General features: G+C 41.5%; 3 protein-coding genes across 5 annotated transcripts; all 3 read left to right on the top strand.

Annotated features, from left to right (window-relative positions):
- Nucleotides 1-1,663: 1,663 nt before the first annotated feature.
- Nucleotides 1,664-29,326, top strand: LOC124114069 (alanyl-tRNA editing protein Aarsd1-B-like). Its single transcript, XM_046474614.2, has 13 exons — nucleotides 1,664-1,776; nucleotides 3,958-4,086; nucleotides 5,844-5,861; nucleotides 8,954-9,095; nucleotides 11,529-11,586; nucleotides 15,750-15,909; nucleotides 16,345-16,461; nucleotides 21,171-21,301; nucleotides 24,404-24,470; nucleotides 26,275-26,366; nucleotides 26,963-27,020; nucleotides 28,093-28,187; nucleotides 28,643-29,326. The coding sequence occupies exons 1-13, from the start codon at nucleotides 1,738-1,740 to the stop codon at nucleotides 28,776-28,778; spliced, it is 1,242 nt and encodes a 413-aa protein (XP_046330570.2). The 5' UTR covers nucleotides 1,664-1,737; the 3' UTR covers nucleotides 28,779-29,326.
- Nucleotides 29,327-32,244: 2,918 nt separating this feature from the next.
- On the top strand, nucleotides 32,245-69,274 carry LOC124114079 (sialin-like). 3 transcript variants are annotated; one of them, XM_046474624.2, is made up of 10 exons: nucleotides 32,245-32,336; nucleotides 53,909-54,159; nucleotides 54,770-55,006; nucleotides 56,863-56,950; nucleotides 58,276-58,362; nucleotides 61,967-62,100; nucleotides 62,437-62,586; nucleotides 64,952-65,084; nucleotides 67,012-67,253; nucleotides 68,548-69,274. In XM_046474624.2, the coding sequence occupies exons 1-10, from the start codon at nucleotides 32,252-32,254 to the stop codon at nucleotides 68,839-68,841; spliced, it is 1,701 nt and encodes a 566-aa protein (XP_046330580.2). In that variant the 5' UTR covers nucleotides 32,245-32,251; the 3' UTR covers nucleotides 68,842-69,274. The 3 variants fall into 3 exon arrangements, with proteins under 3 accessions (XP_046330580.2, XP_046330600.2, XP_046330589.2); XM_046474644.2 differs by lacking the exon at nucleotides 32,245-32,336 and adding an exon at nucleotides 42,520-42,638; XM_046474633.2 differs by lacking the exon at nucleotides 32,245-32,336 and adding an exon at nucleotides 48,360-48,496.
- A 21,454-nt stretch (nucleotides 69,275-90,728) lies between these two features.
- LOC125372489 lies at nucleotides 90,729-115,893 on the top strand. Its single transcript, XM_048382669.1, has 3 exons — nucleotides 90,729-91,129; nucleotides 110,379-110,522; nucleotides 112,403-115,893. Exons 1-3 carry the CDS (start codon nucleotides 91,081-91,083, stop codon nucleotides 114,436-114,438), a joined length of 2,229 nt encoding a protein of 742 aa, XP_048238626.1. The 5' UTR covers nucleotides 90,729-91,080; the 3' UTR covers nucleotides 114,439-115,893.
- The last annotated feature ends 2,425 nt before the right edge of the window (nucleotides 115,894-118,318 follow it).

Raw genomic sequence — 118,318 nt, 5'->3', positions numbered from 1 at the left:
CGGTCGTCAATTAAACAATGAAACCACTCAAGCGTGAAAAAGCGTAACGGTGTGGAGTGCCCTTTGGTCGCGAGGAGTAGGGGGTGCATTGTCATCACAATTACCGTGAAATCAGCGGTCGAACGGTTCAAGTGGTGGGCTGATTATAACGTTACTCGTCTTGTATCTGGTTCTAGTGTCTGTGAACACAACTCACACTTTGGCACCCAATAACAGTACTCAATATGCTCATAATGCTTCCCTGACGAAGAAGAAAAAATAATAACACCACACGTCCGAATATCATTACCTATCGTAGATACGCTGGACTGAATATAGCGAGTGAGTGAGTTGGTTTTTACGCCGCTTTACGCCAATATATTTTCATGATCATGACTTGGGTCAGCAAGAATCACGTTGCATCCACGTGGGCATCGATCAAATAGGTTACTTAAATTTCGACATGACTACCTTAACGCATTATACCATGAGGCTAACCAAAAGACCGATGAAAACTTGTATTAATTACCGTTTTCTTGAAAGAAAGATCTCATTAAAATCAGATGTAAGTTCTCGCTAGCAAAACCTTAGATCTGATTTTGATGATATTATTGAAAGATTAAACAAATTATTCGCTGGTTTTGTAATTGAACATCCTTTATCAAATAAGTGTTGCTTAGAGTACAATCACCGGGAGGATCCATGGGGCTTTGATGGGTGGGTAGGGGGCTTTGATGGGTGGGTAGGGGGCTTTGATGGGTGGCAGGACACCTCAGATGCGACCAAATGGATCGGCTTGTCAGGCTCGGTGTCTTGGTTGATGCATGACACCGTATCCCAAATGTGTGGAACGGTGCTCATGAGGTCAAACACTGAATTTGTCTGTCCTGACTCGGTTATTTGTACACCCCCGTCACATTGCAAACAACAGCTTACAGTTCACCTATATTGCACATACTATATAATTTGAAAGTAAGAAAAAAAACCTCACAAAACGTATATGGTTAAACTCCAAATTGTTCTAAGCCCTAAACACTTGTCTGCTATTAACGGTGGAGGAGAAAATGACTCCTTAAAAAATGGCCCCAAACATTTTGGAGAAAATGGCCGATTTTTTGTGAAATTGGCTAACGTTATAAATTTAAAGCAGTGCCAACAAAGAAACGAACGTCTATGCATTTCTGGGTATTGTGTTCATGTAAACGAGACCCGTGAAGATCCGGGGTAGAATAGGTCTTCAGCAACCCATGCTAACGGGACTAACGGGATCAGGTGGTCAGGCTCGCTAACTTGGTTGATGCATTTCATCGATCCCAATTTATTTTTGATCGATGCTCGTGATGTCAATCACTGGATTGTATGGCACATACTCTATTATTTACAGACCGCCGTCATATAGCTGGAATATTTCAGAGTGCAGCGATAAAAACAAACAAACAAATCATACAAACCAAATTGATATTTTTCTCCTTATTCTTGAACACTCCATGGTCTGAATATACGGACCTGTAAAATCTTAAAATACATGTCAATGAAATAAAATCAACTGAATGCATTTAATACTTCAAAAGGATTGAATTACAAGAATAATTCAGTGAAGCCAAGCCAAGTGATTCAAGTTGTGTTTCGCCGCTCACGTTGCTAGATCCATTCAATGATCGTTCTGCAGAATAGCTAGTCGTGAGGAAATACCTCTCGGTCGTCATCGAAAGTAGCGCATGTTGATATTCCGGAAAGAGCTGATTGAGTTGTAGAGGGATGGCGTTAGCTTGTCAGCGGGACAGTTACCTTACTCAGGTATATTGTCACTTGTCATTTAAACTGACAACCGCCTCAGCATGCAGTGCATAATTTGGAGTAGTACACTTTGAAGATCTCCCAAATAACATTTTGAATTAAACACCCCGTTGATGTGATAGCTTGATACATCTTTGGATAAGTATACTGACTGATGTAATATTATGATTGCATCATCAAACATTGAAATTATCTTTTAGCCTTTTTACATTCAAATATATAGATTATGTGTTGAATAATTTGTCAGTCATGTATGGGAGCAATGATTTGTTACTTTTTTGTAACTTGATGTTGTCAACTAACAAAAATTAAGCAAATGACAATTTAGAGGGTGGCAGATCTTGGCCCAAAGTTATGTTATTTTAGAAGTGTTACTGGGATTATTTAATAATATAAATCATTATGCATTTTGTTAGTCTCAGATGGATAATCCAGATTATTATGCTTCAATCATGATTTAATAAATATGTGTGAACAACATAATATATTAGTTTGAACTATTATCTGGCTCAAGCAAGTTACAAGCTTTGTTCCTAGTCCCAAGTAGAGACTGAATGTTAGAAATTAAATGAGAAATATTTCATCTGAAAGTAAAATTTGACTGCAAACCTATTATGACTAATTTAACATTTATTACACACTAAAGGTTTCATTGTCATTTAGGGTACAAGAGATAGGTAGACCAGTGCATTTCTGCAGGTAGGCTACACTGATATGTACTATAACCAAAGACCCGTGAACATCTGGTCAGGCTTGCTAACTTGCATGTCATTGCGTGGATCGATGCTCATAATGTCAATCACTGGATTGTCTGGTCCAGACAAGATTATTTACATATAGCTCGAATAGTGGTGAGTGCGGCGTAAAAACATCAAATAAAGAAGCAAACTATAACCAAACACGAAACAGATATTCCAACTGTATGAAGGCGATCAATATGTAACTGAATCTGGACCAGACAAGCCTGTGATTGACATCATGAGCATTGATCCGTGTAACATACAATCAACCAAGTCAAGTTTTAATTCTTTAAGTCATTTTAGTCATTTGCTGCAGACTTGGACCCATATATCGAACTCTGAGCAGGTCCAGATAAATCCCTGACGTTGTTCATAATACCAATCACTTGTTTGTGTGGCAAAGACTCGATTAGGGCGGTCGGGTAGCCTAGTGGTTAAAGCGTTCGCTCATTAGGCCGAAGACCCGGGTTCGATTCCCGACATGGGTACAATGTGTGAAGCCCATTTCTGGTGTCCCCCGCCATGATATTTCTGGAATATCGCTAATAGCAGCGTAAAACCATACTCACTCACTCCCAGACTCGATTATGCACAGGTGAGTGGCAATATGATATAGATGTAATATTGCTGAATGACTGTATGTGATATCAAACTACACACACCCATTTGTTTCACTGAATGAGAATCCTTGCATGTTCACCAGAGTATCACCAGACGTAAAATATTGGTCACCAATAGAATAAAAATTGAGAATTGGTGCATGTAGTTCTCCCTGCATGTCCAGTCTGATGCACAAATAGTATGCCTGTTTCATCATTACATCCAATTCATGTTCAAATTCTTTATCCAGTCACTAGATCAGTAGTCAAGTCAAGTACCTCCCAAAATCATTACGGAGAGTCCGCTGTTGCAGCTGACATCAGTAGTCAAGTCACATACCTCCCATAATCGTTAACGAGAGTCCGCTGTTGCAGCTGACATCAGTAGTCAAGTCACGTACCTCCCATAATCGTTAACGAGAGTCCGCTGTTGCAGCTGACATAAGTAGTCAAGTCACGTACCTCCCATAATCGTTAACGAGAGTCCGCTGTTGCAGCTGACATCAGTAGTCAAGTCACGTACCTCCCAAAATCATTACCGAGAGTCCGCTGTTGCAGCTGACATCAGTAGTCAAGTCACGTACCTCCCAAAATCATCACCAAGAGTCCGCTGTTGCAGCTGACATCAGTAGTCATGTCATGTACCTCCCAAAATCATTACCGAGAATCTACTGTTGCAGCTGTCAGTGGTCAAGTCACGTACCTCACAAAGTCATTCTCAGTCTGCTGTTGCAACTGATGTCAATGGTCAAGTCATGTACCTCCCAGAAATCATCACATAGTCTGTCACAAGTGGAGAGATCCTGGTAAATCTGTGATATATACACAACTGAATGTTGCAGCTGACGTCAGTGGTCAAGTCATGCAAGCCGGCACAGCTGACAGTGGTAAATGGTGGGAAGAAGGAGAAGCTGTCAGGCTTTGATGTGGTCCTGGAGGACACGATCCTCTTCCCTGAAGGAGGGGGACAGGTAACTAACTACCTTTAGATTTCATTAATGCCACTGTAAGACTGTGAATGAAAGGCATTAAGGTCACAGTGACTTTGCAAGAGAAATTTGGATTAAGGACATTTTGTGGACTTTATCAACTTTTAATATCACATTCTTCTTGATCATTACAAGAGGCTTGCTGACTTGGTTGGTGCATATGATATTATCCCAATTGTGTGGATCGATGCTCATGATATCAATCACTGGATTGTCTGGTCCAGACTTGATTGTTTTACAGACCGTCGTCATATAGCTGGAATATTGCTGAGTGCGGCGTTAAACAACAAAACAACCAACCATTACAAGGGGCACCGGTGGCCCAGCTGACTAAGGTGCATTAGTTCGCTGTGTAAAGTTGCATCCCTTGGGCAGGCCGTAACCTATGTGGGTTTGAATCCTGGTTTGGCCAAAATTATGTTTCTTGGTTTGTCAGCACCATACCCATGCTCGTGGGTTTCACCAAAGTGGTAACGTCCGAGACCTGCATCACATCTTTCCTTCCACATTAAGCTGACACGACGTGATGTAACTGGAATGCTGTTCAAAGCTGCTCACACACTCACTCACTTTCCTCTTTTTCAACTGCTCTCTCACGCAACTGTTCATTGTGATCTTGCCAGGGGCAGTGGGGTAGCCTCATGGTTAAAGTGTTCGCTCGTCAATCAGAAGACCCAGGTTCGATTCCCCACATCGGTACAATGTGTGAAGTCCATTTCTGGTGTCCCCTGCCGTGATATTGCTGGAATATTGCTGAAAACGGCGTAAAACCATACTCACTCACTCTCTTGGTTTGAGCTAATCACTCTGAAGGTGACCTAATCACTAGTGGTGGGACGATACACCGATGCATCAGTGGATCGCAATATTTTACTTCCCGATACAAGTATCGATCTTAGTCACACACTAATTACGAAATATTGTTTCATCGCTCAAATGTTTACTTTAATGGCTGTTACACCAAACACTAATTAGTAGTGAAAAAAGGTAGTGAAAAAGTAAACATTTTCATCCATTGCTTCATGCTTGACACTTCCAACTGTAAATCACAGTGTGCCAGGTACTGGAATTTCCTGTCTATGAAAAAGATGGCTTACACACCACAGACAAGAGCACTTGCATGTATCGTGATACGTATTGGACAAGGTATCCTTATACATATCGGATCGGACCGCCTTCGTGGTCTTGTGGTAGAGCGTCCGCCCGGAGAGCGGAAGGTCCAGGGTTCGATCCCGGGCCGCGTCATACAAAAAGACGTTAAAAGATTGTACTTGTTGTTACCCTGTCTGGCGCTCGGCATTAAGGGGCTAAAACAAGGACTGGTCGGCTCGGAGTCAGTATACTGTGTCTGAGTGGGGTATTCATGTTAAACTGCGGCATGGTATCTCAGTGAGCTAGCACTATAAATCGGCATCAGTCCGGACTAGTACAAGCAGCCACACACACACATACACGTGCATGCACGTCGCTATATAAGTGCAATAATCTTGGACGTGACGTTAAACCCAATTTCACCTTTCACCTCACATATCGGATCGCACAGTTGGTGTATCGTCCCAGCCCTACTAGTTACTCTGATGGATTCTGTGATATAAGTATGACTAATGACATACCCAATTAATTTAGTACTTAACTGCCCAGTGACCCCTTCTATGAAAATGCTTCATCACTAAAACTGTATTCACTAGAGCTGTTTTATTGTTCCGATATTTAGCCAAGAAGTTTTGTTTGTGTTCCAGCCTGATGACCGGGGAGCTGTGAGTATGTTTTTTGTCCTAAGAGATAGTGGTCATGAGACAACAATTAGAATATCATTCTAGTTAGGCAAAGTAAAACAAAAACAGTTAACTTTCATCATTTATTTGCCACAGTAAAAATCATCAACCATAGTAAAAAATCGTTCTTAGAATGAAACCTACTGGTCTGTTTCAGAAAATGAATTTCATTATTATTCAATAGATGATGTTTTTAACGTGTAGGAAACAGGAATGAGATGATGTGGTGTGTGGTGTTCTTTAAACTGCCTGGTTACCTTGGTGGGTGTTCAGTTTACTCATGGTTATTGCATGGTTTGTTGTCTCTGGGTGTTCAGATCAGTGGTGTGAGTGTTGAGGATCACTCTGTGGTGTTCAGATCTGTGATGTGAGTGTTGAGGATCACTCTTGTGTTCAGATCAGTGGAGTGTGTTTAGGATCACTGTGGTGTTCAGATCAGTGATGTGAGTGTTGAGGTTCACTGTGGTGTTCAGATCAGTGGTGTGTGTTTAGGATCACTGTGGTGTTCAGATCAGTAGAGTGTGTTGAGGATCACTCTGTGGTGTTTAGACCAGTGGTGTGTGTTTAGGATCACTGTGTGGTGTTCAGATCAGTGTTGTGTATTGAGGATCACTCTGTGGTGTTTAGATCAGTGGCGTGTGTTAAGGATCACTGTGTGGTGTTCAGATCAGTGTTGTGTATTGAGGATCACTCTGTGGTGTTCAGATCAGTGTTGTGTATTGAGGATCACTCTGTGCTGTTTAGATCAGTCGAGTGTGTTGAGGATCACTCTGTGGTGTTCAGATCAGTGGAGTGTGTTGAGGATCACTCTGTGCTGTCTAGATCAGTGGAGTGTGTTGAGGATCACTCTGTGCTGTTCAGATCAGTGGTGTGTGTGTTGAGAATCACAGTGGTGTTCAGATAAGTGGTGTGAGTGTTGAGGATCACTGTGTGGTGTTCCGATCAGTGATGTGTGTTGAGGATCACTCTGTGGTGTTCAGATAAGTGGTGTGAGTGTTGAGGATCACTCTGTGGTGTTCCGATCAGTGGTGTGTGTGTTGAGGATCACTCTGTGGTGTTCAGATAAGTGGTGTGAGTGTTGAGGATCACTCTGTGGTGTTCCGATCAGTGGTGTGTGTGTTGAGGATCACTCTGTGGTGTTCAGATAAGTGGAGTGTGTTGAGGATTACTCTGTGGTGTTCCGATCAGTGATGTGTATTGAGGATCACTCTGTGGTGTTCAGATCAGTGGAGTGTGTTGAGGATCACTCTGGGGTGTTCAGATCAGTGGTGTGTATTGAGGATCACTCTGTGGTGTTCAGATCAGTGGAGTGTGTTGAGGATCACTCTGTGGTGTTCCGATCAGTAGAGTGTGTTGAGGATCACTTTGTGGTGTTCAGATCAGTGGAGTGTGTTAAGGATCACTGTTTGGTGTTCAGATAAGTGGTGTGTGTTGAGGATCACTCTGTGGTGTTCAGATCAGTGGAGTGTGTTGAGGATCACTCTGGGGTGTTCAGATCAGTGGTGTGTATTGAGGATCACTCTGTGGTGTTCAGATCAGTGGAGTGTGTTGAGGATCACTCTGTGGTGTTCAGATCAGTGGTGTGTGTTGAGGATCACTCTGTGGTGTTCAGATAAGTGGAGTGTGTTGAGGATCACTGTGTGGTGTTCAGATCAGTGATGTGTATTGAGGATCACTCTGTGGTGTTCAGATCAGTAGAGTGTGTTGAGGATCACTCTGTGGTGTTCAGATCAGTGGAGTGTGTTGAGGATCACTCTGTGGTGTTCAGATCAGTGATGTGTATTGAGGATCACTCTGTGGTGTTCAGATCAGTAGAGTGTGTTGAGGATCACTCTGGGGTGTTCAGATCAGTGGTGTGTGTGTTGAGGATCATCTGTGGTGTTCAGATCAGTGGTGTGAGTGTTGAGGATCACTCTGTGGTGTTCCGATCAGTGGTGTGAGTGTTGAGGATCACTCTGTGGTGTTCAGATCAGTGGAGTGTGTTGAGGATCACTCTGTGGTGTTCAGATCAGTGGTGTGAGTGTTGAGGATCACTCTGTGCTGTTCAGATCAGTGGTGTGAGTGTTGAGGATCACTCTGTGCTGTTCAGATCAGTGGTGTGTGTGTTGAGGATCACTGTGTGGTGTTCAGATCAGTGGTGTGAGTGTTGAGGATCACTCTGTGGTGTTCAGATCAGTGGTGTGTGTGTTGAGGATCACTCTGTGGTGTTCAGATCAGTGGTGTGCGTGTTGAGGATCACTTTCTGGTGTTCCGATCAGTGGTGTGAGTGTTGAGGATCACTCTGTGGTGTTCAGATTAGTGGTGTGTGTTAAGGATCACTCTGTGGTGTTCAGATCAATGGAGTGTCTTGAGGATCACTCTGTGGTGTTCAGATCAGAAGAGTGTGTTTAGGATCACTCTGTGGTGTTTAGATCAGTGGTGTGTGTGTTGAGGATCACTCTGTGGTGTTCAGATCAGTGGTGTGCGTGTTGAGGATCACTTTCTGGTGTTCCGATCAGTGGTGTGAGTGTTGAGGATCACTCTGTGGTGTTCAGATCAGTGGTGTGTGTTAAGGATCACTCTGTGCTGTTTAGATCAGTGGTGAGTGTGTTAAGGATCACTGTGTGGTGTTCAGATCAGTAGAGTGTGTTGAGGATCACTCTTGTGTTCAGATCAGTGGAGTGTGATGAGGATCACTCTGTGGTGTTCAGATCAGTGGAGTGTGTTTAGGATCACTGTGTGGTGTTCAGATCAGTGGTGTATGTTGAGGATCACTCTGGGGTGTTCAGATCAGTGGAGTGTGTTTAGGATCACTGTGGTGTTCAGATCAGTGGTGTGTGTTTAGGATCACTGTGGTGTTCAGATCAGTGGAGTGTGTTAAGGATCACTGTTTGGTGTTCAGATCAGTGGTGTGTGTTGAGGATCACTCTGTGGTGTTCAGATTAGTGGTGTGTGTTAAGGATCACTGTGTGGTGTTCAGATCAGTGTTGTGTATTGAGGATCACTCTTGTGTTCAGATCAGTGGTGTGTGTTAAGGATCACTCTCTGGTTTTCAGATCAGTGATGTGTGTTGAGGATCTTTCTCTTGTGTTCAGATCAATGGTAAGAATGTGTTGAGGATCACTCGTAGTGGTGCAGATGCAGTCCACTTTGTCACAGAGGAAATACCCCCAGAAACCCAGGTGGATCTACAGATTGATTGGAAAAGAAGATTTGACCATATGCAGCAACATTCAGGTAAATCTTTGAGGAGAGTTGTCTTTTGAAATATCACATATAAAGTGGTGACCCTGCTCTCAAACTATTATTGTTGAATTTCTATTGACTTCAGGACTGACAAAAAATGACTCAGCGAAAGAGAGGTGGTCGCCAAAATTTTTCACAACATATGGGGGTGGGGACATGAAAATATGACACGGTTGTTGTGTTTTAAATATAAAAATGGTGAATTTGAACATCTGAGACTAATCAGTGATTGGTTTTCTTGATAGTATGTCATTGAACTAGATTATTTTTAGCTTTGTCGTTGTTGTCATTGTTGTAAAACGTTTTACATTTTCGACTTCTTCTCTGAAATAGCTGGATGGATTCAGCTCTTTTTGGCTACTACAAGGGTGTTCATGTTTGATCGACCCGTTAAGATTGGGGATAGAGTAGATCTTCAACAACCCATGCTTGCCATAAAAGGCAACTAACGGGATCGGGTGGTCAGGTTCGCTGACTTGGTTGATGCATATGGTCGATCCCAATTGCGTGGATCGATGCTCATATCAATCACTGGATTGTCTGGTCCAGACTTGATTATTTACAGACCCCCGTCATATAGCTGGAGGATTGCTGAGTGCGGCGTTAAACAACAAACAAACAAACAAATCATGTTTGATCCAGGCATCAACATTGGAATTTCAGTATGGCCACCAGGCTGCCATCTTTGATTTACAAGTAAACACATTACACTTCTCAGCCATTTCCTTTCAAAATGTAATGAAATTTGGTATATGTGTAGTTTGTAGAAGGGCTCAAGGCATGTTTTTCACGAGATTTTAAATTGTGACCTTTATTTGACCTTTGCTTTTTGACCATGCTCCTAAACTCTGTCAAAAGGCATTTGCTTGCATTGTATACATCATCTCCTCTGTAAAGACTGGACCAATGAACCTGAAACTCCACATGCTTGTTCCCAACAACGATGACACTCCAATTTGTTTAATGGGTTTGAATCCAATTTTCATTATGCTAGGGCAGCCATTATAAAAGCATTTTTATTGCCATTACGTGACCATCTTTCTACAAAATGTAATAATTTTGTTGATGGGAAGTTTACATGATATATGGCTTATCTATTGGACAAGAGGTCGGTCACATGACAGCGAAACTTATGTTCATAAGTGTATGAACCCCAGATTTTGACGTTTGTATGTTTTTTACAAGACTCTATTGTTGTCATGACGTAAACAATGACATAGTTCTTTCACAGTCCTGGGGAAACTCCTGGGAATTCCCTTCACATATAAATACAGAAGCTTTGTTTCTGATCATTTGGGGGGCGGTCGGGTAGCCTAGTGGTTAAAGCGTTCGCTCGTCACGCCGAAGACCCGGGTTCGATTCCCGACATGGGTACAATGTGTGAAGCCCATTTCTGGTGTACCCCGCCGTGATATTGCTGGAATATTGCAAAAAGCGGCATAAAAAAATCATACTCACTCACTCACTCTGATCATTTGGACACTCTAATCTTGAATTTAGAACTTTAGCCTAGCATATTTGGAGTTTGCAAATGTATGTTGCCTGGGTGAAGCCGCAGGTACACCAGTGTATTATTCTGACATAGCTACACAGGTCTGACTCTGTTTTGCAAAATAGCCGCCTGCCTGCCAGCCCGTGGCAAGTTATATTTTGGTCAGGCTAAAGGTTCTGAATTTCCCAAGCCCGACTGGCTACTGAAATTTTAATGGTTATTTCTTTATGCACACCTCTTTATTGATAAAAATAAAAAAAAGATCTCCCATTTCTGTAGATTAATACGACCATAAAGATTTTACAAAAGCAATGTTAATATCTGTAACGAATCAGTGTTGCGTATGTAGCAGGGCGTGGAGTCATCCCACAGATGACATCCTTACCTTGTCAGCTTGGGGTTAACCTCTTTGGTCCTGTGGACAAGACGTCTGACCTCTGATCAGAAGGTCCGTGGTTCGAATCCCATCACGGGACTCGGAAATTTTATGGCCGCTACATTGGCGCCCAACGTGGGGCTGAGCACGTTCATATTAAATTTGAGCAAAATAAGCCTCAGTACCCTACTATGCGGCCCGAGACGTGCCTTCTGTTGATGAGGGAGTATGTAGCAGGGCGTGGAGTCATCCCACAGATGACATCCTTACCTTGTCAGCTTGCTGACGGGGTTAACCTCTTTGGTCATGTGGACAAGGCGTCCGACTTCTGATCACAAGGTCCGTGGTCCGAATCCCCTCACGGGACTCGGAAATTTTATGGCCGCTACACGAGATTGGATTTATCCTCTTTCATCTTGTTTGAGTGACTGTTGTCACTGTATCACTGTAAAACAAATGCATTTTGATTGGTTCTAAATTTGTAGTTTTAACTTTTAAGGCTAGCTAGCTCACCTGGCCAGCAATATTTTGAGACTTTTTCACACACCGGTTTCAGGGCAGCATCTGGTAACAGCTGTAGCAGATTCCATGTTCGGCTACAAGACTACTTCATGGTAAGACATGTTCGCTGTTGCATCAATTCAAAGTTTTATTTGACGTCAGTGCAAGTTGTGGGATGATTTTGTATCAGGAGTCCTTCTGTAAAGCTTGTTTGTTTTCTTTTAAGTTACTATTTATTATGTTTATGAGGGAAGTGGGGTAGCCAAGTGCTAAAAGCGTTCACTCATCATGCCGAAGAGCCTTGTGCGATTCCCCTCATGGGTACAGTGTGGGAAGCCCATTTTTGTTGTTCCGTATCGTGAATACGACTAAAAGCAGCGTAAAACAATATTCACTGACTCATGTTTATGATAATTTTTTATCCCCCGCCCAACAAAGTTGGCAGGGGATATAGAAACGGGCTCCGTCAAAATATTTTCATGAAACTTTGCTTGTCTGTCAAGTACATGTTGAACTGGTGCCTTTTGCTATTTAGAAATTTTAGAAATTTTTATTTTTTACGTTTACATGGCAACAAGATGGACTTAGGTTCTGTGAGGGTAGGGTTTGTTTCCGGAGCATAACTCAGAAACCGTTCAATATTTTTTCATAAACTTTGCAGGTCTGTCAAGTACATGCTGAACTGGTGCCTTTTGCTATTTAGAAATTTTAGAAATTTTAATTTTTTACGTTTCCTTGGCAACAAGATGGACTTAGGTTCTGTGAGGGTAAGGTTCGTTTCCGGAGCATAACTCAATTATTATTTTCATCAAACTTTGCAGGTCTGTCAGGTACATGCTGAACTGGTGCCTTTTGCTATTTAGAAATTTTTATTTTTTTTATTTTTTACGTTTCCATGGCAACAAGATGGACTTAGGTTCCAAACTCTTCTTTTTTTTACAATTTCCATGACAAGTTCCACCTCGATTAAAAAAGGTTAGGGTTTGTTTAGATTTAATTATGTCATAAATTCTGCAACAGGGGCGGGTGATATAGCCATGTTAGTGGCAAACTCTTGTTAGTTTTCCCAAGGTTGCTTTTTTTTTCATTTATGACATAACCAATAAAGAGCATAAGATCCTTTGTTTACACTATTTCATTGTTATTATGTCTCTACTGAACATCTATTATTTGAGTTTCGTAAGTACATTGGAGTGGGGTAGCCTAGTGGTTAAAGTGTTCGATCATCATGACAAAGGCTTGGGTTTGATTCCCTACATGGGTACACTGTTTGCCTGTTTGAACCCATTTCTGTTGCAGCTGACGTGGCTTTAACATTGCTCAATTAGGCGTAAAACCCAACTCCCTCACTCACCTTTGCTAATCCAGACCAAATTTACAGTCCCAAATTTATCATATTTATAACAATATGTCTGTCTAATCTGGGCATCCTTCATTCAGGATTCTGGACTGAAATTATGCAACAAGGGACTATTTATGTCATGTAATTCATGTCCTCTATTCTGCCACTGCCACTGTCATCAATAATCTTTGATATAAGTGTTTGAAAGGCATTTAGAAATGATACACATAAGGAAGAGAATATATGGATGCCAACTTCTTTATTATGAGGAACACAACGTTTCGGAGTAGGTATATACTTTCTCCTTCATCAGGTAAATGAAGGATGAAGGAGTAAGCATATACTCCGAAACGTTATGTTCCTCATGATAAAGAAGTTGACATCCATATATTCTCTTCTTTAATCTTTCATACACATGTTAATGTTTGTTGTTGAAATAGCATTGTATTAACTTGTGTCACAATTCTGCTCATGTTTTTTAAGAACATCAAGAATTAGAAAGAATGGATTATTATTTTTATCAAAGGATTGTAAGGATACTTCCTTCAATAATTTGTAAACAATTTTGATGAAGGGAACGGATTCTTGTAAAGGTTCAGATCAGTATTTTCTCTCAAGCTTGTGCGTTCATGTCATGGTAGCAAGGGACACAACTGCTACCATCTCACTGATCTGGACCACTGTCTGACCTGGAATAATCCTTGGGTCCAGCACAAGTTTGGTTTCGACAGATTTCACTGTACAAATAATTGGAATTCTATAGTCCAGTTGCCATTCCAGTGAAGCACCTGGTGGATTTGGAGTGAATGAAATGTGTGGTTGAGTTTTCATAGGTTTAAATGTTTTGTTTAGATTGTTGGTCACCAAGTCTTGAGTGAACAAATGCAAGCTGGATTTTACCTAACAGCTCCAACAAACTGAATATGTTGTTATGCATTTGTTAATAAGTTCATTTGAACAAGTGTTTTCCAGCCTGTGTTGGTCTGAATCTTGGGGATGCTGGGTAAGAATTAGAGTTGTGACAATTAAGCGATATGTATTCAAATCACGATCTCTAGGTATCCGATACGATATATCCATATGGTTTCTATGTATCGATACAATAACGATACATTTCATTGAATAAATTAATCTGTTCTGAAACAAAATATTTACTCAGTCCCTCGCTACAACGCTACCAATGGGGTCCTAATAATTGGTGGGCGTTATAGACGATGAGCTGTTTAACCAAGGTGGAGGCGGGGGAGCGCGCTCGGCCAATCTCACGATCTTCGCCTTGTCTCGCACATTGCAATGATACAAGTTGTTTACGGTTCATTGTGTAAAAAATATATCCATTATGTTTTCGCCGTTTGTTATTATTTACAAGCCTTAACTGTCACATTCAATGTGAAAGTACTCTACTTACATGAAAATATCGATCGATAATGGTAGTAACAGACGCTATGAGTGAAGAGCCAATCACAATTCATTATGCAAGTACAGAGTGTTTCAGTGGCATTGATTGGTCATGTTGCTTAAAATACGGAAAACGAGAGTTTTGACCAGCACTAGAATTTATTACATGTTCGCATTCATACACATTCATACAAATATAGATACACATTCAAGCCAGATTAATTGGTTTGATACAGTTACTTGATCCGAATCAAAAGGAATGACCGTCGTGTTGTGACAGCAACTACATGTGAGTTGACATTGTCGCCTCAAATTGGATTGCCCACTAATTAAGAATATGAACTTCGCTTGTGGTTCTCTTTTATTGCATGCATGCGCTTCTAAGATCAAAGGATGTATAGTGTGAAAAGTTAACTAGCAGAACAATCGTATTTCCGGGACTTGCCGCGGATGTTTTCAAACAGATTATTAGAACTCCATTCAGCGATAAACGGTTGATTATGCAATGAGAAGCGTTATGTGCAAATAGACACCGAACAACAATACAATCATGTCTGTGTAAAACTCGCAGTATAAAAAGTGTACATAAATTCAGTGTGATGAAAATTATTTGTGTTTTACCCAATCATGGTTTAATGGCCAAGAAATATTTATTTTAATATGTGTGCCAAATTAGTAATTACTCTGTGTGTCAAATTGATTTTTATTTTGTATTTTCCTAATTAAAAGTTTCAAATAAAAAGTTTTTGAGATCTTTCTTTTATCTAACTTCTTGAATTTAAGAACAAAATTACATGGATTACACAAAATGAAACTGCAGAATTTAGTTTAAAGATTTTATTTTCTTAAAAACAGGCATGTTCAGCAGTAAATTGTGTATCGTGATACATATCGAATCGAATCGAATCGTAAAGCAAATATCGCGATACGTATTTATCGGTTTCAATGTGTATCGTCACAACTCTAGTAGGAATGTCAGTCTCCATCAACCCATGCTTGTCACACGAGGCGACTGAATGGATCGGGGGGTCAGGGTCAGTGACTTGATTGATTACATGTCATTGAATCCCAGTTACATAGATCAAGGTTCATGAGAGGTGGAATCTGATTGGTCAGGAGGGGGAACACAGAAGGGAGATAACTGGTAAAGGCCACTGGTGGCGCCACAGTCAAGTCCAGAACTTCGAGCCTAGTTCAGCAAGGGTGGAAACTGGACTTTTAGAGTCAGTTAAGTCCCTTGCCTCAGGAAGATGTGCCCATGATGTCAGTTACTGGATTGTCTGGTCCAGACTTGATTATTTACAGACTGCCACAATATTGCTGTGGCATTAAACAACAAACAAAACCTAGGCCTAGGATAAATAGGTTATGCAAACTGATATTTATGTCCCGGTACAAATATCTGTGATCAAAACTTGTGTGAAGCTTTGGACTTTTTGTTCTGTTCATCTTGTAACAACATACTTTTCGGGAGAAAATAGTCCAATCCTTTCCTCATCCATCTCCATCTAAATGTTTTTCTTCATAAACAATCAGGAATCTGGGAGAAAAGGTGTCGTTTATAGAGCTGGAAACCCCCCAGATGAAGGCAGACGAACTGGTGACGCTGGAGGAGACAGTCAACACAAAGATCCGGGACGCGGTCCCCATGACACCCAAGCTGTATGAGAACAAGGATGATCCTGAGCTAGCTCTAGTAAGTTGGGAGATTTTAGCCAGTACCTTCAACAGGCATTGCTTTTCTTTGTGTTATGGTGTAGTAAAAATAATAGTAAAAGTCAAGCCAATTTTCTTCATTTATGGATTTTCTGGGTCAAAATGTTAAAAAAAGATATTAATAATTAATATTAAGAAAATGCCTCTTGACTGGGATGATATATGATTTATTTTCCCCTTGTGCCATGTATAACATTTGAAGAAAACATCTGGCAAATAGGGCTGTTAAATACAAGTTTGGGGTAAACAAAATCTATTCCTGTTTGTATTCTCGTATTGAGAATTTTTCGAGTCAGTCAATGAATGCCATTGCAACTGTCTGTCAGTGAGTTTGACCATGACTGGCTCATTACAACTTTGGTTCCTGTATTTCAACTAAAGTCAACCTCTCCAGCGTGTGTTGTGTGTATTGCAGGTTCGAGCTCGTGGCCTCCCAGATGACCATGTGGGCCCTGTGAGAGTTGTTACAATCGAAGGCATCGACTCCAACATGTGCTGTGGTACCCATGTCTCCAACATGGCACATTTACAGGTGAGCTCTAAGAAACAACATTGAATGCCTTTGATTATATAACAGGCTGAAGAAATGTTTTTCTTAATCATTTACATTTTAGATATATAGATGTTTGGCTTACCTAGACCAAAGGTCTGTGTGAGCTGATGTTATGACTTCACCAAATTGAGTGAGTGAGTATGGTTTTACGCCGCTTTTAGCAATATTCCAGCAATATCAAGGCGGGGGACACCAGAAATGGGCTTCACACACTGTACCTATGTCGGGAATCAAACCCGGGTCTTCGGCATGACGAGCGAACGCTTTAACCACTAGGCTACCCGACCGCCCCTCACCAAATTGAAGCTTGTGCTGCTTGTTTCTACCAATGACACCGATGCCTGTTCTTAAGATTCTGTCCATTCCATTTTCTTTTTGGAATAGAAAAAGTTTTAAGTTTTGAGGAAAATATCTGTTTTACCATATATTGCCGTCTATTAAGCGACCCCCACATATAAGGCGGTCCCCCTGTACAAGCCTTCAAAATCAATGCTAATTTATATACCCCGTCTATAAAGCGAATCGAAATGAAACACGTCACCAGCGCAAGCATATTTGCAATAAAAACATGTTTGTCTTCTGCAGAAAAAAATTATATCGTATCCCTTCATCGAATTCAGGGAAACGAACAGATAATAACAATTAAACTTGGTCAATACAAATTTGAAATTTGAGATAAAAAACACTAGACATGATAATTTACAGATTAAATTGTATTTCCTTTTCTGATAGGCATTGTTTTATATGGAGAGATTAATAATTACCGTGTGTATATTTTCGTAAACTAAGCCGGAAGTAGCAATCAGCTGCACACACCTTTCTCGGGACCTACCGGTGATTCAGTTAAAAATTACCTACTAATATAACTTTAAAGAGTTTTCATACAATGATCGGAAGAATTGTATCTGAAACCATTATTTTATAAGGAATAATATATTCCAATATCATGTTATTTTAGTTGCAGCTTTACCATATATATTTGAAATAAATTAATAAGCGTAGCACTTTGGTAGAGCTGATCACTATTCCCGAATATTTTTTCGTATGGAACAATCTGACCAATCACCGTCAATGCTCCCGCACACACTCGCGATAGCGAAAACTTTATGTTGACAACAAATAGTCAAACTACAACAAATATGACTTTCAGCGAGTCAATGTATGGCTTGTATGATATATATATCCATTCTTTATCCACTAAATTTCGTTTCAAGGCATCAATAGCGGCAATATGTCTCGAACTTCTAGACGCGTATCTGCACAAACCCGTCCATCAGGAGCACCGCCATTTCCTTTGGTTCAAGGCAGCCACTGCCAGTGGGAGGTGCTCCTGTTTGGAATTTGTTCACTTTTCACATGCGAGGGATCGTATCCGAGTCATACATCGATGATTGTATTCAGGCCTACACAGATCCAGACATCCTCGTGCACCATCTCTAGTATACGCAACTACTTCTCCATCAGCAAGGGCGGCTCGCCAGCGAAGTCCAAGACGACTCTCACTAAATGGATCCAGTTGGCTCTCTTCAGCACCCGACTGAACAGGATGTTCGTGCTCCGGGCTGGTGGTTGGAGATACAGCATCTCGTGCCATTGGCACTTCTACAGCCTCTCCTTCTACGCCAATGGCAACGGTTACTTAGTCTTCTGACTTCAGCACAAGTTCTCACTTTGAGAGGTGAACAGCCTTGCCTCCAGCGTGACAATTGCCAGGTCCCAGGTCCCGATCTGCCTGTCGATATCTCTACGTCCACATCTATGGTGGCTAGTCATTATGAATGTTTGCGCCAGAGTCTCTTTACAGCCATTAGTCCCATCTCCACACCTCTTCGTCAACGCTTGACCATGGGTTGGGGAACGCATTTCCATGATCTACTGGTGGCAGGGCGCTGGTACGTCGAAGAGGAGCAACTCCATATTAACAATCTCAAGTTTAAGGGGGTCCTTCACGGCCACGTCCCTTTGGATCCAGTTGGACAATCTGTCGGTCGTTTGTTATATAAACAAGATTGGCTCCACCAAGTCGATGTTGTTCCTGTTACTGTCAATCAACTTCTTCCGGCTGATCGACTCAGTGATCATTCAGGTTCGAATGAGACATATTCCGGGATCAACAGCATAGCCAATTCTGACCTGACAGACGTTGTCCAACGGAATGCCATCTCTAACCGATGACCTGAAGTTTACCCATGCCCAGATATTAACCTTTTCACAACCAGGTTAAAACGATCAGCTTTCCTGGTTAATCTCTCCCATCCAGGGTCCTCAAGGTATGGGACCTCGACGCCCTGGCTATCTAGTGGGAAGGCTTCAACGTATACGCCTTTTCTCCGATGGGTGTTCTACCCTGGGTCCTTCAGGAAAAGGCATCTACCAGCCTCCTGAAATGTATTTTGATACTGGCCAGCTCGGGGATGGTTCACAACCTTGATGCAACTCGCAGAAAGATTGTTACACCATCTTCCACTAAGGGACAGTCTTCTCCTTCGGCATCACTCCCACCTGCTCGGCCCATCACTCAAAACCCTTCATTTTTGCGTCTAGAGCAATAGGTCCCTTGTCGCCAAAGGTCTTGACCATGAGTGCAGTGAAGACCATCAGGAAAGCTCACCATACCTCTACTAAGACCCTCTATAACCACAAAAGGAAAGCATTTGAGGCCTACTGTTGAGCTCGTGTCATCACCATGCCCACCACTGTTTCTCCGCAACAGAACGCCGACTACCTCCCATCATTTAAGATCTACCCGGAAGCTTAAAGAGTCTGTCTGCCAACTTAGGATCCTACAAAGTATGAAGCGCTTGCTCACAAGGACTTTTTAGTTGATCGCCTTGAAGACTGTCTTTCTCCTGGCCCTTGCAACTACTGCGCGAGTTAGCAAAATCCATGCTCAGGATCTTAACAGGGTCCAGTTCCAGTGGTTACTGAATGGAACGTTTTTCTGTGCCTTCGCTGGGATTTTATCGTGCAAGAATCAGCTTCGGGGACAACCAGTTCGGCTGTTTACCATCCTGTCACCGATGTCCATCTTGAGCCCTGATGACTTTAAAGATATCTCTCTATGTCTTGTTCAAGCACTCCAAATCTACCTTAAGGCAGCAAGACAACTTTGACGCACCAGAAGAGGCTTAACAACGGAAGTCTCACGTACAACAGTCTCCTTTTGGCTTCTTACAACCATCCTACGGGCATACATCCCCGCTGGATTGCCTCCCCCTGTGATGTCAAATGCACACAAGTCAAGCCGTCACCTCTACCATGGCCTTGCGCAGCAAGTGCACCCTCTCTGCCTTAATGGAAAGGTGCTCCTGGAAGTCAGATACAGTCTTCGCTTCCCAGATTTCCGTTCGGTCTGCACCATCTCTGCCTTTATGATAAGGTGCTTCTGGAAGTCAGATACAGTCTTCGCTTCCCACATTTCCGTTCAGTCTGCACCATCTCTGCCTTTATGGAAAGGTGCGTCTGGAAGTCAGATACAGTCTTGGCTTCCCACATTTCCGTTCGGTCTGCACCATCTCTGCCTTTATGGAAAGGTGCGTCTGGAAGTCAGATACAGTCTTGGCTTCCCACATTTCCGTTCGGTCTGCACCATCTCTGCCTTTATGGAAAGGTGCTTCTGGAAGTCAGATACAGTCTTCGCTTCCCACATTTCCGTTCGGTCTGCACCATCTCTGCCTTTATGGAAAGGTGCTTCTGGAAGTCAGATACAGTCTTCTCTTCCCACATTTCTGTTTGGCCTGCACTATCTCTGCCTTTATGGAAAGGTGCTTCTTGAAGTCAGATACAGTCTTCGCTTTCAACATTTCCGTTCGGTCTGCACCCTCTCTGCCTTTGTGGAAAGGTGCTTCTGGAAGTCAGAAACAGTCTTGGCTTCCCACATTTCCGTTCGGTCTGCACCATCTCTGCCTTTATGGAAAGGTGCGTCTGGAAGTCAGAAACAGTCTTGGCTTTCAACATTTCCGTTCGGTCTGCACCCTCTCTGCCTTTGTGGAAAGGTGCTTCTGGAAGTCAGAAACAGTCTTGGCTCCCCACATTTCCGTTCGGTCCCTTGGTCCTGGCACAGCAGCTGTCGACTGAACACCACCACAGATAGCCGATACGTGTACCCTTTCCTATTCTTTGTACTACATATCCTGTATATACAGAAGAATACTTGGCACTATTGTTCCTGTGTTTATTGTCCTTTTTATTAGTCGGACTCCCAGACGAGTTCCCATCAGTGGGTAGGATCTCTCGTCTGTAGAAACTTAGGTCTTCAACATCGAAGTCACCGCAAGGCGCTACTCGTCAGCAATGTTACTTATGAATTGTGCTGAATTTGTTAAACATGCTTTATGTCTAAGAGCTCTCAGAAATACCTAATCATCAGATCTTGTATATATTCATGTATATTTCTATATTTATACTTACAATACACAGATTACTCATTCTCTCACTCCTTGACCATAGCTTGAAACAGCTCACAATCAAAGTTTAAAACAGGGGAGATAATTATTGCCTCCCTTTATCATTTCATGCCAACAGGGTATTTTCACCGATATACATATGTAGTTTTGTTTATCGGCTTGTATATTTCATGACAGATTATGTTTCCACTGTACAGTATTTTTCCACAAAGTTTCTAAAAAAGTGCTTTCATTTATTGATGTTGTGAAAACATGAACTGACTTTGACTGTTTGGGTTTCAGGCAATAAAACTGTTGTACACTGAGAAGGGAAAGAAGGGGAAAACCAACTTGTTCTTTGTAGCTGGTGACCGAGTCCTGTCCTACCTGGGCCGGTGTTGTGCTGTAGAGAAAACTCTCACTGGTGTACTCAAGTAAGTCACCTGGTCGTGGGGAGGGGTGGTTGGCTTAGTTGTACAAGCTGGTGATGCAACACGTGAAGATCCAGGTTAGAATAGGTCTTCCGCAACTCATGCTTAAATAAAAGACGACTATGCTTGGCATAAGAGTGAGTGAGTGAGTGAGTATGGTTTTATGCCGCTTTTAGCAATACCCAGCAATATTACAGTTGGGGACAACAGAAATGGCCTTCACACATTGTACCCATGTTGCAAATTGAACCTGGGTTTTCGGCGTCTTGTCATAAGAGGCGACTAATGGGATTGGGTGGTCTGACTTGGTTGATGCATGTCATCATATCCAAACTGCGTAGATTGATGCTCATAATGTCAATCACTGGGTTGTGTGGTCCAGACTCAATTATTTACAGACTGCCATCATATAGCTGGAATATAACTGAGTGCGGCGATAAACAACAATCGACATCAATCAACAGCTAGTGGCGCCGAAGGCCTGGGTTCGATTGTCCACATGGATACAATATGCGAAGCCCATTTCAGGTGTGCCTGGATGCGATACAGCTGGGATATTGCTTCGAGTGTTGTAGACCACACATATTCTCTCATACTAATTGGGACCTCCGGTTACTCCGGCTTCTCGTGATGGCTCAATCACGATCTTGTGGCCACAATGGCTGCTACATGTGTACAGTACGTGCATGGGCTACCTCACGTTACTCCACTCGCACTTGTTAGTTGTTACTTGTCTGATTGTGACGAGGCATCTCCATAGTAACAGTATCAGTCACCAGGCAACCAAAATTACAGCAACAGTTGTCTTCAGCAACCTATGCTTGCCGTAAAAGGTGAATATGCTTGTCGTAAAAGGCCACTAACGGGATCGGGTGGTCAGGCTCGCTGACTTGGTTGATACATGTCTTCGATCCCAAATGCGTGGATCGATGCTCATGATATCAATCACTGGATTGTCTGGTCCAGACTCGATTATTTACAGACCGCTGTCATATAGCTGGAATATTGCTGAGTGCGGCATTAAACAACAAACCAACCAACCAAAGATAAGTCAAGTAGATTTATTTTTCAGGAATATTCCATTACAGTGATGGATTACATTGCTGCCTTTCAAGTTTTTATGACCCAAACATGATAAGACATTTTGTTGAAATTAGCTAGTTTATCGATCCATTGACCACAAAGTTTGAAAAGTTATTTTCTCTTTCACTACATCAGCATAGGGTGCAAAGTAACACCTTCATACATCACAAACAGCCACTTTTATTTCTCATTTCTCACAACTAGCATTTCATTACAGAAATTAATTTAGAAATCAATTTCATTTTATTCTTTTGTCTGGTAGTGACCTTTAAATATTCAAGATCTAACAAGATCGGGTGGTCCGGCTCGCTGACTTGGTTGATGCATGTCATCGTATCCCAACTGCGTAGATGATACCCATATAGTCAATCACTGGATTGTCTCGTCCACACTTGATACATTACACACTGCCATCATATCGCTGGAATTATTGCCAAGTGTGGTGTTACACAATAAACAAACAAACAAACAAACATACAATCTCAGTATGGATTTGACTTTGCAACCACTACTTACAAGACCCTGCATACATCCTGTAGGTTTTTGTTGCACAATGCTTTGCATATTACGTGATGTAAAAAGTATACTCGCACTCAAGATATTATTTTGTTTTGTGGTAAGCTGAAGTATCAAGTCCAATTACTTCAACATATTCAATTTTCTTTCAATGTAACAGAAATTTGGAGTTATCCCCCTTTCATTATGATTAGTCTTATTCCTTTGCTAAATAATCAGACAATTGTAGCAGTTCAAAAATATTTTTTATCAATCAGATGTTTTTTATGGATATTTAATCTTCCTAAATTATATATAAAAATGGAAAGAAATTATGATTAACATATTCAGTTGTGATGTTGCCATGTCCTGGATTCTTATGGACAGGACTATGAATGTATAGGTATCATGAAAACATTGTTATACATCATGGTTTTATCTAAACCTGCTCTGAGGCCGATATTTGGGCTCCAAGTCTGCAGCAAATGTCAGTAGACATTCCCAAATGGGAATTAAAAAATTCTCAATGTTATATTTATAACTGAAGTGATGGCTTGGTCACAGTGAATTGGATTTCATTGAAAACAGGACTAATAAAGAGGAAGCTGTTTAATTTATGATGATTGCATTGAATACAATACATCTGGAATTAAGAAAATAAGAACATTTAAAATATAATAGTTTTTAAATGAGTAACAATTTTTCCCAATTTGCCTGCTCGGGGCACCTAGTTTTGAATTCTTGATTAATAGAGGATACTTCATGTGTCGAGTAAAATATCATGTTTCTCTCATCTTGTGACGGAGGAAAAGAAATATTTTCACGATTGGCGTTTGGTAGAAGTTTTAAGCAGAATTATTTTCAAAACATATCTACCCTTTGGTCTAAAAATACCCAAGGGAGTAAAATTATTTTGAGTATCCAAAGATTAATTGAAATTTTGAGAATAATGCAATATCGCCTCCATGGTCTAGTGGTAGAGCGTCCGCCCGGAGAGCGGAAGGTCCGGGGTTCAATCCCCAGCCGCGTCATACCAAAAGACGTTAAAAGATTGGTACTTGTTGTTACCCTGTCTGGCGCTTGGCATTAAGGGGCTAAAACAAGGACTGGTCATCTCAGAGTCAGTATACTGTGTCTGAGTGGGGTATTCATGTTAAACTGCGGCATGGTATCTCAGTGTGCTAGCACTATGAATCGGCATCAGTCCGGACTAGTACAAGCAGCCACACACACACACACATATACACGTGCATGCATGTCGCTATATAAGTGCAATAATCTTGGACGTGACGTTAAACCCCATTTCACCTCACCTCACCTGTTGTATGGTTATTGAATTCATTTTCTAACCACTGAGGGTGCAGTAGCGAAGCCTCAAGTGATGAAACATTGTTTGATACCTGCCATATTTCAGGTGTCCCCCTTCATGATTTTGCTGGAATATTACTGACAGCAGTATTAAGCCACACTCACTCATTCACTATTAACCCCTGTGAGGTGTTTAAAAGGAAAGATGTTTTATTTCAGAGGTCCTTTAGACCAACACGTTGATCTGGCAGATAAAGCTGTGAAGGGCTGGAAGGCTGTCCAGAAGGTCGGTCTTGTTTCTCACTCTCTCATAGCAATATCAATTATCTGTATCATTTCACGTTTCTTTTCCCATAAGGTTAAGAATAACTGAGTTCATGGTATCGAATGTCTACTAGTGCAAACATCACTTCACGCGCACCAGTGTATGGTTTATGTCATGTGGACGGCATTGTTGACGTCATTCGAATGTTATTGTGACATAAAGACAGAATGACGTCACACTAGAAATGACGTCACAGATTGTTGACGTCAGATTCTTGACGTCAATGGACAGTTTGGGTTTTCTAAGACGGCAGTTGTGGTCACTGATCAGTGCATGTTTCTAAAGGGGAGCTCAAAAGGATTAAGAAATAATGGGTAATAAAGAAATTATAATACTCGCGTGTGTGACACTGATTTTATGAAACTTTTGTAGGAATTCATCTATTAACAGTGCTTTCGCTCGGGAAATACAAAAATTCTGACACTTGTTTCATAAACTCATAACAATCACTATATATGACCATCCTTTGGAGAATTTCAAAAGCAATACGTGCCAAATAAATACATAATTCAACTGTCAGTCCAACAATGTATTTACCTTTTCTACCTTGATCCTACAATGTATGGTGTGCTCGTCATGTATTTGGGCCTATGGCCTTTCATGCAATAAACATTTATATTGAACTGAATATTGACTAATTACTGGCTGTATATATGCCTTGACAGACCTTTATGATTTGTAAAATCTTATTCTTTGACTAATCTATTCTGATGAATTTATTTCAAGCAGTCAGTCATGATGGTATTTCCCTTTCTTTCAATGCCTGATATCTTCTTTCAGTGTAGGCGAATAAATGTCATGTTTGAAGATGTAAATTTGTAGATCAATAGTAAATACTGAGAACCTAGCACCTATTTCAAGGTCTGTACATCATAATTTCTGTTGCTGTTCAATCTCTTTAAAATCAGATCTTAGTTCTTGCTACCGCTCAACAAGATCTGAGGACATCCTATTATGGGTCACGTCAGAAGGACCTTTCATCTGACCAGTCAAAGCGTCGCTTACCAGATCATGAAAGTGACAGTCGGATTTTGTTTTCTAGTCGTGCAACCTTGAAAAATTTAACATTCTGAACAACATTTATGGGCTTTATGACTGTATCCATACAATCTAAGCCATCTAATAGCCAATAAAGAATGTTCTTTTGTTCAGTTTTCACATTTTAAACGAGAATTTGTCAAAATATGTTTGGAAGCATAGTCGCCAGTTTGAAACTAGTGTCAGAAAACAGGAGAAAGCTACCTTCTGATTGGCTGATGTTGACTTATTGTCAGTCATTCCATTGGTCGGTCAAAGTTTCACGAAAGGTCCGTCTGACATGACCCACAATGGGATGTCTTCAGATCTTTGGGTAGCGAGAACTAAGATCTGATTTAAATGTGATTGGTTGATAAATGTCTCAGATATAGCAATGTTTGGTTGGTTTGCTTGTTGTTTAACGACGCACTCAGCAATATTCCAGCTATATGACGACCATCTGTAAATAATCGTGTCTGGACCAGACAACCCAGGGATTGACATCATGAGCATCGATCCACACAGTTGGGAGATGATGACATGCATCAACCAAGTCAGCGAGTCTGACCACCCGATCCCATTAATCGCCTCTTATGACAGCCTAGTATCCTTTTACGGCAAGCATAGGCTTCTGAAGACCTACTCTACCCTGGGTCTTCACGGGTCCAATGTTTGGTAGTTTCCTTTGTATCTCAACAACTGCTGTACACAACCGCTGTGACAAGTATGAAAATATTCTATGTTCCAGACATCCACTGGCTTGTTGAAGGAGGTTGCTGTATTGGAGGCTCAGGCTTTCAAGTCAAAAGTAGAGAAGGAAACTGTGTTTGTGACTCACAGGTAAGCTGATGTACTGTTATAGATCAAATTGAACCCTTTAAATTATGAAAAATATTTTATCTCAGAATGTGTGTAGTGGTATATTGTTTGTGGATTGGTTCGGTGCTCATTCTGTTGTCTTTGTATGTGCCCAACCGATTTCATACTCAAAGCTGTATTATTGTTAAACCAGCATCAAACCCAGTGCAGTTTCCAGTTCATTTTTATGTGGATTACACAGGCAGTGGGTAGCCAAGGGGTAAGGCGTTTGCTTATCACACAATAGAATCCCTCAGTGGTTCAGTGTGTTGGTTGGGGCGGTCGGGTAGCCTGGTGGTTAAAGCGTTCGCTCATCACGCCGAAGACCCGGGTTCGATTCCCGACATGGGTACAATGTGCGAAGCCCATTTCTGGTGTACCCCGCCGTGATATTGCTGGAATATTGCTAAAAGTGGCGTTAAAGCATACTCACTCACTCACTCACTCAGTGTGTTGGTGCACCTGCTGTGATGTGCCTGGAACGAATTAATCATTCAGTCAAGTATTCAGTCAGTGGCCATGTTGGAGTAACAAAGGGACATAACTCCTACAGTACTAGTCTTGCTTTGGTGTTTCAGGAAGGAGGGTGATGGTGACTATATGAACATATTGGTTGGGGAGCTGCAGGCTGTCGAGGTGGGTCACGTTACACTGTCATTAGCAATCCTTGGGGAAGTACAAGTGTGCTGTTATGCAAAGGACATGCAGCGTGTGTCCATTTAATAGAGAGTTCTGGCTGCATAATTGCCAAAAGGTTCTCTATGTAGCAGATGTAATGATCATTTCATGGTCTGGCAACTTTGTACCTGTGCTGTGTTAACCAATATTGACCTGCATCATTTTTTCCTTTGTTCCGATATTAAGATGACAGGTTGTGAACTGCTATTCACGTTTTGTGAGTGAGTATGGTTTTATGCCGCTTTTAGCAATATTCCAGCAATATCCCAGTGGGGGACACCAGAAATGGGCTTCACACATTGTACCCGTGCAGGAAATCGAACCTGGGTCTCATGTTTTGTCTTTTTGTTTGTTTATTGTTCAATGCTGCACTGAGCAATATTCCAGCTTTATGACAGTGGTCTGTAAATAATCGTGTCTGGATCATACAATCTTGTGATTGACATTGCAGTTGGGGTACAATGACATGCCATCACACTGGGCTGGGACAAGTCCAAATTTACTACCCGGGTACCTGATCCCCTATTACCCGACCCTACCCGGGTACCTACTGTAGGTCCCAAGAGTTGGTAACAAAAAGTCTGATTGGTTATTGTTTTACCGCAGCCTTGGCCAAAACTATTGAGATACATGTATAAAACAATCAGATCATGCGTACACTGAAGACGACTGAAGCTTTATCTTTACTCAAACATATACAAGTGAAAAGGAATGTGTGCATCATCAGAAAAAATGCGAACATCAGCGACTTGTAGTGTAACCACTGAGCTGATGTGAGTTTTTGTCATTAAACCATATATATCGCCTGACTATGCTCGAGTCTGGGTAGTCGTGTGGGTACCCATGTCCTACTCAGGACCCACCCTACCCGAGTTACCCAGCCCAGCCCTACATCACACTCGTCACTGAGCCTGAACACCACAGTTTATGGTCTCTGGTCACCAACTCGGACTCATATCGCACGTTGTATAACTTCACCAGTACATCGATATAACAATTCAACCATTATGAATGCTTTTCTTCCACACAGGGTTTAAGCTGCCTTGTGACTGTAGGGGATGAGAAGGGGGCTGGACTGTTTGTGTTCGCTGGACCAGAGGCTGTAGTCAAACACATGGGGCCAAAGTAAGGACTCAGATAATGTTGCTGATTGATGTTGCCTGTCAGCATGGGCAAAAATGAAGTAATACCAACTACAATGTTAATCATGCTTCCCATCTGCTCTCATTGTTCAGGACCACCTTAGTAGTCTAGTCTCTGTCCAGAGTACAAGTGGTTGGTATGATCCCTGGCCAGGCTTTACTTAAAGATGGTATTTGTTGTTACCCTGCCTTGTGCTCAACATTAAGGGGATAATACAAGGACTGGTCAACTCAGAGTCCGTACACTGTGTCTGAGTGGGCTAGCACTACAAGACTGGCATAAGCTTGGACTAGTACGAGAAGCCACACACAGATGTGCATGTGCATCGCTATATAAGTGGCGATAATAATCTTGAACGCGACGTTAAACCCCATTTCATCTCGCCTCATTGTTCAGAGCCAAAGTGGATACTAATCAGTTACCTCCCTTCCTTCCAGAATCTGTGATCTGTTGGAGGGAAAGGGTGCTTTGAATGGTGGCCGGTATCGGGGCAAGGCCAACAAGATGGCTAATCGCAGCAAGGCCGAGGCGGCATTGCGGGAATACTTTCAGCAAACTAAACCTGAGTGCTGATCATGTGTTCACCAAGAATTTCATCACCTGTTGCCAGTGAGAGTAAGAAGATATTGTTATAAATATGATATGATTGATAAAATTGTACAGTTTCAACACATCTGAATCACCTAATCAGTGAACTTGTACAATGGTCCCTTTGATTGCATTACTTAAGGATATTCAAGATTTAATCTTGTACTACATCTTCGTTGGAGATTGTGTTGTTAAGGAATGAAAATAGTATTCTTATGTTTGTTTGTTTTGATTTTAGATGTGATTAATTTAATAATTTCTTCTTCTTGTGTTGTTAAGGATTGAAAATAGTATTCTTATGTTTGTTTGTTTTGATTTTAGATGTGATTTATTAAATAATTTCTTCTTCTTGTGTTGTTAAGGAATGAAAATAGTATTCTTATGTTTGTTTGTTTTTATTTTAGATGTGATTAATTTAATAATTTCTTCAAAACAAATAATAATGTTTGACATATTGATAAAAGTTACTGTCATCACAATATAATGTTTCATAAGTGTGTAAATAAAGCTCAATAAATATTATTTGATTCTCATGGTTTCTCCTGAATCTGGACCAATAAAACCATTGCTAGTTTCTGCTTGGTTGGAGAGAGTTGCCCCCTTTCCCATTGAAAAATTAAGACAGGGTCTGCCTTCTGTCACCAGGCTCTCCCTTCTCTTACCAGTCTCTCTCATCTCTCATCAGGCTCTCCCTTCTCTCACCGAGCTCTCCCTTCTCTCTCCAGGCTCTCCCTTCTCTCACCGAGCTCTCCCTTCTCTCACCCAGCTCTCCCTTCTCTCACCGAGCTCTCCCTTCTCTCTCCAGGCTCTCCCTTCTCTCACCAGGCTCTCCCTTCTCTCTCCAGGCTCTCCCTTCTCTCACCGAGCTCTCCCTTCTCTCACCCAGCTCTCCCTTCTCTCACCGAGCTCTCCCTTCTCTCACCGAGCTCTCCCTTCTGTCACCAGGCTCTCCCTTCTCTCACCGAGCTCTCCCTTCTCTCTCCAGGCTCTCCCTTCTCTCTCCAGGCTCTCCCTTCTCTCACCGAGCTCTCCCTTCTGTCACCAGGCTCTCCCTTCTCTCACCGAGCTCTCCCTTCTCTCTCCAGGCTCTCCCTTCTCTCACCGAGCTCTCCCTTCTCTCTCCAGGCTCTCCCTTCTCTCACCGAGCTCTCCCTTCTCTCACCGAGCTCTCCCTTCTCTCTCCAGGCTCTCCCTTCTCTCATCAGGCTCTCCCTTCTCTAGTCAGGCTCTCCCTTCTCTCACCGAGCTCTCCCTTCTCTCTCCAGGCTCTCCCTTCTCTCATCAGGCTCTCCCTTCTCTCACCGAGCTCTCCCTTCTCTCACCGAGCTCTCCCTTCTCTCACCGAGCTCTCCCTTCTCTCTCCAGGCTCTCCCTTCTCTCATCAGGCTCTCCCTTCTCTCATCAGGCTCTCCCTTCTCTCATCAGGCTCTCCCTTCTCTCTCCAGGCTCTCCCTTCTCTCACCAGGCTCTCCCTTCTGTCACCAGGCTCTCCCTTCTGTCACCAGGCTCTCCCTTCTCTCACCGAGCTCTCCCTTCTCTCACCGAGCTCTCCCTTCTCTCTCCAGGCTCTCCCTTCTCTCATCAGGCTCTCCCTTCTCTCACCGAGCTCTCCCTTCTCTCACCGAGCTCTCCCTTCTCTCACCGAGCTCTCCCTTCTCTCTCCAGGCTCTCCCATCTCTCACCGAGCTCTCCCTTCTCTCACCGAGCTCTCCCTTCTCTCTCCAGGCTCTCCCTTCTCTCACCAGGCTCTCCCTTCTCTCATCAGGCTCTCCCTTCTCTCACCGAGCTCTCCCTTCTCTCTCCAGGCTCTCCCTTCTCTCTCCAGGCTCTCCCTTCTCTCACCAGGCTCTCCCTTCGCTCTCCAGGCTCTCCCTTCTCTCACCAGGCTCTCCCTTCGCTCACCGAGCTCTCCCTTCTCTCATCAGGCTCTCCCTTCTCTCATCAGGCTCTCCCTTCGCTCTCCAGGCTCTCCCTTCTCTCATCAGGCTCTCCCTTCTCTCACCGAGCTCTCCCTTCTCTCTCCAGGCTCTCCCTTCTCTCACCAGGCTCTCCCTTCGCTCTCCAGGCTCTACCTTCTCTCACCAGGCTCTCCCTTCTCTCACCAGGCTCTCCCTTCTCTCTCCAGGCTCTCCCTTCTCTCACCAGGCTCTCCCTTCTCTCTCCAGGCTCTCCCTTCTCTCACCAGGCTCTCCCTTCTCTCACCAGGCTCTCCCTTCTCTCTCCAGGCTCTCCCTTCTCTCACCAGGCTCTCCCTTCTCTCACCAGGCTCTCCCTTCTCTCACCAGGCTCTCCCTTCGCTCACCAGGCTCTCCCTTCGCTCTCCAGGCTCTACCTTCTCTCACCGAGCTCTCCCTTCTCTCACCAGGCTCTCCCTTCTCTCTGGGGGCACGGGTGGCCCAGTCGTCTAAGGTGCCGTGATTCGCTGTGCAGAGTTACGTCGCCTGGACACGCCAGAAACCTATGGTTGTGGGTTCGAATCCCGGTTCACCCCGATTATGTTTCTAGGTTTGTCAGCACCATACCCGTGCTTGTGGGTTTCACCGAAGTGGTAAACGTCTAAGACCTGCATCACTTCGGGCTTTCCTCCCACATTAAGCTGACACGCCGTGATATAACTGGAATACTGTTAAAAGCGGCGTTAAACCCAACTCACTCACTCACTCACTCACTTTCCAGGCTCTACCTTCTCTCACCGAGCTCCCCCTTCTCTCACCAGGCTCTCATATGTCATTGCCTGAGAACTGCCTGATAAGCACATCATAAAAACATTTTGTGTTTTTCAGAAAAGAATCATACATATATCACAGCCTTTATAAGTAATAAACTGTTGATTAGCATGTCATGATGAAAAGTTTGAACAGTTTCTCTTTGATTAGAGTACAATGTATCTTTCCAGTCACTATATCTAAGGGGGCGGTCGGGTAGCCTAGTGGTTAAAGCGTTCGCTCGTCACGCCGAAGACCCGGGTTTGATTCTTGACATGGGTACAATGTGTGAAGCCCATTTCTGGTGTCCCCCGCCGTGATATTGCTGCAATATTGCTAAAAGCGGCGTAAAACCATACTCATTCACTCACTCACTATATCTAAGAATTGATCTTCAGCAAACCATGCTTGTCGTAAGAGACTTCTAACGAGCTCGAGCTCGGTGGTCAGACTAGGTGACGTCATTGATGCTTGTCATCGTATCCCAATTGCCTAGATCAAGAAACACAAGAATTATGAATATGTCTGCCTGCTGATCTGTGGCAAGACTCTCTGATATATAAATGTATGATTTTGGATAATTCCCATATACAACTTTTTAAACTACAGATAAAACTAAATTTTCTGATATTAATTGTATATAAAAGACCCTAATGCCAAAATAAAGCGTCGTTAGTGTTAAAGAAAACAAACTGTGTAGGTTCGAACTTGCAATTTCAAGACTCTAAAAATGCTTAATATATGTATAAAGCAATGTCCAAAAGTTATGTCCCTTTGGATGTTGTTGAGTTGATTTATCAAGGCTGTCGCCGTTCCGACTCAATGGCTGAAGACTCGGGTGAGTTTGAAAAGCTTCATTTATATGGTGCTCTCGTCTCTGATCTGTTCATGCTGCAGCGTAACTGGTCACGCGTGAGCAACTAGAGGATGGTTTTATGTGAAGGCTGTTTCCGGCCACAACAGCTCCTATGTCAATAATTGACCCTTTGTTATCCACAAGTAAAAATAGCCTCCCCAGCTTGGTGGGCGCGTTCGTATTTATCTTCATGGTGATCGTTCAGTGTACACGCGAGAAGGATTTAATCAGAATTGCAAGCTTATCCAACAAATCTAAACTGATAGACGTATTCTGTATTATTATTCACATATTCAGTTATAAAACATATCAATTAACACACGAAACAGAACATGATATCACATACGTATATAGATATTAAATTTATATGCGTCTTTGATAATAGGTATTTATACCACATATTCATTTACTTGAGATCCTTTGTGTACTATAAGTACATATTTAAGGAATTCATAAATTTCATGCTTACAGTTCCTTTTCCGATATTGCTATGCAAGTTGGGCTGTAACGGGCGCTCACACCTGCTCTGACGCACCTGATATCGATTGATGCGTGCGTGAACTGCATCTGTACCTTGAGATCCCGTCGACCAGAATACTGCAGTAATCTTGACTTTCCTAATATTATGGACTTGCATGCAACAGTATTATTTACAACAAACAGAACTGGACACAAAAGCATGAATTCGTCAAATGATGTAGTTGACGTAAGATGTTTATGTATAGCTGTCAAGAGGAATTTGATGATAGTACCACACGTTTATTACTCAACAAAAAAACATCACGGTGGTAGAGGGATGCAGATAGAATATTCCAATACACAATATGCACAGCAGGATGACAAAGTATTAATTTCGTTTCATATTGGGATGCTTAAAAACATAGATATATTTTAAACTTTGAGACGGTCTTTATGGTTCAGATTTTGTTCTTCAAAAACAATCGACGGTATTTTGCAAGGTTAGACCATGTGACGTTGTATTCTTTAAAATAGATAATAAAATTCACCTCCACTTAATTGAGAATTATGTACAGTACACGCTTTCAGTCTCAATGGGGATTCTGTGATTATTTGTTTTAAAATAAAAGTTCGTTTTTTATATATCTGGAAGAAGTAAATCGTTTTCGAAACTGCCATCTGAGTGGGTCGCAAAATAGAATAATGGATTAATGCTCAATTTGAAAACAAATGCGTGTAATAATAGTCAACGCGATCTGATGAAATTACGACATTGATGGAGATATTGTAAAACGCTTTTAGAGACTGAACTACATTTGCAAGTAATATGTCTTCATTAAACAATGAAGTCGCGCGGCGCGAACAGCGATCTCCACCATGCAGCCAAAATCATTCAGCGACGTCATTCCTTAATGAAGGAAATTCCCACTCAACCATAACATAATAAAATATGCCATGACCATATCGATATCAATGTTTTTAATGTGAAGCGTGTGTACAAATGAAACTTAGATTGACAGGACCATGACTAAATATACAATGATATGTATGCATTTTGTGACAGACGAGACATCGTGATGGGGTTTAGAAATGCTTATGGTAATTACGCAGTAAATATGCGGGATACGACAGACTAGATCCAACCTGAGATAACCAGTGTTAACCTAGGACAGTATCCGAAATAAAACGCATAAAATACAACCTTAGATATATATGTAATACAAAATTAATGTCAGGAGGAGAAACACAACATTCGTTCGTTCGTTCGTTTGTTGTTTAACGCCGCATTCAGCAGTATTCCACCTATATGACGGCGGTCTGTTAATAATTGAGTCTGGACCAGACAATCCAGTGATGGATATCATGAGCATCGATCCACGCAATTGGGATACGATGACATGCATCAACCAAGTCAGCGAGCCTGACCACCTGATGCCGTTAGTCGGCTCTTACGGCAAGCATGGGTTGCAGACCGCTGTCATATGTCTGGAATAATGCTGATTCCAGCGTTATTCAATAAACAAACAAACAAACCATACTGCGGATTGCGAAATATAGTGAGATTAGCAAAGCGCACCCTATTACACGTTCGTCTAAATGCTGTAAACAAAGAATTAAAATCATAGCACAACTGCAACAGCCTTTCAGTTGACACCATTATGGTACATGTTATTAAAATCATCCACAGCTGTATTAAGTTCCATCTATGTCAATATGTATTGACAAAACTGGCCACTTTGCCCTGTAGGTTGGGGCAAAAATACCAGTGCTTGGCCACTTTACCACACTAACAGCTCGACGATAATATATTTTCCAGTTTCTATAATTACTGCATATAAAATTAAATGACAGTTAATTCAGTCAGTTCACAAGAATGAATAGAAGGTAACTCCAAAACTAAATAATAACTGTAACATGAGTTTTGCAGACCAACACTTTTCTATCAAATTGTCTACAATAACTCACTCCTTCTGCTGCTCATATGCATTATCAAATATAACTAGATCTAAGTTTAAACAATAGAATACAACATTTGTCTTAACTTTTTCTTAAGACCATTGATACACTTAATGCACTGAAGCCAGTTCTCAGTAAGTGGCTCTTAGTACAATTTGTTGCAGTACAAACAGTGCCATACCTCCGACTCATCTGCAAGCTTTCTGGTTTGCCTTGCTACCGGTTTTCTTTGATCTCTTTTGTCCTTTCCCCACCATTTTCTTGAAAGATGATTATGTAACTACCATAGAAGAGACATACTTTCTCCTTCGGTTCCGTATCTTGCGTTTCACTGGCAGTGGTGAAGGAGCTTCAGTCTGTCTTCTAACATCTGGTTGGGGTTCGTCTGAAGGACCTGCAGTCAGATCTGAAAGAGTTGATGCATGTAACCCTGGTTGATCTGGCGGCAATACTGCATCGGATGCTCCAGGCTCTGAATCTGGCTTGTCTGGTGGCAATACTGCATCGGATGTTCCAGGCTCTGAATCTGGCTTGTCTGGTGGCAATACTGCATCGGATGTTCCAGTCTCTGAATCTGGCTTGTCTGGTGGCAATACTACATCGGATGTTCCAGGCTCTGAATCTGGCTTGTCTGGTGGCAATACTGCATCGGATGTTCCAGTCTCTGAATCAGGCTTGTCTGGTGGCAATACTGCATCGGATGTTCCAGGCTCTGAATCTGGCTTGTCTGGTGGCAATACTGCATCGGATGTTCCAGTCTCTGAATCAGGCTTGTCTGGTGGCAATACTACATCGGATGTTCCAGGCTCTGAATCTGGCTTGTCTGGTGGCAATACTGCATCGGATGTTCCAGTCTCTGAATCAGGCTTGTCTGGTGGCAATACTGCATCGGATGTTCCAGTCTCTGAATCAGGCTTGTCTGGTGGCAATACTGCATCGGATGTTCCAGGCTCTGAATCTGGCTTGTCTGGTGGCAACACTGCATCGGATGTTACAGGCTCTGAATCAGGCTTGTCTGGTGGCAATACTGCATCGGATGTTCCAGGTTCTGAATCTGGCTTGTCTTGTGGCAATACTGCATCGGATGTCCCAGGCTCTGAATCTGGCTTGTCTGGTGGCAATACTACGTCGCATGTTCCAGTCTCTGAATCTGGCTTGTCTGGTGGCATTAAGACATCTGATGTTCCAGGTTCTGAATCTGGCTTGTCTGGTGGCAATACTGCATCGGATGTCCCAGGCTCTGAATCTGGCTTGTCTGGTGGCAATACTACGTCGCATGTTCCAGTCTCTGAATCTGGCTTGTCTGGTGGCATTAAGACATCGGATGTTCCAGGTTCTGAATCTGGCTTGTCTGGTGGCAATACTGCATCGGATGTCCCAGGCTCTGAATCTGGCTTGTCTGGTGGCAATACTGCATCGGATGTTCCAGTCCCTGAATCAGGCTTGTCTGGTGGCATTAAGACATCTGATGTTCCAGGTTCTCAATCTGGATTGTCTGGTGGCAGTACTGCATCGCATGTTCCAGTCTCTGAATCTGGCTTGTCTGGTGGCAGTATGGCATCTGATGTTGCCCTAGGTTCTGACTCGGGATTGCCTTGAGGCAAGGCTGTTTGGGCAAGTTGTGTTTCAGGCTTGGATTCATCAGTCACAGCGGAGCCCACAGAATCGTCATCAGTGCAAACATCCGGGTTAAGGGTCTTATCCCAGTGCAGGAAAAGTCATTGGTTGCTTTCAGCATTGTTGCCATCCCCGTGTAGGTAACGCCGAACAATTGTGCCATGTCTAAGAATGAAACTCTACTGCCTGGGTTCATTATCATCCTCTTGTGAGCTCCTGTGTTGTAGTTAGCCTTGAGAGGCCCAAAGAACGTCCTGTCTAGGGGTTGCAGCTTGTGAGTGGTATGTGGAGGTAACACAATAATGACAATTCCATGATCCCGTGCATAATTGACAGCCTCCAGAGTATTGTGGCTACTGCCCATCCAGAATGAGCAAGCACTTTCGCTCTTGAGAGTACTTTGCATACTGTACAAAATGCTCAAGCCAACAGAGGAACAGATCATGGTTAATCCATCCATTATCACTTGCCTTTCCAATAGACCCTGGTGGTGCTCTTTAATCAAAGCAGGCAACATTCTCTTTCGGGGGAATATAAGCATTGGAGGTATGTAGGCGCCAGATGAATTCATGCAACAGATCGCATTCATAGTTCTTCCCCTTTTACCACTCGTGACCTTTCAAACTTTTTTTTTTCATCATTTTGACCAAATGTTACGTGGACGATGGACATTGGTATTACCAATTTCGCCCCTATTCCAGATTGAATCTAGCTGGAAAAAAAGATTCTCCATCTCGGCCTTGAGGTTGAAAAAAATGTTCACAGATGGTTAAAAGCAACAGCTCTGGATATACTGGTAGCTTTAGGCTTTCGGATGGATAAATCTGAATGTCGCTTCATAAAGCCCTTCAACCAATCTCCCCCTGCCTTGTGTGTTGCTTCGTTAAAAGGGTGGTCATGGCCATTTTGTTCTGCAAGTGTAATGGCCAATGAACGAATGTCAGTGGAGGTCAATCCGTAAAACATCCATGCATACACAGAATTTCTCATTGAATACCTCCCTAAATTTGCCTAATGACCCGGGCTTTTCAACCTGTCCTTTAGCGTGCCGCTGGAGTTTCCTCCTGGGAATTTCATACTCCCTTGATGCTTGACGAATAGATTTTCCTGATTTGATATCATCTAGTGCACGCTATAAGGCTTCACAACCATAGCTGCCTTGTTTAGTTTTTCTGATATAGTTTCTCACCATATCTTCTATAAACTCTTACAGCAGAATCACATTTTCTTTTAGAAAGGTATCTTCACTACTCGTACATATGGCGTCAGCGTGGTTTTGGGCGTTTCTTAACGCCTGCTCCCATTGGATGATAACTTAAAATCACGCCATCTGTCGGCAGATAAGGGGCGGTAACGCTTTCTCGCTTTGCCCTGGTCTCCCCTAAAGTGATAACCGCGTGTCGCAACCTTTGTCTGCCATGATTGATCTTCAAGCGGATGACGGCGAATTTTAATTATGCATCCATGTCACATGCACGTAACTATTTAAGTATCAGACAACCAATTTGAAAAAGAAATCTGATCAGACTGGTCAGAAAGATTTACTATTCCCCAAATGACTGATGTTTTTTATATGAAGGATTTAGAGTCACGTGTGATTGATCAAACCACGTGACCGTGTGAATGAATAACCCTAACCGTTTTATAATTTGAAGCAAAAAAAAATAAGATTTCAAAAGTGTGTCCACGACATCTAACGTGAGTCGACGCCATATTGTAAACGGATGTGTCATGGTTTCTTATGTGGAACCCCGGCCCTAGTTTCTGTCGATGATACACGAGATACCAGAATAATACAACCACTGAAAACATCAACTCAATTTCTAAAATGATAACAGCAAAACCATTTTTGCATGTGAGTTAACTGCTTATGGATACGATGTGCTGTAAGTGTCGGTTTCGATTTGTTTTCCTTTTATTGATACTGTGATAAATGCGCTATTGACAGGTTTGCTGGAACAGTTTTTTCCGTGTGTACATGTAACATGTGTGATAATTCCACAACAACATATTCCACAACAAATTATGTAATACACGTTGTAAATTTCCGCATAACACGACAGCCGCCGTGATATTGCTGGAATATTGCTAAAAGCGGCGTAAAACCATACTCACTCACTCACTCACTCATAACACGACAGGATCGTATTTCCAACATTCTGCAATGGATATTAGATCTAGATATTTCATAACAGTTTTCATTAAATTTACAATATGGTTACTTAGTGATGGGTTTCCCTAATACATAGCATGAATACACATGCTCTTAATCATGAAATGCTATACAGATGACCGAGGTCGTATTCTATTTATACAAAATCAGACTTCCGGGGCTTCTGTCTACCTAAGCTAAAAGCGCAAAGCGAGACAGGTGTTCCTCATGATAAAGAAGTTGACTTCCACATATTCTCTTCCTTATGAGATAGTTACAGTCATGCCTCGTGCAACTCATGACAGATGACAGCGCAAACAGATACATCTGAATGCGGAAGTGTATTGTCCGGGAAAGTGAGACAATTTTGTGTGCATTTCAGTGTTTTGTGTGTGAAAATGACCATCCGGTTCCGGAAACTGAATTTCCGTATATACGGGTAAATTTATATAGTAATTATTTCGTTTTGAATTAAATTCGTTCGGGAACGGAGGTTTCCGGATATCTGAAGTCTGTATAAGCGGAGCATGACTGTATATGGTTATATATATGTGAGTGTGTGTGTGTGTGTGTGTGTGTGCGTGCGTGCGTGTGTGCGTGCCTGCGTGCGTAAGCGTGTGGCGGAGGGAGGGGGCACTCGCAAAGCAGAGCTACCACTGTACACGATCAACCCACACAATACCACAAGACCTCAGTGAATAAACTGTGAATTTATTTATTTGTCAGCTGCAGAGTCAATTAATGTCGGCAGCCACAGATTGAATGCTTGCAATCAAGTACAGCATGTTTACAATCATTTAAAGGTATAACTATATCCGATGAACATGATATAAAAGGATTGACAATGCTTGTTACATATTGAATTATACCTAGCAGAATCATTATCATACAACATCCAATAATGTACATATTATTGAATACATTAAATACGTATTCCAATCAGTTTGAGTACCATCCTTCTAAATTGTAATTTTTCCCTCGCCACGAAGTGGGGTGTGGGATATAGGAACGGAGTTCATACGTCCGCCCGCTCTCAATGGGGACAAATATTTTCAAAAACTAATTAAGTTAGATATTAAATTTTACACTGATGGAACTGATGTTCCTTGTGATTGCTAGCCATGAACATCAGCGTTGAGTTTTGATCACGTGGTTTCAATCCGGGTAGTGGTCGGCAGTCATGTGACAACGAGCGTTTATATTTAGGCGGAATGACTTGTTTTCACTTGATGAGTATCATCACACATGGGGTCCTACTATTTAACGTTATGTTTAGCCCAATCTCATTAAAATCAGATCTTAGTTCTCGCTACCGCTAAACAAAGATCTGAAGACATCCCATTAGGGGTCACGTAAGAAAAACCTTTCATCCGACCAATCAGTGCGTCGTTTACTAGATTATGAAAGTGACAGTCGGAATGTGATTTCTAATCATGCAATCTCGAAAACTTTAACATGGGGTATTCCGAACGATAGTTACGGGTTTAACGACTGAATCCTTACAATCTAGACCATCTATTAGCCATTCCAGAATGTTTTTTTGTTCAGGTTTCAAATTTGTAATCGAGAATTTGTCAAAATATGTTTCGAAGCGTAGTCGCCATTTTGAAATTAGTGCCGTAAAGCACGAGAAAGCTGCCTTCTGATAGGTCATTCCATTGGTCGGTCAAAGTTCGCGCAAGGTCGGTCAGATGTGACCCGTAATGAGATGTCCTCAGATCTTTGTTTAGCGGTAGCGAGAACTAAGATCTGATTTTAATAAGATTGTATTTAGCCGCGTGTGCAGCGTACGTACCAGCACGAACTGAAATAAAACAACGCTTAAAGCGCAACTGACCAAGAAATTACTGTAAGTTTGTTTGTTTGTTTGTTGTTTAACGCCGCACTCAGCAATATTCCAGCTATATGACAGCGGTCTGAAAATAATCCAGTCTGGACCAGACAATCCAGGGATTGACATCATGAGCATCGATTCACGCAGTTACGATACGATGACATGCCAAGTCAGCGAGCCGGACCACCCGATCCCGTTAGTCCCCTCTTACGACAAACATAGTCGCCTCTTACTGCAAGCATAGTCGCCTCTTACGGCAAGCATAGTCGCCTCTTACGACAAGCATAGTCGCCTCTTACGGCAAGCATAGTCGCCTCTTAGGGCAAGCATAGTCGCCTCTTACGGCAAGCATAGTCGCCTCTTACGACAATCATAGTCGCCTCTTACGGCAAGCATAGTCGCCTCTTATGACAAGCATACTCGCCTCTTACGACAAGCATAGTCGCCTCTTAGGGCAAGCATAGTCGCCCCTTACGACAAGCATAGTCGCCTCTTAGGGCAAGCATAGTCGCCTCTTACGACAAGCATAGTCGCCTCTTACGACAGGCATAGTCGCCTCTTACGACAAGCATAGCTGCTTCTTACGACAAGCATAGTCGCCTGTTACGGCAAGCATAGTCGCCTGTTACGGCAAGCATAGTCGCCTCGTACGACAAGCATAGTCGCCTCTTACGACAAGCATAGTCGCCTCTTAGGACAAGCATAGTCGCCTCTTACGACAAGCATAGCCGCCTCTTACGACAAGCATGTAATATTCCTTTACGGGGAAATGACTCGTTTTCATTTGCAAAGTATGAGCAAACATGGGGGTCCTACTATTTAACGTTATATTTAACCACGTGTACAACGTACGTACATCGCCACTTGCAGCTGTCCTCGGTGATTAATCATCGCGATATTTCGTGAGTTTATGTGTAGGACCTACTGTTGCATGTCTGTTCCACCACGCGATTGGGAACATTGCATCAGAATCAACCTGACTGACTCAATATGAATATTTTTTGTATCATTCATTTCCACATTGTTATAATGCAGTCATATATTGTTTTACTTCAGTGATCATATACATGATTAATATGTATGTCTCAGTGGGATGTTGTCTCCGCTTCATTCAACAAAATGTTCTATCGTAATCATTGATGGACCAGTCCATTGCACCAAAGGCATAGAACACAACAGTTACTGTAGGGGCCATTGCTGTTTGAGACTGCAGGCATATTAACTACAGGGGTTATGCATGTGTATGGGTTACCGTTACGGAGTGAATCGGTATTGATGGAGGGGTTATGCAAGTGTAGAGGCGTGAATCGACGTGCGCTCTCGGCTGAAAGTGATTGTAAATACAGTTAGCTTATATAGACAGATTTTCACTATTATCATAAATTACATGTATAAATCTAGTTATGTACAGGTATTTCATAGACAAATTCAAAGGGTGTAGTGTGAGTGAGTGAGAGAATTGGGTTTAACGCCGATTTAAATAGTTTTCCAGTTACATCACGGCGTGTCAGCTTAATGTGGGAGGAAAGCCCGAAGTGATGCAGGTCTCAGACGTTTACCACTTCGGTGAAACCCACGAGCATTGGTATGGTGCTGACAAACCTAGAAACATAATCGGGGCGAACCGGAATTGAACCCACAACCATAGGTTTCTGGCGTGCCCAAGGGACGCAACTCTGCACAGCGAATTGCGGCACCTCACACGACCTTGTTGTCAGTTAACGCCCTTGCCTCGTGATCTGTATCACTTCGGAATTACCTCCACATTTAAACTGACGCCCTGATATATAACTAAAATACCGTTTAAAGCGGCGTCAAGTTAATCTAGACTTACAGTACATACAATACATGCACAAGATGTGCAACGCAGAGATATTTTAATGTCCCCACTAGTTTCGACTGATTGAACATGTATGTTTATTATATATCGCTATATCCTTGTGTCAAATACACATTCAGTCACTATTAGAGAAGCAAACACACACACACACACACACACACACACACACACACACATTTATATATCTGATGCTAACTCTATTCAAGTATGTACCATCGGCCATGACATAGAGCTCACAAAGGTCAGGTTTAGCTTGTGAAATGTACTTGCGCGAAGTGGTTAGTGTATTATTATGGCATATATAATAACTAGTTCTAACCGGGTCCCTCCTGCTGCTTGCGGTGCATGGCAGACAGCAACTGACGTGCTTTTCGTGGGATATGCTGCGTTCTGAGCAGATGGATAACTGTACGGCACCTGTACGAGGTGAGTGTAGATGTACTGGTCTGGAAACATGAGTTTCTCTTGTATGCTGATACATGGTGTACGGCAGATATATCACGTGGGGAAGGAGAGTTAAGAGTTGATCTTCCTTGACAGGGGACAACAGGGGTTAGGGAGTAACCAGTTGATTTTCACGGGATGTGGGTGGGTGGTGAAAAAGATTCAAGCCCTTGTTGTACATATGCCTTTTATTGTAGGAACATCACTGTGACTTTTACTTGAAGACACGTGTCCAAAGAATACGGTTCGTTATTGTTTTGTTAAAAAACAATTGAGCATCTATGTTGGAAAAAAAACTGAGCTCCTAAAGCAATGCTGATCTTAAACCGTTAACCTAATGGTTGTTGGCTTGGAGGATGTTTTAAAAGAGAATATTTTTTAGGATGGTGGTTTTCCTCATGATGGAGGTGACCGACTTCACAATTTTAAATAACTTGATGATCGGGCCGAATATGTTATGTCTCGTACATCATAATGCTCGAACAGTTGTAAACCTACAACTACCGACCTGGCCATTTCTTCAAGATGTCTAAATATGCAGGCTTACACATACCACGAAATACACGTCTTTCAAAGCCTCTCAGTATTTGTGCATGCTAGGTATCGCCGAGACTATGGTTCGCTCTCTTCTCAAATGTGTCCTTTTTCAATCATTATTTCTGACGAACTGAAAAAGTAAACTATTATGTAAACATATATATTCTGAATAAAATCTAAATCTAACTCCGACACTCAATTTAAGTCAGTGCAACAATTCGAAGCAATTTTAAATAAATTTCAATGGCAAGAAATTGTATTCCACCTACCCCCAACAACAACAAAAAACAACAAACAAAACAAAAACAAACAACAACAAAAAACAATAAAAACATGCGTCTTTATACAAACGCCAAAATAAACTCGTTTTAAATGAATAAAAATAAATGATTTCATGAATAAACATAAAAAAAACCATGTATATAGGCTTGCAACTATGGAGAAAATTAAACATGGATATTTCACAAAACAGCTAAATTATGTACATTATTCAGATTGTACATGCCCAAACTGACAAACAGATGAACATGTAAAATACGTTTGTGAGTGTACTGTCTCGACACACACTGGCGTGAACTATGCAATTGCGTTCGGGAGCGGGCACGTCTTTCCCCAAGGCTTGTTTGCGGTATGAAACAGACCGAACGGATGTACAATTATGAATAGTCGTGTGTGTTGACTATATCGCGAGCTGTGGTGATTATTAAACACCAGTTATATGAGATATGTTTAGGAACAATCACTCCAAAAGGCCTGGGCTCAAAGCTTGTTTTTAGAGTGAAAATGTGATCAGTAAAAGAAAAGAAAACGTGTTAGGATTAAACTGTTTTTACGACCGACATTGAGAATTTCTGTAAAGAATCGTTGAACCTAAAACAAATATATTCGTGGTTATAGTGTCTGAAAAGAAATACCAGCATACCATCACAATCATTTTAGTTTAGAAAAATCCGCTGAATCCACGAAACCGAATGCTGAGGTGCACATTTGCAACATTCAAATTGCTCGCCTGGATGTTTCACAGACTTGTGTCTTTAGGCTCAAGTCTGTATTTGTGTAGTTAATTGTGGCGTACCCGGTCACTGTGCCTGTAACTTTCTAAAGTCGAACTCTCTGTGTCTCTGTGACTCATGTCCCTGTGACCTCGTGCTCCACGCCTGTATCTCCGTGCTTCATGTCTCTGTATCTCCTTGCTTCATGTCACTGTATCTCCGTGCTTCATGTCTCTGTATCTCCTTGCTTCATGTCTCTGTATCTCCGTGCTCCACGCCTGTATCTCCGTGACTCATGTCTCTGCATCTCCGTGCTTCATGTCTCGGTATGTCCATGCTTTATGTCCCTGTATATCCGTGCTTCATGTCTCTGTATCTCCGTGCTTCATGTCTCTGTATCTCCGTGCGTCATGTATCTGTATCTCTGTGCTTCATGTCTCTGTATCTCCGGGCTTCATGTCTCTGTATCTCCTTGCTTCATGTCTCTGTATCTCCGTGCTTCATGTCTCTGTATCTCCATGCTTCATGTCTCTGTATATCTGTGCTTCACGGTTGTATCTCCGTGCTTCATGTCTCTGTATCTCCGTGCTTCATGTCTCTGTATCTCCGTGCTTCATGTCTCTGTATCTCTGTGCTTCATGTCTCTGTATTTCCGTGCTTCATGTCTCTGTATCTCCATGCTTCACGGTTGTATCTCCGTGCTTCATGTCTCTGTATCTCCGTGCTTCATGTCTCTGTATCTCCGTGCTTCATGTCTCTGTATCTCCATGCTTCATGTCTCTGTATATCTGTGCTTCACGGTTGTATCTCCGTGCTTCATGTCTCTGTATTTCCGTGCTTCATGTCTCTGTATCTCTGTGCTTCATGTCTCTGTATCTCCGTGCTTCATGTCTCTGTATCTCCATGCTTCATGTCTCTGTATATCTGTGCTTCATGTCTCTGTATCTCCGTGCTTCATGTCTCTGTATCTCCGTGCTTTATGTCTCTGTATATCTGTGCTTCACGATTGTATCTCCGTTCTTCATGTCTCTGTAACTCCGTGCTTCATGTCTCTGTATCTCCGTGCGTCATGTCTCTGTATCTCCGTGCTTCATGTCTCTGCATCTCCGTGCTTCATGTCTCTGTATCTCCGTGCTTCATGTCTCTGTATCTCCGTGCTTCATGTCTCTGTATCTCCATGCTTCATGTCTCTGTATATCTGTGCTTCACGGTTGTATCTCCGTGCTTCATGTCTCTGTATTTCCGTGCTTCATGTCTCTGTATCTCTGTGCTTCATGTCTCTGTATCTCCGTGCTTCATGTCTCTGTATCTCCATGCTTCATGTCTCTGTATATCTGTGCTTCATGTCTCTGTATCTCCGTGCTTCATGTCTCTGTATCTCCGTGCTTTATGTCTCTGTATATCTGTGCTTCACGATTGTATCTCCGTTCTTCATGTCTCTGTAACTCCGTGCTTCATGTCTCTGTATCTCCGTGCGTCATGTCTCTGTATCTCCGTGCTTCATGTCTCTGCATCTCCGTGCTTCATGTCTCTGTATCTCCGTGCTTCATGTCTCTGTATCTCTGTGCTTCATGTCTCTGTATCTCTGTGCTTCATGTCTCTGTATCTCTGTGCTTCATGTCTCTGTATCGCCGTGCTTCACGGTTGTATCTCCGTGCGTCATGTCTCTGTATATCTGTGCTGCATGTCTCTGTATCGCCGTGCTTCACGGTTGTATCTTCGTGCGTCATGTCTCTGTATATCTGTGCTTCACGTCTCTGTATCTCCGTGCGTCATGTCTCTGTATATCTCCGTGCTTCACGTCTCCTCATGTCACGTGATCAAAACTCATTGGTGATGTTTATCGCAAACAAAATGGATATTTCTTGAAAGGCGCACACTGCACTTTCTATCATTACTGTTAAGTAATATTCCTTATCGGCGAAATGACTTGTTTTCACTTTACAAGTACTAGCACACACAGCTATTTTCGTTAATTATGCATCGCGATATTTCGTGATTCTATTTTAAGTGGGGAGGACTGCAGGACCTTCTGTTGCTTGATGATTCCACAAACCGATTCGGAACTTGGCATCAGAATGAATCTGGGCCCACGTGCACAAAGTGATCTTAGCCCTACAACTATTGTGAGCCTATGTTAACGTATTGGAGTTAAGATCATCTTAGCGATAAGATCGCTTTGTGCAAGTGGGCCCTGATTGACACAATATCTCCCAAATGTTTTAATGCACTCATATATAATTTGTACTTCTATGCCCATTGTCATGATTAATATGTTTGATAAACTGAATGGGATGTTATCTCAAGTTCTCAAGTTTTCTATCGTTATCACTGACGGACCAGTCCATTGCACCAAAGGCATAGAACACAACAGTTACTGTAGGGGCCATTGCTGTTTGAGACTGCAGGCATATTGACTATAGGGGTTATGCATGTGTATGGGTTACCGTTACCGAGTGAATCGACGCGCGCTCTCGGCTGAAAGCGATTTAAAAAATAGATAACACAACTGCCTGTATAGGTTAATGCAGGGCACTACTATTTTGTGACTGCAGGGGTATTGATGGAGGGGTTATGCAAGTGTAGAGGCGTGAATCGACGTGCGCTCTCGGCTAAAAGTGACTGTAAATACAGTTAGCTTAAATAGAAAGAATTCACCTATAATCATCAACTGTTCTAGATTTATATTTATGTATTTTATAGGTAAAGTGTGAAGGGTGTGGTATGAATAGTGTTTGAGTAAATTGTACAAACACTAAATTACCTTCCAGACTATAAGTATCCCGTGATCACAGACCTTTTTCCTGATGAGTCTTGTTTATTTAGAAATCGGCTTTGGTATCCAAAACTCTCGATATAGAAAATCTTCTGTAATTGGTGTATTGTAATACGCTGTGGAGAGTTGCGGCCCTTAGCCGTGTCAGCATCTGCTGATCGTTGGTTCGAATACCAGATCCGTGCTCCTTGTGATCCTAGATTTAAACGGTCACCATGCCAACGTGCTGATGAATTTCCCCGAAAGTGTAACGTCGAAAACTGGCATCAGTGTCCAGGGCTTGGTGGACACACAGTCGGCCAGGTTACACATTGCAACCACCGATACTCATTTGTCATACGTCGCACTTGGTAAGCGGTTTGGATCTTTATCACTTCGGACGTGACGTAACTAAAATACTGTTTAAAGCGACGTTAAACCTGCTTTACAGCGCATATAAAACAAGATGTGCAACGCAGAAATATTAATTTCCCCATTAGTTTCGACTGATTGAACAAGTGTGTTAATGCGATCTCTCAATAGCCTTGTGACAAAAAAACCATAAACATTCAGTTATTAGAGGGTCATGATCATGAAGCAAACACACACACACACACACACACACACACACACACACACACACCTGATGCTTACTCTGTTCAAGTATGTACCATCGGCCACTATTAGAGAGTCGTGATCATGGAGCACACACACACACACACACACACACACACACACACACACACACACATGATGCTTACTCTGTTCAAGTATGTACCATCGACCACTATTAGAGAGTCGTGATCATGGAGCGCACACACACACACACACACACACACACACACACACACACACACACACCTGATGCTTACTCTGTTCAAGTATGTACCATCGACCCTGAGATAGAGCTCACAAAGGTCAAGTTTAGCTTGTGAAATGTACTTGCGCGAAGTGGTGAGTGTATTATTATAAGTTGTAGCAAGATCACGAGGAGTACATAGGGTTGTATGCCGCGTTTGGTTTAATAGAACCTATTGAGGGACGCACAAAACATCATGTACCCCCAGGAATCATACTGCAATGAATTTATCTCACCGACATAATTACATGACATTGTTTTAATATGACATTTAGAAGAATTAGAACAATTCGAAATCGATAGAAAACAGCTGTTTGATTGAGCTGAGATTAATTCGTGCTATGTCACTTGACTTTCATTGCCTCGGAAGAACGTGCGACATTTTGCTTCGAAAGGGGTAGAAGGAATTTATTCTTGTCTCTTAGAAATCCTTATTGCTTCGTTGTGGGTATAAGGGATTTATTCTCCCGCTGAAAAAAAATATTTCCCTGCAAGGCGGGATACATAGTATTTTATCACGTGGACCAATCAGATTAATCATTCTGACATGGAGGTGTGATAAAATAGCATATATAATAACTAGTTGTAACTGGATCTCTCCTGCTGCTTGCGTTGCATGGCTCACAGCAACTGGCGTGCTTATCGTGGGATATTCTTTGTTCTGAGCAGATGGACAACTACCCGGTACATGTACGAGGTGAGTGTAGTTGTACTGGTCTGGAAACATGAGTTTCTCTTGTATGCTGATACATGGTGTACGGCAGATATTTCACGTGGGGAAGGAAACTTTATAGTTGATCTTCCTTGACAGGGGACAACAGGGGTAAGGGAGTAACCAGTTGATTTTCAAGGGGGAGGGGGATCCTAAGAAGGATCTGAAACCTCTTATTGTCAAATCAGATTTTAGTTTTCTCTGGAGTCATAGCAGAAGGACAGTTTCGTAAATTTAGAGTTTGACTATGTTTTATTCCCATTCCATTTTGTCGCTAAGATTAAAAAATGAAATGGTCAATATAACAAGAAAAATCCCTTGGTACGGATTTTCGCTGTAAGGAGTTGTTTCCCTTAGGAATGCCAGGATCATATGATCGTGACTTTGAATCGCCTTGAGCATGATTCTATTTGCACCATACTTCTAATTTTTTAAACGACCGAGACCTGCATGCATTTATATGCATCATATGCACGAAGTGTTCTGATATAGCTGAAATATTATCAAATGTGGCGTGCTCACCGAGTAATCCAACGCGGTGATCATGCGCCCCATGCACGCTTCACCTGGAATGCCCTGATGGAGCTGAAATATTGTTAAATGGAGTGTAAATACCAAACTCACTCACTTCGAATATGCCGTAGTCCTGCCATGGACACAGAGTATTACATAAACGTATTGTGTTCAACACACATATATTCACGTATACCGAACCTACTCATGTGTTGGACTTCATGTAAATAATAGAAATGCTGCGGTCACACATGTGATGATGAACCGTCAACTGTGGAACTCGCACGCCTACGATATTAGTACAATAACAATTTACAAAACCGGACTTGACTCATGCATCACGTCAAATGCTCATCGTCACAAGACCGGCGGTTAGGGAAGGGGGGGGGGGGGGGGGGGGGGGGGGGTCGTGTCGAGTAAGGAGCCGTAATTCTCTGGGCAGAGTTGCGTCCCTTGGAACCAGAAACCTATGATTGTGGGTTCGAATCGCCCCGATTATGTATCTAGGTTTGTCAGCACCATACCCGTGCTTGTTGGTTTCACCGAAGTGGTAAACGTCTGAGACCTACATCACTTCGGGCTTTCCTCCCATATTAAGCTGACACGCCGCGATAAACCGATAACCCCAACTCACTCACTCTCATATTTACAGCGGGATATCGAACGTCTTTTGACGAGGGGAGGTTAATCCAATGCAATCTTTATTCATAAAGTAGTGGAGGCCACAGGCCCAGTCTACAGTTACATCATTACTTGAGAGAGTAACAGCATAAATACATTGGTACGTTCATAGACATTGTTGACCCAAATGATTGTCTTAGTTACATTGACTTCTATACAAACGTTGCAAGATTTTTTACATTTTACACTTATGTAATGGATGTAAGTAGTATTTTGGGGGGTATATACAAACTCCTGAAATTGTCATAAGCATAACACACTAGTACAACATGGTGTTCATCTTCTATGTATCTGTGTTGGCATACATGATATATTCTATCTGATTTTACTTCTTTAACATATCTACCAGTTTCAATCGGAGCTGGTGTGAAGAACATCTAGGTTAAGCTAATGCAGCACGGAATTTTGAAATGGACATTTCTTTAATATAGAATTCGAGGCTAAAGGACATTTTGAAAGAAGCGTAGGTTACCAATTTAGAACTTGAAAAACGTGCTGGATGCCAATCTTGCTCGTGGTCTGTATACTAACTCAGATATAAAAATAGATACATTATGTACAGGTCCTTATTCCAGACATATCCGGAAGCAAACCTGTATAAAATATCTTTAACACGTTCCATTTTAATTCTGGAAACCCAATAGTCCAGAAACTCTACGGTCTTTGCCCAGTCTCGGTCAAGGGTATTTACAAAAATAAACATGTTGTTTTCATGGGAAAAAGAAAGAAAATGTTCAAAATCTCAATATTTACACTGTGGCCCTAACTTAATCCAGCGATTTTATCGCGATATTGAAATATTTCGCCCATGGGCGAGAAAAAGGTTTGGTCCATGGGCAGGCCCATGGGCGAGAATATGTTCCCTTACTTAAAACTCATGTTTTTATTTCGCAAATACATAAATGTATTTCTTTCAAGTATCATGACACAACATTTAACTCAATTTAACTGAATTCATCGATTATTTAAGATCTTCAACACCTTATATTGTATATTGTTTTGAAATGTCTCGCCTCATGAACACGTTTCGTATTTCAATTTTGTATTCAATTCCACACATGACTGCACACAACATTTATATATTTTACATGTATACGACGGTTACATGGGCAAGTATAACGGTACGCACAAACGTGTGTTTGTTTAACATTTTTGTGTGTTAAAACACGTGTTATTTTAAAGGGAAATATAAACATTTGGTCTGTTCGGGTAACTAATTCTAGCTATTGTTTCCTGAATAACATATTATTTACTTCAGGCATACACATATTATTTGGTGTCATATGACACCAGATGTTGTTATCAACCAATACTCATGTCGTAAACAACCATAGAAATGTTAAACTTCAATGCTAGAGAATAACCAATTGTTTCCAACGAAACAAATTCCTTTTGGCATAAACGTTGATAAGCGGTAAATATATATTAATGGATGAATGAAAATCAGTAATGACGCAGTTGTTTGCAAAAATTAGTTGTTGCCTCAGATGAATAGATGAAGTTATGCCGAAACAGTAAGCTCTTAGAACTCTTTTGTTTGCCAGCTGGGACCATGTCAGTATATCAGGTATGAAATTAAGTTTATTTTCTTAAACCCAGTTAGTCTTTCCATTCACACAATCTAGAACTATTAAGTTGTAACATTTTTTTGCTTATCTGGTGTCAGGCATATTCAGTATTTTACACCAGTATTTAACAACCTTTCGATATGTTTTATGTGAGTTTAATCAAGAACGGTAGTCTGTGACGTTGTGAACATTACATTATTTTGCATACCTTATTATGAATTTGTCATTTTAAAATGAAATCCGCCAATAACATGTGATTTCACAGAAATTGGGTCACAGCTATGGTTAGCCACAGATGGGAGGCTAGTACAAATATGAAAGTATAAATATTATTCACTTACCTTGTTATGCTCACTGCGTCACTGGTGGGTGTTACCAATTCAAATGTTTATCACATTAAAGACCATCGACCCAAATACATGCAGTGCATACAATACAGTGCAGTACAATACGATTGGGCAGGACATGCTTACCCTTTTTCTCGAACACCTGGTGTCATCACTGGTAATCAGTGGTCCATCCATAAAATGGCCATAACTATTTTTGTCTTTTACTTGGTCATGTCAACATACAGAGTACACAAGAATACATAGTGTCTATATACATTGTTGTACTTGGTCATGTCACCATACAGAGTACACAAGAATACATAGTGTCTATATACATTGTTGTACTTGGTCATGTCAACATACAGAGTACACAAGAACACATAGAAGTGTCTATATACATTGTAGTACTTGGTCATGTCACCATACAGAGTACACAAGAATACATAGTGTCTATATACATTGTTGTACTTGGTCATGTCACCATACAGAGTACACAAGCATACATAGTGCCTATATACATTGTTGTACTTGGTCATGTCAACATACAGAGTACACAAGAATACATAGTGTCTATATCCATTGTTGTACTTGGTCATGTCACCATACAGAGTACACAGGAATACATAGTGTCTATATACATTGTTGTACTTGGTCATGTCAACATACAGAGTACACAAGAATACATAGTGTCTATATACATTGTTGTACTAGGTCATGTCACCATACAGAGTACACAAGAATACATAGTGTCTATGTACATTGTTGTACTTGGTCATGTCACCATACAGAGTACACAAGCATACATAGTGCCTATATACATTGTTGTACTTGGTCATTTTAACATACAGAGTACACAAGAATACATAGTGTCTATATACATTGTTGTACTAGGTCATGTCAACATACAGAGTACACAAGAATACATAGCAGTGTCTATATACATTGTTGTACTTGGTCATGTCACCATACAGAGTACACAAGAATACATAGTGTCTATATACATTGTTGTACTTGGTCATGTCAACATACAGAGTACACAAGAATACATAGTGTCTATATACATTGTTGTACTAGGTCATGTCACCATACAGAGTACACAAGAATACATAGTGTCTATATACATTGTTGTACTTGGTCATGTCAACATACAGAGTACACAAGAATACATAGTGTCTATGTACATTGTTGTACTTGGTCATGTCAACATACAGAGTACACAAGAACACATAGGGTCTATATGCATTGTTCTTTCTGATCATGTCACCATACAGAGTACACAAGAATACATAGTGTCTATATACATTGTTGTACTTGGTCATTTTAACATACAGAGTACACAAGAATACATAGTGTCTATATCCATTGTTGTACTTGGTCATGTCAACATACAGAGTACACAAGAATACAGTGTCTATATACATTGTTGTACTAGGTCATGTCAACATACAGAGTACACAAGAATACATAGTGTCTATATCCATTGTTGTACTTGGTCATGTCAACATACAGAGTACACAAGAATACAGTGTCTATATACATTGTTGTACTTGGTCATGTCACCATACAGAGTACACAAGAATACATAGTGTCTATATCCATTGTTGTACTTGGTCATGTCAACATACAGAGTACACAAGAATACATAGTGTCTATAAACATTGTTGTACTTGGTCATGTCACCATACAGAGTACACAAGAATACATAGCAGTGTCTACTTAGACCCGGGTTCGATTCCCGACATGGGTACATTGTGTGATTCCCATTTGTGGTGTCCCCCGCAGTGCTATTGCTGGAATATTACTAAAAGCGACGTAAAACCATACTCACTCACTCAGTCCATTAGTTTTTTGTTCAACACCGCACTCTGTAAATAATCGAGTCTGGACTTGATATCATGGGCTTTGATTTACGCAACTAGGGTGCGATGACAAGGATCAACCAAGTCAGCGAGTCTAACCAGCCGATCCATTTAGTCGATTCTTACATTCAGCATTGGTTGCTGAAGACTAATCTACGGAGTGACTACATATGTATAGAGCCACTCTGTATGTAGGCTGCATATGTAAGCTATATGCTAGATATTGATGTTCTTTGTGTGCTTTGTGTATGAATACATAAGTTGGAATTGAGTTGGGCCATACATTCGTGACATCAAAACAACGCCGCAATATTCCAGCTATATGAATGAATGAATATATCAGAAGAGCAGAACACCAGAAGAGCAGAACAGCACAACCAGGTAAAGGTGAATTTTAACAGAAGAATATGTTGTCCAGTACTGTCATGCCAGTATGTGCTGTTGCAGTGCCGTGGTGGAGATGTCGCCGGTACTGGCTATCTGCCTTGCTGTTCGCTGGGTTCGCTTTCTTCACAATCATCCGAGCCAACCTTAGCATCGTGATAGTGTGTATGGTGAAACATGGCAGCCACCCCAACGCGACTGCTGTTGCTAACAACGGTTCTGATTGGTCTAACACGACATATAGCGTGGGAGGAACAGAGACGGACACCAGCAAGTGTCGGAGCAGAAGCGTCTCTGCATCATCCACTGACCAGGTGAGGGTTTCGCCAGTCTACGCATAGTTACTTCCCCTATGAGAGTTTCGTCAATCAAACACATCGTTGCTTCCCTTGTAAGAATTTCACCATTCAAACACATCGTTAATTCCCCTATGAGAGTTTCACCATTCAAACACGTTGTTACATCCCCTGTGAAAGTTTCACCTTTTAAATACACCCTTACGTCCCCTGTAAGAGTTTCACCAATCAAACACATTGCTACTTCCCCTATAAGAGTTTCATCAATCAAACACATTGCTACTTCCCCTATAAGAGTTTCATCAATCAAACACATTGCTACTTCCCCTATAAGAGTTTCACCAAGCAAACAGAAGAAATTACACAACGTGTATATTTTATGAACCCTTGATCAGCGGAAACTGGCACAATTTATGGGGCGCAATATTTCACATTTAGTGAAGACGCATTAGGTCGTTGGACCACCCTTGCCTCCTTGTGATCTGTGCAGGTTATGGAACACGTGGATAATCTGACTGGTGTGTCAACACTTGTTTCCGGAAATCAATAATCGATAAATTTGAAGAAATTGAATGTGGCATTTCACTTTATTCGAACTAGATATTCTTCAGCAACCATTTTGTTACAGGATGGCGAGTTTGAGTGGAGTAAGGAGTTGCAGGGCGTTCTCCTAGGAGGGTATTTCTGGGGTTACTCCTCGGGGTTCCAGGTTCTGGGGGGATGGCTATCTCAGAGATACGGACCCAGGAAGGTGATAGCTGTCGGGATGTTTCCAGCAGCAATAGGGTGTATCCTGAGTCCACTGGCCGTCAGAATCAGCCCCTTTCTGTTCCTGGCGGTCAGGATTATCACGGGGATCACCACAGTAAGTAACCGATACTGGTGCATTCCTGTCGTAGGATCTTGTCCAACACAATGTCGTCTCTTGCTACGAGGTTTTTGTTTTACTGGCTTCGGTATTTCTTATTTCTACGACTGGTATTTTCATTTTCTCAAAACTTTCACAGAATCGTCAATTAAGTTATTTTGACCATGGCAACGAACGGTTAAAACAGATAGTTAATGGATGTTGAAAAATTCTATTACATTTGCACCCCTTCTCACCTTTCCTAAAACTGAATGAAAACCCATAATATACGAAGGTGGTTTTCAAATTACACCCTTATCACAAAAACTAACCACCTTCTCCACGCTATCTGACGATACAATTTCCACCCGCTCCACCCCATCTCACTATATAATGTCCACCCTTTCCATCCTATCTCACTTTATAATACCCACCCTTTCCACCCCATCTCACTATATGATACCAATCCTTTCCATCCTATCTCACTATATAATACCCACCCTTTCCACCCCATCCCACTATATGATACCCACCCTTTCCCCCCCATCTCACCATATATTATCCACCCACTCCACCCCATCTCACCAAATACCCACCCGCTCCACCCCATCTCACCATATACCCACCTTCTCCGCCCTATCTCACTATATAATACCCACCCTCTCCACCCCATTTCACTATATGATACCCACCCGCTCCACCCCATCTCACCATATACCCACCCTCTCCGCCCTATCTCACTATATAATACCCACCCTCTCCACCCCATTTCACTATATGATACCCACCCGCTCCACCCCATCTCACCATATACCCACCCTCTCCGCCCTATCTCACTATATAATACCCACCCTCTCCACCCCATTTCACTATATGATACCCACCCTCTCCACCCCATCTCACCATATACCCGCCCTTTCCACCCCATCTCACCATATATTATCCACCCACACCACCCCATCTCACCATATACCCACCCTCTCCACCCCATCTCACTATATACCCACCCTCTCCACCCCATCTCACCATATACCCGCCCTTTCCACCCCATCTCATCATATATTATCCACCCACACCACCCCATCTCACCATATACCCACCCTTTCCACCCCATCTCACTATATACCCGCCCTTTCCACCCCATCTCACCATATATTATCCACCCACTCCACCCCATCTCACCATATACCCACCCTCTCCGCCCTATCTCACTATATGATACCCACCCTCTCCACCCCATCTCACCATATACCCACCCACTCCACCCCATCTCACCATATACCCACCCTCTCCACTCCATCTCACCATATACCCACCCGCTCCACCCCATCTCACCATATAATACCCACCCTCCCCACCCCTTCTCACTATATACCCACCCTCTCCACCCCATCTCACTATATAATACCCACCCTTTCCACCCCATCTCACCATATAATACCCACCCTCCCCACCCCTTCTCACTATATACCCACTCTTTCCACCCCATCTCACGATCAAATACCCACCCTTTCCACCCCATCTCACTGTATGATACCCACCCTTTCAACCCCATCTGATTATATGATACCCACCCTTTCCACCCCATCTCATTATATGATACCCACCCTTTCCATCCCATCTCACCATACAATACCCACAGTATCCACCCCATCTCACTATATACCCACTCTTTGCACCCCATCTCACTATATAATACCCACCCTCTCCACCCTATCTCACTCTATATTTACCAACCCTCTCCACCCTATCTCACCCTACTTTTCCCACCCATTCCATCCTATCTCACTCTATATTACCCACCCTCTCCATCCTGTCTCGCTGTAAACTACCCACCCTGTCCACATCTTCTCACGGTACAATCTTTTCCCCAGAGTGTGATGTTTCCATCAGGTCCTGTATTCTGGTCCAGATGGGCTCCACCCGAGGAATGGAGCCGCCTTCTCTCTACTACGAACGCCGGTAAGCATTGCCTGCTCTACCGTAGTCCCTGTGTTCACCTGTTGGATCAATCAAATCATGAACGGGTAAAACGAGATGTCCTTCAACAGACGCCATCAAATACGCGCGAGTTCCGAAGATTCGTATACTATAAGTTTGTCATCGTTCTCGGCAACTAGACTTTGCACACAAGCCTATTCTCTTGAAAATTGCTTTTGAAAAACTATGACCCGATATTCATATGTTTGCCGTTGAAACAGGTCCTTTCATAAATACCTACCTAGGAGAGTTTATGTAACTGCTTTTCTCATCGTTTGTGTCCATATCAGTTAAAGAAGGCCATTGAACGGAGATGTCTCCGGCGCACGGGTAGTGTTATGCTGGAGTTCTCGCTATGCACCCTGAGGTCTGACTCACTACACCGTTCATCAAATGTTTACACTCTCGCCTTACGACATGTTTTAAATGGCTAGGTTTTGTTGTCTTAAGGCACATCAGACGAACAACTAGATTTGGTTGCCTTAAGGCACATCAGAGGATCTAAATTTGCTTGTCTTGGGGCACATCAGAAGAACTAGATTTGGTTGTTTTATGGCACATCAACAGATCTAAATGTGCTTGTTTAAAGGCATACCTGAAGATCTAGATTTGCTTGTCTAAAGGCACACCAGAAGAAGGACTAGACTTACCTGTCTTAAGGCACACCAGAAGATCTGGATATGCCTGTCTTAAGGCACATCAGAAGATATAGATATGCTTGTCTTAAGGCACACTTGTGCTTGTCTTAAGGCACACCAGAAGATCTATATATGCTTGTCTTAAAGTACACAAGAAGATCTGGATATGCTTGTAAGAAAACATGGAACAAATGTCTATTTCGAGATAGGTGTCCATGAACATGAGTATTGTGAAGTCCTACGGCATGTGTTTTCCAGCGTTTCCTTAAATGTATCTGCATGGTTGTGATACTAGGTTTTACATTTACAATATGATTTGTTTGATTGTTGTTTAACGCCGCACTCAGCAATATTCCAGCTATATGACGGCGGTCTGTAAATAATCGAGTCTGAACCAGACAATCCAGTGATTGACATCATGAGCATGATCCACGCAATTGGGATCGATGACATGCATCAACCAAGTCAGCGAGCCTGACCACCCGATCCCGTTAGTCGCATTGTCGCCTTTTACGGCATGCATGGGTTGCTGAAGACCTATTCTACCCCGGATCTTCACGGTCATTTACCATATGAAATATTCAATGCTTATATGTCTAGTTGTGTACAAGGGGGTCCTTATGACCAAGAATTAGCATTACAAGATTATAATCATATTTTCCCACGCAGGTGGTGAGTTCGGACATGCTGTTGCGTTTCCAATCAACGGACTCTTGTGCAAATACGGCGGCTGGGAGATGCCTTTCTATGTAGTGGGTGAGTCCCTTTAAGACGCATGTATACTGATGGTGTTCACATGGACTCTGGAACACTTTGGAAGAAACCTATATCAACATCTCTGATCATGATGGCTGGAAACAACGAATCGCACAATAGAACGTAAATAGGGCATCGCAGAATGTATGTCATACATAAAGTACTGTGTAAATATGAATATAAAACCGTTGGTTAAGTGTTCGTGTTACGTGATCTCAGATTTCAGCGTCTTTAGCTTCCGTTTGATATCAGCCATACACCTCTCCACTTCAGCTTAAGCAAATATGATGTATAATGAAATTGCACGGTTTGGGTTGAACCGCTGTTGCAGTATCGGATGTCAGAAACTGGCCTAGACTTCACTCACCGTCATGCCGTGGCTCGGAGTTCTTCTGTGCAAATGTTGTTTTTTGAATTGGAGATTCCGGGTATTGTGTTAGAGGGGTAAGCGGCCGAACAGAATCCGGGTGGGTGCCAAAAAAGCACGTGCCAGCTACAACAGCTGGGTCGGGCAAACACCCCGGCATGGGGCTGGGTCATATCCTCCGAAGCGACCTCAGCGCTACGACTATTTTATGTCAGTCTTATAGTACGGGCGTTACGATCTTCTCAGCGCTACGACTATTTTATGTCAGTCTTATAGTACGGGCGTTAGATCTTCTCAGCGCTACGACAATTTTATGTCAGTCTTATAGTACGGGCGTTAGATCTTCTCAGTGCTACGACTATTTTATGTCAGTCTTATAGTACGGGCGTTACGATCTTCTCAGCGCTACGTGTATTTTATGTCAGTCTTATAGTACGGGCGTTACGATCTTCTCAGCGCTACGTCTATTTTATGTCAGTCTTATAGTACGGGCGTTACGATCTTCTCAGCGCTACGACTATTTTATGTCAGTCTTATAGTACGGGCGTTACGATCTTCTCAGCGCTACGACTATTTTATGTCAGTCTTATAGTACGGGCGTTAGATCTTCTCAGCGCTACGTCTATTTTACGTCAGTCTTATAGTACGGGCGTTACGATCTTCTCAGCGCTACGACTATTTTATGTCAGTCTTATAGTACGGGCGTTACGATTTTCTCAGCGCTACGACTATTTTATGTCAGTCTTATAGTACGGGCGTTAGATCTTCTCAGCGCTACGACTATTTTATGTCAGTCTTATAGTACGGGCGTTAGATCTTCTCAGTGCTACGACTATTTTATGTCAGTCTTATAGTACGGGCGTTACGATCTTCTCAGCGCTACGACTATTTTATGTCAGTCTTATAGTACGGGCGTTACGATCTTCTCAGCGCTACGACTATTTTATGTCAGTCTTATAGTACGGGCGTTAGATCTTCTCAGCGCTACGACAATTTTAAGTCATTGATATAGTACGGCCTTTACGATCTCTGTTCATATCATTCACTAAATATGTCAGGGAGAAATAATGGCTATAATTTTTACATTTATTTGAGAAAACCTGTTGTTAATTGTAGAAAAATTGAAATGATGTCATCTCCCATTTAACAGACCGCAACACCTGCCGCACATGTTGCTACTAATCTCGATAAGAAGATTTTGTAAACACACAAAATACTGTTCAATGGGTATGCTGGGTGTTCTGAGAAAACTGTTTTCTTTATCCTCCCAAAATTGTTTCCTGCTTTGAAAAAGCCACAGAAATAACGCCGTTTTACAGGAATGTCAATGAAGCTGTTTTATATAAAATGCTTAAAAAATTATATCAAGAAGGCATTAGTTTTACCAAGGCTGGCAGCACCAAGAAGTACAGTTAAACCCCCTAATCCGGACGATGCCGTTCTCAGGGAAATGGGCTAACAAATAATGGTCGCGTATGTAGTAATGTCTATTGTTAATATAGCCGTTCACAACAGGAAGTGCCCAGAAAGAGGGGATTCCGTACTAAGGGGGGTTCACAGGCAAGGGATTTGGGCTCACTGTGATGTATCCTACTCTCGAAATGCTTTTTTTAAGGATGCATTTTGCAGAAGAAAAGATGGCATAACTCTTGTATACATCACGGCCACAGACCGTCGCCGTGTGATATAAGGCCACACATGTTTTTACTTTTCGTTTCACGGGCCCACCGCCCCTACTGAAAATCAGCTGGTAAAAAAATAATTTAAACATATAAATATTTATTTTTATTATGTCTCCCGCTAGTGATATAGACCTTCTTATACAATATTAAATGTTATGTATAAACTCCATTTCTACATCACCTTCGGTGATTAAAGAATTCAGCTGCAGTTTTGACTCCACGGCAGAATAACTTTCATCCAAAGACATAGCCATTTATTTTTATTTTTATTTCGACCGACTTTGTGTGGAAAAGCTTCAATAAGTACGTGAAACATAAAATTAAGAAAGTATGGCCTAATTCATGCGAGGCCCAGACCTGGTAAGGGAAACAGAATAGCACTGTGAGGACGGAATTCACAAAGCGCTCGTACAATCAACCACGGTCATGCTGTAGGTGAACGAAACGTGGCTCACGGGGTTGAAACTCTTGTGCTTGGAACAAAAATTAGTCTCATACATTGTACCCACTTTGACAATCGAATCCGGAGAGTGACGAGCAATCACATTTCCCACTTGGCTACCCTACCTCCCCTTTATCAATATCAACTGCTACAATGTGCGGAGTCAACGTAGTTAGAATGCGACGGGTTAGAATAGGTCTTCAGCAACCCATGCTTATCATAAGTGACGACTCGTGACTAACGCGATCGGGTGGTCAGGCTCGCTGACCTGGTTGATGCATGTCATCGTACCCAAATTGCGTAGTCGATGCTCATGAGATCAATCACTGGATTGTCTGGTCCAGACTCACTTATCTACAGACCGCCGTCATATAGCTGGAACATTGCTGAGTGCGGCGTTAAAAACAAACAAAGAAAATTTGTGGTTGTTTTTTTTCCTCTTAGACGCGATTATCTGAAACCACTGCAACCTTTTCTCTAAAGCAGTATCTATACCAGTATCATGCTATTTCCTTTCCTACCTAATTGACATATCATCAAATCAAGCAACATTTCAGCTAATTTCTAAAGTATATAGATATCCCAATTTTACTCCTCGTACATCATGAATGCGAAATCCTGTCAATTTAAGTAACATTTTTCTCCTACTGGGCCCTGTTCTTGTTACCTAAAACATACACCCATGTTGAAAATTAAACAAACAAGAAATGGTTATTTGACGATGATGTATTTGAAACGGGCAACATATCCAAGTAACGTTTTTGATAAGGTTTCTATTTTTTTTGGTCTAATCCAGCTTTCAAGTGTGTACTTCCTTTTGCCTGGCAAGTTACATTGATTGATAGTGGATTTTGTATCTCAAACGATAACCAACGTTAACACGAAGTAATTACACTGCTGTGTTTTCACTCACCCTGGTGAGATAGCCTTGTGGGTAGGCGTTCGCTCGTCATCCCAAAGACTCGTGTTCTATTCTAGATTTTGCAGCGTCGTATAGCGGTGACCATCATCAATCCATTCATTTGACTTTCACTCTCAAAACTCGTGAATGTCGTTCTCAAAGCTTTGACTGGTTTTCGCTGTAGCGTTCACGCTTATCTTATTTTTTGACAGGTGGCCTGGCCGTCATCTGGTGCATCGTCTGGCTACTCGTAAGTCGGGATTCTCCGTCAGAGATGCCGGGAATTAGCGAGGCCGAAAAGAAATACATTGAGACATCTATCGGAGATCGGGTGAAATCCAAGCGTGTAAGAATATCTCGCCAGAAATGATAACAATGGAGACAATGGCTCTACAATCATGCTCACTATTGAAATATTTTACAATTGCCCAGCTGAATGTATTGACATGCCCCGCCGGCTTGCATTGGTGCTCACTTCATCGACCATTGGTTTGGCTGGTTACTCAGTAAGTCATTCTATGTTTCTATGACCTGGTGTTGTGCAATGTGTCACAAGAAGTCAATCAATCAAACTGACGCCTGGTGTTCAATGTCACTCGATCGACATCGTTCGATTTTGCTGAAGTAAGTCATACACACTCCGTCATATTAGTGTGTTGTTACGGTTCCATTGTCGTTGCAGACGTACAAGACGCCGTGGTGTCAGATGCTGTCGTCCCGGCCGGTGTGGGCGTGTGTGTTCTCCCACATGACCGCTAACTTCTTTTTCTACATGATACTGACTCAGGCGCCAACCTTCCTCAACGAGATCCTCAAGTTTGACATCACATCGGTATTACTGCTTTCGGGATACTCAAATTAACACATTAAATCATGTTTTATTCATTCAGGGCTATGTTTTGTTACATATGCAGTAAAATACGTTTATTACGAACACGCTTATAACGAACTGACGGATATAACGAACTGTTTTTGGTCCCGTCCATTTGCTATATATATGCTGTATATTTGCTTGTAACGCACTACGGTTGTTACGAACTAAAAGTAGTGGTCTCTTAGAGTTCGTTATAACCGTAACTTACTGTGTTGGTACTTTTATCAAATCCATGGTCCTTTTGTCATTAATGCTTTAGTTCAACATTCCAGGGATAGTAACATACATTGTGATTACGACAGATTAATAATGTGAGTTGTTGCCTCTGTTCTTTATGTTAGAATAGACCTCCTCCGTGGTCTAGAAGTAGCGCGTCCGCCCGGAGAGCGGAAGGTCCGGGGTTCGTTCCCCGGCCGCGTCATACCAAAAGACGTTAAGAGATGGTACTTGTCTGGCGCTCGGTATTAAGGGGCTAAAACAACTACTGGTTGGCTTGGAGCCAGTATACTGTGTCTGAGTGAGGTATTCATGTTAAACTGCGACATGGTATTTCGGTGGGGTAGCACTATAAATCGGCACCAGTCCGGACTAGTACAAGCAGCCACACACACTCCCATACACGTGCATGCATTTTGCTATATAAGTGCAATAATCTCCGACGCGACGTTCATTCCAAATCTAAAAATTTCAAAATTACTATATAAGCAACCCCTAAAACCCCCCTCCTGGATTGCACAAACTCACTTTTCCCCTTTTCGGAAACACATTAAATGGCCGGACCGGGCCCGTGTGCGACATACGCTTGCTGTCGGAAAGCGCACGTTAAAAATCTCCAATATGAGTAAGTAAGTAAGGACGCGACGTTAAATCCCATTTCACCTCACCTCACCTTATGTTAGAATAATGCCATATTTGATAGGCAACTGTTTGAAGTTGATGGGTGATAAAGTAGAAAGAAAGTTTATGAAAAACAACTTCTTTCATATGTTGTCATAGCGACGTTTCGGTATAGATCCTTATACATTTGTCAAGCAAAATTGAATAATGAGCAAGGTACAGAATTACATGGTAGGTGAAGGATTAACAGTAACAACCATTATCATACATGAGAGGGATTAACATGAGTAGGTAACTAAAAACAACGGAAGGAAGATGTTGTGGACATGTAAAAGAAATCCTCAAGATGTTTAATTAAATTTAAGAGTCTGTTGCAGTTAAACGTATAGTTGACGCCCGTCCGTCTCCTGCCTCGTGTCACCGTAAATCTCCATTTGTACCTTCAATATGTCATAGCTATGACCTTGAAGCGAAATAAACGTTTGTTGTTGTTGTTGTTGTTGAACTTGACGGACAGAGAACACACGATGAGGAGGCCAATTAAACAGGAAGCCAATTAAACAGGAAGCCAATTAAACAGGAAGCCAATTAAACAGGATTAAGTTATTAGGTGGGATTACTTGATGAGGTCATAGTAGGCGGATGGGATGAAATAGCCTTGATCCCTGTTGATAGAAGGCTTATGTCGGCGATTCTTGACAACTTTTGCTAGGTTTCTTGTGAAGTCATGGAGGTTGTTGGGGAGGATTTGGATGTTTTCCCAATTGATGTTGTGATTGGGACAGCTGCTGGTATGTCCCGCGATGGCTGATTTACTGTCTGATTTGATAATAGAAGTTAGTGTGCTCTCTGTTTCTGGTGATTATCTTACAGTATAATAAAGCAGTTGTTATCCATACACTTTTTGTCTACTTAGAGTAATCCGACAGTATCTACGCAGACAGACAGACAGACAATAGTTTATTAACGTCTCACTCCTGTACATACATAAAACAGCTTTGTACAACTTGACATAGATTAAATGTACAGAACCATTCAATAGAATTATGAGAGACGAATTATCACAGAATTTATACATAAATGATATAAAGATGATATAGTAAAAAGTTATCCATATCAAAGATGTTTTCTACGATTAAGAATTAAAAAGCAGATTTTGGCAAGTATAAAACACACACTGGAGTCACTGGAAATTAAACAAAGTTTGCCGATATCAGGTATATTTAAAACATTATAAGATTTAGCAATACATTCATTAAAAAGAGTTGCCCTGATATCATCATATAATACGCAGTGAAACAAAACATGGACCTCGTCTGTTACGCTGTCATTACAGTGAAAACATTTTCTGTTGTTGACAGGTACACCTTCGTATCGACCGGTTTCCACTCGAATAGGAGCCACGCCACATCTAAACTTTGCTAGTGCCGATCTATAGTTTCTACGCATGTGCCTTCTCTTCATGTCAGCCTGCTTTGTATTGCAGAACGGGTTCTACTCCTCTCTCCCGTACGTGGTGTTGGTTACCCTGGTGTTGCCGGTTGGGGCGCTGTCGGATTATCTCACAACGAAAGGCTTCCTCAGTCTGAGCGGCGTCAGGAAGGTCATGAACACTCTGGGTAATAGCTGATGTGTGGCTTGTGTGTGTGTAGGAGTGAGTACCGTGTGTTTACTGTGCCGACACCCGGTTAGAACAGTTCCCAGCCGGACCGCGAAGATCCGGGGTAGAATAGGTCTTCAGCAACCCATGCTTGCCGTAAAAGGCGACTGTGCTTGTCGTAAGAGGCGACTAACGGGATCGGGTGGTCAGTCTCGCTGACTTGGTTGATGCATGTCACCTATCCCAATTGCGTGGATCATGCTCATGATGTCAGTCACTGGATTGTCTGGTCTAGACTTGATTATTTACAGACCGCCGTCACATAGCGGGAATATTGCTGAGTGCGGCGTTAAACAACAAACAAACAAACAAACAAACAAAGTTACCAGCCATACACCCTTAGATAACAGAATATGTAAATTCTGCTATAGCGGATGAAGATCATGTTCTTTCCTCGTGTGAGCATTAGGCTGACCTGAGGTAATTCATTTATTTGATCTTGTTACGGATATAAACCTGCTATTCCCACTATATGTTGACCATTGACCAATGTACATTTATTACATTTAAAATAAACAACTATGTAGTCTTTTAGCCGCATATGTTTAATCTTTATTTAAGCAAAGAACAGTACAACTAAATTATTACATTTGTAATTTCCCTTAAACTTAATAACCAATATTCACTATTTAAGGATTATATTATTAAGGGTATTATATGTTGTTGTCGTTGTTGTTTCTTTGTTTTTAAGGGGCGGGGGGGGGGGGGGAGAGGTATGTGTTTTTATATTTTTATTTTATCTTTAATAATGCCTATTATGAAATAGTGCTTCAAAATAATTATTTTATAAACAATGTATTTTAACGCTTTTTGTCGTGTTCCATAAGCCAGTAATGGTTGGAAAGTGTTTTTATATTGTATTTTATATGGCTGTCGTCACGATTCTACAACGTAAACTGAGACACAGCATTCGCTGGTAGCTAGAGGACGCTAAGCTGGATCAGGTGGTCAGAGCTTGTTAGTTAGCTGATAGAGTATCATCGTGTCCTGGTGTCGTAGATACAGGTTTGCCTGGTCCAGATTCGACCATGTAATGTGGTATAGCGTAAATAGTCTATAGCGTATTTCATAATCTGGGGTTCGAACCCACTACCATAGGATCCTGACTCGTCTAAGGGACGCAACTCTTTATAACGAACTTCATGTATAATAATATATCATGTAAGACAAGACAAAACAACTTTATAATCCCCTAGAGCACATATGGACAGTCTGGTCTAATATCTAGACTCCTCTTGACTCCAATTACAGTTGTCTCCGAGTGTTTATTTTGGACTGGTTAGTTTTTATTCAGAAATATGTGATGCTTTGCTGATCGTTTAACTGTCCATTGTTGTCAACTTCCTAAACTATAAGGGGGGCACGGGTGGCCCAGTCGTCTAAGGCGCCGCGATTCGCTGTGCAGAGTTGCGTCCCTTGGGCACGCCAGAAACCTATGATTGTGGGTTCGAATCCCGGTTCGCCCCGATTATGTTTCTAGGTTTGTCAGCACCATACCCGTGCTTGTGGGTTTCACCGAAGTGGTAAACGTCTGAGACCAGCATCACTTCGGGCTTTCCTCTCACATTAAGCTGACACGCCGCGATATAACTGGAATACTGTTAAAAGCGGCGTTAAACCCAACTCACTCACTCACTCCTTAACTATAAAACTTTAACGCCAAAGAATAACCAGTCTCGATTATCCGCGGAAACAGATTCCATTGGGCGTAAATAGAAAAACGATGGGACTTTTGTGAATAGATCAGTGAAGATCAGTGATGACACACACACATGTCTGATTCGCTCTCGTCACCTTATGGCTGAGATAATTCCGACATGACATGAAACGTCCAACTCACTCACCTATTTCCGATGGTCCCACTGAGTTCCCTGTATTCTCCGCAGGCATGCTCATACCCGCTGTATTCCTGCTTGGTCTGGCTCATCTCCCCTGCTCAGACCCGTTGGTAGGTGTCGCTCTCATCGCCGCCGCTGTCGGGACGTTCGCCTTCTGCTTCAGCGGTCACATCGTCAACATGGCCGACATAGCGGTGATGCATGCCGGGACATTAGCAGGTTTCTCCAACACATTGGCTTCTATGCCAGGAATAATAGCGCCTTATATAGTCGGTTACATAACTACACAGGTAAGCCCATCTACGATTACTGATACAGTGTATGCGTAATGACTATGTTGTTAAATGTATTGTGCAATATATTTGCTGATTTTGAGGTTTTTGCCATTGTTACCATCCTGTTATGATGTTAATAAGTGCCTCATGTAGACCAATACAGTTTATACATTCAGTTTTTCCTTGCGTCCTCAAACTGATTGCCAACTTGCAACCTTTCGACTTGCGACCCTTGGCCTCGCTAGGCTTAACCTTCACCTTGAAACTCTTCACAGCCGTGACCGCGTTACCTTCACTTTGCAACTCTTGACCCCTTATCTTCTAACTTTTAACCTGTTACCCGTCATCGTTTTACCATTCACTTTCACCTTGCAAACCATCACATTGACACATTTCACTGTGTTAACCTCATGACTCTTTACCTTATGACCTTTCACCCTACAACCCTTCACCTTGCAGCCTTCACATTGACACACTTCACTTGACCTTTGACCTTTTTACCTTTCACTTTACAACCCGTCACCGTACACAACCCAATCCTTTTTCTTACAACCATCCGCCCTGCAACACTTCACATTCCACCGCCTTATTTCCAAACCATTACCTTCACCTATCAACCCTGCAGCTTCTCCTTAAAACCATTCCCATTGTACCCTTACAAACCTTTACCCTGAAACAGTCATTCCGCATCTTGTTCAACAGGGGCGGTCGGGTAGCCTAGTGGTTAAAGCGTGCGCTCGTCACGCCGAAGACCCGGGTTCGATTCCCGACATGGGTACAATGTGTGAAGCCCATTTCTGGTGTCCCCCGCCGTGATATTGCTGGAATATTGCTAAAAGCGGCGTCAAACCAAACTCACTCACTCACACTCTTGTTCAACAGAAACTTCCCATGCGATGCCTTAGACATCCAGGACCGGAATCATAGATGACACTGACGCTTTTAGACTTTCTAGATAATTATTATTATATATACATAGTAATATCTGTTTTCTATGTTCATAAAACCTCGAAGATCCGGGGTAGTATAGGTCTTCAGCAACCCATGCTTGCCGTAAAAGGCGACTGTGCTTGTCGTAAGAGGCGACAAACGGGATCGGGTGGTCAGGCTCTGTTGATGCATGTTATCGTATCCCAATTGCGTGGATCGATGCTCATGGCGTCAATTACTGGATTGTCTGGTCCAGACTTGATTATTTACAGACCTCCGTCATATGGCTGGAATATTGCTGAGCGCGGCGTTAAACAACAGACAAACGAACTATGTTCATAATATCGATACAAGAATATTTACCATTCATCCATTTCAGGGCACACCCGAAGAATGGCGCACAGCTTTCTACATTGCGGTCGTCCTCAACGTTGTGGGGTCTGTGGTTTTCGTCTTCTTCTCCTCGGCAGTGGCTCAGCCATGGGCTTTTCCAGCTGAGCTAAATACAACAACAGTCGTGGGAGAACAGGAAAAGCCTGACGAGAATCGTGAACTTGATACCATGCTTTTTATTTCCAACAAAAGTATACCGGATTCTCACAAAAAGGAAATTTTAGAAGGAGAACGTCTTATATCGAGCAACAGCAGTATACATAGAGCTCATGATGTATGAGTGGTTATTATGAAACTGTGTGAGTTATGTTTAACGCCGCTTATCAGACCAGGGCCTGACAGTTTAATTTTGGAATTGTGAGGAATGAGTCTTCGAGTGTGTAAGTGAGTAATGTTTAACGCCGCTTCTCAGACCAGGGCCTGTCAGTTTAATTTTGGAATTGTGAGGAGTGAGTCTTAAACTGTGTAAGTGAGTTATGTTTTACGCCGCTTCTCAGACCAGGGCCTGTCAGTCATGTGGCAGGTGTGCCTTAAACTGGGTGATGTGGTTGGTTTGGTTTGTTGTTTATCACAGCACTCAGCAATATCCCAGCTCCATGACGGCGCCCTGTACACAATCGAGTCTGGACCAGACAATCCAGTGATTGATATCATGAGCATTGATCCACGAATTTGGGATCGATGACATGCATCGACCAAGTCAGCGAGCCTGACCAGCCTTTTACGGCAAGCATGGGTTGCTGAAGACCTATTCTACCGGGTGAGTGAGTTGGGTTTAACGCCGCTCTATATCAGGGTCTGTCAGATTAATGTGGGTGTAAAACCCGAAGTGATTCATGTCTTAGACATTTATCATTTGGTGAAACCCACCAGTAAGGGCATGGTGCTGACAAACATGAAGTCATAGTCAGGGGCCACTAGACAATACAGTCTTAGCGCTACGACTAGCAGAAGTCCATATTAAAGTATCGAAGCGCATGTAGACCCTGGGCGAATCTGATATTCGAACTCACAATCACCACTTTCAGGTGCACATTGGGAAATCCGTACCACGAACAATCTTAAAGTATGTATGATGTTGATAAGAATGGCCTGTGATATATGATTGGTTAATGATCGTTTCACATATTATTTTTTTCAATTAGGAATCTTTGTCCTCATAAGTTTCATTCCATATCGTTACCATAGTCAGCTCCCGTGAAGATTACGGGTTAGAATTGGTCTTCAGCAACCTATGCTTGTCGTAAGAGGCGACTAACGGGATCGGGTGGTCAGGCTCGTCGACATGGTTGATGCATGTCATCGTATCCCAATTGCGTGGATAGATGCGGATGATGTCAATTACTGGATTGTCTGGTCCAGACTCGATTATTTACAGACCTCCGTTATATAGCTGGAATATTGCGGAGTTCGACATTAAACAACAAACAAACTGTTGACAACTGTTTTATTTTCGCTCATTTCCATTTTTATACAAATGAGTGTAATCTATTTTACAGCATGCAGTGATGGGCGTTCAAGTGAACATAATAGTCCTTTGTGTTTTTAGTTTGGTTTGGTTAGTTTAATTTTGATATTTATCAGAAACAGATCAAATGTATTATTATTTTAATTATTCTTATTGTTATGTGTTGTTTATCTGCGTGACTGCCATATATGGTCAGTTTCTCGTTAACCACAACCAGGTGTTGTCATGACAATCACCAACTCGTTTTTGTACATCTGATAGAGATTCCACAATAATTTTAATGAGGAAGTGTGTGGTATTACTCTATGTTGATAACATGTAGTTTCACGCATCCTGTATCATTATATAGTCATTCGTTGTGTAGTTACAAGCGGTCGGGTAGCTTAGTGGTAAAAGCGTTCCCTCGTCACGCCGAAGACCTGGGTTCGATTCCCGACGTGGGTACAATTTGTGAAGCCCATTTCTGGTGTCCCCCGCCGTGATATTGCTGGAATATTGCTTAAAGCGGCGTAAAACCATACTCACTCACTCACACACCCCTCTATGATACACCAGGAGTGAAAAAATATACACCCTAAGTGCATATCGTGTCATAATTAAATGACAAATATACATGCAATCTGAAATTAAACAGTGATGCGGCCTCAGTTTGACTTTACAATAGTTATTAATAAATGTATATTGTACGACATTTTCTCGATGCTCGCACTTTATAAAGCTCCCATGTCGTCGTGGCGTCCCGCAGAAGCAGTTCACGTATTTGCCTGTCCTTGTGCCAATACATAAACTGCCGGGCAAAAGAAAGTATACACTTAAAATTGAATTTGAGTGAAAAATTACAAACGTTATCAAAACGGTATTTGGCTGAAAACGTCATTGTCACTAAAACACTGCAGACTTCAGCTCCAAAACTATGATACCCATATCAAATACATCACCATGGAATAACCATTTCTTTTTTGTTCATTTTCAGCCACTAAGTGTGTATAATTGTTTTTGCCTGGCAGTTTATATAAAATTATTTTCCTATATATATTTGAATTTTGAAGGGACTATATAACTGGAGCTGGTTTCTAACGAAGTGTAGGTCAGATACGAACATTTCAGTTATACGTGTATGCATTGCGTTTATACTACTGGGTGTATCTGTCTGTACGCATAACCTGTGCCACTGTTGGATAAATGTTCCTCAGCAATATACAGCAGTAAGAATACATGTAGTCAATGTACATATGATCAAATATAGAAATTTATTTTCTAATTTGGATTTCCGTTATGACAAACTCATAAAGTGAGGATTGACCCAATTTATAGATGACTGTACTCCGTACAGCATCCTGGCGAGCCCCGCCCCTGTGTGTCGTGTAGTGGAGTACACACCAACAATGGCGGATACCTTGTTTGACTGATGCTGTGTGTTGGGTGGATGTTTGGTTTAGACAATCGACTCTATACATATATATCCCATATATACTATTCAGAAATGTAAAGGACCATCCGATTCTTTCATATTACTAAAGCCAGGGCATGGATAACTACAGTAATAGGGAAGAATCGGGTTGTCCTTGTCGATTTTGTAGTTGTAAATATAACCTTTTTGTGGAATTGCGATGCCGATTTATATATATGGTACTGTTGGATATATATATATATATATATATATATATATATATATATATATATATATGTATGTATGTATGTATGTATGTATGTATGTATGTATGTATGTATATGTATGTGTGTGTGTCCGTGTGTGTGTGTGTGTGTCCGTGAGTGTGTGTGTGTCCGTGTGTTTACTTACGGGTGCAATTTGAACATTATTCCAGTTAAACCCCAAAGCTGTGCATAAGTTCGACCTTTACCACTTTGATGGAACCCACAAGAACGGGTTTGATGCTGGCAAAACCCTAGAAACATAATCAGGGCGAACCGGGATTCGAACAAATGATCATCTGATTCTGGCACGGCTCCAAAGGGAGGTAACACAGCACAGCGAAATGTGGTGCCTAAGACGAGTCCACCAGCGACCCCCCATCCCACCCTCATTCAACAAGAATTTACAAGAACACCGTTTTCGTTACGTAAAAAGAGATGTATTTTTATTGTTGATTCTCATTCTTTTTATGCTCTATATTTGTATTAACATTTTAAACTGATTTTTTATATTTATAACTCTTGTTTCTTAAACATGAAAGTAGTACGTATCTATACTCTATAACGTGTGATGCTTCAAGCGGGTAAATGCCCCATCAAGAACCATGACCGGAATTGTCACATCCTTTATGTGGTTCAACTAATTTTACTATTTGTGTGATTGGGGAATCTAGTATCAATCCAGTAGCTGAGATAATCAGAACCACAAGTATAAGCTATGTACATGCGTTTTATAAGCCATAGATTATAGTCATTTTATGTGTACAAAAACAGCGAACCCTTATTGCATGCTAATGTATAAATTGCCATACGGGTTTTCAGTGAAAACAGACATGACTTCAGAGCGTTCTGAATATTCACCTTTGACATGTTGTCAATGTTGTGGTGTTGTGTAAAACCTTTTTCCAATGTTCGAAAATAAAGTATGTGTGATATCCCCATAAAGTATTCTTCTTCATAAGACATCATCATAAAATGACGGCCAAAAATGAAATTGCAAAAATTAAAAACGCATGTTCAAACTAAATCAACGCAAAACATATCGTCCAAACACAAAAATGCTCTTTGCGGAAAGTGATACACGTCAACGGCACGGTTTTGTTTAGAAAATGTGAAAAACGTGCTGCTTGGGCAGCCGAAAAGGCCACCACAGATATGCCACGACTGACACCGAACAACGCGAGCGGGCATGATACAGATGAGAGCCACCCATGCCCACATTGCTAGAACTCTTGGTGACTCATGTGTTGCTGGAACTAACCTGATGCAAAGTTACATACCCTCCGTGCAGACAAAAGACAGGCCAATAACAGTCAGACATTGGGTAACTACGCCCAATAAAGACCGGTACTTGCGGACGATTCCTGACAGTGACGTCATCAGCGACGAATGCCTTAGGGCATATTGTTAGTCGACAGGCAGTGGCCAGGTGACTCAGGGCTAAAGGAAATGAGGGCTTACTGACCTTACAGAGGACAGTTAATGACAGCGCAACATCGTCGTCAGAGATTGAGATGGGCCCGACTGTACGTCGTTGACAGCGACGTTACTGCCAGAGGGTCGTCTTCACTGATGAAATCCGATTCTGTCTGTTCTGTCTGTCATTTTAAATGTTGATTTCCTTGAGATCTTTTCTTGCATTTTACTTCATGCATCTATCTTTTGTGGGGGTTTTAAACTAGAGTGATTTAAAACTATTGTAATGTTTCTTTTGGCCGTCAGTTTATTAATGATAAGTATGTTACATTTGAAAATGTAGCAAATATTCCACCAAATTGCAGCCTGGATGCGATATTTTTAACATTAATTCTGATGACAGTTTTGAATGGCCAGTGCTACCGGTAGGACAGGACATGTTAACCTTTTTCTCGAGCACCTGATGGCATCGCTGATTTACAGTGATCCATTCATATCATTTTCACCTCTAGTTTGCCTGTTACGCCCAGTGGAATCTGTTTCGGCGGTTTACGAGACTGGTTATTCTCTGGCGTTGGTGTTTTATATGTTATGATAAACTGCCAAGCGTATATGCAATGTGAAAAAAGTTCATGCGATAGTATGACCAGGGCTCTACTATCCACAGATTAAATGGAAAACGCGCACGCACACGCACACGCACACGCACACGCACACGCACACACACATTTCACCACGCCTTTCTGTAAGCGCCACTGAGCAGCTGCGTGTGGTAGTAGTATAGAAGTAACTATTTTGGCTTTTTGGTTTTGGTTTGGTTTGTTGTTTAACGCCACACTCAGCAACATTCCAGCTACATGACGACGGTCTGTAAATAATCGAGTCTGGACCAGACAATCAAGTGATTGATATCATGAGCATCGATCCATGCAATTGGGATTGATGACATGCATCAACTAAGTCAGCGAGCCTGACCACCCGATCCCGTTAGTCGCCTTTTACGACAAGCATAGTCACCTTTTACGGCAAGTATGGGTTGCTGATGACCTGTTCTACCCCGGAATCTTCACGGGTCACTATTTTGGCAGCGATGGTTAGTGAAGAGTACAAGAAGTATGTCAAGTTCAAGTTCGGGGTGGAAACATTCGGAATGTGTATTACTGCTACCGAGGAGTTATTTCAAACCAATGGATCCATAAGCACAGCTTCAAAATCACTGTGATTTAATAAGTTATTACAGACATAAATTAGCGGAGCGTCATTGTCACTATTTCTGCAACTTATCTGCCCAAGAACGTAAGATGTCATGTTGCTTTCTAAAAGACGATTCAGTCGAGTCCAAGCAGTGCAACTATATAACAAGTTGCGATGAAATTTAATATTATATATCTATAGACATGATAGACGGTTATTAAATAAATTTTGCCATGTGGCCCTGTTGCCTTGGTGCCATGTTTCTTATGTTGCAATCGTGTGGTATTAATGCTGACACCCCATTAGTCAACACACAGTTCACAGACTTCGTCTCTTGATTGATTGATTGGTTGGTTGGTTGGTTGGCTGGCTGGGTGGCTGGCTGGCTGGTTGGTTGGTTGGTTGGCTGGCTGGTTGGCTGGCTGATTGGTTGGTTGGTTGGTTGGCTGGCTGGCTGGCTGGCTGGTTGGTTGGTTGGCTGGCTGGCTGGCTGGTTGGTTGGTTGGCTGGCTGGTTGGTTGGTTGGTTGGCTGGTTGGCTGGTTGGTTGGTTGGTTGGTTGTTTTGGGAAGTTGTTTCCTCTACAAAAATGTCAATAATTTGAATAACGAGTGATGCCATAAAGGTAATGCTTTGTGGAATTCAATATTAGTTAAACCCTGACAAAGAGTATATAATTATACAGATGGTGACAGAGTGGACAGAATGTTTGCTCCGGTACGGCTGGATACTCTCACCTTTTCGGGAACACATGGTACCATCCTTATTTGATAGTGATTCATAAACACATGCTTATAATGTAGTCGGAATCACACAATCGACCCTGCTTTTGGCAGATAATGCTTATAAATATGGTAAGGGTTTTGTCGCCTTTATTCACTAAATCAGGTGGACTGATTATTGGACGCAACGTTGCAACAACCAATATTTTCTTAATGTGTTTCCATAGAGGGATTAAAACCTTCTTGGCCCATGCAGCAGAAAACAGGTTGTGACCTTACCCTTTGTACGGCTATTTCCAGGAAACATTCACTGTTCATTTCTTTTGATACCTCTTTTATGGCATTCTAATCGTCCGGTTGAAATAAGAGAGTACTTTTTGTGTAAATGTAAACGTTTTGGTTGAGTTCAAACAGTGGGAATACCCAAAGTCAACAGAAGCTTCTTCGGTGATGGGAGGTCTCCAGATGAAAACAACGATCGTAATGTGGCGAATTTCAAACAGTTTAGGCCACAACACAACACGTACTAGATCAAAATAGGCCGGATTGTTGCGCTAGATCGCAGTAGAAGCGAGACAAGGGACCAAAGCCACATTTGGCCGAGGGCTAGCAAGGTCGACCTGTGTATATTGAATTAGAATATTTGTTAAAGTGTTTTGTGTCATTAGGAGCACAAAAAAATCTTATTATTATTAATCCTTTTACAAAATGCCGATTAGTTGCATAATGTAATCTTAGGATTGTTTTGTAATTTTAGGTTTCATTTAATATCGACCCAAAGACAAATGGGTCGTTTACTATTTGATACAATTAGAATGAGTTAAAGCTTTTGATCTGAGCCTCTTCATATTGAAATTGAGATCACCTTCACAGAATTGAAACAGAAATGTTAGCCAATTCTGTTGTGAGGAGCCGAGAGAGATAGATCGGGGGAGAGAGTGTGTGTGAGAAAGAGAGCGGGGTTTGCGGAAAAAAGGTGGAGGTAGACATACATGGAGGACGCAGGTTTGTTGAGTGTAAGAAAGAAAGAAGATATTAGAAAGAAAACAGGAAAAGAATGATGTCAAAGACTTAGAAAGGAGAGAAATTATTGAAGAGAGATTAATTGAAGGATGGAGGAATAGCTTAGAGGGAGAAAGATGTGGAGAGAAAGAGAGAAATACAATTTGATAAGGCGCACATAGTGGAGACTGAGCCCATTGACCTGTGTAATTGTGGCCTCGTCGTGGTGACTTTAACAGCAGCGAAGAAACATCACCAGAGACAAACAGATTCTGAAACATTAATTTCAAATTGTTGAAATTATTCATTAAATTGATAAGAGTGCGATGTCATTATATGGAGAATTCAAACATCCAGTAAATATAACACGTCAACGCCAGTGAACAACCAATCTCGATTAGCCGCCGATTCCACATGTCATATCACAACAGAGTCATACCCTGCCCGTGCCTTCTACCATGCTGGTAGTAAATATGTCATATCACAACAGTGTCATACCCTGTCCGTGTCTTCTACTCTGCTGGCAGTAAATATGTCATATCACAACATTGTAATACCCCGCAGTAAACATGTCATATCACAACAGTGTCATAGCAAGTCCGTGTCTTCTACTCTGCTGGCAGTAAATATGTCATATCACAACAGTGTCATACCCTGTCCGTGTCTTCTACCCTGCAGGCAGTAAATATGTCATATCACAACAGTGTCGTACCCTGTCCGTGTCTTCTACCCTGCAGGCAGTAAATATGTCATATCACAACAGTGTAATACCCCGCAGTAAACATGTCATATCACAACAGTGTCATAGCAAGTCCGTGTCTTCTTCTCTGCTCGCAGTAAATATGTCATATCACAACAGTGTCATACCCTGTCCGTGTCTTCTACTCTGCTGGCAGTAAATATATCATATCACAACAGTGTAATACCCCGCAGTAAACATGTCATATCACAACAGAGTCATACCCTGCCCGTACCTTCTACCATGCTGGTAGTAAACATGTCATATCACAACAGTGTAATACCAAGTCCGTGTCTTCTACTCTGCTGGCAGTAAACATGTCATATCACAACAGTGTAATACCCCGCAGTAAACATGTCATATCACAACAGTGTAATACCCTGCCCGTGCCTTCTACCATGCTGGTAGTAAACATGTTATATCACAACAGTGTAATACCCCGCAGTAAACATGTCATATCACAACAGTGTAATACCAAGTATATGTCTTCTACTCTGCTGGCAGTAAACATGTCATATCACAACAGTGTAATACCCCGCAGTACACATGTCATATCACAACAGTGTAATACCAAGTCCGTGTCTTCTACTCTGCTGGCAGTAAATATATCATATCACAACAGTGTAATACCCCGCAGTAAACATGTCATATCACAACAGTGTAATACCAAGTCCGTGTCTTCTACTCTGCTGGCAGTAAATATATCATATCACAACAGTGTAATACCCCGCAGTAAACATGTCATATCACAACAGTGTAATACCCTGCCCGTGCCTTCTACCATGCTGGTAGTAAACATGTCATATCACAACAGTGTCATTCCCGTCCTTCCCCTCTACCCTGGTGTCAGTAAACATGTCATATCACAACAGTGTCATACCCGTCCGTGCCTTCTACCATGCTGATAGTAAACATGTCATGTCACAACAGTGTCATTCCCGTCCGTGCATTCTACACTGCTGTTAGCAAAGAGAAAAACAAAAGAGTATGCATCGATGTACAGATAGTGTGTCGTATTTTTGCATATCGGCTCAATCCCACATTGTGTTGTCTGTGACCTCTGTCTTTTTCAAATTCGCCTATTACATATTATAACATAGTTTTTATTTGTTTAATATTTATTTTATCCAAAGTCTTGGCAAGACCGTGTTCAAGTTTGTTTTAAAAAACAGCAATGTTTATCGTGCAACGATCTTCAAAGATGAAATTTCTGGGAAGGTTATGACACAATGGAGATCAGATGTTTATACATGTAATTTTTGTTCGAACGATTTAATAAAATGAAACATCTGAAACATCTTGGAACAAAAAAATAAAAAATAAGGAAAATAGTTCACGTCAAAGTGGATCAGGTTGTGAAATATGTTGGCGTGAGGCCTGTAAACGCTCTGAATAGTAAAAAATTCAAACGGTATCATATCGGTAGCTCAAGAAACCATATATTTCATCCCTTACCTCTCTATTACCTCCATATGTTTGTAACAGCATTTAACACAGTTTTAATGGAAGCTTCTTTTACGGTGGATAATTATACGTTAGAACTATGAACTATGAAAATCAACCATTCTTCAAGCATTCGAAGGACCAGCGGACACATCCGTTTACTAGAATTAATAAGGAATAGGTATTTGTATAACAGAAGCTACAAAACCCTTTCTGTCATTATCATACGAGATCTCTGCTGAACGCAGACTGTTTAATCAAACTCACTATTTTGGGTTTTACGCCCAATGAAATCTGTTTCGGCAGATAATCGAGACTGGTTATTCTCTGTCGTTGAGGTTTTATATACATTTAGAAATCACTTTCAAATAGTGATATCAGGTCTTCACGAATCTGTATCAAATAAACATTTTACAGTATAATTGAACAGGTGTTCCATTTTACTGGAACAATCGTACAAGACATGCTAACAAAGAGGTTGACACTATCGCGTACATGACAGGATAGCGTTGTGCCAAAGCTACCTGCTATATTTGTTTTTCGTGCAGTGTTAACATGTCATGTTGTGTTACTCAGTGCGCACCTACCATGGTTATACCAGTACCAAGTGTCCGCTATTGTACCTGCCATGTCCACTGACAGGTTGCAGGTCGCGGTACGTCCAGGAAGGGTCATGTACACACGGTCATCTAAACAGACACGAGACTGGCTCAAATCTACGTCCAACACCAACAGCAAGTGGACACACATGTTTCATCGCGGTCAATAACATGCCACCCCCTTCTTCTAACCCACACATCGGTCTGGTGCAAGGCGATCAGCTCATTAGCCTCTGTTTTACTTCTTAACGAACCCGGAAGGATGCTTCTGATTAAATATAACGGGGGAACATCCAACATGGCTTCCAAACATCTCGCGGTATATGTCCACTGAAGGCCTCGCGGTGACTCCCGCCTGTTTACCATACAAATCAGACTTTAGCAAATTTTTGATTTCCTGAATGACATTCCAAGCGTGAGATTGTTTGACTTGTCACGTTAACACTTGACTGATATCAACAACATTCGCTCAAATTGAAATTTGACAAAAAAATTATGGCTTCATCAGGATAAATACACATAATATTTCACGTTGATTTGCATATGCGTATTTTTAAACAAAGGATTTCATATTGTGGTGTCACACGTGCATATATGTGACACAGGTATTCTATTGACAGAGATTTGTTTCAATATAGATGTTGTGCTTCTGTCCACACAGAACAGGAACAAGTAATGACCTGAACTGGTATTTCCATAACGTACTCTTGGCCATGTTACCTGTCTTGGTTGATGCATGTCATCGTATCCCAGTTGCTGCTCAAAATGGCAATCACTGGACTGTCGGCTCCAGAATCGATTATGTACGGACAGTCGTCATATAGCTGGTGTTTGAGTGCCCGGTAAGGGGATGTCATGAATAACTGAATTTCACTGTCTACTTTCTATATTAAATGTCGGATGTCGGAATGTCGATTTCAGCGATCTTATAGAAGCATAATTAATTGCCCATTCGGAAGTAACAAATTGGTTTGAAACAAAAAAATGAGAGAGAGCTGCAAACAGATACAAAATGTAATTTGCCTGTCTAAAAATCAAATGACCCAGATTAAGAGACTACACAATTATCTGCCAACAAACACCTTTTGTTAGTTAAATTTGATGACGTCGACAGATGGATAGAAAAACAACCTTTTTGTTACAATTTCCAAAGTGAATTACCCAATGCTACTGAATAGGTCCATGTACCTTGTCAAAGGGGGCTGAGCACGGGAGGTTTATGGAAACATTTGACCTGGTATTTGTGAGACAGTGAATACTTGCACTCATTCCACCATGATATAACTGACCATGGTTGACGTGACAAGTGGCCAAGTGACGTAGGCATCGTCTTATCGCTCGCTCCGTAATGACGTCACAGACGAAGTACTGTCAGATCACGTTTGTCTTTCAATGGCATCACGTCAATCCCAAATCCTTTTGAAAGTGCAGCGCCAATCGCTGACCCTATTGTCTTACGTAGTAGGACCACCTGCTGATATGTGGCAGTAAAGTGTGAAAGAGATTTCTGGCGAGTTATCGGACATGATCTTGAAAATATGAAAGCTTCGATTGGGCACAGGTTTGTCACGTGGTTTTTGTATTTGCCAGACAATTTAAGAACACGTTACGTGGAATATTTGGGTGATTACCGAGGCATTCATCGTTTGTTTTACGTGTACATTAGTAAGCTGTTTTGGTCTGTCACATTGGTGCGACATTTGCTGACAATTGCGTGGGACAGATCTTACAGTTTTGTTTGTCTCTCCTTGAGTTAAAACATTCAACCATCGCGCTTGTTACGGATTTAGTCAAATCCGAGATTTTTGTGAAGGTGTGAAAAACAACAGTACACAAAAGAAATAACGAAAAGCTCCTTAAACAGTTTGAAAAAAAAGATAAAGCAATTATAAAATCTTTGTTTGAATTAAGAAGTACTACATATTTCTTACTTCAATATTTGGATGTACATCACTGGTGTTAATTTGCATGAACTTTTTGACAGTGTATTATATGCTTGGCAGTTAAACACAACATGAAATGTCAATGGTTGAGAACAACCTGTCCCAAGTAAATGATGAAACAGATTCCGGTAGGCGAAAATTGCAAAATAGCTGTGACAATAATGTGAATGGATCACTGAAAATCAGTTACGACACAAGGTTTCCACATACCGAAACATGTATTGATATAACAACCTAATATGATATAACACCCTAATATGAGACCCGTGAAGATCCGGGGAAGAATAGGTCTTCAGCAACCGTAAAAGGCCACTATGCTTGTCGTAAGAGGCGACTAACGGGATCGGGTGGTCAGGCTCGCTGACTTGGTTGATGCATGTCATCGATCCCAATTGCGTGGATCGGTGCTCATGATATCAATCACTGGATTGTTTGGTCCAGACTCGACTAATTACAGACCGCCGTCATATAGCTGGAATATTGCTGAGTGCGGCGTTAAACGACAAACAAACAAACCTAACATGACAGTCTTGAAGAATAATAGGCCTTTGAATATGATTGATATTGAAGAGCGGTCTCCCAACACGTACGGTTATAGTGACAATAGGCTGGTTGTCGGGAATCGTCTTAAACGAAATATCATTAACTAATGGTCAATGCTTTTTTTTTTAAATTAAAAGCTGTGATCATAAGAAACATTATCTATTTAAACATGACACGCATTCATTCATTGAACTTGTAACTAATGTCTTGTGTCCATTCCATATCACCTATGTTACAAAATCAGTTTTGTTTTGTCGACCGAATCAATGGCTGCCATCCTTAAAATTCCCACCTTATTCTCCCATAGGACACTTGTAATTTGAGTTTTCCCTCTGGTAAAGCTCTAATCGTGATAATCTGAAAATCCCTGCTTTAAAGGCTTGCCAGTCTGCAAATCCCTGATCCCTTGTGGTCAGGCAAATACCAAGGCTGACTGCCAGCACTCACGGTAGTCAAGATGAACAATGCCTGTCTTTGACCACAATGAAGAAACCCGCCATGGCATTCCCGACAAAGCCGGTGTTACTGACGTTGACGCAGGTCTAGATTAACTGGTTGTTTCTGGTCAAAGGGATTGTTTTGGGGGAAATGGGAACAACGTTTGATGCTAGGGCCTTTGTTGCTGGTAAATTGTTTTGTTTTGGCTGTTTCTTACGTGTTTCTTTGGAGTGACTTCGTACTGAATGACAGACTACGTCATCACCATTGTCGTTGGTTAATGGTATGAGTATTCATACGTTGAATATTTGATTGATCCAGTTGGATGTGACGAGTCTCGACCAATATTTCAAAAATATCACGGCGTGTAGGTAATGTTGGCGAAAAGTCAAAATTGACACATTTTTTAGATATTTACCACTTTAGTGAAACACACGAGGTTACCATGATCACCAAGAACATCGGGAACAATATTGGATTCAAACCCAGAATTGGCACATTTAAAACACTCAGGAAATTATCAGTGCTTGCATATTTCTACCCTGTTGCTATCTTTAGGGTTATAACATACACTACTAAAATAAGTTCAGGGCCACCCAATTCTTTAGTGAGTGAGTGAGTATGGTTTTACGCCTCTTTTAGCAATATTCCAGCAATATCACGGCGGGGGACACCAGAAATGGGCTTCACACATTGTACCCATGTCGGGAATCGAACCCGGGTCATCGGCATGACGAGCGAACCCGATTCTTTAATATTACTATAGTTAATCTGTCATATTAAAGAATGGGGTGGTCCTTTTTAGTGGTATATATGAAAAATGCTCTCTGTGAAGTTGAATATGACAACAACAAAAACCAACACTACATTGTTTTTAAACAAATGGACATATGGCCCTGCAATAGTTGCAGTCGTTGAACATATAGCAAACACTCACCTTCACGCGGTTCGTTGGGTTCGACTCCGAAGTAGTGAGTGAGTGAGTGAGTGAGTTGGGTTGAACGTATTCGAGTTATATCACGGCGGGTCAGCTTAATGTGGGAGGAAAGCCCGAAGTGATGCAGGTCTCAGACATTTACCATTTCGGTGAAACCCACGAGCACGGGTATGATGCTGACAAGGTCTCGGATCTAACGCATACAGTCTTAACAGATAGATTGATGTTCCAGCCAGAAATAAAACCTCACGTTGTCTTCTCTGGTCTTCCGTCAGGTTGTTCCGCGTTGGAGATGCGAAATTGATTAGAGATGCAACTTGGTGACATGGATGTAAGATTCATGATTAATGGATACTAAGACATATACCACACACCTAAAATACTGATATAACACATTACCACCCATCAACTATACTGATATGACATATAACCACACACATACTATACCAGTTTAACCTATTACCACATACCTACTCTACCATTATAGCATATTACTGCACATACACTATACAAGTGTATCATATTACTACACATCTTCTATACCTGTATAACATATTACTACACACCTTCTATATCATTATAACATATTACCACCCACTACTATATTGATGTAACATATCATCACCCACCTAGAAAACAAGTGTAACATTTGACCACTCACCTACTCTACCGGTATAGCGTATTGCCACCTACCTACTAGACCATTATAACATATTGTCACACACTAACTATACTGATACTGATATTATATATAATTATAATTATATAAATTAATAAATGACGTCATGATAGAACAAGGTTTTATCGTGAAATAAATATCGCTTCCTTCTTCTTTGTTCTTTGCGATTTATCGCGTAGCTGTCTTATATCATCAAATGTCAATTTTTCATTGCTTTATCATGACGTATCCTTGTCATAACCAATCATGTAGCAATAGTAAACACAAATATAGTTGACATCGACATAGAATAGTGTCATGATATATAATTATCCTTTGGTGTGCAATATTTCCGGTTGATAAATCTAACATATGCTTACTTTTAAGAATAGCGACTATACATTTTTATATTACTTTATCAGGTCTCTGTAACATTTGCAAAATAAAACAAATTTAATAATACAACTGAACCTAAATGTATGTTGTAATATCCTTAAGTTGCTGAGTGCGGCATTAGACCATTAACAAAACGTATAAATATCTTTAAGAATTATGTTAATAATGTCGATGCTAAAAAATAATCTCCACAATACCCATACCTCTTTCTCTATGTTTAATGTGAAACATAATAACTATTTTTAATGATCTGAAGGAATAATAATGACAATAATATCAAAATAATATCATCATTATTTATGTTACTTATCCTCAACTGAAGTAGTCCTCAACAGTATACGTTCAGAGAAGAAACCCATGAACATATTATCAATGTAACATACATTAATGGAAATTAGATGAACAGTTGATTGAACAAATGATATTATTCGGTCGAACATCTATCAGCCAATACTACATTATTAAATTGTGAGACTACAGTGATTTTTGCAAGGCTACTCTCATAAATGTCATGACGCATTTAAGGCCAGGGTTCTTCTATACTGGCATTAATGTGCTGACTTATTATTGCGTTAATTTCGTGATTTACAGTATTCATGAAGAACATTTCACGTGGGACCAACAGAGGGAAATATGACTATCGACTATTTTTTTATATTTAGCTAGCTCAAACGATCTATTGGTTTGATTTATTGTTATGGTATCCACAAAATAAGTAGGATCCGTTTTTTTTCCGTTTTTGTTGTTCTTTGTGTAACGCCGCACGTAGCAATATTCCAGTTATATGACGGTTGTCTGTAAATAATCGAGTCTGGACCAGACAATCCAGTGATTGATATCACGACCACCGATCCACGCAATTGGGATACGATGACATGCATCAACCAAGTCAGCGAGCCTGACCACCCGATCCCTTTAGTCGCCTCTTACGACAAGCATAGTCGGCTATAACGGCAAGCATGGGTTGCTGTAAATCTATTCTTAACCGGATCTTCAAAGGTCAAGTGGGATTCAACTGATATGTTAAGATGAAATAAAACTGAATTATATGTGCTGTTTACATTTCAAAGTTTGCCAAATTGTTACAAAATGTTTGGCCACAGCAAGGCTACGTATTCACAACTTATTGTCGTAGGCACAGTATAACTCATGAGTCTGGACTGAGGGAGGGCCGTATTCCTCCTTGTTGGTCACCTGCTTGGTAATATGGGACGGGAAAACTGCAGGGGTTGAGGGCAGTTAAGTTGATGGTACAGACAGATAACAGAGATCATTTTACAAATGTGAAACCACATTCCACAAAGGAAGAGGCGAAAGCTGAAACTTGGTGAGATTTACAGAACAAAGGCAGTTATTTCTAATTTCTTACTGACTCTCGAGGATACATTTAATAAAAATTCGTGTATGCGACACGGCCACCAGTCACTAAAATTGGGTCACAATCTTTCTGTCTTCTTTCATTTGTCATCTGAAATACCATCCCTTCGTGCAATTGTGCTTCCTACTCAAGTTACTAAACACATCCTGTTTACGTACACGTGCAAGATATATATTACGCCGAGGAGAATTTACGATTATAAGTTGATACGTCTAACTGCTGGCCTGGTACGCAATGTCATATTTCTTATCGCCAGGGATCACAGGTGAGACGTCTGATTAAACGCTTTGCTTCGTCAATGCTTCGTCTAGCCCAAACCGGTAACTGGTACCACTAGCAACGATACAATGGCGTACAAAGACTTACATTGAGTCAAGCATGCGTCACTCGATTTCCATTTTGATTGATTGTTTGAATGATAGATTGATAGATTGATAGATTGATAGATTGATACAATGTGAGTGAGTGAGTGAGTGAGTGAGAGTGCCTGTTTCACTGGTATGTCCGGATCTGGGTACGGGTCACCGGCTTAGCGTCACCGATCTAGATATATCTATGCAGGAATAGGTCATCCATGCGGATAGCGTAATCTCGATTAATGTATTCAGGAACCTTTCGTGAACAACATTTATTGAAAATGCTACCGAAGAATCAAACAACTTTAAGATTTGGCTTCTGTGGTGGAATCATTCTAATATTTCACATAACCGTTAACGTACATCTTGAATGTTGTCACGCCATTCATTCAGACAGATCTCGAAGATATGTTAATATCTATGCGAGGACAGCGGATTAGATATCGCGAGGCCGGTTCACAATCCGTAAAAGCCTGTGATATGCCATGAATAGTCCATTGCATCAATATTACGGCAATATCACGGCGGGGGATTCCCACATTGTGCTTGTGATATGCGGAGAATCGAACCTGGACTTTCGGCACGAGGAGCGAACGCTTTTACCACTAGGCAACGCCAGCGGCCTTGATCATATGATCAACCTAATGTGTTTTCATTTTTAAAATGTTAAAGTTTGCAATCACAGATAATATTTATCACCACTGTAAAATGCAAGAATATCAGCATATCATCACCATCACCATCACCATCATCATCATCATCATCATCATCATCATCGCCGTCACCATCATTATCATCACCACCACCATCAGCATCAGCATCGCCACCGGTATCGTTATCACAGGTATATACGGTACTCCACACATAGATTAACGAAGGGCATCTATTTGATCAGGGGTTATTTAAATATATATAACAGCTGTGTGTCAGTATATCCAGTTTCTGTCAGTGCAAAAAAATACCAAGTCGGTCAGCTGTGAACGCGGTTCTTCAGCATCGGACATCAGCTGTCCTTGACACGCACATTTCAGCGCATTTGAAGCTTCTGAGAATGCCCCCTGCAGAGTTGGACGAACATTCTGTGGTAGTGTTCGCGGCGGTGTTGACCAGAGGCTATCAGCAGTATATCCTGTCCAGGTTATCTAGGTCCGTTGTGTGTGTGTGTGCGTGCGTGGGTGCGTGCGTGTGTGTGTGTGTGTGGGGGGGGGGGGGGGGGGGGGGGGGTGAGAACGGGGGGATAGGTGATGGATTTAACAACAAGTAAGGTCATCTTGAGCGGGACGGTTTTCGTAGGCAATAGATGGATTAGCATATGAACTATGATTCTCTTTAGGTAGAAAAAGATCCACGATGTTCGACCTGGTAGAAGTGTGTAATCTAACCGCACAGCATTGGTCTTTGATTGACTGTGGCGTCAAAACAAACTCATTCATGTGCTTGATCTGAATGTTCATCTTAATTGTTATGGATAGTCACGGAGCCGTGATCCAGAGAACAGGGTGTCATTAGATAAAAATGAAGTAATAATAGGATTACCAGAAAAACGGGGTATAACACCCAAGCCAATAACCTCCCCTCAGGAACACCAGAGTAAGTCAGTACAAGATTGAAAACTGCCCCATAAGTATGTATGACAGGCTAGTCGGGTATTGCTAATTAATAGCAAAACTGATGAAAGTCACCAATAAACGTGTATAAGTGTTATATCGTCACTGCGAAAATAATGAGTGTTGTCTTCAGTATTAACATTCAAATACGTGATATCTGTATTAGCGATATTGTCTACGTTCCAACGGTGAGTAAGCGTTAGCCTTACTATCTCGTAGTATAAATGTTGCAAGAAATTGTATTTCTGAAGACATCACCATAGTGTTTTTACGATGCATCACGTCTGCACCAGCGCTTGATAACACCCTTGTGTTTGGGTGTTTCAGTAGTTTAAATTGCTGTTCTTGATGTTGTTGAATAAACTTTGATACTATGAACAATATAAGGTTATATGAGAGTATGACGTTAGAATGGTAACATGCGTTAATGTATATCTGATATAAATATATATATATATATATATATATATATATATATATATATATATATATATATATATATATAATAGGATGACATACATAGAACAATGAGTAGTACGTCCAGATTAGTGTATAGGCAACATTTTAAAGTAGATGAAAGAACACAATCGTCCGGAATACAATGTATAATTCGAGTGCACTTCCATGTGACTATATAGCATACAATAAGCTTTCGGGTCCCGTTTGGGTCGGTTTGGGTGGTAGCTTAGATATCCATAGAGTAGGTTCATCTCGGAATCTCCCATATAACTGGGGCTCCACTTCAATTTAAATGGAGTTACTTGTTTCTTTCAAAACTATACAGTTTTAGAGATTAAGCATTAGTCTGAATAGATATCACCAGTTTGGAATTTGAAACTAATCTGTTTACAGTAACAGAACACTGTTAAAGTGCCATGTACAAATGAGAAAGTGGAATCCCGTCAATTAGGCGGACGAACCTTAAAACTATTAATAAACATTAAAATAAGCAATATCGGGAAAATTTATTATGCATATACTATCTGGCAATAAACACCAAGATCACCTTCTACAAAAATAAGTTTTAAAAGCCGGTTGATATTCTTTTGCGTATTTGACGATTATATAACTTTCGAAAGTATAAATCCTTTTCCTATACTCAGACGTTCCTGAGCCTTGCGCTTTCCTAATTATTTTGACTAAAATTATTACCGTTATCGTTGTATTTGTTAATGGGAAATACGCGCCGATCAAGTACGTGCCATAAATTAAAGCGACATTGTACGATTCCGAACTCATCACGAGACTGTGTTTATGAATCACTGTCAAAAAGTGGTGACATACAGTGGAAACAATACGCGAAATCGCGCATGCACAGAACGGAAAATTTGGACAACGCATTAAGCAATCCGCATGCGCAGAACGATTAATTTCAGTACTTCCGCTAAGCGCTTCGAATACAGCGTCAAACTCGGGCCTGTAATCCAACACGCGAGAACCGACCAATGAAATCTGAGAATTAGGAATACCGGTAGACGCTGTTGCTTGATTGACAATGACAATCAAGAAAGGGAGGAGCTTGATGATATCGATCTCTCCCAGTAAATTCCGATGTCAAATAACGACGTTAGTTGGACGGAAAAACGATGGTTTGAAAGCGTCCAAATAACGTCGTTTTTCCGTCCAATGACCATATACGGAAAAAAACGACGTTTTCGTGTTTGCAGTGTAATCACACACTTACTATACTGATATAACATATTACCACACACCTACTATACCATTAAAACATATTACCACACAATATTATTCCAGTATAACATATTACCCCTCACCTTCTATACCGGTATAACATGTAAAACACACCTTCTATACCAGTAAAACATATTACCACATACATACTATACCTTTATAACATAGTACCACCGAACCTTCTGTACCAGTATAACATATTACCACACACCTTGTTATACCTTTATAATCCATTACCGCACATATACTAAACCTTTATAACATAATACCACACACCGTCTATACCCATATAACATACTACCAAACACATTCTATACCAGTATGATATATCACCAAACACCTTCTATACCTTTATAACATATTACCACCAACCTTTTATACACTATGCTAGCATAAAATAGTAAAATAGATATGTTGATATGGAGCTGGCATGCGGGACACACACACGCACACACGCACACACGCACATAAGCGCACAAACACACATGCTATCTACAGGATTACGATTAACCCTGTGTAAGAACAACAGTCACAACATCGTCAAGCGAAACAAGTACAACACAACTGCGAAAAACATATTTGACTATTTAAAAAAACATTTTCAAGAATGATGCTTTGATAAAAATAGCATTGATGACTTCATAACGAAATATGATATTTTAAAGATTCAATAATATTTTGACATGTTGATCAGTTCGATGTACTTCTACAGAACATTAGCCTGACAGAAAACGCATCATAATGTAGTCCTTCAACGCCTGTCTCTGGAGTCGAAATTGCAAAATATAATGAATTAAGAATAAGCGCGAACATATCTGTAACCATCTATCCTTTATATATGTAATTTGTTAATGCAAATATTTATTATCTGACATACACGCAAACCTGTTTATCTCTTATTTAAACATATTTGACTGATAAAATCAAAGGAGGCCCCTCCTATCCTTTTACTTATACACGTGGTCCCTCCTATTCTTTTAATTATACACATTTTCAGTGATGCAATCATACAATTTTTGCTGCAATTGTTCCATTTACGCCCAATGAATTCTGATTCGGCATATAATCGAGACTGGTTATTCTCTGCCACTGACGTGTTACATTAACAAACAGTTATACATTTCAATGTATTATTAAGTATCTTCATTTGTTTTAGTATTCATTGGTAGGTCATATATTAAGTTCAAGACAGAAGCTTGTAATGTTAATGTATTTATCACTAATCTCTCTAACCCATGTATTTCGTGCGGGCATGTCAGTAAATACCAACTACACACGTATATATGTAGAATGATCACGTATTGAAGGATATTGCAATATTTACCTGTATGCGCATGGTAAAAACAGCCTCCACGAATTTATGCAACACATTCTGGGAGTTTCTGTGAGCATGTTTTCATTCTAGGAAAGGTTTCTTATTTCGAGTTACCATGTTTGGCTGAACCTTTACTCTACTTTAATGTTTAAACACGTTTCGCTTTGAGGTGTGAATTATGATCTGCTATATGGCAATACCATGGATTATAGAGACGAACACTTCTGTCTCCCCTGCCTTGATGCTGACCACAATCATAGAACACAAACAATGCTGCATTCCACAACTGGTTCCTAGCCGCCACACCTTGGACTTAATGTCCTCCAATATAGGAGTAATCTCGAACCGTGTTTAACCAATGAATCTTATAACATTCTCAAAAATCTTGCAGTAGCTACCTAGACATGAAACCCAATGTACACAACTAGTCTTTGACCAGCGGTCATTCCTGGGGTCCTCTTGGTCAGTTTTCTGATCTCTGATTTGTAATGCGTCGTGCTGTTGTATGGCTGAGCGGGAAAACAAAGACAACCATTTAGAATTCGTCCCGAGTCAACAAGGAGGTAACTCAAAAGGCACACAGTCCGCAAGGGTTGTCAATATTAACTCAGAGGAGTACAAAACACACGGCAGCAGGCTCGTTCTTCAGTCTCGCCTTCACAAGCCAGCAGCTCTGATACCTAGCTTAACATCGAACAATACTCAAGTGAGCATCGCAAGTTGGATCTTGTAATTATTGGCAACGGTGCGAAAAAGACCGTCAGCTCTCCGTATTACGTCAGGATAATAGCATCAGTGAATTGCTTCTGTAGAAAGGCCTTGAGAACGCGCATTTCTTCCAACGTCCACTAAAGCAGATTGGACGTGTGAGAAACATTCATCTCTGATCTCTGGAAGTGAAGACCTAAAATATCTACACGTAACCCACCTACCTGGCTCGAGCTGAACACAAATCGAACAGTTTTTGCACCATCTGGTTTTGGTATTGGTCAAGAAGGGTCATCAGTCGGTCATTCTCGAGATGTCGCGTGCTTTAGTACTTCTCTTGATATCATCGTTTGTTTGGAAAGGTAAGTAACAGTTTAAATCTTATCTTATGGTTTAGATTCAAATCCAGCAATATTCTATTCATCTCTCAGATAATCCTCATGGAGTTCACAGCACGGTAGAAATATATAGTTAAATTATGAGATGTCACACTTCAGCTTTAAATATAAGCCTTGCATGTTCCTGACGGCTTAAAACAGGGAAGTAAAATATATGTGTCAGTTGATAAATTGTACATGAGTGTAGTTTGGTATAATTTCATTTGGAACAAATGTACGCGGAAAGGGACTGTGAGACTTTCTAAGTCGCAGAAACCGTGATATACTAACTATTTCATTTTGAAGGTGTGGTTTTCAATGAGTTGCTGTTAACACCAGAATCAAACGTAAAATTAAAATCCATAGTTCCTCAAATGTATGCAAACCTATCTCGGACGCAACATAAATAATTTTAAGGTGGTCACTTCATAGAATTTTCAAATAAATGCAATAAAGATAATTAAAATAAAATTAACATTTCAATAGTTCAAGCAATAGCCATGCTATATTGGTTATTTGCGATGGTGTCAGTTGGATGCGTTGTAAATGATGCTGACACGTTCATGTACCAGATAGTGAAGCGTGATCATGTGTATGCGATACATTAGGTACATTGTATAAACCAACCAATATCATTGTTAAACCGTTCAGCCCATCACTCAGAACCCCCAGATAGTCATAAAATAACAGAATGTCAATTGTTTTTGGAAATAATTCATTCACAAGGCATTGAAAGACGAATTTATATATGATTGGTTTTAAGATAATGTTCCATGCGATGTATTACTAGATTATCTGAATGCGAAGTCTGCATTGGTGGGTTTAGAGGGTTTCGACAGATATTGAGTTAAAACATTTTATTTTAAAAACCCTCTGTCTCGTAATCATATATGCTTGCGAAACGAAAAGTATTGCATATAAAATTCAATTGAACTATATAAAATGGTGGTATTCTTTTGGGACAATTGAAGGAAAAAGCTTTTAAATGTTTCTTATGAGTTTAGGAGTAACATGTGAGTGTATATTTCACCCATTACTATACATTAAGATGGAGAGGCGGTCGGGTAGCCAAGTGGTTAAAGCGTTCAATCGTCACGCCGAAGACCCGGGTTCGATTCCCGACATAGGTACAATGTGTGAAGCCCATTTCTGGTGCCCCCCCCCCCCCCCGCCGTGATATTGCTGGAATATTGCTAAAAGCGGCGTGAAACCATACTCACTCACTCACTCACTCATTAAGATGGATTTCTTTAGAAATGCGTGGCGACTAGCTGCAAACTTGCTCATGCGCGTTAAGCAAAAATTCCTTCCTCCCTGTAGGAATGCATTTCACTCATTACAGTGAGTGAGTAAGTGAGTTGGGTTTAACGCCGCTTTTAACCCACGGGTATGGTGCTGACAAACCTAGAAACATAATCGGGGCGAACCGGGATTCGAACCCACAATCATAGGTTCCTGGCGTGCCCAAGGGACGCAACTCTGCACAGCGAATCGCGGCGCCTTAGACGACTTGGCCACCCGTGCCCCCTTCACTCATTACAGTGCATTAAGGGGTTTTCACAAACATGAGAACAAGATGTAGTAGTATTGGAGATAAGGATGAAGAGAGAGGTATTTTAGAGGTGAGGTACAGTGGAATCGGATTAAACGAAGCGTTAAAAAATATTGCCCTTGTATAGCGACATGTGTGTACGTGTGCGGCTTCTTGTACTAGTCCTAACTAATGCGGTTTTATAGTGCCCAGTGATATACGCGGTTGACCTTGGATACCCCTCTCGGGCACAGTATATAGACTCCGAGCCGACCAGTCATTGTTTTAGAACATTAATGACGAGCGCCAAGTAGGCTAACAAGTACCACCATGTTACATCTATTGGTATGACACGACAGGGATCGAACCACCGATCTTCCGCTCACCGAGCAACACTCTATCTGCTAGACCACAAAGGCCGTCATGTGTTATTTTAAAAATAATAAGCACAATTATCAGCTTGATGTCACAAAACCAACATGAACGCTTTCCATACATTGTCTAGTGCATAGTGTGGTCAAATGCAAATCACCCATTTCTCCAGAGTATCTTACACCTTGAAGAATGAACTCAAAAGCCAACAAGGGACATTCTCTGACTGAGTGCCTTACGATTTCGGCAGTGTCTGTCTAACGAGGGAACACAAGCCGGCTTCTCTTGTGCCTCTGTCAAGATGATCACTGTGTCCGAATTTAGCTCTCCGAGTAATTTGAACTACAAATGGCCGTTCCAAAAAATGTGGAGGTCACACGTTTTGGAAATAAAAAAACTGTATTGTTTGTGTATGGTGGTGAAGGTGTCTTGGCACGATTCTTGTCGGATTTGGAAAACGATGTTTACTGTTGATTTTAAAGTAGATAACAAATAATGGTTGTGAAAATAGTTGTGGGGTCATGTTTAGCTGTCATAACTGTTGCTTATAAAGTAGCAGACAATGGTACATGGACACAACGAAGAACGTATATCTGTATTTGGTAAAGCGGTTGACATTAACTTGATAGCCATGGCTTGGAAACGTTTGTGATTCAGATGTTTGCTCATGCCTAGCCATGTTGTCTTTGTCGTGGCAATTGCAGCTCTTAAATCTGACTCGTGACCACTTTAGCCCTGTAGTTTGTCACGTACCCACTGTAGCCGTGTAGTATGACTCGTGACCACTGTAGTCTTGTAGATTGACTCGAGAGCACTGTTGCTCTGTTACTAGTGGTATGACTAGTAACCACTGTATACCTGTAGTATGACTCGTAACTGCTGTCGCCCTGTAGTATGGCTTGTAACCATTGTAGCCATGTACTATGACTCGTGACCACTGTAGTCCTATAGTATCTCTCGCGAGCACTGTAGCGCTGTAGTATGACACGTGACCACTGTAGTCCTATAGTATCTCTCGCGAGCACTGTAGCGCTGTAGTATGACACGTGACCACTGAAACCCTGTAGTATGACTAATGACTAATGCATTTCTATGGTATGACTCGTGACCACTGTAGCCCTGTAGTCTGAACCTGATGACCCATCTCCATGGGGTGGAATGCGTGGAAGGGGGTGTCATGGTGCCACAACATTGACGGATTTAGAACACTTCTACGGACCCTTTTCAAAGTAACAAGCCAATATCTTTGAAGTGTTTATATTAATATAAACGCATTCCTGGAATGTAGAAGAACCTGCGTTCATCGAAATCCCATATAATTAACAAAACAGTGTGATTCATACAATTTCAAATGATACCAAATTGGCTTCTATTTTCTCACAAAAAAGTGGAATCCATCAATGGATGGAGAATGATGGAAATCCTATTAATGACACAGGTGCTTCACCACACTGTGCTCAAAATGCCGCCATAGATTCTACCAACACAATGCCATACACATCATCTACAGGGAAACTCCTCACTGTCACGCAGCTCAAACCTCAACCGCACTGCAGTTTTATAAAAACAGTTACCAAGTAAAGCAACATACTTAGAGTGTTGCCGTTATAATTCCTAACGGCGCAGTTTGTGGTTTTCTGTTGTCATTCCCGAAGATGCCGGTTGATGTTGTGAGTCTCCGTAGATGCAGTTTGATGTTTTGAGTCTCCGTAGATGCAGTTTGATGTTATGAGTCTCCGTAGATGCAGTTTGATGTTGTGCCAGATTCTGCTTGTGTTCTCTTTAGGAAGCAAACGTTAAAATCATTGTCTTAAAATATATACTTTTAAACCAAACGGATTAATAAATAAGTTTAGTACTGAATGTCCTTTTGACAGTATTGCAATGGATAAATAACTTTAAGGTCAAACACATCAAACAAAGCACCGGGTGTTCATTAATGAACAGAACAGTCCAAAGATAGCAATCCGATGTATTCAAATAGAACCAATCGTGTTCGTCAATAACAACTCATCTTTTCATTTTCTCCTGGGACCCGTAAAGATCTGGGGTAAAATATATCTTCCGCAACCCATGCTTGCCGTAAAAGGCGACTATGCTTGTCGTAAGAGGCGACTAACGGGATCTGGTCGTCAGACTCGCTGACTTGGTTGATGTATCCCAATTGCGAGGATCGATGCTCAATCATTGGATTGTCTCGACCAGACTCGATTATTTACAGACCGCCGTTACAAAGCTGGAATATTGCTGAGTGCGGCGTTAAGCAGCATGAAACAAACAAAACAAACATTTTCTCCTGGTACCTTGGATTGAGAGGACCTGGTAGTAAATGACACTCAAGAATTTACAACTGGGGTATCTCCTCATTATTTCCTCCAAAAAAGCAATTATATCGAAACACTGAAATATACTCAGTTTGAAGAGAAAATGAATAAAATCTTGCCACACACACAACAAATAACGTCCAATGTAAATTGCGTTGCCAATGATATAATTTGTAATTGGAAACTTGATTTCTTGTTGATTTAATCTGTAGTTCAACCGGAGTATATTTGACTGGGGCAACTTAATGCAAATGCTTCTGATGACGATGTCAACATGTGCGGGGGTCATCGTTCTTCTCCGGTGCTTAAACGCTTTTTTTTAAAGAAGTCAAGTTTTTAACGCAGGAAGTTAATGTTTGCTGCTTTAATTACTCACAGACATTGTCGTTTTGCTACAAACTCTCCGAAAACAAGTCAAACACTTGTTATTTGACTTCTAAGTGTGCCGCCAGGTGTCACGTGACGGAGAAATGGATTTGACCGCAGGGAGCGACGGCTGGTTAATTGTGGGACAGCATCTCATGTCATTGAGTTTGATAGGGATTGGCTTCCGGAATGTAATATGTATTTATGAATTGTTTTTCAAACAGTGCGTCAGATTTATTCTACCGAGAAGCATTTCGATAACATGCCGCGTTATACCATACAGCATTATAATCGTTGACAAATGAAGGGAGGTGAAAAGACAAAACCTATTGATTACATCAGATAGTTTAGATCGTGTTATGGTAGAGCATATTTTATTATTTCAATAAAGAATTCTCATTTCTATATTACCTCAATGTTGATTTTGTTTCCTTGCTGACTACTGTCATTAAACTACCAATAAACTATACAGAATTCAGAGCCAGTGACTTGTGTAGTAGATTATTAAATATTTTACTAATTATGAGTAAAACGATTAGAACGAAACGTTTAAAAAGAAGGTTCTTCGAATTATTTCGATTCAAATAGATGAAAAAGGGGACGTCTAGATAAATCTATGCTTGCATTGGACGCTTGATAATTGAAAATACAACTGTAAAAACGCCACTGCTTCAGAAGATCTTAATCAAAGAATGGCACGGGTGGCGCAGTCGTCTAAGGCGCCGCGATTCGCTGTGCAGAGTTGCGTCCCTTGGGCACGGCAGAAACCTATGATTGAGCTCGGGGGTTTCACCGAAGTGGTAAACGTCTGAAACCTGCATCACTTCGGGCTTTCCTCCCACATTAAGCTGACACGCCGCGATATGACTGGAATACTGTTAAAAGCGGCGTTAAACCCAACTCACTCACTCACTCACTCTTAATCAAAGATCTGTTTACTCCAAATCAGTGAGTATGGTTTCGCGACCTTTTAGCGGTAATCCAGCTATGTCACGGCGTGTCAGCTTCATGTGGGAGGAAAGCACGAAGTGATGCAGGTCTCAGACGTTTACCACTCCGGTGAAACCCACGAGCACGGGTATGGTGCTGACAGAGGACATCAAAATTGGTTCACGCATTAAACCCATGTGGAGAATGGAACTCGAGCTTTCGGCGTGACGAGTGAACGCTTTAACCACAAGGCCACCGGCTCCGTTTTCAAGGAGAATCGTCATCACCACAAGAGAACGATCTGGTGATATGAATGTCGATGTAACTCGACACGGTTTGTCAATGGAACCTGCGTGTAATTCGGACAAATTGTCACATTGAATAGTTGATAGAGTTGGTTTTAACCCCACTTTGAACATTATTCCAGTTATATCACAGCATGTCAGCTTGATGTGGGAGGAAAGCCTGAAGTGAGGCAGGTCTCAGACGTTTACCACATTACCCGCTATATATCACCAGTATGGTGCTGACACTAATCAGTGCGAACCGAGATTCGAACCCACGATCATAGGTTCCTGGTACCTCTAGGGGACGCAACTCCACACAACGAATTGTGGCGCCTCACACAACATGGTCACTCACTTCCCCTGGATACTTGATAAAGATTGTTATTGTTAATTATACCCAAAAATTGTTTATGATGATGCTGTTCAGAAAACCAATATAAGCACGTTACCACGTCATCACTGTTTTTTAGTGATCCATTCGTATACTTTTTATAGAATCTGTTTCGGATGATAATCTTCTCTGATTATTCTCTGCCGTTCACGTTTTATATTTCATCAGACCATCTGATTCAGCTAATATTGAATGTGTCTATTTGCATCAAATACTTGATGATTTCATCTCATAATGGGCAACCGATAGGCTGACTGCGTTATATTTGGTCGGCCCACAAATGACCAGACAGCGGGTTTGTGCCAATATTAGATCTCTGTATTCCGTGGCATCAAGGTTATGAATTTGCCTTGTGGGTACCATCCCATTACACGTGTGACACCCAACTGTCACATGTCACATGATTCATGAAATAAATTTCCTCACAATAAGACACATTCATAAAGAAATTACATCACGCAAACATTGCAACTTTAGCTCAAATATTATTAAAAAAAGTAAGGAAAACCCAAATCTTTCATATCATTATAGTCAATCTGCCATGCTATTACAGACATAGCAGATTAACGATAGTTATATGAAAGTAATCAATGGTCCTTAACTTCTCTTAAGTCGTATACAATGAATACACGAAAAAGTCGTTGATGCCACATGAAACATCGGTTTTAACCGTTATTGATTTACTAATAGTTTCAGCAAGGCATTTTCGTAAAATAATCGTAAACATACTGATAATGTAACCTATATTAAAAAAGAAATCGCCAGAGGATAATCAGTCTGTATTACCCTCCGAAAAAGATTCCATAGGACAAAAGGCAAAATGGTAATTTTTGTTTGTTTGTTTGTTTGTTGTTTAACGCCGCACTCAGCAATATTCCAGCTTTATGACGGCGGTCTGTAAATAATCGAGTCGGGACCAGACAATCCAGTGATTAATATCATGAGCTTTGATCCACGCAATTGGGATCGATGGCATGCATCAACCAAGTCAGCGAGCCTGACCACCCGATCCCGTTAGTCGCCTTTTACGACAAGCAGAGTCACCTTTTACGGCAAGCATGGGTTGCTGAAGACCTATTCTACCCCGGAATCTTCACGGGTCCAAAATGGTAATGAAATTCATATAATGGATGATGAAAATCAGTGATAACACGGGTGTTCACGAAAAGAGTACAAAATTCTGCTCTGTCAGTAGGACGGCTACTCGTTGTTCATTCCAAAAGTACCGTAAGTGACATTGTGTTAGGAGGTGGGAAAACGAATATCAGTTTGAATGTGGTACATTGTGTATTTACATCGGACCTGGCAAACACTCTTGAACAAAGTGGAGACATTTAGTAAAATGTCAACAATGTAGCGCACGTTTCAGTTCGATGCCAAAAACGCATGTTTGCATATGTCTCTTTTTACTTTTGATGTTTTTGAATATGGAAGGATATGATTTTGATTCTGTGTGAACAAACGTGTTGCAAATATGAACTGAATTTAATAAAAAAAAAAAAAATCAAACTTTGTTGTGATGAACTAAAAAATAGGTTTTTGCACGAATTCCTTTAAATGTATTTTCATCCTCACTAACAAACAAAACATTTTTTAATTAATGGACGGCTTTTGTTCATGATTGATACTGCAAATGTTGACACTGTTTCATTCACATATTTGCGCGATGGTTTGCAAATGTTAAAACAGGTTGATGTAAACAGTATTCCGCGCATATCTGATACAAACTGCTCTGACATGCTGCATTCGTTACGACATAAACACAATATTTTGCAAATTACAGAGATATTGTTTAGAAGAATAATGTTACGGTATTCTTGGCTTCTGTTTGAAAGGACCACGTGTTTCACGGCCAAGAGCGTTCACAGCGAATGCGGGATTATACAATTAACAATAGAAGAGTGTTAAAATTCGAATCAAGAGAAGGCGCATATTTGACAACAACGCAAATATGTTCGGCTCGGTATCACGTGATCATAGCTATGGAGACGATTTGAGTGCATCTGGAGGATTTTTCGAAAATGAACCAAATGACACCCATGCTTTCAACATGATCGTGGCTGTTCTTTTCAAAGGAAAACAAAAACTGAAGGAATTTCCTTATATGGACAAATATGCTAATGAGAGTTTTTGTAATGAGAAAACTCTTTTTTTAAATTCTTTACAAATATTCGCCGGAAAGTTTGGTTGTTTTGCTAAACCTAAAACACAGGAGTAGCCATACTCCAGAGATTTACTACCCCTGCCTAAATCCTAATGGGTTAATTTGCCCTAGTCTCCCCGCATTCTAGATAACTTCAAACTGGGGTGTCTCGATATTTTAATCCCTGGGGTAAAAGTGCTCGCCTCGTCAACTATTGTGTTATTTCACCGCGCCTTGCACCAATCTGTTCCTGTTGCCATAAGCTTCTCAAAACTGTGGCAAATATTATGTACAAATTGAGTATGAGTGCTAACGAGGTTTTAGAAGAAGCTGAGCGTTAAGTGAGACTTTTATTGAGTCCAATACCGCTGTCTGGAGGCCAAGGCTCGCAGAGAGATTAAATGATTACACTTTCAATTTTCGGAGTTAAAAATCAGTTTGAAGTTATGTTGACACATCTTTGTGGATTAAGAATATTGTTGTGTTGATCAAGCGTGGACGGGTTTACACTTTGAATTAAGATAAACAACATTTGTACAGAAGTGTGTTTTTCAACCGGCCGGCTCACCTTACCTCCATTGGGTGAATCGTTGAACGTCCTATCAATTGTTTTAATCATTTTAAAAGTTATTTGATAATGATCATGTTTTTGAAAATTGCAAAACCAAACTCACTCGTTCACTTACTCACTCACTCACCGAAAATGTGTGGCAACAAAATATTGATTTTGGGGGTCAAATATTTTGTGTCTGTGTTTCGGTATTTCTAAGTGTGCGTCTGTGGCCAGGATCCCATACTTTTAGCACTCGATACAGAATGCAAAACGTCCACACCAGGGAATAGTAAGTTTCGATTATCGGCAGTTCCATTGGATGTAAAAAGCAATATAGCCGTCGAAAGGGTATGATCTACACGCTTCAGTGATAACACCAGGTGTGCGCGGACAGGGTAAGCATGTCCAGACCTATGGGTCGTACTGCCTCTCACACAATTTTCAATAAAATAATCAGTATTTGTTGCCTTAAGCCGCACAGCAGTACGCCTTGACCAGACAATCAAGTGATGGACCAGACAATCCTGTTACAACATCATCTTGATTTCGCTCACAAATCGCAGACCGGCGACACCGAAGCGGTTTACAGCGGTGAAATGGCATGCTTTGTAAATAGAATAGAATACATTATTAATTTGCATAGTGAACATACAAAGCTTTTGTTAAAAACACTAATCTTACTACAATAACATGGTTGTCATGGTGTTTGGTCTAGTAATAAATCTGCTGCTGATGTACAATCTACGTGAATTATAAAAGAAGTCACATTTAAAAAGGTATTGAAATTAGTGACACGATAGCGCATATACTGATAAACAATAAAACATGTTTATTTTGAATGACGTCAGTGATGTACAAGTGCGAAGACCTGTGAAGATCCGGGGTAGAATAAGTCTTCAACAACCCATGCTTGCCGTAAAAGACGTCTTTGCTTGTCGTAAGAGGCGACTAACGGGATCGGGTGGTCAGGCTCGCTGACTTGGTTGATGCATGCCATCGATCCCAATTGCGTGGATCGATGCTCATGATATCAATCACTGGATTGTCTGGTCCAGACTAGATTATTTACAGACTGCCGTCATATAGCGGGAATATTGCTGAGTGCGGCGTAAAACAACCAACCAACCAACAAGTGCGGAGATTCTGCTGGTTATAAGTACAGAACACGACTTCTGTTCACTGTTTTGTTCAATACAATGGTATGCCTACTGTGTTAGCTATACTGGCAAACATGGGAGGACTCACATAGCTTACACCAACTCACGAATCCTTTCATATCGATCACTTCTAGATCGATTAAAAAACATTCAACATTTTGGATAACAATTTCTGGTTTACGAAGGCTGGTCAAATAGTTCGTAGATTCTTACACGGTTTTCAAGCTGCAATATACCAGAAGATGTCATCGATAAACGTGTATGTTTTGTTTTACACACCAACTTCATGAGTGCCGATCAATCAGTGCCATTGAGATCGATATTCATTTTTTTAATTTTTCAACAGTTTTAAAAATAGTCTGCTGAGAAAAGTTAGTAATACGAATTGTTTAAACAGTCACAAGGAATTTGTAATTCAAAAAAGAATTTGATAATTTTAGAAACAATCCCCTTAATTCTATTGTTCGAGTAATTTTAGAAACACAAGACACGTCCCTACCGTCAACAACACACCAGTATGTCTCCCCTATTCCCCATGCCGCGGGGTGGAACAAATCCTGGTATATTTCTGGACAAACATATTTCCCGTTGTCCCAACTGACGTATCCACAGTGTACGGATTTAACGCTTTGCTGTTTCTGTTGTCCCTGAATTATCGCAATTCTGAGTAGAGCTTGACACTAGTTTCTCTGCCTACAAAAATAGCCCTGTTGTTGACATGGAGTTTGGCAGAGGATCGTAGATTGTTATTGTTCCCAGAAAAGGGAGTACACGCTTGTTGGGTGGGAATCCATGAATATATAGTTTATAGTTAATAACATAATGTATATACTGTGGGAGGATAACACGGACAGATGTTTGGAAGTAACTTCGTTGTCCTTATATCGCTGTACATTGGTATGTTGCCATTCTTAGCATGTCCCTGTCGCCTCCCAACAACGATGAACATGCCATTGGATGAAGCTGTTGGTTGACAGTGTCATTCGGAATTGTTTTCGCCTGTTAAACTTTACTGGAACACGACTGGTCTGTTCTGTTAGGTATTCAATTTGGTTATCCTTCAAAGGCTAATTGTTGTCGATATTTCTTAACCAGATTTATTTCAGATATTTTCACTTGGATGCTGGTCATGTGACTTCATTCTACATTCGTTCTGGGATTTCAATTCTGTTAAATGGCCATTCCTTGAGGTATACTGACACGGATTAAGTAGAGCATGCCATTCCAATACTTCTAATTTACAAACGTTTCCAAATCTGTCAAATCATTTTATCAATAGAGATTACAGATATGAGATATAGTGTTTTCGTAAAGTAAATATACCTGGAATAGAAATTGCATTATGCGAACCTATGTCTTAATATATTATAGCTACTATACGGAGTGAGTGAGTGAGTGAGTTGGGTTTAACGCCGCTTTTAACAGTATTCCAGTTATATCACGGCGTGTCAGCTTAATGTGGGAGGAAAGCCCGAAGTGACGCAGGTCTCAGACGTTCACCACTTTGGTGAAACCCACGAGCACGGGTATGGTGCTGACAAACCTAGAAACATAATCGGGGCGAATCGGGATTCGAACCACCCAGGCACCACCAAGGAACCACCCAGGAACCACCCAGGAACCATCCAGGAACTACCCAGGAACCACCCAGGAACTACCCAGGAACCACCCAGGAACCACCCAGGTACCTCCCAGACTGGACAGGTACCCCCTCTACTCTTGCCCCTGGTTATCATGTTTGTTGTTGGTTACGCCACAGACAGCAATGTCAGACAGGTGTGTCAGGACGACCTGTGGTGTCCGAGTTTGGGCCAGACAAACCGGTGGTTGATATTATGAGGAACGCCCACGTCATCGGGGTATGGTGACACATAATCAACCTCACAACCATCCGTTGAGTGCTTGGGACCCAGTCACCACATGTAATATAGAAATCTATTGTTTGTAAATAATCGAGTCTGGAACAGACAATCCAGTGATTGACATCATGAGCATCGATGTACGCAATTGGGGTATGGTTACATGCATCAACCAAGGCAGCGAGCTTGACCACCCAATCGCGTTAGTCGCCTCTTACGACAAGCTCACGCCGAAGACCCGGATTCGATTCTCGACATGGGTACAATGTGTGAAACCCATTTCTGGTGTCCCCCGCCTTGATATTGCAGGAATATCATTTAGACTGTTTCTATCCCGGAATGTTTACGGGAGCAAATATTACTTTGCTAGTTGACTCTCTATGGCGCACAAAGTAAACATCCTCGAACAAAGTCGAAGTGAGTGTTGTTCTCCGCCATAGTCAGCAAGACTATGAGTCCCCTAAATAATCAAGAATGGGCCTGAAAATAAGTGGTTTGGGGATTGAGCATTAACTCATGGGTTGCGATGACACAAGTACCTACGTCACACATTTTGATACAAACGGATTTAGATTTTACTCTACAAGAACGGACGTCATATACCTGGGATATTGCTGAGCGCGGCGATAAATAACAAACAAACTTACAACATGGGGAACAACGGATATATTCTGTCCCGGAAACCCCAATTACAATTCCAATCTCAAGTTAAACCCTATATCACCATCATCACTGCCGTCCATGACGGCGGCGGTCAAGCCGACATGACATGACCAGTGACGTCAGGAAATGCCTACCAACCTTCAATTAAGGCACGTGGTCACTGCTGTGGTTAGGTACCAGGACACCGTGTCTTCAAGGTGTATACATTCCGTCAACAGGGATTGGCCAGCTGTGCCCAATGTTAAAACGGCGGTAATGTTGTTTGGTACTTTGTTTGAAGCAGATTTAACTAAAGCTGTCCAAAGATTGCCTGATCCTTCCAGATTAATGACACAGTTTCCCAAGGCCTGTTCAATCAGAGTTCACTCCACCCTCCTCTCGGTAAATCGGGTCACCTTTTCTGTTCTCTTTGTTTTGGCAACGTAGTGGCTTCATTTATGCCATACTTCGTGAGACCAGCGTTAAGGGTTTCACAATGCAGCCTTGGGTTGAGTACGTCACGGAGACTAGAATAAGTCTTGTTGTTATATGATCGGTTAAAAGGCAGCGTGTTTGCAAATTGGTCCTGTTAATTTGTTGAGAGACGATGGAGTAGCTATTTGCTTTCCAAAATTAAATCCTGTATCTTTGTTCTGTAACATGTGGAGCTGCAGTTGGGTTGTCTGGTGATAAAAGTGTTCGTCACGCCGAAGACGTGGATGTTTTTTGTGTGTTTTTTTGGTTTTTGTATTATATTATACATTTATATACTGCAGGCATCCAGATACTAGTATCTGCTCAAATGTGGTTTTATTTGTTCACCGACCAGTGGATCCGCTCGCATCCCAGTTATCATTCTCAACTCCCTGGGGAGTATACAACCCAAGCTGCCTCGAGGCGCCATAAAGTCTTTACATCCACCTATCATATCGGGTACCCATTCCCTATTTTGAGACCGCCTCCGTGGTCTTGTGGTAGAGCGTCCGCCCGGAGAGCGGAAGGTCCAGGGTTCGATCCCGGGCCGCGTCATACCAAAAGACGTTAAAAGATGGTACTTGTTGTTACCCTGTCTGGCGCTCGGCATTAAGGGGCTAAAACAAGGACTGGTCGGCTCGGAGTCAGTATACTGTGTCTGAGTGGGGTATTCATGTTAAACTGCGGCATGGTATCTCAGTGAGCTAGCACTATAAATCGGCATCAGTCCGGACTAGTACAAGCAGCCACACACACACATACACGTGCATGCACGTCGCTATATAAGTGCAATAATCTTGGACGCGACGTTAAACCCAATTTCACCTCACCTCACCCCTATTTTGACATGTACCAAATGTTCGTGAACATTTAGGTGAATAATTCACGTGCCTTTGCATGTGTTTGTGACCGGTGGAGCGGGATACTCTCACCTTTTCGCGAACACCAGGTATCGTCACTTTGTGATAGTGATTCATAAGCACATTATCATGATAAAGTCGGAATCGTACAATCGAGACTGCTTTTAGCAGACATTTCTTATGAAAATGGAAAGTGTTTGTCGCTTTTAGCTTCATAAAATCTGAGTTATATAATTGCGTTAAACTATACATGTTCAGAGATTACTGATCAAGTGCAAAATTCGAACATTGATGGCCATGATATGCATGTTTGTTTACAGGTAGCGGAATTTCTTTGTTTTTCCAGATCGCAAAACTATTTTTGTTGCTTTCAAGAACGTTTTGGATATCAAACAATCCGTGAACAATATTCTAAGTTGTCGAACCAAACATTTAATATCATGAGTCAATTTGTAAACATTCCATAACAAATTGGCCGCGTCTTTTGACAAGACCAGCTCCACTCTTAACACTACACGCTGTTTCTCAGTGGGTCAATATTGTATGTGAGAAAATATGCAAGAAAATAATAACTCCGCTGCCGCTATCAACTTTACGACAATAAAGATCAAAGCTAACTGTGACTGCTCTCTCATATGTTAAATTGTTCACACACGTTGTATTGTTGGTGTCCTTCACCTTGAACGTTACAAAAACGTGCGTCATCAAAAATGCTTGACCAATTCCATGTTAATGTATGGGCAACTGACCAGTGAGGGTTTAGGAATGTGCCTTGGACTCTCAAAGATCTTTGTGGATGCATTCTTTGAGGATACATTCGACTTTCGGAATAGCCAGCATCCAATTGCATACTCGTAATGTTTAAGAATGTTCAAGGGCGACTCGAATAATAAGCCATGCACAAAATTCAAAACTACCTTTTTTTATGAAGATGTTTTGCACAAACTCGGTTTTTGATATGGATTGTCAATAAACTAACCGAAACACTGTTAAAGAATCGCGGCAAGATCTTTTTTTATGGGCGTTGATTGGGCATCGATCTTGTCGTCTTCAGATCGTCAATCCTTGTCACTTTACTTTGAGGTACAATGAAATTCTTAAACAGCAAACTCAGCATTTTTGTTTAAAAAAGGTACAGCTTAAGAAAAGGATGTAACCATTCCCAACTTATAACAGGCGATTACTTCCAAAGCTGTTTTTGGGACTGTCTTTATCACGAACAGACCGCCCCGCACATGTGCCCCGATAAGTGGTCGCTAATCCATGATAATTCTAACCACTGTTTCAGGGAATCCGCCGTAATCTGATTCCTTGGCAGTTAATCCGTTTCAAGATGACATTGTCTCTATTTGCAGGTGTACGTTGTATCTGGAATTAATTCCTGGAACACTTCCCTCAATGAGGATATACACAAATCCTAGTAAGACCATTTTGGCACTGAAAGTACCAAAAAAGGATATGAGGAAATCTCGAGACGTAGGAGGTGCGTTGTCAATTTACACCTGACGCCGTAGTGCGGCTGTTGTTTATGGAGGATTGGGTGGAGGTGGACATAGTTGGATGTATTGATACTGGGCATAGGCCCAGTGAGATGATGGTCAAGATGAATTTGTTAAGTTTTAGATATTAGGACAGTTTTTGTTAGTTTCGAAATCCAGCTGCTTGTATATACAATGGCTGTAATGTTTTTAGATGAGTGAGTGAGTATGGTTTTACGCCGCTTTTAGCAATATTCCAGCAATATCACGGCGGTGGACACCAGAAATGGGCTTCACGCATTGTACCCATGTCGGGAATCGAACCCTGGTCTTCGGCGTGACGAGCGAACGCTTTAGCCTTTAGGCTACCCGACCGCCCCCGTTTTTTAGATGAACAAGCATCAGGAAATCCTACATATTCTAGTTAGCTGACTCTAATGTTTGAATGATATATTAGGATTCTGTTTAACTCGGTTCAGCAGTGTTTAGTGGTTTATCAAGACTTAACGCAAGCTTACCTTACTTTCTCACTTCCCGTGTCGAACCGTGAAGATCCGGATTGAGAATAGGCCTTCAGCAACCCATGCTAAGAGGATCGGGTGGTCAGGCTCGCTGACTTGGTTGATGCATGTCATCGTATCCAAGTTTGCGTAGATCTATGCACATGGTGTCAATGACTGGATGGTCTGTTCCAGATTCGATTATTTACAGACCACCGTCATATAGCTGGAATATTGCTGAGTGCGGCAAAAAACAACAAACAAACAAACAAACAAATACTTTGAGACCTCATGCATCTGTAGAACCACAATACATGTGTGTTGTTGCTGTGTTGTCAACATGACGTGTTATTGATACATTGCCCAAGTGGGGATTCCGGGCGATGAGAATGTCCCACAGCACCATATGCTTGTTGGAGGCGATAAATGGACATAGTCAGGCTCGGTGACTTGGTTGATTGCATGTCATCGTAACCCGGTGGTTTGGGGCTTAGCTCATAATATCAATCACCAGCTTCTCTGGTTCAAAATCGATTGTTTACGGGGCGCCGTCATTTGGCTGGAAAATTCAGCGGCTTTAAACAACAAAGAATGAAATTTGCTGTATATATTACTATCGTGGTAAGATGCTAGTCACCAAATACTCAACAAAGTAGACCGCCTCAGTGGTCTAGAGATAGAGCTTCCGCCCGGAGAGCGGGAGGTTCGGGGTTCGATCCCCGGCCGCGTCATACAAAAGACGTTAAAAGATGGTACTTGTCGTTACCATGTCTGGCGCTAAGGGGCTAAAACAAGGACTGGTCGGCTCGGAGTCAGTATACTGTGTCTGATTGGGGTATTCATGTTAAATTGCGGCATGGTATCTCAGTCTGGTAGCACTATAAATCGGCTTCAGTCCGGACTAGTACAAGCAGCCACACACACACACACACACACACACACACACACACACACACACACGTGCATGCACGTCGCTATATAAATGCAATAATCTTGGACGCGACGTTAAACCCCATTTCACCTCACCTCACCTCAACAAAGTTTTGCTTCTTGAACATCTTTTGACATTTCATAAGTGTCAAATACAATATAATCATTATAATGGCAACGTCTGTCCTACATGTGTATGTGTCATGAAGTTTGTCATTAATAACTTACTGTCAATACAGTGATCCACCCACTGGTAACAGTGCTGCCCTTTGTCTTATAGGGGCGGTGAGGTAGCCTAGTGGTTCGCTCGTCACGTCGAAGACCCGGCCCCGGGTTCGATTCCCCACATGGGTACAATGTGTGAAGCCCATTTCTGGTTCCCCTGCTGTGATATTGCTGCAATGCTGCTACAAGCGGTGGAAAACCATACTCACTCACTCACTCACTCACTCACTGTATCTTATTGAGGGATGTCCCTATGCTGAAAGACACTGTACTGACCACACAATCTGTTACAGAACACTGGCCTCTGTGTCTCTCGGACTCAGACAAATATAATAATCAAGTCAATTCTTTATTTCCGTCATTGGCCAGTGTCACTAGTATTATCTAATAGAAAATATTCTCCATACGAGTGGAACGATAAAGTGTCATGACTTTCCGATAATTCATATGTGAACTTAAGCGAATGCAAATTAGTCCGATGAGGCGACGTGACTTCACATTGCTTCGTTATTGAGAATAATACCACATGACATAACAAAATAATTTTTTAATTTGAAGTTTACACGATATACAGCTTTTCGTGGAAGAGAGGCCGCGAAACTGACGTTCATAAACGTATGAACGACACAATTTGACTTTGAGACAATATTATTTAAATGACGCAAACACTGACGGACAACATCCACACTGGGGAAACCCGTGGGAATTCCCTTGCACGAATACATGCAAAAGCGTTGTTTCTTATACTTTAGACCCTTTAATCGTGAAATCGTTAACATTGAGAAAAGTCAGAGAGTTTGACTGCATGATCGTTCACGAATATCCTCGCTACTACCCATCCTTGTAAACACAACGTAGAAATGAACATCCACTAGCGTAGAACCGTGTCTGGACTGACAGTTACAGTCTACAGAAATCTATGAATGTACCTTAGTATTTATTTGACACATCTTTCTAGTCACCTTTCAATGATCTTATAGTTGATGTAAATATATTACGACGCGCTGTCATTCTGACTGACTTACTGAGGTAGTTCTTAACACCCAATGATGATATTATAGAAATTTCTTGACGCCAATCTGTGTAAACCTGTAAAGCAAGTTGAGCATACATACGCTAATGTCACCTCTCTTTTGGGGGAACTATTTTATTCCGCGATACAACTGGTTGTTGTTTGGCTGTCAGTGTAAACAAGCCATACGTCGGCCTATAGGTTTAGCGCTTCATCCCCGGAGGCAAGCTCCGTTCATACAGTTTGGGCCTCACTCTATGAAGGTACATATTCCCTCGAACTCACACAAAGTGAAAGTCAATTCTTAATTGATAAAATTACGTCATCTTGGATTTTGTTTTAGAAACAGAATAATTTTCTTCTTCAAGACATAAGCTGCCGATCAAAAGAAAGAATACACTTGAAATTTGCATTTGTCCAAATAATTACAAATGTTATAAAAAAGTTACTAGGTTGAAAACAGTCGCCGAAACACTGCAAACTTGAGGCTCAGATACATCACCATCGAATGACCATTTCTTATTGATTTCACTGCAACCATCAAACGTGTATATGCTTACTTTTGCCCGGCAGTTTACATTGTCTTTCTTAGAAATGTGGAGTCTTTAGAGACCCAGAACAAAATGTCTTTAGGACTTGCAATGAACACTACATGTATATTAAAGGATATACCAAAGAGTACATCCAGGGGTATAAACACCTGTACTGAGGTATTATATTTCTGGACGAGGGGAAACAAAGATTTACTTTAAAAGCCCCCAGATATCTATGCACCAGAAATTGGCTTCACACATTGTACCCATGTCGGGAATCGAACCCGGGTCTTAGGCGTGACGAGCGAACGCTTAAACCACTAGGCTACCCGACCGCCCCTCAATGTATTTCAATCGTAGTTGATCCACTGATATATGTTGACATTTCTTTCTTTACACAGTAGACACAATGTATGGATAACAACTTCTTTATTTACTGTGAAGGCGATCCCTTTACCGTTGTCAAGTAAGGTCAAGTGGCCTTTACAGTAAATAAGTTGTTATCCATAAATTGTGTCAACTTTGTCATTCGTAACTTCAAGGTAATAGCTATCGAACAATTCATTTCGTTCTTTATATAAAGGCGGTGTCCGACATGCATTGATAAGCGCCTTCATTCAATACACTTGTATCACATTGTTGAATTATTGTGGTGCTTCTTCTCCAGGTTGTATGTCCGTGATGTGCTACTGGTGCAGTGGTGTGGGGGACGACAGGGAGTGTGAGACTCGACCCTATGCAGTCCGTACCGGGCCCGTCTACCTCAACTGCAGGGCCAACTTCTGTCTGTCCGCGAAGGTCATCGATGCAGGTACGTTCAGAAATAACCGAAATGCGGTCAAACCTACAGGCATATTTTTTGTTTGTTTGTTTGTTGTTTTACGCCGCTCTCAGCAATATTCCAGCTATATGACGGCGGTCTGGGCCAGACAATCCAGTCAGTGATATCATGAGCATCGATCCACGCAATTGGGATCGATGACATGCATCAACCAAGTCAGCGAGCCTGACCACCCGATCCCGTTAGTCGCCTCTTACCCCGGATCTTCACGGGTCGACAGGCACAATACGCATGTTGCATGACATTATAGAATAAGATGAAACAAGTACTGTAACATATCATAAAAAATATTATACATTTGATTTAGGTGTTACACCAGCACGAACGCCCGCCCGCCCGCACACATCCATACATACACACATTAACACACAAACATGACATTCTTACATGCACACGAAATAAACGTATAAATAATGCTGTACATTCTTGTTTGTCAAACACGCTCTACCTGTATATCATATGTACATACAATGTGATATCAAGCTGACATCACAAACAGTATCATGTAGCTGTGCATAGAGCACGTAAAACTGGCCTACTTATTCACTCATAACCCGTATCATATATAATCAGCCATATACTGTACAACACTTAAAAAGATTGTAATGTATCAGCAAACTTATTCATGACAACAAAAAACACATCACAGGTGTTTGTCAAGCATCCGGTGACAGGTGGTCCGGTCCAAGCTCCTCACAGCGATATCCCGTTCTCGAAGCTCTCTTTACTATCGCTGCCGCCAGTCAAAGCTCCCCACTGTGATGGGTGGCCACAACCATGCTTGGAGTTGATCTCGCAACCGACTGACCGTTATGTTTACAAACAAGTGATGACTGCCGTGACGCCGAATACTCTTACTCCAGCTTAATTACTTTCTTTGTCATATTTAATTTCTATTTCATTTCAACCATCATGTTATTGGTATAGTAAGAATGTAAGGGGGGAGTTGGTTGATCTTCACTTTCGTCCGCAATCTCGAACCAATCTGATCAAGTATAAACGTTTTTACATTTGGGCTTAGAGAGCAAAGTTCAAGATTCTTGTAATGGCCGCGCCCACACTGGTGGCAGCGATGTGACGGAGAATGTAACGAAGGTGTCACGCGCTGGGAAGGAGCTTGGGTACGGTCGTCTGAGGCGCAGCAATTCGCTGTTAAGAGTTGCGTCCCTAAGCCGTGACTGAAACACATTCGTGGGTTCGAATCTCCCTGATTATGTTTCTATGTTTGTCGGCACCATCCCATGCTCGTGGGATTCGTCTGAAGCCTGCATCCTTCGGGCTTTCCTTCAACAAGCTGACAAGCCGTTTTATGACTTAAATAATGTTCAAAGCGCCGTATAGACAAACTCACTCACTCTCTCACTGTCAAGCAATTCTAAATTTTAAATATATATGATACGTTAACATGTATTCACGTCTGGGGTACACCGACGCCTTGACAACACATACACATCATGGACTACGGACCCGAGTGGTTTAATGCGCCGCAAAGAAGCGTGCCTTAGCGTGCAAGGATCCGCTATCGTGGATTCGATTCGAATATGATCCTTGGTCCAACAGTACAAATTGGGATGGGGAAATGTGGACGAGGGAGCGGAAGGGTAGGGGGCGGGGAGATATACACTTGCAACAGTGCAAACATCACGTCCAAAACATCTATGACCATGATGCCCGTATCAAATACATCACCATCCAATGACCATTTCTTGTCTTGTTGTTCCTATTTAGCCACCGTCAAAGGTTGGTGGAGACTTTCATTTGCCTGACAGTGTATCTGAATAGAGTGAGATATAATGCACAAAATTATAATGGTTTATGCCTCTTACATTGTATTAAATCTATCTCTTCAGAAACTGGTCGAGTGAAGTCGTTTGCCAGACTCTGTGACAACGTTCCTCGTGGGAACCTCTGCATCCAGGATTCCAAACTCATCACATGTTACGAGTCGTGCACAACTGACCTGTGTAACAGCGGGAACCCCAGCCCCATCCACCTCCCAACCGTCAGCTACGCCGGGGAGGAAATACCCCCACGGGACTACAAGGGTGGGTACGCACCAATTCAAAACTACGACACTCTCGGAAGACCATACAAGAGCCATAGCTTTAAAGGGGCAAGCAATATCAAGTCCGGGCCAAGACGAGAAATGTGGCTCGCAACAAAACGTCAAGGATTCTTCAGCACCCAGGCAAGGAAATTCCCCTTCATTGTTACCCCGACTCCTCTAAAAGCTGCAAATGTAAAGAAGGGAAACTCGAACACCGAGATGCTGAAACTTGGCATGCAGAAGAAAGCTAATGGGTCACGTCTTGAGGCTGTGGGTGAAAACAGGAAAATGATGGTTAGTAAAGACTTGAATGCTATCCAGGCCAACACTAGACCCGAGTTGGCTGTCAACCATATTACATCGAACCCTGGTAATAAATTCACTTCTGTGGCAGACCAGATGAAGACAAGTATCTCTGTACAGAACAAGAACGACTTTGATGTTTCGGGTATATCTTTGACAGAAATGGCTGCTGCTGAGAAGGTATTCGTTGCTGATTACTCTCAAGACGATGGGTCTGAGACGAAGAAGGATGAAGAAAAAGTTGTAGATTACACTGTAAGTGAGACTGAGGAGGAAAGCATGCCAAGCAAGGAGGCTAACGATTACGTCGCAAGTATTGATCTTGCTCTTGCAGAAACTAAACATGAAGAGATGTTGACGAAAGAAAGTATCAGAAAAAACTACGAACATGGTCTGAATCCGAACTATGATAACACTAAAGATTACGAGGCTGAGAGGAAGGAACAAAACGATGCCCGTTTCCTTGACGACGATGACTCTGAACCTTTGTATGAAGAGGAGTTTGAGGTGGATCCTTTTGGCGAAATTGGACGAGGATCTGACGGGGTGGTGATCTGGCCCAGAAGTGCTATTGAGGAAGAACTTGAGCGAGAGGAATTGAGAGAAGACGAAGTACCAATGTCCAATATGATCGTAGAGGAAGATAGAGAAGAGGGTCTCATCCAAACGTTCAGGGCCAACACGACCAAGACAACCCAGGACGCTGATAAAGTTGCTGCAGCAAAAGCTAAGGTTAATGAATCAAAGCCTAAAGTTAATAGTACTTCACAAAATGATGGTGTTGCTTTGGAAGAAGGTAGTCAGGGCAAGAAGGGAGGCAAAACGGAGGCTCCTCGCGTTACTAGCAATGATGTAGATCACAGTAAGAAGAGTACTCAGAAGGACGTTTCTATGGGCCTTGACAACATCATACAGCAAATCAAAGATTTAAAAACCACAGGAAAGAAAACGGAAACTACCAAATCCGTACATGTCACAAAATCAACGACAACAACATCAACAAAACTGTCAAAACCAGAATATAAACAAACAACGACTGTTATGAAACGAAATATTACAATTCCATTGACCCACTCGGGAACTCGACAAACCACCCTCCCGTACATCTGGCGCGACAATAGTTCCTGGAATAAGACCGACACGCAAAATAAGACAGTAAGTGATAAAGAAGTCTCTGATAACGGAAACAGAAACACCAATGGATCGACTGCTAAGCACACCAAACATCACAAGAACGTACAACTCACCGACTTCCTTGAGCTTCATGCAAGCACCATGTCACCCAAATCATCGATGGATGTCAACAAAACTTTGAAAAAGTCCAACCAGACCACATTGGCCCAGAGGGATACGAGGGGTCACACGAAGGAAGACATATTCCTGGATGAATCTCTTACGGAGAATCTGAAAGGATTTGAGGAGGACCTTGTGGAAAAAACAGAAGCAGAGCTAACCGGAAGTCGTGCAGCAGTGACGTCAAGGGGCAGCTTCGTGTTGTGTGCTGTGGTCCTGTTTGTGTGTCTCATGGGACTGTGAATAAACTAAGAATAATGTTACAAAGTGAGGAACCAAATAAGTGTTGGATGTGTGGTGATGAACTGATCCCCATGCGTTATCTAGCTTGGTAATGTTGGGGCACGGATGGCCAATCGTCTAAGGTGCCACATTTCGTTGTGAAGAACCAAGTCCCTAAGGCCGCCCAAAAAACTATGATCGTGGGTTAGTCCTGATTATGTTTCAAGGTTTGTCAGCACCATGCCGTACTTGTGGGTGTCACCAAAGTGGTAAACGTTACGACCTTCACCATTTCCCTCCCACACCAAGCTGACACGCAGTGATGTAACTGAAATACTGTTCGAAGCAGCGTTAAACCCAACTCACTCACTCACGCCAGCTAGGATGACACGGCTCTACGTATGATATACCTCATAACTTCCCACCACACATCTACGTGTAATAATTCCTTAATCTTTCATACTATCGTTATGTGACACTTTACAGTTGTATGAAATATTGTGACCTTTTTGGGACTGAATCTTCTGCTTGATGGGCTGAAGTTGTGCTTGTAAATCAATTGTATTTTGAGTTGTCATGAACCGGCTCCACGTGATGCATCCCGAGAGTTTCTGGCAGCTACTTATCGGAGGTCTCTGTATAGTTTTCGCATCTCTGTGCGGTCAAGGTCAATGTTACAGATGTGTGTTTACTCGTGTAACAGATATATGTTGTGTGTCATCTTACTGTGCTTGTTACCCTGTATATATTACTGCTGGCGTTTACAACGTCAACAGCGTAAAGAACTATGTAAATATTTGCAATGACATGTATTTCCAGTCAAGTCAGGTCCTTATTTCGTATGAAGGCCACTGGCCAATATACAGGACACTTACGTAAATATATGCAACAAACTTCAACACATCCTGCGTTTGGGGCGGTCGGGTAGCCTAGTGGTTAAAGCGTTCGCTCGTCACGCCGAAGACCCGGGTTCGATTCCCGACATGGGTACAATGTGTGAAGCCCATTTCTGGTGTCCCCGCCGTGATATTGCTGGAATATTGCTTAAAGCGGCGTAAAACGATACTCACTCACTCACTCACATCCTGCGTTTATAATTATCTGTCTCTTGGCATAGCTTTGCGACACGAATTTACATAGTTTTTTTTACAATAATCACAATTTCCAAATAATAGCATTTGTAACTTATTCAGGGTTGGATATAGACATACATATTTTTTCGGCAAGTAATATTCTCTGATGCCATCATAATAATTACAGATTAAGACAAAATTATATTCATCTTCTTTACCAAGTTTACATACAGAACATGTGGGTTGTGATAACTGCTAATATCTATCTTCATTTACCATCAGTTTAAAGGGGGCACGGGTGGCCAAGTCGTCTAAGGCGCCGCGATTCGCTGTGCAGAGTTGCGTCCCTTGGGCACGCCAGAGACCTATGATTGTGGGTTCGAATCCTGGTTCGCCCCGATTATGTTTCTAGGTTTGTCAGCACCATACCCGTGCTCGTGGGTTTCACCGAAGTGGTAAACGTCCGAGACCTGCATCACTTCGGGCTGTCCTCCCACATTAAGCTCATACGCAATGTTATGAACACTGTTCAAAGTGGCGTTAAACCCAACTCACTCACTCACACAACCAAATACCCATGAGTAGTAATTACTACCCCTAAGCTAGATGTATATAGGTTTTATATCTTTCTATACTCTATTTTGCTTCCAGGACTTGACACGTGATAAGTAACATTTCTCATGAAGAGAATCATGATTTGAGAGCTGTATTATCACTTTTGTATCACTCATGATTTGAGAGATGCATTATCACTTTTGTATCAATGACGATTTGAGAGATGCATTACCACGTTTGTATCAATCATGATTGTTGTTTTATTTCAGGAACTGAAAATGATATGTACTTAAACTTATATGTGTGTTGAATGAATGTACATTTTGTATTTATTTTGTAAATATACTTTCATTTAATAAATTCTAAATACATTACAGTCTTCTTTATTTGATCTGCTGTGTATATGTAAATGTGCGAATGTTTTTTGTTTGTTGCCGCACACAGCAAGATTCAAGCTATACGACAGCGGTCTGTAAATATTCATGTCTGGGCCATACAATCCAGAGATTGATATAATGAGCAATCGTTCCACGACGAGGTACGTTGAAAGGCAATAGAGTGCCTAGAAGTTTAACCGTGGCCTCAATGGGGCAGTTGTCTCATGAAGAGATAGTATGTGTGTAATCGCATTTATTGCCATGAAATGCATATATTTGGTATTGGTGAGATACATGTACGTTGAAAGCTTTGTGATAATAACCCATTCGGCAGGGCTGTCACACGCCAAGAAGCATATATATATACTGGTATATTTAGTTAACTGAGTACAAAAGTCCAGTTTCCTTAACTTTTACGGCCAGTTAACTCCCTTGCCCCGGGAAGATGGTTAATATCCATAGTTACATGGTACCTATGTTCAAGTATGCATACATTGTATAGCTTACATTAACCATCTTCCCGGGGCAAGGGAGGTAACTGGCCGCAAAAGTCAAGGAAACTTTTGTACTCAGTTAACTCCCTTGCCTCGGGTCATCTTACTGGGACGGAGTGGGACATGGCAAGTAATATGAACCACTGGTTAACGGCACGATTGTTTAAAGGCCCCGGTTATATAGACTAGTGTTCACTGTTTTTTCCCCAAACGAAGTATTCCATAAGGAAGAGAATATATGGATGTCAACTTCTTTATTATAAGGAGCACAACGTTTCGGAGTATATGCCTACTCCTTCATCAGGTGAATGAATGATATGAGGCAGAGAGCATATATATGTACATGTGAGAACAACAAAAGTAATAAGATAACAAAAGGTGGAAACTTAACAAGGGAAGCCAACAGATAACTGGCGCTGATATGCGATTAGCAATAGACAATGGAAGCCAACACTGTTCAGTAATTAGCGCTGACAGTTATGGACAGCATAATAAAGAAGTTTATATCCATATATTCTCTTCCTCGTGTGTATCACTTCTAAATGCCTTCAAAGACTTGAAAGTATTACATGTTTTCACAAACTTTCATACACAGAAATGTCCCATTCTGTGCACATCTAACATCTTTATCACTTATTGATTGATTCATAAAATTTGAGTCAGGAACCTGTTCAAAAGTTCGATGTGGGATAAAAATTCCTTAATTTTTTTTTAGGACGTTAATGGCCCTGCAAGTGTTCCATCCGAAAAAAACAAACTTACCCGTTCTTCCAATGTTCAGTGTTGGTTGGTTGTTTAACGCCGCACTCAGCAATATTCCAGCTATATGACGGCGGTCTGTAAGTAATCGAGTCTGGGCCAGGCAATCCAGTGATTAATATCATGAGCATCGATCCACGCAATTGGGATACGATGACAAGCATGAAGCAAGTCATCGAGCCTGTCCACCCGATCCCGTTAGTGGCCTTTCAATGTTCAGTGTAGGTGGGTATGTTTCAAAACTGAAGGAATTAAAAACAAAATTATCCGACACCGGACTTTTTGAACTGGTCCTTTAATTCACGACATCCTGCACAGAAACTGGTCCCCGTTCCACAAAGTGATCGTAACACTAAGATGATCGTAACTCCCATACTTTAACATAGACTTATGATAGTCGTAGCGCTGCGATCGCTTTGTGGGACGAGTCCTGGACAAGACAAATCCACGTCATGGCACCATGGATGGTCCAGTACATCATATCCCCATTCTATTATAATAAATACCACCACGGCTTTGTCCATGAATTGGTGCCACCACATTCATCTCTCATCGGCCCACCGAATTTCTCCCGCTCATGAGTAACTTTAGTTTTCGGTCATGTTTGACATCACGCTGTTCGAATACAACTCAAAACGAAGTT

This window comes from Haliotis rufescens, unplaced genomic scaffold (assembly GCF_023055435.1).
Source record: "Haliotis rufescens isolate VD_foot unplaced genomic scaffold, xgHalRufe1.0.p SCAF_4, whole genome shotgun sequence".
Classification (NCBI taxonomy): Eukaryota; Metazoa; Mollusca; class Gastropoda; order Lepetellida; family Haliotidae; genus Haliotis; species Haliotis rufescens.
This window is presented reverse-complemented; position numbering and strand designations above follow the sequence as displayed.

Excerpts from the sequence above, each read along its gene's own strand:
- LOC124114069 (XM_046474614.2), top strand. The coding sequence starts at position 1,738 with ATGGCGTTAGCTTGTCAGCGGGACAGTTACCTTACTCAG. Across the intron at positions 16,462-21,170 it reads CCAACATGGCACATTTACAG|GCAATAAAACTGTTGTACAC; the intron begins GTGAGCTCTAAG and ends TTTGGGTTTCAG. Across the intron at positions 28,188-28,642 it reads GTCAAACACATGGGGCCAAA|AATCTGTGATCTGTTGGAGG; the intron begins GTAAGGACTCAG and ends CCTTCCTTCCAG.
- LOC124114079 (XM_046474624.2), top strand. The coding sequence starts at position 32,252 with ATGTCCAAAAGTTATGTCCCTTTGGATGTTGTTGAGTTGATTTATCAA. Across the intron at positions 54,160-54,769 it reads CTGCATCATCCACTGACCAG|GATGGCGAGTTTGAGTGGAG; the intron begins GTGAGGGTTTCG and ends ATTTTGTTACAG. Across the intron at positions 62,101-62,436 it reads ATCGGGTGAAATCCAAGCGT|ACGTACAAGACGCCGTGGTG; the intron begins GTAAGAATATCT and ends TTGTCGTTGCAG.
- LOC125372489 (XM_048382669.1), top strand. The coding sequence starts at position 91,081 with ATGTCGCGTGCTTTAGTACTTCTCTTGATATCATCGTTTGTTTGGAAA. Across the intron at positions 91,130-110,378 it reads ATCATCGTTTGTTTGGAAAG|GTTGTATGTCCGTGATGTGC; the intron begins GTAAGTAACAGT and ends CTTCTTCTCCAG. Across the intron at positions 110,523-112,402 it reads CGCGAAGGTCATCGATGCAG|AAACTGGTCGAGTGAAGTCG; the intron begins GTACGTTCAGAA and ends CTATCTCTTCAG.